Source organism: Palaemon carinicauda, chromosome 6 (genome assembly GCF_036898095.1).
Source record: "Palaemon carinicauda isolate YSFRI2023 chromosome 6, ASM3689809v2, whole genome shotgun sequence".
Classification (NCBI taxonomy): domain Eukaryota; kingdom Metazoa; phylum Arthropoda; class Malacostraca; order Decapoda; family Palaemonidae; genus Palaemon; species Palaemon carinicauda.
Genome location: NC_090730.1, coordinates 15,718,798 through 15,823,797, shown reverse-complemented (window position 1 = coordinate 15,823,797; position 105,000 = coordinate 15,718,798). Strand labels below are relative to the sequence as shown.

The following is a 105,000-nucleotide window of genomic DNA, read 5'->3' as shown; positions in this document are numbered from 1 at the left end:
CTAAAAGTTTTAGTTTTAGTATTTCATATATACAGAAGTCTACTAAAACTTCCAGCAATGATTTCAAAAAAAAAACTTTCGAGTATCTTAATTACATATACATTTCATGCCGAAAATTGAGATAATTTTGTCACTTGGTGAATTAATTTTGAGTCCAGACATATTTCTTTGATACTATAAAAAAAAAGTTAAATTTTCTGCTGTACATCTCTTCTTGACTGACAGTTATTTTTCGTCATACCTTAATTTTTATCAAAGATATCTATATTTTGAGTAAATATTTATAGATACCGAGGTTTTATATTTCCTCTTCGTAAACATTTCAGTTATTCTGACATCTACTTCGTTTATATGTCATTTAAAAATAAGATAAAAGAAAGGGTTTTGACGAGGCATGTTAGGGAACCCTTTCTTACGAACAATCCGTTTATTCTGATGCCTTAAATACATAGGCCTATATGTGTCATTTATAGAAAAATAAGTTTTGACGGAACATTGACAGAGGCTATTTCTAGTGACCTCTTTTTTATTATTACAAATTCAATTCGTCCATGTCTTGTTTCGACTCCTTTGATTTTATTGTGAGATATTTTCTCAATCCAAGTTGACAGGAGGATCTTGTAAACGTTTCAAGACCTTACACTCAGAACTTACGTAGGATGTAAGATGTATGGTTTTAAAGATATTGTACATTTTTAAATCATTACCCCTTATAAAATCTAATGCAACCTTCATACACACACACACACACACACACACACACACACACACACACACACACACACACACACACACACATAAAAGTGAGGACAGAAGAGGGTGTTTGTGTTATATTTGCTAGGTTAAGTTTCATTGGTGCTATACTATAATATGTGAATTATTTACTTTTAAAACCCTTAAGAGAAGAATCTTTAAAATAAACCTTAATAGGAACAATAATAGTATTAGTAATATATATATATATATATATATATATATATATATATATATATATATATATATATATATATATATATATATATATATATCTAATGCTATTATTGTTCCTATCATAGTTTATTTTAAAGATTCTTCTCTTAAGGGTTTTAAAAGTAAATAATTCACATATTATAATACAGCACCAATGAAACTTAACCTAGCAAATATAACACAAACACCCTCTTCTGTCCTCACTTTTATGTTTGATTTCCTCCATTTAATTTCATTTCAGTTAAGATCAGGTCTCAATAAATTCATGAGATATATTTTCTAATTCACCATAGTGTTCACAAATGACACTACAAGATCTGAAACCCGTTCATCAAGGTTCCATATTTTGTAAACAGTCACTTCTTATTAGTGTAAGCTTGTCAGTCCAAATGTAGGATGGAAATAACATTCTTCAATTCACTTTGACGTTTGTTTTTAAAGAAATGACAACATGAGGAGAGAGAGAGAGAGAGAGAGAGAGAGAGAGAGAGAGAGAGAGAGAGAGAGAGAGAGAGAGAGAGAGAGAGAGAGAGAGAGAGAGTCACTTCATTCATTCAATATCCCACTATACTTGGGAACGGCAGCACGTTAGACAGCATTACATAATTATACATTCTTACCGAAATCGGCCTCAGTCTTACTTGTTTTGACATCTATTTTCTTTATTCTTTCCATCTTGAACTCAAAAGAGGGAGAGATAGTGTTCAAAAGACATTATATATTGTGAGTCGTAGATACCGAGCGGCAGTAATCATCATCATCATCATCTTCTTCTTTTTCTTCCTCTGCTTCTATTTTCAGTGGAGATCTGGTCAATGCACTCCCCTTTAATTACGACACAAAATTAAACATATCTACTCAATGAAGTTGACAAAATTGAAATGACAGTCTATTAGTAAATGCTAAATCCTTCACCGAATGGAATGAATGATATTTACAATCCACCATACTAGGATCAATACATTTAATAAAAAAAATATCCATGCTCCCCCTTCAATTGATATTGTTTATATAGGGCAAATATGTAAGCCGTGTGTACAGAGGATACTAAGCATGATAAAGAAGATAGTACTTTTGTACACATTTCCGCTAGCTCGTGATTACTCGAGCTCTGTTCGTTTTCTTTCTTCCAAACCCAAAAATTTCCGTTTTCTGTAAATCCATACTTTAAAACTACAAAATGCGCCAAATTACTGGTATAGAGAAATTTTAAGGTGTTATGGCTTAATGATGTTAAGAATAAATGATATTAAGATTCTGAATGAATCTATGACCTAAATATTATTGAAAAAAGATACAAAATATCTGCTATGGTTATGTTTTGAAGTTAGTTAGCGAGACAGACGATCATGGCGCTGTTATCAGTTGTGTCTGGTTGATTATTATTTTGGTTTCGAGTGAGGTGATATGTTGTTGATGTCTCTGAGATGATGAAATAACATTTCGAGGTGGAATTGATTAGAAAATACTATCCACTGGTTATCAGACGAGGATAATGTCCTTCTCGACTCGGTTCTAGCCTTTTTAGGATTAAGGCTCCTCAGAATAGTCTCAAGAAGTGGGAGTGAGGAGGAGGAGGACCCTATTAGAGTAAGTATTTGATTAGGATAAGGTTGTTTATTACCTGTCTTTTGATAAACATCGTGGTATTTTGGGTTGCTGGGGTTTGCAGTTAATTGGAGGTGAAGTGGGATGTTCCCTTTGATGTGGGAGGCTTATCCTGTCACATGCTCGTTAGCCTAGACTTCGTCCCTTTGACCTGACCTTTCTGTAATTGGAGGGAACCACCCATTTCTAACCCTTGGTTACATGATGTATTATTCAAATGTCTTTAGATTTGAAATTGATTATTTTTGTTATCTGATTAAGTACCTCTGTTCTCCAGCCTGAAAAATAATCATTCGATAGGACAGTCTATCCTGTAAGTGTAGCCTACTGTAGGTTACTGCAGGGTATCCTGCTATAAGGGTTAGAGTGTAGGGTTAGGCATTACTGTACTGTATAGCCTACCGTAGGCTACTGCAGGGTAGCCTGAAGTACTGTACTTTACTGTAACTACTCTAGGATACAATGTCCTACATGGTCTATCCACCCTTGTCTTATCAGTAGCCTATAATGACATTTAGCCTGGCTCTGGAGCCTATGTAAATGAAAGTTACGTACCTTTTTAGGTTACTTCACCTTAATATTATAACAGTACTTTAATTTCTTACCATGTACATGAACCATATAAATATCCAACGGGTTATTTGTGTTTTATGTATTTTTGACTATTATTCTTGGTACAAATCACTCATTTTGGTTTTTTTAAGCCCCATGTACATAATAATCATTGGTATCTTAGCAAGAAACTATTTAATCAGTTAGAAGTAGCAGATATGCATAAATCATACCATAACCAGTTGGATAAATGGGCGACGTCATGTGTTTAAAATGTTATTTGCGCGATGTCATTCATATTAATTGGTTACTGTATATACACTAATCATTCATAATAGAATTTTATTTTATTGTTTATTCGTGTTTTCAATTTTACATGCACGACCAGATAACATTTTTTTTATTTATCTAAATGGTGCATTTTTTAATAGATTTTGGATTCTACTTTAATGGTTTAAAGTATTTTGTGCAATTCATCCTCAATATCATTTAAGGGATATAAAATATGAATTAAAAGTGAATTTTCCTTGTTTTCAGTTTAGGTTTATTCAATTCTGGGTAAGTTTGTAGAATGGCGGACACACCCGCAAACTAGTCCTAGTAGAGGTGACTGGTGGTAACGTCATGTAGAAAGGGCATATCTGAACAGACTTGCGTCTGTCAATCTTCAAACACCTCAAATTTTTACCATAGTAACTTGACCCAATAGTTCAATGAAATTGAAATACTGGCAGTGTATTTTTTAGGATTTTGAATTACCTGTTTTCTTCACATTAGAATTTTTCATTGTTCCGTCACTCTATGCAAACCCTCGCTATTTATAGGGATATTACTTTTGGCGTAGCTGGAAGATGAGCCATAAGACTTTTAGTGAGGGATAACCATCCCATTTGCTAGTTAGCTGGAGTGGGGGTTAACTGGCTACCCCACTCAGTCACACACCTGGGCTGAGCACCCACTTTGCTTTTAGCTTGGGTAGAGAACAGAAATTTCCACGCTCTACCTCCATTGTTTTTTGACTTGCCATTTGTGTTTGCAATAATTTTTTTTTTTTTTTTTCAGATTTTTTGTGTTCTTCCATATCCGCCTCATGCACACTTGTCCTGGACCTGATGGCCGCTCTTGCGGTACCTTTATGTCCTCCCTGGAAACATACCCGCACCACCTGTGTCCATCCTGTAGAAGTCGGCGGTGTGATCGTGACAACACTTTTTGTGAGTGCCGGGAGTGGTCTGCCTCTCAGTGGGAGAGGTTTGGGCGTTGGCTCAAAAAGAAGTATAGGAGAGATTCATTGCCTTTAAGGTCTTCCTCAATTCGAAGCAGTCTTGTACTTCTTTTACCCCCCGATCTCTTCCCGAAGCTCCTGCTTGATCAGAAGAGTTCTGTCCCTCCCCTCCGGAGCGCCTTCTTTTTAGTTTTTTGTTTCAGGTATGGCTATCGCTGGGCTTGGCTAGTGCCCCATTGAGGAAGGTGTTGCTTGAGCTCCTCCAACTAGTTGCCGAAAGGAAGCAAACTCCTGGTTCCTCGGAGGTGGATCCTATGCAGATGAGTGCAGTCCTTGACAACTCTGAAGTTGCTGCTGCTCTGTCTGCTTTGCTGTTGACGCCGAAGACAGCGCTAAACCCCCCCCCCCTGCTGAGCCGACTCCTCCGTTGGGTGGAGCAAAGTCCGAGGTGAGTCTCTCCTTCGGGCGGTCACCTCTCATTCGCGAGACAGAACCCCCATGGAGACTCTGTTCCCGAGAAATTCAAGAGACCCACGTTTATCGACCCTAACTGTTAGACCAGGTTCCCTCTCCGGAGGAACCGCTCGGACGTTCCCTCTGGGGTTCGTCAGGTTTCTCAGTTCATCACTACTTGCCACCCTGGATGTTCTTCCCTCCCTTGCAGTAAGATGTTTTTTTTTATCCTGTCAAGGACTGTTGTGCTGAGCCTTCAGATTCTCGTCAGCGGTTCGTCACCCGCCAGCTGCTCATCACTCACCGGCTCCTCATCACTTGTCTTCGGACACCGTCACCTCGTGACCATCGCCTGGCTGTTCGTGATCATCATTTGTCGCTGCGTGACCTTCACCCCTCACGAGACAACCAACGTCAGTCTCGCCTGGCTGTTCGTGATCATCACTTGTCGCTGCGTGACCTTCACCCCTCACGAGACAACCAATGTCAGTCTTGCTACCATCAGACGCATTGGCGCCAGTCAGACCAGCGAGTGCCTCCCAGAGCTTGCAGATTGCCATCTCCTCGGCATTCGTCAGCTAGGTGTTCCCCAACTCGCCGCTTGTCAGCACCTCGTTGTTCATCCTCGCTTCGATCACCTAGACTGATTGCTTCACCTGGGCACTAGCAGGTACGCAAGTGCCTATCGCCAAGGGGAGGGGAGTACAAGACTCTCCCTCCTGGCCTGTCCCAGACCAACTCGCCCCGCAGTGACGATTCCCGTCGCGATGTACATTGTTATTCTCCACTCCCCCAAGAAGAGTCCACATCATCCAGGTACATTAGCCCGGTGCCAATACCAAAGGAACCCCTGCAGGGCGAACGACTGATTCCATTCCCCCTCAAGAGGGAATCCTCAAAGGCCCAACAGCCTGCCACTTGGAGGGATCAACAAAGGCCCCAGTGGTCAGACTGGTGCGAGACTTACCAGGTAGGAGAGTTAACTCTTCCTTTCAGGTGCTTGGACCTAATGCCGCCAGCCTTTCAAAGGATTTTTCTGGCCAGCACGTTAAGTGGGAAGGATCCCACCTGGTTAAGACAGTGTGACTAGCTGTGACGGGTTCTCCTCTGCACACAGTTGATGGCCAGCACTCCCAGGATCCCCCTGGAAACAGCAAACCTCCCCGGGTCCTTTACCCTGTCTGACCCCAGGCACAGGTCTGAAGGGTCCGTGTTATCCAGACCCTCTTTGCAGGATATTCCTGTCTCCCCCCTTAAGAGGAATGGGGGAGATGAGAACCCAGCTAGGAAAAAGAAGAGGATAAGGCTGCTCCCCCTTCGGAGGATAGAGAGGTCTCTCTGACGGACTCCTTCTGCCTCACTCCTATAGAGGTGGTCCCTCCACCTAAGACCATTCAATCAGATGTTATTCCTCCTTCCAAAGAGGACAGACGTCCCCTCAGGGAAGTCAGCCTCTATGCCATCTCTTCTGGAGGAATGCCTCCCCTGTTGTAAGAAGCCGAAGGATTCGAAAACAATCCCGAAGTCCTTGGCAAGAGCTTCTGCACCTCAGCAAGAGAGGTCAAGAGGAGCTTCTCCTTCCAGGATGTCAGCAAGAGACGCCTCTCCGACAGCCTATCCCGACAATTTCGACACACCCCGGGCTCCTATGGGTGAGAGCTCGGAGGTGGAAGACAATTTCGACCTTGAGGGCGACTACCTATCTAGAACCGCTAGCCCAAAATTGACGGAAGCAGGTCTTGGTCTGCATGAGAGCCATCACCGTCTTGTCAGATCCATTGACAGCCCCTCAAGATGGCAAAGACACGGTCCTGGACCATGTTTAAGGCACTCAGAGACCCCAAGGGCCTGTGCAGCTTTGCCTTGGTCTAAGGGGTTGAAGAGTGTCCGGAAGAAGGCAGTCTCCCAGGTTACCGGCTCCTCTAGCTCACTCTGAGTACGCTCCTCCTTGAAACTCCTCTTGCCGCCTTTTGTGCAGTAGAGGAGTTATTACGAGGTTATCAACAAGTCTATTCTATCCCTGCCTCTAGACCACTCCGTAGAGGCATTAACCAGAGGAGTCGCCTTCGAGAGACTGTCTGGGCTCTCCGTCTCCTCGGCTTCTGAGATCATTAACCAAGAGAAGGTCGCGAAGTATGCCATGCAGGCTACTTCGTGGTTGGGGGTCTGTGGGCCACCTGATCAGGACTGAGGACTGGTCACAGGGGTTCACAAGGAGGTCGATGAAGCCCTTTCTATTGTACGGCACCAGGACAATTGAGTTCCTCTCCCACCAGGTGGTTAACCTGTGGACGAACATCATCGTCAAGCGTTTGGAATCTAGAACAGAAAAGTTCCATCGGAAGGTCCCACTAACCGAGGTGTCTAGGCTTAGAAACTCCACTTTTGAGGGAAGTTTACTGTTTGAGCTGGAAGATGTCGAGCGGGTGGCGGAGAGATGGAGGAAGTGTAACCAATACTCCCTCCTCTATAGGGCCCTTATATCAAGGCCCTACTAAATCTACAAACCACTACACCACCACAGGAGAAGCAGCCTCCATAAAAACCGCTGACAAGTTTACGAACATGATGACTCCCCGCTTGGCTGAGAGGTGAGGAGTCATTGGATACTGTCAATCCTTCAGCTCCTGATTTATGCCCTGCTCCGGAAGTGGCAAAAGACCCAGGCTCTGAGTGAAGATTTTTTAAGGTTCTGACTCTTATCAGGCAGATCAGTGGTCTGGAAGAGCCAACCAGAGCTCCGATTAAGGTAAGGTAAACTTCAGTTGATAGGTTTTTCGGGGCTTTGCAAGTCTCAAGACGTGCTTTAGAACTTCCCTAGTCAGAACTGGCTGGGGAAACTGTAGACAACATAGATGCCCAAGCTCTTCTCCTTCATTAAGACAGGCTTCTCGACTTTTGCCAAGATCTGGGGATCATGGTAAATATCTAGAAATCCTCCCTACATCCAACTCAAAACCTGGTATACTTAGGGATGAACATCAATGCAAATCAAGGGTAAGTCTTCCCATAATTACCAAGAGTGGTGAGAATGAAAAGAGCAGCAAGCCCTCTTCTAAAGTAAAGACAAACTGCCAGCACATCTTTAGCAGAAGTTGCTAGGACACCTTGCCTCCTTAGAGGCCTTGGTACCCAACAGTTGTCTCCGTACTCGAACTCTCCAGTGTCAGCTGAAGACCTTCTGATGTGTGTCAGCACAAAATACTCTGGACCTCCTGGTCCTGATAGTGTCATAGCAGAAGAGATACCTGGAGTGGTGGGTATCATATACCAACCTACTAAGGGGAGTAGACCTCTCTCCTCCCTTGGAATTGAGGCTTGTTACAGAAGGATCAAAAGAAGGGTATGGGGCTCATCTGTTGCAGCACACGACCTTCAGACTGGTCCAAGGCCGAGCAACACTGCCACATAAACCTTCTAGAGATAAGAGCAGCCTTCCTAGCTCTCAAGTATTTCAAGCAGCTGCTTTCAGGACACTCCGTGATGCTGATAAGCAACAACACCACAGTAGTGGCTTAAATAAATATACAAAGAGGTACTTTCTCACAGCCCCTTTACCATTTGACTGTGGAAATAATCAGATGGACGGAAGGCAACTCGGTAGCCCTCTCAGCCCACTTCATTCGGGGCAAAAGAAACATCTTGGCTGACGAACTGAGCGGGAGGCCTTAAATAGTTGGGTCCGGGTGGTCTTTGAATCGTCAGATAGCCAACAAAGTCTTGACTGTGGGGTTTGCCAACAATGGACATATTCGTGACGTCCCTCAACCGGAAACTTCCAGTGAACTGCTCTCCAGTACCAGATCCCCAGGCATTCTGTCAAGGCGCCTTTCAACACTCTTGAGACAATCTGGACGTCTATGCATTTCCTCCCCTCTTCCTAGTAAGGAGGCTTATGAACCAGGTAAGGGCATCGCAAGATCTATCGATGACCCTAATTGCTCTGATGTGGCAACATGCAGAATGATTTCTGGACCTTCTACATCTGCTCACACTGAGAGAGCTCTCTTCACTTCCCGATCTACTCAGACAACCATACGTGAAGATGTTCCATAGAGCAGTAACTTTGTTACGGCTTCACGTTTGGAAGCTATCCAGCAACTCCTTACGGTGTGAGGTTTTTTGCAACCAGTTGCGAGAAGGATGGCAAGATACTTACGAGAGTCGTGGGTGTCATGGAAGGGGTAATTCTCCTCAGTTTCACTATCCCAGTGATAGCGGATTTTTTGTTTTACCTTTGGAAGGAAAAATTGCTCAGTGTTGTCGATAAAAGGTTATCGCTCAGCTTTAAGCCCTGTCTTTAGACTGAACGGAGGTAACGTTTCCTCCTCAATGGAGTTGTCTCTCCTCATATGAAGTTTCGAGCTCACATGCCCAAAGTCAGAAGTCAGACTGTCCCCATGGGATGTAGAACGTGTACTGCTATCCCTGAAAGGAGTACCTTACAAACCTCTTAGTCGTTTCTCAGATCGTGACCTGACTCTAAAGACGGTTTTTCTGTTAGCCTCGAACTCTGCTAAAAGCGTCAGCAAGCTACACGTTCTGTCCTATGATGTCAACCATTCAAGGAGGTAGGGGCAAGTGACACTCAACTTTGTCCCGGAGTTTATTGCTAAAACTCAAAATCCGGCTGTAGCGGATTTTGGCCCATCCGGACTGAAAGCCTCCGTACTGTTACATGTAACCCAGCTCAACTGTTACTATGCCCTGTTAGGGCGCTGAGGAAATACCTGAAATGGAATGTCCGAACTCGTCCACAGGTCAATAGACTATTCATAAGTACTGGCAGGCTTTAGGAGAATTGCAAAGAACTCAACCTCTACCTGCACCAAGAAAGTGGTCGAACGAGCCCCTCGATTGGACTCAACCCCTCTTTACCGTAGGCCGAGAGCTCATGACGTCAGCGTTTTTAGTGCATCCCTGGCATTCAAAAAGAACTTTAATGTGACAGGTATTACAAGCGAGTGTGTGTGAACGTCAAACAACATTCACCGCCCACTAACTGCAAGATGTAACCCACAGTATCCTTGACATATTCTCCATGTGTCCTGTGGTGGCTGTACAAAACGTGATTAGTAACACCTCAGCTCCCTTGTAGGACAAATAGCAGTCGATTGAGGGCAGGTGTTACTTGGCTGCAAGTCTAGTATGAATGTGCGGATGACTAGCCTTTTCGTCTTTCGTTCTCCTCTCTCTTGGGGCTCGATCATCCAAGGAGCTCTGGAAGCTGACCTCCTCTGACTGCAGATAGTTATCATTGTCCCTTATGTAACCTGATATATGTATTTATATTTGTTATGTCCCCGATCCTGCAGCGAGGTAGGAATCGGGTAACGCCCAGGTAAGAAAGAAACCTAGCTCCAGGGTAGATCTCACCTGGCTGAGTCACAGTGCTTAGTTCTCACACTTTCGCACAATTTCTTAGGCCGTTATCTCTCTTTAAGAGTTAGGGAGGTGATAGGTTACGCTTTTTCACAGCTAACGCACCCCAAGTCAGTGACCATCCAGTTGGTCTTGTACTCCCACCCACCTAAACATGATTCTCCATAGTAAAGAGCTGAAATTTTTGTATTTGGTGCTGGAACAAATGACAGATTCGGAAGTAATTTGTATTTTTCCTAACTATACAAATCTGAAGCTCTTTATACATATTGACCTGCCATCACTTACCCCAAGTGGCTTGTGTTGGCTACTGCATGTGTGAGTGGGGTGGTTAGTCCTTATTCCCCGCTAACTAGCGGAGGGTAGTTACACCTCGCTAAAAGTTTTACGGCTTGTTTCAGCTGTCGCCGATATATACTGTATCTTAATAGTATAGAGCTTCAGGTTTGTATGGTTAGGAAAAATACAAGTTATTTCCAAAATTGTAATTTTTCAGTATCATTCAATAACATTGTGTAAAAGGCACCCAGACCACAGCATGTAATCATTCATTAGTGTTTGTCTCAGTTTATTAATATCATGGTTATAGAACATTGCTAAAAAGAAATTAACAACAGTATTTTCTTCCCTTTTTTTATTTTCAGAAAATATTGAAGTGGGGTTCATTCATACTGAGCTGTCTCTTGCACCTCTCAAATTCCTCAGGATCAGGAATGTTTTGTATTGGTGCTTCTGAACAGGAGTTACTGGCTGTGAAAATGAATGATCCTTCAAGGTTACGTCTTTGGTGAAATCGGTAACAGCATCCGAAAGCTCTTGGTACCCTACACATGATGGCAGCAAGAGAGGAATTAAATGTAATGTATCAAATCACCTTAGTTAAGCTTGAATATTTAGCTAATTTGTTGATTTCTAGACATTGTAGATGAGCTTTTGTGATTATTGCTGCTTTTCATCCTTATATATGTCCAGTTATTGCTAGCTTTTGAGTGATTTTTGCCTCCAGAGGAGATTGTAATTTTGTGAAACCGTGTTGTGTATGTGTTCAGCGCTTGTCGTAGAAGTTGCAGTTCTGTATAGATTTTTTTTATAGCTTATGAACAATGAAATTTACTTAACTAGTTTATCTGTAAAAGTGTACTCTACTGCAGTACAATAATTTATTATTATGGATGTTATCAGATGTACAAACCTGTTAGTTTACTTATATTGTGTATGCTAGCTTAGACATACAGTAGTTCATTCAAGGAAGCAAAAGTTTTGTTGTGGCGCAAATGTAGATCTTCGTCCTTTACATAGGATAGGATATAAGTGAAGTTGGGGAACATGGTAATTAAACTTTTATAACAAGATGTAAACAGGTGGCTGGTAGTTACTGGCCAGGAGCAGGGAAGGCCCCCCCCCCCCCACCCCCCTGTGTTTACTCGCTGAGCACTCACTTGGAAGTCGGCCATTAGTGAGAACAGTTGTTCTTCCACTGGCTGAAGTTTCATTGCTTTTATTTACTCTACTTTCTTTCTAGCATTTTTATGATGGTTTCCTTGTCAACAGTTAAGCAAACGTGACTTTAAAAGTTTCTTCTTTAACTTTTGGGATTAACTCTGAACACAACACTCTCCTAGGAATGCATAAGGGATGATACTAATACGGTCTTCAGTTCCAGGAGACATTAAATTCTGTAGCGCACTCTTTAGTTAGCGCATCTTCTGCTTACACACATCCTTGCCTTCCCATTAGGGAGATCTCTCCTACCCAAGTGTACTCACCCTTGGAGGCACATTCTGTTAGAGAAAAAAGATCTTTCAAATGAGCACTCACATCAAGACATGCTTTGGTTTACAATAACCCTTCAGCGTGTATCTTCCACCATGGCAAAGTCTTCAGAAGAGGAAACTTCACTGGCATGCAAACTGCAACGTCCACCTCGTGTACATCTACCTTACTATCAGGATGGATTGCGAGATTTGGTATTCCTGAGCATATTACTTCAAGTCGTAGGAGGGAGTACGCCAGTACAGTAGATACTCAGCTAGAGAACAAACTTCTCTAAAGAGCTGTCTTTACAGGACAGGCTTTCCACTTTGTTCCCCTCCTTCAGATAGCATGTGTGCACACTGGAAATATTTCAGAATATGGAGGAAGAACAGAGATCGTTCTCCACAAGATTTTATGGAACAAGCAAACCAATCAAGAGGGAAACGTATCTAGAGCACGTGTAGCTACCAGGTGTCACGCAAATCGAGGACACAGTAGTTTGAAATTCTTCCTAGAGTAATTGTGCTAGCCCTTCAGAAGTGCTAGCTTCCACTTTGTAGCTCAAGGCTAGCACTGGAACAAGGGAAGTCTTTTACATAGATGGATCTACAAAGTATCGTCTGAGTATGGTACTGGGACTGGAGAGGACATCAAGATCTCACAGACCTTTTTAAGATGCCGATGATTCACTCCCACCTTCGATAGGTAAGGAGTCTCTTAAGGCAATAAACTCTTCAACATTGGACCCGGGCTCTGCCACAAGAGAGGCAAAAGACTGTATCGGATTCAGCTTTTCTGAAACTCTTGGCCATTATCAGGCAGGTTAACGGCTTAGGGGAGCCAACAAAAGTGCCAAATAAAAGTTTGAAGATGGCAGTCAAAAAGCTCTTTGAGATTCCTTAAGGAGCTAAAACAGCTTTGGGACTTCCCTGGTCAAGCCTGGCTAGGGAAGCAAAAGACTGTGCAGATCTGCAAGTCTTCGACAAAAGGAACTTGCTTTGTGCGAGCCACTCAACTTTTACTTTAGAGAGGACTCTGGTCCTTCCCCTCTGCCAGTATATGCAGTTGTATTGACCTCAACACCTTGAAGTGTATTATATAGACTTCGGATACAAATGACCATATTCTTGGCCTTAGAGTTGGTAAATGTGGAGGCTACGGCTATGGTTAGCCTCCAAGCAACATCATAGTTGGGGCACAGGTTATGGACGGTGACTTTCTTCGCTTCTTGTTAGGTTTGTATAGTTAGGAAAAGTACAAAATACTTTTTAAAAATTGTGGTTTGTATTACATAATTAAACTATCACAGAGGCATCAATAACAGTTTATGTTATTCTGCCAAGTAACCCTAAATAGTAAGTAGAAGTAGGATTGTGCCTTTCATCAGTTTGCTTTCGACCCCTCAGGGTCTTGAATGCATAGCTGAGATGACTGTTATTTGGAGGATTAATAAGTGATGAATGTACTGCAGTTTTTAAAATGGAGGTGACTACTCATCCTTTTTATTTGCTTGACATTTTTCTATAGTTCTTATTCTAGTACAGACTCCTAGAGGCTCGGATACCCTATTTGAAAGATTCTGTTCCAGGTTTGTAGTCATGAAGATTGAAAATGATTGGTTACTGACTTACCATGTCCTAAAATGAGTGAGATTGGAAATAAATGATCACTGACTTGACCATGCCCAAAATAAGACCAGGTCAGGTATTAAATAATCGTGGTATAATATGGACAAGGATTTATCTTATGGGGATGTGATTTTGAAATTGTCTTTATGTTGACCTTATGTGATGTTGAAATATGTTATTGTTTTATTCTAAGGTCCTTAACAAGGTACGAGAACAATAAGAGATAGTCTTTCAACATTCTAATTTGTTTATTTCTCCTGGAGGGAGAGGCAGGTAACTACTGTACAGTATATTTTTTTGTGCTTTATTACTACTAAATTTTCTCATCTGACTGTAACATATTCTCTGTTGAGAATAATGTTTGTTCATATGCATTACAAACCTTTTGCCCTTTAGAATAAAGATATGTCTTTAGCGGCGTTGGAACTGTCACTGAATCTTAACAAGGTAGTTGGTTACCAACAGGTGGTGCAAGAGGGCCCACCCACCCGCCTGTCACAAAATAGCCACTTTGGTCTACCCATCAGAAGGGTGATGTTGAGGTAGAGGTGGAAAAGGATGCTGTGCTTAAGTATTCTTCTTCACCACCCGTTATCCCTCAAGGGCTCTGGTTTTTCGAGGGAGACTGGCTTGGGTTTTGAGGAAAGTCTGAGCCTTCTTCAAATCTCATCAATGATCACCACCAGCTTCTTTGTCCATGCTCAGTCCAGGAAGGGTGTTAGGAGGAAGAAGAAGGAGGGGGGGAGTGATTCAGAGGTATGTCCCCTGATGACAGTAGGGGGGATACCTTATCTAGTACTGTATTTTATTTCCCTCTTCCATCCAAATCCATCTCATACCTTCCTTCCAGGTTCCATTTCTATACATTCAACAGAGGTAGGACGATTGTGGAATTTTTGTATTTGAAGTCTTTTACAATCTTCCCCAGTCCTCTTCTGTTAGCTCTAACAAGTTGTTGTTGGGACGGAGCACGAGTCCAAATTCCTCCCGGCTGAACGGGTACTTGTCTGGCTGCGTTCAGGTGGAACTTTTGCTTCATACTTGGCCTCCAAAGATTAAGAATGCATGCTTTTGGTGACACAAGTTACTTTTATTGCATATTGGCTTTAGGTAATTCTGGAAGCATCTAATTCATTCCTAAGGTGTTTACACAATTATCCACCTGAGTGTTTATTGTTAGGCCGCTTGTAGTAATGTCTTCAGTGTCTTTCCAGGATGAGATCGAGACTACTTCACCTCTGATTACGAGAGTGATCTTATCTGTGAGTAAAGGACTAATAATATACCTGGAAATGCTGTTTGAATGGAAATTTTCTTTATACAGTACAGTATTCATACTAGGAAACTTGGAGAGGTAGTGCATCTGTTCCTGATCAGTACGAACTTCTGAACCTCTCATGTTAACAAAGAAGAACTGTCAGCAAGGGGACAAGAATGAGTTTGCTCTCCCTTCTTCCTCCCATACCAATTCCTACTTTCCTCTCCTATTCTCTTCTTCAGATACTTCTTTGAAGGAAGGAGCATCATTAATAGTCAAGTTGGAGGCCTCTCGGAAAAAAATCCTTGGGAATTCTAGCTAACACACTTCTCCTTTGGGAAGTTTGGACAGATCTCACCCAAGGGCCATTCCTAATTATTTTGTCAGGTGGATCCTGGTATGACAGTTTTTCCTTGGATTGGATGCAGGTAAATGGTCTCGGATGTGACTCAACGCTGATTATATAAGCCAGGCAAAGTTGAAGTGTTTCACACACCTTCCTTATTCCTGCTGTGAATAGAAGGAGCATCCTTGTCCTCCATCCATAGGGAGTAATGTATCTTAGCAGCAAGCCGATTCCTTGAGTCTGTCAGTTGGAGTGAGACCCTAGTGTGAAAGCTACCACTATGACAGTGGTTGAAGTGAGTGGTCCCACATGCACCTATTACCAGAACAGCCTAAGACTGCAGTTTAGAGGCCCTACATACACCAATCAACAGCCCAGCCCATGATGCAGGTGAGCGGTTTTATATGCACCATCACCAGCACCCTGGGAGCCACCCTATGACCATTTCCTCAGGACTATTTTACATCTGACATCCTAGACTACCAGTAGCAGGGAATTGTCCTTCCAGGGATCGAGTATATTCACTCTTTAGGGGGAGTGGAATGTGTTCGTTCACCATCCTGGTTCCTTCCGTGGGACACTGCTATGTCCACCAAGTCTATTGGTGGGCCATTCTGCTAGTTCTCAGGCAAGTCCTGAGATAGAACGTTGAAGGGAACGTATCTTTCCAGGCAGAGCACTTTTCAGCAGATCACAGACAATATAGATCATATCCCTTTGTGTCAGTCGACACAAAGTTGCCTAGTATTATATCAGGTCACTGCAGTGCTACTTGAGGATGTGTGAGTGTTGTAACCTTCTCATTAGCCCCAGCAGAAACAAGAAGAAAGTACCCAGATACTGTTCTTTCTGACTTCTTGAGGCAAATGCGACTTTCATTAATGTATACCTCTGCTGTCTCAAGTAAGAACTCTCAAACATAGCCCGGTCAGTTGTCATCTGGTTTACCTGTCAGCGTATTTGGAGCTGAAGATGAGTCCCTTTGCTTTACGGATATTGCCCACAGACCCTTGGACCCTTTTCCTTGAGTCTTGAAGGGGCTACTCAGTAGTTGTGTAGCAATCCCTGTTCCCTCATGGGACTTAGAATACATCCCGTCTAGGGTAATGCATTCAACGTAAGTTTCAGGGAGAGGTAGAATGACTATCTTCTATCTTTTTTCTTTTGTTTTGGTGTCAAGGGGATTAAGCAGCCATAATTGTTACTCTGTGATCACATGCCTGATGTGGTGAGTTATACAAGAAGCTAACTCCTCCATTCTCCTGGGAATGGGGAGGAAATGTTGGTGTTTCACCAAGCATTTCTCTTAATGTACTCGAACTGACACTGCCAACACCATCTCCCTGTTAGGGAGAGAGATACCTGTACAGTATTATAATACTAACTTCCTCCCACCAATCAGTGAGTCTCCCCATTTTAAATATTATATGTTTGTATGTGAGCAGCAACAAATAAATCATTTTCAGAATAATTTGTATTTTTGCTAGCTATAGAAACCTGAGTCCTGTATGTTAAATTTCCCACCTCAACCACCCCTCTCAGTCCTAGGCCTAAGGGCAAAAGTGGGTATTCTGTGATGGGTGGTTGGTCGGTGCTTCCCATCTTGTGCCTCCTATTGTTAACCAACTACCTTGTTAATGATTCAATGGCTGTTCTAGCGCCACTGAAGGCCTGAACTTATTTTAAGGGATTCAGGTTTGTATAAGCTAGGAAAAGTCCAAATTACATTTATAATTTGTTATATTTTGCAGGTATCACTTTTGTATTTAAGCTTGACTTTTCTTTCTTAAAAGTGATTATTTCTGAGGTTAATTCTTTATGAAGATTTTATTCCAGCTTGTTTGACTAAAAATGAAAATAGACAAAAACCATAAGACAAATGGGAATGAAAGGGTCTAAACAAATAAACTATATGGTAGCTATAGAAGAGGAATAGCATTAATTGTGGAACATTACATGATAATTACTTTTTTATCATAAAACTGAAAGACGCTACGACTGACTGGATTAATTCGCATATCCATGGGACTGTTACTGTTTGGAAAATTAGTCTGCTTAGCCATTTGCTATTGAATACCAGCAGTTTGAATATGATATTATCCATAAGATTCAGCTTCCATTGCCCACTTTACAATTTGAGTATGATATTATCCATAAAATTCCCCTTCCATTCCCCACTTTGCAATTTGAGTATGATATTATCCATAAGATTCAGCTTCCATTGCCCACTTTGCAATTTAAATATGGTATTATCCATAAGATTCAGCTTCCATTGCCCACTTTATAGGTTCATTTCAACTTAATTGAACTTACCTGATGGCATTGAAAATGCAATCAATTATGTGATTTTATCCTCTGACCTATTCTAAAGCACATGGTCAGTGGACCCTTCCACCAAACAGAGATACCCCCTGTACTGTACTGTACATTCCAGACAATGAAATGAATGTTGGAACAGTCTGTGTCTAGGCTTTCTTGCATCATAGAACAACAAGCTAATGACTGTCTGTGTAGATCTTTCTCACCTGTATCTGTTTTATGAATATTTTTATCCTTAAATCTACCATTTACTGTTTATCAGTATTGTTGGTAGATAAACATAAGTCAGAATACAGTACAGTGCATAGATTATATCCTCTTCTTTATACCCTAGAGAATTAACTGCTGATGATTTTCATATTTGCGTGCATACTACTGTGCCTATACTCTTTCTGTATGTATTTTATTCTATTACCGAAGGATAGAATGCATACAAATAAATGAATGCACCAATAGTGCAGACACATTGTGTTTGCCCTTGCAACCAAGAATTAACTAAGTATCTGTGTATATTTTAGCTTGAAAGCTAAAAGCATTCACTAGGAATTATATATCAGAAAGAGTATTTGTTACCAATAAAATTTTCCTCAAGTAGAGACTTGACATTTCTAAAGTAATGGTTTAAACTTTCTTTGAAAACAAAGTTTTTTTATCCTAATACAAAGATATTACTTATTATTATATGAAATGGGCTTTGTTTCCCAAGAGAAAAGCAGTAACACAAGAGTTAGAAGAGGAGGAATAGTTGTGTGTACTGCTTACTGCTAGCAAAGCATTCTAGCTTATTTATTTTGAAAATGGATCTTTATATGGTTTGGTTAATCTATTAAATTATTTTATTGAATAATACCTTGGTTTAATTCCACGAAATTAGTTTAAAAGCTGTAGATTCTTGCTCATATTTGAGGTCAATTGGAAATTTTACCAATATACTTATGGTGAGGGCCAAATTCTGTTATTTTGTTTGAAAGGCTAATTTTTTTATATATGTGCACTCTGATTGATATCCATTGTAAATAAGCTGATGTAGGTGGTGATAATGGTTTTATTTTATAAAAGAAAATTAATGGTTTAGGTCTGTTAATATAATTTGTGTGAATTTTTTAGAGTGAATGGGAATATCAACAAAGAAAAGATAAAAAGAGGCAGTATATATAAATTAAAAAGTAATGTCTTACCACTATTTAATGAGCAGAACAGTGTTGATATACCTTTAGGTACTCCATGCTTGTAATTAACAGAATACTGTAGTGTTGCATTTTTGTAATGGGGTAAAATATAGTCTCTCGACCAACAGCAGTAAAAATGGGAAGCATAATTGCTGTCAATCATTGGTGATTATTAACCCTTTATAACTTGACTGTAGCTTATCTCCCAAAAGATCTATAATAGTAAAACAAACAACGATAAAAAACACCGGAAAAAGGAAAAATTGGTGCTGGCTGAATAGAAGCACTTTTATCCTCTGATAGACAAGTAAAGGTACTTGAAGTAATGTTCCTTTTGTAAACACTATCCATTGGTGTGTATAACCATGTCAATAATCAAGGTGATCATTTACTGAGGTAATTTGATGTTTCAATAAGATCTTTACTGCATGAGTGAAATATGCTGGAGGGATGTGAATGAAGTAAATTAAGTGTAACTGGGCAGTCCATGAGATTAGGTATTCAGAAAAGTGAGAGAGTGCTGTGAACAGTGTGGCTGGCATATGAAAAAGTATCCAAGTAGCTATTGGCAAATCGTGAGTCAGTTGGGGAATATGTAGGTTTTCAGATTAATTACTGTTGATCAGGAAGAAGACAGTATTGGATCAGAAATTTAGTTGACTAAAACTGTGATGATTGTAAGTAATTATTCCTTGGAATTACACCCAATACTCAATTCTTTCACAATCATTTGTAGTAACATCATGGGTAAAGCATTCCTTTAAGATTAATTTAATTCAAGATGTTTTAGCTTGACTTACTTGAAGTTTTTATCTGACAATTTTATAGTATTACCCAACCATATGTTGGTAATTGCTTCCAAGATATCTGACATAAGTCGAATTATGACGTAGGTAGGATTTTTCGCATTATAAAGTGACTCGTGTTCCCTATGCTCATACTGAACAGAGAAAAGTCCTTATAAACTCTATTATTTAAAAACTAGATGAATTAATAAGCTTCTATGTTAAGTACAGTACATTACTTAATTGTCGTTGTATGACATAGAAACCGACGCAAAGTCGAGTAAGACGACATAACAGATTTTCTTTGTTGTTTGACAAAAATATGTGAAACGTCTGAGAAATATCTTGAGTACAAATTTGTCATGTAATGGTTGAAAAATAATTCAAGACTTTTTTTTTTTCACTTTACAATCTTGTTAAGTTATTTTCAAATGTACAGAACAATTAACAGATGAGGCAGACTAGAATGGTATTTTGGATCTGAGAGGTAGAAATCAATTCGCTTTGTTTATAAAAAGTTTCACTTTTTAACTGATCAAATAGGATTTATATGAAAATAATATGACCACATGAAATGAGTATGACAGTCATATACCTACAGTTTTTTATGTAAAAAGTTCATTGTCTGCTTTCTCAAATCATTGTACAGTAAATGAAAACAACTAATTGTTCTTTAATCATAGGAATTGTTAATGGGTCTTTACATACATATACCAAGGCACTTCCCCCAATTTTGGGGGGTAGCCGACATTAAACAAATGAAACAAAAAAGGGGACGTCTCCCCTCTACGTTCCTCCCAGCTTGACAAGGGACTCAACTGAGTTCGGCTGGTACTGCTAGGGCGGCACAGCCCACCCTCCCACATTACCCACCACAGATGAAGCTTCATAATGCTGAATCCCCTACTGCTGCTACCTCCGTGGTCATCCAAGGCACCAGAGGAAGCAGCAGGGCCTACCGGAAGTGTGTCACAATCGCTCGCCATTCATTCCTATTTCTAGCACGCTCTCTTGCCTCTCTCACATCTATCCTCCTATCACCCAGAGCTTCCTTTACTCCATCCATCCACCCAAACCTTGGCCTTCCTCTTGTACTTCTCCCATCAATTCTTGCATTCATCACCTTCTTTAGCAGACATCCATTTTCCATTCTCTCAACATGGCCAAACCACCTCAACACATTCATATCCACTCTAGCTGCTAACTCATTTCTTACACCCGTTCTCACACTCACCACTTCGATCCTAACCCTATCTACTCGAGATACATCAGCCATACTCCTTAGACACTTCATCTCAGTCACATTCAATTTCTGTCTCTCCGTCACTTTCATTCCACACAACTCAGATCCACATATCACAGTTGGTACAATCACTTTCTCATACAGAACTCTCTTTACATTCATGCCTAACCCTCTATTTTTTACCACTCCTTTAACTGCCCCCAACACTTTGCATCCTTCATTCACTCTCTGACGTACATCTTCTTCCACTCCACCGTTTGCTGCAACAACAGACCCCAAGTACTTAAACTAATCCACCTCCTCAAGTAACTCTACATTCAACAAGACATTCAACCTTGCACCACCTTCCCTTTTCGTACATCTCATAACCTTACTCTTACCCACATCAACTCTCAACTTCCTTCTCTCACACACCCTTCCAAATTCTGTTTCTAATCGGCCAAGCTTCTCTTCCACGTCTGCAACCAGTACAGTATCATTCGCAATCAACAACTGATTTACCTCCCATTCATGGTCATTCTCGTCTACCAGTTTCAATCCTCGTCTAAGCACTCGAGCATTCACCTCTCTCACCACTCCATCAACATACAAGTTAAACAACCACGGTGACATCACACATCCCTGTCTCAGTCCCACTCTCACCAAAAACCAATCACTCACTTCATTTCTTTAATCACAGGAATTGTTAATTTTTCAATATTAAACTTACCCGATAATCATGTAGCTGTCAACTCCGTTGCCCGACAGAATTCTATGGAGGGATACGCCAGCTATCACAATACTAGAAGGGGGTGTACTTACCAGCGCCACCTGTGGCCAGGTACTCAATCATTTGTTGTTGACACCTCCTCAATTATTCCTCTGTCGTGCTTCCGGCTAGACGTTCTGGGATACGCTTATGGTCTTCGAGTTTATTCACGGATATTTGGTGAAGTATTCTCTCAGATTAACGGCTGTCGCTTTACTGGAATCCTTCTTATATTAGCTAGATAGCTTTTATATAATACTGATATAACGGTTAACGAATTTTGCTTGTTTTTGGATCACCCTTTGGCTAACTCTTTGAAACAAGATGTCTGACGTTTCGCAAGCCCCCTCCCATAGACGATGTAGGTCTTGCAATAGGCGTATTCCGAAGGCCTCGGTAGATCCTCACACCGCTTGTTCTGACTGTAGGGACAGGCCCTGTCTATTAGAAAATCGATGTGAGGAATGCGCCGGACTTTCGGAATTGGAATTTGTCCGTCTTTTAAAATATTCATCTAAGTTAGAGAGAGGTAGAGTTAGGAGAAGTTCTTCTCACTCTTCTATGTTTTCCTCACCTCATGATCCCCTACCTTTTCCTACCCCTGTAGTGGCTACCCCCGAACCTACTGTGTGCCCTCCGCCTGATATGTCAGTTGTTTTGCGTGCTATTCAGGCTTTAGGCGATAAAGTAGAATCAGTGGTTAGTGACCATAAGTCTCTGATGGCCGAAGTTAAAGAACTGAAGGTCAAGAGTGCAGTGGGTGGTATTAGTGCCAGTGCTGTGACGAGTGCTAGTGTCGGTGCAGTGCCAAGTGCTAGTGGTGCCAGTGTGGTGCGTGAGGTTTTTTCTGTGCGAGCCAGTCGTCCTCCCAGTCCGGGACCTCTTGCAAGCTCCCATGCCCAGGGGAGAAGCAATGTCGAAGGGCTTAAGGGTTCGACAGGCCTTGTTAGGCGCACAGAACTATCCTCGGTGGTTGCGGGCGTGTCTTCCTTAGACCGTCACTCCCACCTGCAGACGATTGAGCCCGTCTTATTCTCGTCCGCTGATCAACTAGCAGGGAAGAAACGTTGGTCTCAGGTCTCGAGACCGCTTAAACGTAGAGTCCAGTCCGCGAGTGCTCAGCCAGGTTGCAGTCATTGGCTCAGCTCTGACTCGCCTCAGTCATCTGTCGACTGTACTCCGCCCAAGAGGAGTAAGGTTCTGCCAAAACAGAGCCCGACTGTGACTTTACCTCAGTCTGTTATCGTTTCTGCCGATCCCAAGTGGACCCTGCTTCAGTCCATGCAAGCTCAGCTTTCGGACTTGATGCGTGAGTGTCGGGCTGAGAGTGTTGCACCTCCTCCTCCGCCTACACTCCCTCCGCCTGTTCTCGCTCCGCCTGTGCTCGCCCCGCCTGCACTTGCTCCGCCTGGTCGCAGCACCATCTGCCAGGCGTACGATGTTGAGCCACTTTCGGAGTTCGCTGTTCCCAGTGGTGTTCAGCCTCAGCCTTCTTTAAGGCAACCCTTGCTTTGGGATCAGGAGAGTTATTCCACTCTTCCTCCGCCTCCCCTTGCTGCTCCACCAGTGGTGCAACTCTCGGTTGGGGTACAACAACCTCTCCCCTCCGTGAGTCTGTCTGCTCAGCCATCGCTGCAGCGAGCTCAACCCTCCTCAAGGCAAGCTCCTCTACACCCTGGACTTGCGCCTCAGGAGCCTCAGCTTGCGAGAACTTTACCTTGTTCTGCGCAGCCTCAACCTCATCATGCTCCGCTCATCTCACAGGAACAGGAACGGACTACTCCGCCTCCGTCCTCCGCTCAGCTTGTGCAATCCTTGGGTTCAACCTCTCTTGCTAGGAGTCAACCTCCTTCACCCATGCGCCTGCCTTCTGCTTCGTCTGTTGTTCAGCCTTTGCAGTCTGAGCCTCAGGTTTTCCCTCAACAGTTACTGGAAGAGGAAACCACTGTTATTGTTCCTACCCGTTCTGACTCTGCGGTTCAGCATTCTGGTCCGATCGCTTCGCTACCCTCTGCTGATGAGGTGTCGGATGATGAGGAGGCACACCTTGATCCCTCATCAGACGTGGACGAATCTAAGCTTTCTCCACTGTCGATTGATTTTCGTAAGGTCTTGGCTCTACTCAGGGAGATTTACCCAGACCACTTCGTCTCTGCTATTCCCCGCTCTCCACCATCTGAGTTTTCGCTGGGCGTACAACAAGCTAAGTCCAACTATACTAAGCTTGTCCTAGCTAGATCCTCCAAGAGGGCTTTAAGGATCTTAGGGGAGTGGCTGCAGTCTAAACAACACCTTGGCAAGACTTCCTTCATGTTCCCTCCAACGAAGCTCGCTTCGAAAGGTTGCGTTTGGTATGCCACAGGGGAAGCACCAGGCTTAGGAGTACCTGCCTCTGCCCAGGCTGACTTCTCAAGTCTGGTGGACTCGCCTCGGAGAACTGCTATGAGACGCTCGAAGGTTTGTTGGACCTTCTCAGACCTGGATCATTTACTGAAAGGGTTGTTCAGAGCATTTGAAATGTTCAACTTTCTCGACTGGTGCCTGGGGGCCCTCAGCAAGAAAACCTCTCCTGCGGACAAAGATTCTGCCATGCTAATAATGTCCTGCATGGATAAGGCCATCAGAGATGGATCGGGTGAGCTAGCGTCGTTATTTGTATCAGGGGTGTTGAAGAAAAGGGAACAACTGTGTACCTTCCTTTCCGCCAGCATTACACCTTGCCAACGGTCACAACTCCTTTTTGCTCCTCTCTCAAAGTTCCTCTTTCCCGAGGAGCTAGTTAAGGACTTGTCTGCTGCCCTGATACAAAAGGACACGCACGATCTTGTAGCCTCATCGGCTCGTAAGTCTAAGGTTGCCACCTCAGTCCCCAAGACTTATCGCTCCCCAGTGGCTGATACCCCGGCTACGAGGTTCATACCGCCCTTTCGTGGTAGAGCCCCCAGCCGAGGAAGCTCCCGCCCAGACTCTCACAGGAGCAAGTCTAGGAAAGGATCCAGGACATCTAAGGGAAAGAACTGACTCTCAGTTTCTCCAGACAACAGTAGGAGCCAGACTCAAGATCTTCTGGCGAGCCTGGGAGAAGAGAGGTGCAGACGCACAGTCTGTCAGTTGGCTGAGGTACGGTTACAGGATTCCATTCTGCCTCAAACCACCTCTGACCACATCGCCCATCAACCTCTCTCCCAACTACAAAGAAGAGGACAAGAGGCTAGCATTGCAACAGGAGGTGTCGCTACTTGTGCAGAAGAAGGCAGTGGTTATAGTCCGGGACCATCAATCCCCGGGCTTCTACAACCGTCTCTTTCTTGTGGCCAAGAAGACAGGAGGTTGGAGACCGGTGCTGGACGTCAGCTCTCTCAACGAGTATGTCACCAAGCAGACGTTCACGATGGAGACGACCAAGTCGGTCTTAGCAGCGGTCAGACAGGAGGACTGGATGGTCTCGTTGGACTTGAAAGATGCATACTTTCACGTTCCCATTCATCCAGACTCCCAACCTTTCCTGAGATTCGTTTTCGGAAAGGTTGTCTATCAGTTCCAAGCCCTGTGTTTTGGCCTAAGCACAGCTCCTATGGTCTTTACTCATCTGATGAGGAATGTAGCGAAATTCCTACACTTATCGAACATCAGAGCCTCCCTCTACCTAGACGACTGGCTGTTGAGAGCCTCCACGAGTCGTCGTTGTCTGGAGAACCTCAATTGGACTTTAGACTTAATCAGAGACCTAGGTCTATTAGTCAATATAGAGAAATCTCAACTCATTCCCTCCCAATCCATTGTGTACCTGGGAATGGAGATTCAGAGTCAGGATTTTCGGGCTTTTCCATCGGCCCCCAGGATAAACCAAGCCCTAGAGTGCATCATGAGCATGCTGAAGAGGAGCAATTGCTCAGTGAGACAGTGGATGAGTCTCACAGGGACCCTCTCATCACTGGCCCTGTTTGTCGAGCTAGGAAGACTCCACCTCCGCCCTCTTCAATTCCATCTTGCTGCTCATTGGGACAAGGGGTCGACTCTAGAAGCAGTCTCTATCCCTATCAACCAAGAGATGAAGACCACTCTCCTGTGGTGGAAGCACAATCTCCTTCTCAAGGAGGGTCTATCATTGGCCATCCAGACCCCCAATCTTCATCTCTTCTCAGATGCATCGGACTCGGGCTGGGGTGCGACCTTGGACGGACGGGAATGCTCAGGAGTATGGAACAAGGAACAAGGATTACTCCACATCAACTGCAAGGAACTGTTAGCAGTTCATTTAGCCCTGTTGAACTTCAAGTCCCTCCTGCTAGGCAAAGTGGTGGAGGTGAATTCAGACAACACCACAGCCTTGGCTTACATCTCCAAGCAAGGAGGGACCCATTCGAGGAGCCTTTACGAGATCGCAAGGGACCTCCTCATTTGGTCAAGAGGTCTAAACCTCACTCTGGTCACGAGGTTCATCCAGGGCGATATGAATGTTTCAGCGGATCGCCTCAGCAGAAGGAATCAGGTCATTCCCACGGAATGGACCCTCCACAAGAGTGTGTGCAACAGACTTTGGACCTTGTGGGGTCAACCTACCATAGATCTGTTTGCCACCTCCATAACCAAGAGACTTCCGCTTTATTGTTCCCCTGTTCCAGACCCTGCAGCGGTTCATGTGGATGCTTTTCTTCTGAACTGGTCCCATCTCGACCTGTACGCATTCCCTCCGTTCAAGATAATAAACAAAGTTCTGCAGAAATTCGTCTCGCACGAAGGGACACGGCTGACGCTGGTTGCTCCCCTTTGGCCTGCAAGAGAATGGTACACAGAGGTACTGCAATGGCTAGTCGACTTCCCCAGGACTCTACCTCTAAGAGTGGACCTTCTACGTCAACCACACGTAGACAGGTTGCACCCAAACCTCCACGCTCTTCGGCTGACTGCCTTCAGACTGTCGAAAGATTCGCTAGAGCTAGAGGCTTTTCGAAGGAGGCAGCCAGTGCGATTGCCAGAGCTAGAAGAGTTTCCACTCGTAGAGTCTATCAGTCTAAATGGGAGGTCTTCCGAAGCTGGTGTAGAGCCAATTCAATATCCTCTACCAATACCTCTGTGATCCAAATAGCTGACTTCCTTCTACATCTTAGGAATGAGAGATCCCTTTCTACACCTACGATTAAAGGATATAGGAGCATGTTGGCCTCAGTTCTCCGTCACAGAGGTTTGGACCTGTCTTCCAACAAGGACCTTCAAGACATTCTCAAGTCTTTTGAGACGTCTAAAGAACGTCGTCTTTCCACTCCAGGCTGGAATCTAGACGTAGTCTTAAGGTTCCTTATGACATCTAGGTTCGAACCTCTCCAGTCAGCTTCCTTCAAGGATCTTACCCTCAAGACTGCTTTTCTCGTTTGCCTTGCAACAGCTAAGAGAGTCAGTGAGGTTCATGCCTTCAGCAAGAACATTGGTTTTACAACCGAATCTGCAACATGTTCTTTTCAGCTTGGATTCCTAGCAAAGAACGAACTTCCTTCACGTCCTTGGCCTAGATCGTTCGAAATACCTAGCCTCTCCAACATGGTAGGTAACGAACTAGAGAGAGTTCTTTGCCCTGTCAGAGCTCTCAAATATTATCTGAAGAGGTCTAAACCTATTCGAGGACAGTCAGAAGCTTTATGGTGTGCCATCAAGAAACCCTCGAGACCCATGTCCAAGAATGGGCTTTCGTACTATATAAGGCTTCTGATCAGAGAAGCACATTCTCACCTAAAGGAGGAAGACCTTGCATTGCTGAAGGTAAGGACCCACGAAGTAAGAGCTGTAGCTACTTCGTTGGCCTTTAATAAAAACCGTTCTCTGCAGAGCATAATGGATGCAACCTATTGGAGGAGCAAGTCAGTGTTTGCATCATTTTATCTGAAAGATGTCCAGTCTCTTTACGAGAACTGCTACACCCTGGGACCATTCGTAGCAGCGAGTGCAGTAGTAGGTGAGGGCTCAGCCACTACATTCCCTTAATCCCATAACCTTTTTTAACCTTTCTCTTGAATACTTTTATTGTTGTTTTTTATGGTTGTTACGGTAGGCTAAGAAGCCTTCCGCATCCTTGGATTTGGCGGGTGGTCTATTCATTCTTGAGAAGCGCCTGGGTTAAAGGTTTGGTAGAGGTCCTTTAGTAGGGGTTGCAACCCCGTGTACTTTGGCACCTTTGGGTTGATTCAGCCTCCAAGAGGAACGCTGCGCTCAGTAAGGAAGACGAACTTTAAATAAAGAGGCAGAGTAACGGTTCTATTCGACTTCCTTACCAGGTACTTATTATTTCATTGTTATTTGAGATAACTGTTATATGAAATATGGGATACTTAGCTATCCTTTAATCTTGTACACTGGTTTTCACCCACCTCCCTGGGTGTGAATCAGCTACATGATTATCGGGTAAGTTTAATATTGAAAAATGTTATTTTTATTAATAAAATAAATTTTTGAATATACTTACCCGATAATCATGATTTAATCGACCCTCCCTTTCCTCCCCAGAGAGAACCAGTGGACCGAGGAATAATTGAGGAGGTGTCAACAACAAATGATTGAGTACCTGGCCACAGGTGGCGCTGGTAAGTACACCCCCTTCTAGTATTGTGATAGCTGGCGTATCCCTCCATAGAATTCTGTCGGGCAACGGAGTTGACAGCTACATGATTATCGGGTAAGTATATTCAAAAATTTATTTTATTAATAAAAATAACATATCTATGGATTACTTTGATTTTTTCCCTGGAATACCAGTATATAAATATACAATTCTGGATTTAGAAGATCACATATTAACAAAAGATATATATGTTACCTTGATGCTAATAATTTAAGAATGGCTATCTAGGCTTTTATTGTATCGTATTGGATAAAGTTGTCATTTGTGAAAGCATCTTTGTGTTGTGGCTGTATATTTCATTACAGTGGAACTGTTTTCTAATGATTTCACCACTAGAAAATGTGTGATGTACATTTGTGTTATATTGGGATTTTTATTTTATATATCTTTTTTATGCCTTTCACTGTACATTTTATGAATAAGTATTTGAGTGTCATTAGATTGTATTACAGGGTGAACTAACATGTCTCACTAACATGACTTAGTCTGTTTTTTTTTTTCCATTTACATTACAATTGTTTTATGAGACTTTGTTCCATTGTACAATTGTTGAATTTGTAAATAACTTTTTTTGTTATATTAATTGTTAGCATAATGGATAATAATATATTCTCTTCCCAACCCATTTCCTAGTAACTGTAATTATTGCTAGCATGTACTGGAGTGAATTTGGATGGGTTATGCAGTTGTAACTATTTGTTCTTTGTTTTGTCCTACAGATTATGTTATGGTATAGACATCTGAAACAAGTAATCTTCAGTACTGGACTTGATTAAGAGCTTGAGACAAAGGATTCCTTATTTTAGATTTTGCAGTGCTTTTAGTATTATGGAGGTACCTATACCTTTTGTAGGCCCTATTTGGTTGTGAACCAATAAGTGGGCAGAATTTTGTTCATTCCATATGCTAATCGGATACATTATTTTAAAGAAAGGTACCACCTAGTAATTGCTCCCTGTCTGATTAGAGCTTTTATCTTTTATGCTTTGCACTGTAGTGCAGCGAGAGCATTTAATAACTGTTCTTATCCACGCAAGATGTACATACTTAATTATCGTAATGCCATAGCAACTAGTCACATGGTTTTATGTGATAAGATATTTGAGGTGAAATGGCATTGGCCATAAAAAACTTTTATTAAAGTCAGTCTAAGATGAAGTGATAAATCATATAAGCATCTACTTTGGGTAAAGAAAGCAATCATGCAGTCGTCAGCAGATATTATGTATGTGTATGTGGCCCGTCAGGCCTGTAAACCGACAGGAAGCGATTATCCTGCCCTAGAAGTAAATGATGTAGTTCATGTGACATCTGAGTTTATACATCGACAAAATGTAAATGTCGAAAACCCAGATGGCTGGATATATGGAGCCAATCTACGCACCGGGCAAGAAGGATACTTTCGAGGTACCGTTCTCCAGTTGTGTTGCTAATAGACAAATTTGTGTAGAGTGTAGTTTGCATTTGGAATAGAGAAGTGATGCTTCTGGAAGGGGGCAAAAGCAACTGTACAATATTGTAATATGTTGTACAAGTTTCTGTAACATATTTTAAGCCAAGGTGTCCTGTTTGCAGCACTGTAAAACCTAATGTTAACACTGCACCGCTTTCTAATCTCTAACTTAACATCTTTTCAGTGATGCTTTGTAATATTTAGTTGCTGTTAGTCTCTGTACCATTTGCTGTTAGTTGTTGATTCGTATAAACAGCATAATGTGTAGTTGCTTATATTGTTGCTTTTTGCTTATTTGTATGCATAATTAGGTTGACCTAATTTTAGCTTTGGGATTCAGGTGATTTTCTTCAGTGGTGATATGCATTCTGATTGCATACTAAAATCATTAAACTAAATAAATTGCCCATTAATATTTTGAATAAGAAACACTTAACATTTTTAATAGAACAGCTGGGAGGCTAATTCTATTTCAAACTAATCATTGTTATTTATTATGCACTATTAATCTAAATTTACTAGTGAGTAATATTGTTTTGATTCAGAATGACAGTGTAAATTTGTGTAAGGATTGGCAAATTGCAATTTTTAATATTTCTTCTTTTTTCACCATTTATTGCTAGGAAAGACAGTTTATTACTACGTTATTTAGTCTTTTATGTAATCTATATTAAAAAAAATCTACTGTAGTTGATCCTAACCTTTTTAAGAATATTCATAAGTTTTATGTTGCACATGGAGAATTTCTCTAATTTAGTCAAAGTAGAAATGCACAATCCTGTTCTTTTTTTATCATCTATCCCTATTGACCATCTGTCAGGTGAGGAATCAATGATTTTTCTGTGTTATTTTACTAAATAATGTTCTCCGCAATGGCTGGAGATATTTTTTTTCCAGGTGTTGGGTTTGGTTGTTTGTTTGTTTTTGGTTTCTGATGGAGTTTGGAAGGTCTGTTCGAAAAGATGCTTTGGGAGAAGTTTTAAGATATTGAAAGTGATTTTATACTGAGTTTGTTTGATTTTGTTTTGGGTTTCAGCTTTGAATAAATTGACAAAAGCACACTTTCATTATGTGCTTTGGAATTCAGTCTTTGAATATTGAATTAAGGAGATTTGATGATTTTTTTTTTTTTATCATGTGGTTTTGGATATCATTTTGATAATGTTTTGTGATTAGTTTCTGCCTATCAGTTGTTTTTGGTATTTGATCATATTAAATTATTGAGAATTATGCCTGAGGTCTGTTTTTTTAATGTAACTGTTGCAGAGGGATAGTACATGAGCGTACTGTATTTTGTGGTGAGCTTAATGTAAGGGTGATATAGTTGGTGGTTTCACAGTTTTAAGTTTGCCTTTTTTATATCAGCCATTGGTTTTGTTCCTTAAATTGCATAAGGGACTGAACAAATTGTCTAATGATAGATTAAACCCATCTTTATTTTTCAGGATATTGCTTAGTACTAAATGGAACCACTCATGCTAGAACAATGTCACAACGAAGACGCCTCTATTCTCGAGACATGAGCATATCATCAATAGGTGGAGGAGACTCTCAAGTAAGTGCAGCACTGTGTCGATAATCAATGTTTGAATTTTTTTCAAATGGTAGTAAAACTTTATTGTCTCAGTGCATAAAGACACCCAAGACCTATTGTGTCTATATGACAAACAAATCCCATATTTAGGATACTGGTTGCCTTAGTATTGAATGGTTGTGTTGGGATAGGCTGGGTGCCCACTTACAAAGGATAGATCTAAGGCTTGTCCTGGATGTGAGATCATTATCAAGTAATAGATATTCTGGAAATTTATTCCCTGCTTTTAATTGCTTACTGAGCAGTGGCAGAAGGGCTGGATGAACAAGTCACCATCTAGAATTTTATTTTTTATAATAGATTTATACCTTGAATTTATACAGTAAATTTGCTGACCTGGAGACTAGTATTCATGAATATTATTGAAATAGTTCTTTTTATCTCCTAAAGAACACTATATTGAGGCAGCGACTTGGTACTGAAGTGATCAGTGACCGAGTAATGATATCTACAATTATATACACTATCATCATCTCTCCTATGCCTATTGACGCAACGGGCCTCATTTAGATTTTGCCAGTCATTTCTATCGAGCTTTTAAATCAATACTTCAATTGTCCTCTCCTACTTCACGCTTCATAATCCTCAACCATGCAGGTCTGGGTCTTCTAACCCTTCTAGTGCCTTGTGGAGCCCAGTTGAAAGTTTAGGGAACTAATCTCTCTTGGGGAGTGCTAAGAGCATGACCAAACCATCTGCATCTGCCCCTCAACATGATCTCACTCACATATGGCACTCAAGTAATCTTTCTTATAGTTTCATTTCTAATCCTGTCCTGCTATTTAACTCCCAATATTCTTCTGAGGGCTTTGTTCTCAAATCTACAAAATCTGTTGGATATTGTTTCATTGCCATAACACGACTCATGTCCATACTTTAACACTATGCACAACCATTTTTAGTGTCTGGGAAACTGGTCTCTTGCCAGCCGAGGATCAACAGAGTGCTTTCTCTAGCCTTGAAATTAAGAGCCTCTCAAAAAGAATAGTTACAGAAAGCTGGTGAGCTGTATTTTTTATTCATATCAAGTGGTCAATAATTTACTTTAATTTTACTTTACTCCGACATGCTGTACTCTTTATTATTGTTATAAACTTGCCGTGACTACATGTAGTGTGGAAGGTTCTGTTTCCAAAATAACTGTTTAACCCTCTACCTGGTCTCAAGTTCAGGTCAGACATGCATAATGTATTTGACTGCATTACTTCACATGATGTGAATGTAAGAGCTTTTTTTCAATATTAAACTTAGCCGGTGATTATATAAGCTGCAGCTCTGCTGCTCGACAGAAAACTCTACGTTCAAAATCCGCTATGCAGGTAGGGGGTGTACATCAACAGCGCCATCTGTCGGGCAGGTACTCAGTACTCAATGTAAACACAGAACTCAATTTTCTCTCTGTCGTGCTACCGGCAAGACCTACTAAATTCGCTGTTGCTAACTGGATTGGTTTTCACATCTTTTTGGTGAAGTACACATTTCTAGTTTTGAGCTTTCGCTTTGCAGGCTTTATCTTCAATACATCCTTGCATTCTTTTGTTGATATCGGATTATTTGTTGATGACTTTGGATAGTTTTTGAATTCCCCTTTGACTAATTCAAAATGGCTGACCCTTCTCAAGTCCCTAAATTCAGGAAGTGTAATGCTAGGGACTGTTCAAGGCGTCTTCCGAAGGCCTCTATCGATCCTCACACCGTTTGTTCCAATTGTCGGGATAAAACCTGCCAATTGGAAGATCGATGTGAGGAATGCGTTGGGCTTTCGGAATTCGATTTTATCGAATTCCTTAAATATACACGTAGGCTAGAGAGAGATAGAGTCAGGAGAAGTTCGTCTCGCTCCGTTGAATTTTCCTCTCCTCATGCCCCACAACCTATTCCTTCCCCTGTAGTGGTTGCTCCTGATCCCCCTTCTAGCACTCAAGAACCTTCGATGGCAGATATGATGCGTGCCATCCAAGCTCTGGGTGAGAGAGTCGAGTCCTTGGCTAGTGACCGCAACCAGCTCATGGCAGACGTCAAGGAGCTGAAGTGTAAGAGTGCAGTGGGTAGTGATAAAGTGAGTGATAGTGTTGTGGATAGTGTTGCGCTTGAGGGTTCGTCTGTTCGTGCCTGTCGTCCTCCCAGTCCGGGACCTCTTGCAAGCTCCCAAGCCCAGGGGAGAAGCAATGTCATACGACCAAAGGGTTCGAGAGGCTTTAATCAGCGAACAGACGTTCCCTCCGTGGTTTCGGGCGTATCTACCCAAGATCGCCCCACCCACACAAAGACGAGAGAGCCCATTTATTCCTCGTCTGCGGAAGAGGTTTCTCGTAAGAAACCATGGACCAAGGTCTCGCGGCCTCTTAAGCGCAAGTCAGTCCCTTCCGCGCAAGTCCAACGGCCCAGTTGTAGCCACTGGGTCAGTTCGGACTCGCTGCAGTCTTCCGACGACTGCTCACCTCCTAAGAGAGGCAAAGCGGTACCGCATCAGGCAGTCACACCGTCTGTTGCCGCACCTGCTCCTGTAGACCCTAAGTGGTCTTTGCTGCAGACCATGCAGTCTCAGTTAACGTCATTGATGCAGGACTTTCGTGCGGAGAAGGTTGACGCTGCACCAACCTCTAGCCTACAACCACCCACGGTTGTGCGTCCTGTGGACGCTGAGGCGACCTTCGGCCGCACTCCAGCTGAGAGAGTCCCGCCACCCATGCGCTGCCAGCCGCATGTTGACGTTCAGCGACGCACGGAACCTTCCGTTGACGTTCGCGAGGTACAACAACAGTCTAAGTTGTTTTGTTTTGACGCGGTGCGTCAACCTCCGCAACCCATTGTGGTTACCTCTGCTCGCCCACATCAGACTAAACAGTCTGGAGTGGACGCTATGCGTCCCCGCGCTGCTATGGTTGTTGCCAGTTCACAGACTGGGCAACAGTTCCATGACGTTGCGTCCGGTTCAGTCACGCGTGCACCCGTGCTGCCGGACTCAGCTGACCAGCTGATTCCTACTCCTTTGCCGCTGCCTCCTCAATTCTCAGATGATGGACTCTCTGATGATGACGACGCGGCACACATTGATGACCCACATACGGACCTTGACGAACCCAAGACCACGCAACCCTCTTTGGACTTTAGAAAAGTTCTTGCTCTGTTCAAAGAGATGTATCCGGACCAGTTTGTGTCTGCGGCCCCACGCTCCCCTCCATCAGAGTTTGCTTCAGGTACGCAGTCATCCTCGCCTGCCTTTACGAAACTCGTCCTCGCCCGCTCGTCCAAGAGAGCTTTACGAGTTTTAGGAGACTGGATGCAGTCCAAAAAGGACCTAGGGAAGACAGCGTTTTCTTTTCCCCCTGCGAGACTCTCTTCCAGATCGAGCGTCTGGTATGCCACGGGAGAAGTTCTCGGCTTGGGAGTTCCTGCCTCTGCCCAGGGCGACTTCTCAAGCCTGGTAGACTCTCCCCGCAGGCTAGCCATGAGACGCTCCAAGATATGCTGGTCTCCTACGGACTTAGACCATCTATTGAAAGGAGTGTTTAGAGCCTTCGAGGTCTTTAATTTTTTGGACTGGTGTCTGGGAGCTTTGAGCAGGAAGATCTCCCCGTCTGACAAGGAATCTTCCTTGCTCATAATGTCCTGCATGGACAAGGCCATACGAGACGGATCTAGTGAACTTGCGGCTTCGTTCGTATCCGGGGTCCTCAAGAAACGGGAGAACCTTTGCTCTTTCCTGTCAGCTGGAGTAACACCATGTCAGAGATCTGAACTCCTTTTTGCTCCCCTCTCAAAGTGCCTTTTTCCAGAGGACTTGATTAAGGAGATTGCTGCCTCTTTGATTCAGAAGGACACCCATGACCTGGTTGCGTCCTCTGCCCGCAAAGCCACCCCTTTGCCTTCCGTGTCAAGACCCAGGATGGACACTCCAGCGTCCAGATTCATTCCGCCCTTTCGTGTCAGAGCCTCCAGCAGAGGAGGTGCTCGTGCCGAAGGGAGACGTGGGAAGAAGAAAGGTACCAAGTCCTTTAAAGGCAGAGTCTGACTGCCTCCTTCTTCAGACAGCAGTGGGAGCCAGACTCAAGAACTTCTGGCAGACCTGGGAGGCAAGAGGCGCAGATGCACAATCTGTGAAGCTGCTCAGAGAAGGGTACAAGATCCCGTTTGTTCGCAAACCCCCTCTAGCAACGTGTCCCATCGATCTCTCTCCCAGGTACAGAGAGGAAGACAAGAGACGAGCTTTGAAGCAGGAGGTGTCTCTCTTACTAGAAAAGGGAGCGGTAGTCCGGGACCATCAATCCCCGGGCTTCTACAACCGTCTCTTCTTAGTGGTAAAGAAGACAGGAGGGTGGAGGCCGGTGCTAGACGTCAGTGCGCTGAATGTCTTTGTCACAAAGCAGACGTTCGCCATGGAGACCACAAAGTCTGTTCTAGCAGCGGTCAGAAAGGAAGACTGGATGATCTCTTTAGACCTAAGGGACGCATACTTTCACGTCCCCATCCACCCAGACTCCCAACCTTTTCTGAGATTTGTTTACGAAAAGGTTGTCTACCAATTTCAAGCCCTGTGCTTTGGCCTAAGCACAGCTCCTTTTGTGTTTACGAGGCTGATGAGGAATATAGCCAAATTCCTTCATTTAGCGGACATCAGAGCCTCCCTCTATTTGGACGACTGACTTCTAAGAGCCTCTTCCAGTCGTCGCTGTCTGGAGAATCTAAAGTGGACTCTAGATCTGATCAAGGAATTGGGTCTCCTGGTCAATATAGAAAAGTCTCAACTGGTCCCATCCCAAACTATTGTGTATTTAGGGATGGAGATTCACAGTCAAGCTTTTCGGGCTTTTCCGTCGGCCCCCAGAACAAGTCAAGCCCAGGTACGCATCCAGAACATGCTGAAGAAGGAACGATGTTCAGTCAGACAGTGGATGAGTCTGATAGGGACGCTATCATCCCTGGAACAGTTCGTTTCGTTAGGGAGACTACACCTCCGTCCCCTTCAATTTCACCTAGCTGTTTACTGGAAAAAGGACAAGATGCTAGAAGCGGTCTCGATCCCCATTTCCGAGAAGATGAAGTCGTCCCTGACTTGGTGGAAGGACAGTATCAGCCTCAGAGAGGGTCTGCCCCTGGCTGTTCAGACCCCCAACCACGTTCTCTTCTCGGACGCATCGGACACGGGCTGGGGTGCGACATTAGACGGTCGGGAATGCTCGGGAACTTGGAACTCGCATCAAAGAACGTTACATATCAACTGCAAGGAGCTACTGGCAGTTCATCTGGCCTTGAAAAGCTTCAAGTCCCTCCTTCAAGGCAAAGTGGTGGAGGTGAACTCGGACAACACCACGGCTTTGGCGTTGTACGAGATCGCAAGGGACCTCCTCACCTGGTCAAAAGATCTAAACCTTTCTCTAGTAACGAGGTTCATCCAAGGCAACTTGAATGTCATGGCAGATTGCCTCAGTCGGAAGGGACAAATCATTCCAACAGAATGGACCCTACACAAGGATGTGTGCAAGAGACTGTGGGCTACATGGGGCCAGCCTACCATAGATCTCTTCGCAACCTCGATGACCAAGAGGCTCCCAATATATTGCTCACCAATCCCGGACCCAGCAGCAGTTCATATAGATGCCTTTCTACTGGATTGGTCACATCTAGACCTTTATGCATTCCCCCCGTTCAAGATTGTCAACAAGGTACTGCAGAAGTTCGCCTCTCACGAAGGGACAAGGTTGACGTTAGTTGCTCCCCTCTGGCCCGCGAGAGAATGGTTCACCGAGGTACTTCAATGGCTAGTGGACGTTCCCAGAACTCTTCCTCTAAGGGTGGACCTTCTACGTCAGCCACACGTAAAGAAGGTACACCAAGGCCTCCACGCTCTTCGTCTGACTGCCTTCAGACTATCGAAAGACTCTCTAGAGCTAGAGGCTTTTCGAAGGAGGCAGCCAGGGCGATTGCTAGAGCAAGGAGGACATCCACTCTTAGAGTCTACCAGTCGAAGTGGGAAGTCTTCCGAAACTGGTGCAAGTCAGTATCAGTATCCTCGACCAGTACCTCTGTAACCCAAATAGCTGACTTCCTATTATACCTGAGGAAAGAAAGATCTCTTTCAGCTCCCACTATCAAAGGTTACAGAAGCATGTTGGCATCAGTCTTCCGTCACAGAGGCTTAGATCTTTCCAACAACAAAGATCTACAGGACCTCCTTAAGTCTTTTGAGACCACGAAGGAGCGTCGTTTGGCTACACCTGGTTGGAATTTAGACGTGGTACTAAGATTCCTTATGTCAGAAAGGTTCGAGCCACTACAATCAGCCTCCTTTAAAGATCTCACTTTAAAGACACTTTTCTTGGTTTGCTTGGCCACAGCTAAAAGAGTCAGTGAGATTCACGCCTTCAGCAGGAACATCGGATTTTCATCTGAAACGGCTACATGTTCTTTACAGCTTGGTTTTCTAGCCAAAAACGAGCTACCTTCTCGTCCTTGGCCGAAATCGTTCGATATTCCAAGCCTTTCAAATATGGTTGGAAATGAACTAGAAAGAGTCTTATGCCCTGTTAGAGCTCTTAAGTTCTATTTAAGACGAACTAAACCTTTACGAGGACAGTCAGAAGCTTTATGGTGTTCTATTAAGAAACCTTCTTTGCCTATGTCAAAGAATGCCTTATCTTATTATATCAGACTGTTGATACGAGAAGCTCATTCCCATCTGAGTGAGGAAGACCAAGCTTTGCTGAAGGTAAGGACACATGAAGTCAGAGCTGTCGCAACTTCAGTGGCCTTTAAACAAAATAGATCTCTGCAGAGTATAATGGACGCAACCTATTGGAGAAGCAAGTCAGTGTTCGCGTCTTTTTATCTTAAAGATGTCCAGTCTCTTTACGAGAACTGCTACACCCTGGGACCATTCGTAGCAGCGAGTGCAGTAGTGGGTGAGGGCTCAACCACTACATTCCCCTAATTCCATAACCTTTTTAATCTTTCTCTTGAAATGTTTTTTATTGTTGTTTTTGGGTTGTCCGGAAGGCTAAGAAGCCTTTCGCATCCTGGTTGATTTGGCGGGTGGTCAAATTCTTTCTTGAGAAGCGCCTAGATTAGAGGTTTTGATGAGGTCCTGTAGTATGGGTTGCAACCCTTGATACTTCAGCCCCTAGGGGTCGCTCAGCATCCTAAGAGGATCGCGAGGCTCCGTAAGGAAGACGTACTTAAAAAGGCAGAGTAATTGTTCAAGTCGACTTCCTTACCAGGTACTTATTTATTTTATGTTTGTTATTTTGAATAACTGCTAAAATGAAATAAAAAATCCTTAGCTCATAATAATGTAAACAATTATTGCTGGTCTCTACCCACCCCCCTGGGTGTGAATCAGCTTATATAATCACCGGCTAAGTTTAATATTGAAAAATGTTATTTTTATAATAAAATAAATTTTTGAATATACTTACCCGGTGATTATATATTAAAGGACCCTCCCTTCCTCCCCAATAGAGACCCAGTGGACCGAGGAGAAAATTGAGTTCTGTGTTTACATTGAGTACTGAGTACCTGCCCGACAGATGGCGCTGTTGATGTACACCCCCTACCTGCATAGCGATCGCTGGCGGATTTTGAACGTAGAGTTTTCTGTCGAGCAGCAGAGCTGCAGCTTATATAATCACCGGGTAAGTATATTCAAAAATTTATTTTATTATAAAAATAACATATTTTTATTCATTTCCTGTTTTCCACTGTAGCTTAATTTACAGTACAGTAGATTCTCTTCAATTTGATGTGGTTAATACACCTTCGTACCTAGTCTGGACTGGTTGTACTGTATTCTGTGCTCTGTTTTTTTTAAACATTGCACTCCCGTTGTATAATAGATTGTACCAATGGTTCTTTGCAGTACTGTATCCTTTTATACCCAGCTGGTTTGCTCTTAGTCTTTTACTTTTCTTCTGTTCCTTTTTTCTCTCAACCAAGCTGTTCAACTATTTAACCCTCATACCCCAAATGGCAATGTTCATGGCTTCAGATTCAAACTGTGAGCTTAATTGAGAACTTCTACTACACCGTCTGGGAAAGTTAGTTTAGCAGGATGGAGAATAATGATTGGCTGGCCATTTTCTATGCACTGATATTTCACGTATGACGGTGGTAATGATTGAGTGTCATCATTCCTTTATTTACCACGGAACAGTCCTTTTTTATCTTTCTTTTTTACCTTTTTTTTATCTACCCATCTATGGTGCATCTAGTTGCAAGGTGAAATTGGTAACTATTTTATCTATACAAATATTCCGTATTAAAAGTGAAATATCTTGCGAAACACTTCTTTACATTCCCTAGGGTAAATCTATATTCAAATGGATTTTTGACAACCAATTAATCTTTGAACTGCCACTGTCATGACCTTATATACCTTGCAACCGTATTCTGTGTATTATACATACATACATATACCAAGGCACTTCCCCCAATTTTGGGGGGTAGCCGACATCAACAAATGAAACAAAACAAAAAAGGGGATCTCTACTCTTTACGTTCCTCCAGCCCAACAAGGGACTCAACCGAGTTCAGCTGGTACTGCTAGGGTGCCACAGCCCACCCTCCCACATTATCCACCACAGATGAAGCTTCATAATGCTGAATCCCCTACTGCTGCTACCTCCGCGGTCATCTAAGGCATCGGAGGCAGCAGCAGGGCCTACCGGAACTGCGTTACAATCGCTCGCCATTCATTCCTATTTCTAGCACGCTCTCTTGCCTCTCTCACATCTATCCTCCTATCACCCAGAGCTTTCTTCACTCCATCCATCCACCCAAACCTTGGCCTTCCTCTTGTACTTCTCCCATCAACTCTTGCATTCATCACCTTCTTTAGCAGACAGCCATTTTCCATTCTCTCAACATGGCCAAACCACCTCAACACATTCATATCCACTCTAGCTGCTAACTCATTTCTTACACCCGTTCTTATTCTCACCACTTCGTTCCTAACCCTATCTACTCGAGATACACCAGCCATACTCCTTAGACACTTCTTCTCAAACACATTCAATTTCTGTCTCTCCGTCACTTTCATTCCCCACAACTCAGATCCATACATCACAGTTGGTACAATCACTTTCTCTATAGAACTCTTTTTACATTCATGCCCAACCCTCTATTTTTTACTATTCCCTTAACTGCCCCCAACACTTTGCAACCTTCATTCACTCTCTGACGTTTATCTGCTTCCACTCCACCATTTGCTGCAACAACAGACCCCAAGTACTTAAACTAATCCACTTCCTCAAGTAACTCTCCATTCAACATGACATTCAACCTTGCACCACCTTCCCTTCTCGTACATCTCATAACCTTACTCTTACCCACATTAACTCTCAACTTCCTTCTCTCACACACCCTTCCAAATTCTGTCACTAATCGGCCAAGCTTCTCTTCTGTGTCTGCAACCAGTACAGTATCATCCGCAATCAACAACTGATTTACCTCCCATTCATGGTCATTCTCGTCTACCAGTTTCAATCCTCGTCTAAGCACTCGAGCATTCACCTCTCTCACCACTCCATCGTCATACAAATTAAACAACCACGGTGACATCACACATCCCTGTCTCAGCCCCACTCTCACCGGAAACCAATCACTCACTTCATTTCCTATCCTAACACATGCTTTACTGCCTTTGTAGAAACTTTTCACTGCTTGCAACAACTTTCCACCAACTCCATATAACCTCATCACATTCCACATTGCTTCCCTATCAACTCTATCATACGCTTTCTCCAGATCCATAAACGCAACATACACCTCCCTACCTTTTGCTAAATATTTCTCGCATATCTGCCTTACTGTAAAAATCTGATTCATACAACCCCTACCTCTTCTAATACCACCCTGTACAGGTATTTCTAAGATTGCATTCTCTGTTTTATCCTTGATCCTATTAATCATTACTCTTCCATACACTTTTCCAACTACGCTTAACAAACTAATACCTCTTGAATTACAACACTCATGCACATCTCCCTTACCCTTATATAGTGGTACAATACATGCACAAACCCAATCTACTGGTACCATTGACAACACAATGTGTATTATGTTAATTAAATTTACTTTCATTGAAACAAAAAAACAATCTCTCTCTCTCTCTCTCTCTCTCTGTGTGTGTGTGCAATCATATCTTCTGCTGTTGTAAACACCACCAGGGTAATTATGGTATATTCTTACTCAGATGACTTTTAGTTTAGTTACTACCTAGAAAAAATTTCCATCTAGGTTCCTCTGGTGAGACCTTGCTCGAATGCAAACAATCTTAGTGAAGCACTAAATTTATTTGTTCCTATAAACGTCGACCTGTTTATTAATGTCTCCCCAGGCCTTCCGTATCATAACCTGTCAATGGCTATCATAATTTCCCCTATGAAATTATATTTATAGGTCTTAAAATTTGCTGTTTTCAATCTCGTTACTTTATGAATTGATGGATTGTGTAAGTCAAAAACATATTTCTATTCAAATATGTCATATTTTCTGTTGTAAGGCTGCCTTTTAATACCTTATGCAGCATCAAAAGTTGACAAATTAGAGGGTAAGTGTTTTGGGTTATAGTGCTTTTATATTGTTTTTAGGAAATTGTAAGCTTCTTAAAATGACATGTACTAAGAGAAAATCAGGAGCTAATTCTTAGATACACTTCATTCCTTCGTTCGGTAACATCACTCCACTTTATGTGAGACACAGGCTCTTGTGTTGGCAGCCCATCAGAGTTGTACTTTCTACAAACAATATCAGGCGTGAAAATCTAAACGAGGGGTGATGAAAAATAATGCTTGGTCAGCATGGCAACGGCTCTTGTAGCCCACAAGAGAGGTAACTCTAGTAAGTGGTAAAACAATATGATGATGAGATGAGTGCATGCCATCTCCATTGAGAAATGACTGTAACAGAGGGAGTCCAGAGTTCAAAGTCTTCGGGTGCTGGCAGCCGCAGTTCACTGCACCTTTACCTATTCCTCTTCGTTCTTCGAGAAGTTGTTTTCTATCTTTTACCAGAGCACCAGAGAGGGAATAACCTTGTACCTATGGTGATTGGATACACTTATCATTCATAATATTTAAGTTAGGTTTATTGTCCTGTAAGTACTGTATATACAAAATGTATGATTTTTGTATATTAGATTAGTCTGCTACTTTTGTTTCAATTTTTTTATCTATTTTTTTTTGTCATAAATGGTAAGGATTTTAATACTATTTTGTCAAACAATGTGACTGCCTTGTATGACTTTCATATTGATTGCCTTTTTCTTACCAGTATTTGATAAAGATTGTTTATATGTATGAACTCATGCATATAAGATACAGGCAAATTTCATGAAACCTTAGGATTTTGAGTAATGCAAAGTTCAATACAGTATAAGGTAAAAACATCTTTAATAACTATAGCAGTTTACTTTTCTGCATTGCAACAATATAGAAAAGTTCTGGATGTTTTAAGTTAACATTGCTCATTACCAGTAATTATTTTTGGGGGGTATTTTATTAAATGACTTTTGCTTTTCTGAAATTTTTGCTTCAAATTATAAAGGAATGATTCTGACATAATTTTTTTGTACCTTCTCTTAAAGGCTTCTTCTCTTCCGACACAGATTCATATTAGCGGTGGCCGTAATGTCATGTCGGTAAACTATGGAGAGTCTGACTATGTACAAGCTATGCCACCAGGTAAGTGTGATTAGGAACTTCGTTTTGAGTTACTTTCTACATATAATTTAGTATACTATAATTTTTTTTTTTGCTTTTTTTCATAAGATGGTCTGTATTTATTATTCTTATAAGCTTGAAGTAGATTTATATATTTTTATATATACAGTATAAGGATTGATTAAATATAAAGTTCCAGAAAAGCATATAAGCAATGATCTTTGGCAATAAAGCTGAAAGTAGTTTATATTTACACCTTTGTGTTAGTAGGATATCTCGAGAATTAGGAAATAGGGTTTGATGATATTTGGCCAATTTATTTCTTAACCCTTTGTAGGTAGTAGGTTGGCCAGGGCACCAGCCACCCGTTGAGATACTACCGCTAGAGAGTTATGGGGTCTTTTGACTGGCCAGACAGTACTACATTGGATCCTCCTCTCTGGTTACGGTTCATTTTCCCTTTGCCTACATACACACTGAATAGTCTGGCATATTCTTTACATATTCTCCTCTATCCTCATACACCTGACAACACAGATTACCAAACAATTCTTCATCACCCAGGGGGTTACTGCACTGTAATTGTTCAGTGCCACTTTCCTCTTGGTAAGGGTAGAAGAGACTCTTTAGCTATGGTAAGCAGCTCTTCTAGGAGAAGGACACTCCAAAATCAAACCACTGTTCTCTAGTCTTGGGTAGTGCCATAGCCTCTGTACCATGGCCTTTCACTGTCTTGGGTTAGAGTTCTCTTGCTTGAGGGTACACTTGAGCACACTCTCCTATCTTATTTCTCTTCCTCTTGTTTTGTTAAAGTTTTTACAGTTTATATAGGAGATATTTATTGTTGTTACTCTTCTTAGAATATTTTATTTTCCTTTTTTCCTTTCCGCACTGAGCTATTTTCCCTGTTGGAGCCCCTGGGCTTATAGCATACTGCTTTTCCAACTAGAGTTGTAGCTTAGTAAGTAATAATAATAATAATACCCCCAAGGTAAGGTTAAATTTCGAGCACATTTTACTACATATTTTTTTTAAATTGCTCTAACAGCCTTAATTTTTGTCATAGAGAGGTCAGGTTGGTCTCATTCTTTTGAAAAATGCCTGAAGTTTCTCATAAAGTTATCAAAAATATGCAAAAACATGTAAATAACAGTGTTTTGCAAGAACGGACCGGTACGTCCTTTTGGGGCGAAAGGGATAAGATATTTATAACTTTTGAAGAGAAACAGATTTAAAAGTGTTCAACTTTGCTGCTGTTGAAATAATCTACTCTCAGAAATTCTTTCAAAAGATCACTTAACGGATATTTGTCAACGTTCATCAAAGTCTACCCTCCAGTTTTGGAGATGTCCTGCTAACACAGATTAGCACATGACAAAGATTTTTGGCTTTTATACGTACTTTATAATTGGCTAGATATTTCATTGGTTATAGCTACCCACATAATCTGAATCGCCTTAGCAGAGATCCAGTGATTACTGTTGATTTCTAAAGAGGTTGATATTGTGTAAATTAATTTTATATCCATAATGAGAAGGGCTGTATATAATATATATTTTTATTTATTTTTTTACCAGCCTCTTGTTGATAAAGGTGAAATGATTATGCTACAAGAAATACAATACAATACAAAAGTCTATTTCAAAACAGTTTCTTAATACTTTTTTGACACTTAACCCCATGAAGAGATACCCTGGAGTAAACATGTTTGATGAGAATGAACTTAGCTGCTTTTTGGACGCAAGTCATATCAGCTTGATAGTTTATGTCTGGATGAAGAGGTAAGATAAGTCAAAATGAGTGAGAAAAATGATAATGTTAGATAAGTATTGGTATGTGAAAATGAATGCTAGAAATCTTTGTGTCAACCATATAGGAGTCTGATGTTGTGACTGTTGCCTGCTTAGTTTACCTAATACAATATAGTATTAGTAATGATAATGTTAAAAGGAAAGTCATTGATGCATAGGATAGGTAAAGTGAGGAATGTAATATGTAGAAATTTTGTGGTTGTGGAGAAAAGTTCCAAGGGAAGTAGAAATTTGGGTGTATGTTGTTTGTTAGATTTAAGTACTGTATATTTCTTAATTGCAAAAGGAAAAGGGTGGATTACGTAGTTGTAAATTATATGTACAAAATATGAAATTTAAAAAAGTTAGAAATGTGCACAGTTATGGAAAGAAGTCATTGAAAAGGTATCATATGCAAAGAAACAGGAATACTGTGTTTTTATGAGATTTAGATTTGAGAGAATGGAATAGAAGATAGGTTGATAAAAAGGTAATAATTCATAGATCTTGTGAGGAAGAAGTTGCAGAGATACTGTAATGTGATGGTTGTAATATGTAGGATTAAAAGTGTGCATAATTTAAACAGTCAAGCAGTGCAATTTAGTTTATTTTTTACCATGTTGATGAATCGTCTGGTCTGAGATTATGAATTGCCTGATGCTGTGAAAAATAATTTCTGAGGGAATCTGCGAGAGTAAATATATAATTGTACCGTAACTGAAATACAAACCACGCTATTTACATAGGGTAATTACTTCGGCATTGCTGAATGACGAGCCATTAGAATTTTAACGAGGGTTTACTACCCTACCGCTAGTTAGCGGGGGGTAGGGAGAGGTAGCTTGCTTACCCCCCCCCCCCCCCCTCACACCCACTAGTGAATGCTTCACTTTGCTTTTGGCTCGGGTGGCGATCAGACCTGTCTGCGCTCACCCTCTCTTGACTGCCATTAATCTGTTTTGCTTTATCTTTTCCTACAGTGTGTGTTTGATGTTGGCCTCTATTATTGAATATGCGTACGTGTCCTGGATTACCTGGACGCCCTTGTGGGACTTTTATGTCGGTGGTCGACACTGATCCCCACACCTTGTGTCCTCATTGTAGGGGCCAACGGTGTGATAGCGGTAATGTATGTATTGAATGTAGGGAGTGGTCTACCTCCCAGTGGGAGAGGTTTGCCCGGCGTTGGAAGAAAAAGTCTAAAAGGGATATTTCTCCTTCAGAGCTTTCTTTGAAGAGAGAAAATTCCAAGACTTCTTCTTCCGTAGCCCTTTCCCCCTCCGAAGCTCCCACTCAATCGGTCTTTTCCGAGAGGCCGGCAAGTGGTAGCGTAGACCGTATTGCTGTTGACCGATCCCGGGGTGCGGGAGTGGTAGTTGCCTCCCATAGCGAGGCAACTGCCCCTCCTCCCCCGGAGGAGGATATAAATATTGATTGGTCTGTTAATAACAATGTTTTCAATATTAATCTTACCCGATAATCATGTAGCTGTCAACTCTGTTGCCGACAGAAATCTACGGTCGGGATACGCCAGCGATCGCTATACAGGTGGGGGTGAACACCACAGCGCCATCTGTGGTCAGGTACTCCAGTACTTCTTGTCAACACCACCTCAATTTTTCCTCTGTCGTGCCTCCGGCTAGACCTACATGGATACGCTGTTGATTCTGGAGTTATTGCTCACGATTTGGTGATGTATTTGCTCTAGAGTTTAGCCTTCGCTATTCAGGAAGCTTTATCATTAGCTTAGCAAGTTTTTGGAATTAATTTGATTTAATTTTTTATTTAATTTTGGTGACGAAGAGAGTATGAACTCTCTTTCACTTTTAATGGCCGACCCTTCCCTTAGACGGAAGTGTTGGTGTCGAAGAGAGTATAGACTCTCTTTCTTAAATAGGCCTCTTCGATTAACTTCCTTTTATTATAAACTTATTAAAATTAATTTTTATATTTGTTTATATTCGACCTTTCCTAATAGTAGGCGGTCTTTTCTTGGAACCGAAGTTAATTAACATTGAGCCCGTCATTTCGTTTTTACCTGTTAACATATTATGCTATTTTAATGTTTTTGAAAGAATTTCTTTGATAGTCTCGTACTGTTTTCAAAGTTGAACTAACGTTTTGTTTTGTCTCTGCAGTTGTTGACGTTCAGAACGTTCAACTTGCGCTCTATCGTTACGATAGAGAGAGAGTATTCACGGTGTCACGTTGCAGTAAGAGTAGAACGATTCTATCGTTTTGTTCATTCTTTCTTAGCTTAAATGGTTTTAATTCTAATAAAGGAACTTTTTATTTGGGAAATCTTTCAGTTTTTTTTTTTTTTCCCTTTAACAATAATATGTTTTAACGATATATATAATTGGGCTCATCTCTCAGGTTCTAAGTCAAGAGAGAGAGAGAGAGAGAGAGAGAGAGACGGAGGGAGAGAGAGGAGGATAAACGTTTCGTTCAAGCGGGTAACGTTGTTATCGTTTTTGCTCTTCTCCCTAGTCTCTTTAGGGGAAGAAGGTAAACGTTTCTAGAGTTTTATTCTTGTTCTCAGGCTTTATGCGGTGAGAGATTTTAAACGTAGTTTATTTGATCTAGTGTTTAGTCTCTTTTCCAGCCACTGAATTATTTATCTTTCATTATGTTTTTCTGTTACATTGTAATACTGTTTTCGCAATTACTAACTTTTAATGAAGGATAGAATTGCGTGTTTCAGGTACAAACCACTTAAAGTTTCGAGTTCAGTGAAATAAGTGCAAACAGAAAATCAAAAGTGATAAAGTGATAAGCGCAAAGTGTTACAGTGTTGCGTTCGAGGGTTCGTCTGTTCGTGCCAGTTGTTCGCCTAGTCTGGGACCTCTTACAAGCTCCCAAGCAGGGGAGAAGTAACGTCGAAGGGCTTATGGGTTTATCAGGCCTTGATCGACGAACAGACGTTTCCCTCCGTGGTTTCGGGTGTAACCAACTCACGTAGCCGACGTGATCACCCCACCCACACAAAGACGAGAGAGCCCTTTTATTCCTCGTCTGCGGAAGAGGTTTCTCGCAGAAACCATGGACCAAATCTTGCAGCTTTTAAGTGCAAGTCGGTCCCTTCCGCGCAAGTCCAACTCCTAGGTGGTGCCATTAGCACTGGGTCAGTTCGGACTTGCTGCAGTACGACAACTGCACACCTCCCAGAGAGGCAAGGTGGTATCGCAACAGGCAGTAACTCCGTCTGTTGCCGCACCAGCTGTTTTAGACCCTCAGTCTCAACGGACAGTAGCTCCGTTTGTTGTTGTCTTTCTTAAACTCTAGTGGTCTATGCTGCAGACAATGCAGTCTCAGCTTGCGGTGTTGATGCAGGAGTTTCAGGCAGAGAAGGTTAGCACACCTCCTCCTGCGAGCGCTCCTCCACCTCTGCGCAGTCCACCCTGCCAGACGTATGATGTTGAGGCTCCTCCTGCCTCCATGCGTGAGCTGCCGCATTGGGAGTTGCCAGGTACCAGCGCTATGCAGCAACCTCCACTTTCCTTGAGGCAGGAGCCTCATGCTATGCGGCAACCGCCTCAACTCTTGAGGCAAGAGCCTCAACTCTTGAGGCAAGAACCTCAACTCTTGAGGCAAGAGCCTCAACTCTTGAGGCAAGAACCTCAACTCTTGAGGCAAGAGCCTCAACTCTTGAGGCAAGAACCTCAACTCTTGAGGCAAGAGCCTCAACTCTTGAGGCAAGAACCTCAACTCTTGAGGCAAGAACCTCAACTCTTGAGGCAAGAACCTCAACTCTTGAGGCAAGAACCTCAACTCTTGAGGCAAGAACCTCAACTCTTGAGGCAAGAGCCTCAACTCTTGAGGCAAGAACCTCAACTCTTGAGGCAAGAACCTCAACTCTTGAGGCAAGAGCCTCAACTCTTGAGGCAAGAGCCTCTCTCTGCGCAGCCACCTCCTCAACCCTTGAGGCAGACGCAACTCTTGAGGCAGGAACCTCATGCTATGAGGCAGCCGCCTCAACGCATGCAGCAACCGCATTCTTCACAGCATGAGCCTCTCTCTGCGCAGCTACCTCCTCAACCCTTGAGGCAGACGCAACTCTTGAGGCAGGAACCTCACAGGAGCCTCATGCTATGCGGCATCCTCCTCAAACCATGAGGCAGGAGCCTCATGCTATGCGGCATCCTCCTCAACCCATGAGGCAGGAGCCTCATGCTATGCGGCAACCTCCTCTACCCATGAGGCAGCCTCATGCTATGCGGCATCCTCCTCAACCCATGAGGCAGGAGCCTCATGCTATGCGGCATCCTCCTCAACCCATGAGGCAGGAGTCTCATGCTATGAGGAGCCTCATGCTATGCGGCATCCTCCTCAAACCATGAGGCAGGAGCCTCATGCTATGCAGCAACCGCCTCAACCCATGAGGCAGGAGCCTCATACTATGCGGCATCCTCCTCAACGCATGCGGCATGAGCCTCATCCCTTGCAGCATGAGCCTCATCCCATGCAGCATGAGCCTCATACCATGCAGCATGAGCCTCATCCCATGCAGCATGAGCCTCATCCCATGCAGCATAAGCCGCACGCCATGCAACATGCTCTGCTTACCTTACAGCATGCTCTACATACAGCATGCTCTGCATACAGCATGCTCTGCATACCTTACCGCATGCTCCTCAGTCACACATCTTTGGTTGTTGCCAACTCACTAGACTGTCAAGCAGTTTCATAACGTTGCCTTCTAGTCTGCTGCTTTTGCACCAGTGAAACCCTCACTGAGAGAACTTAGCTTTTCTCGGATATGGTTCCTGTAGATGAGAAAGTGCTATTCTCCCTCCTTCTGATATTCCCTTGAGGACTCTGTCATTTGGAGAGGAGCCTTTAGCTGCTTAGCCTCCTATGGACTTTTATTTAAGCATAACATGCTTCCAGGGAGGGTAATGGTTCCACTTCAGTCGCTAACCCCGTCTGTTACCACACCTGCTCCCATAGACCTTGAGCTTTGTTGCAAGACATGCAGTCCAAGCTTAGTCCTTGTTAGAGGATTTTTTGTTTACGGAGTCAGTGTGTCACTGGGAAGACGTTCAACAACCAGCAGAAGTGACTTGTTGTGACGCAGTGCGGCAACCTCAGCAACCCGATAAGGAGTTGTCTGTACGACCCAGACAGTCTAGACAGCTTCGGGTTGTCGCTGTACTTCCTCGCTTCCCCATGGTTGACAGTTCACAGACTGTGCAGCAGTACCATGATCTTGTGTCCGGCTCCGTCAGACGACTAGCTTTTAAGAGCTCCCACAAGTCGTCGCTGTCTGGAGATTCTCAGATGGACTATGGATCTGACCAAGGAACTGGGCCTCCTGGTCAATTTTGAGGAGTCCCAGCTCGTCCCATCCCAGACCATTGTCTACCTGGGTATGGATCTTCAGAGTCGAGCTTTTCGGGCTTTTCCGTCGGCCCCAAGGATCTACTAAGCCCTAGATTGCATCCAGAGCATGCTGAGAAGGAACCGATGCTCAGTCAGGTAGTGGATGAGTCTAACAGGGAGACTTTCATCGCTGGCCCTGTTCATCGAGTTAGGGAGACGCCACCTCCGCCCCCTTCAGTATCATCTAGCGGCTCACTGGATAAAGGACATGACGCTAGAGACGATCTCAGTTCCTGTTTCCGAAGAGAGGAGGTCTACTCTCACATGGTGAAAGAACAGCTTTCTTCTCAAGGAAGTCTACCTTTGGCTGTTCAGAAACCCGACCGCCGTCTCTTCTCTGACGCATCAGACACGGGCTGGGGTGCGACTTTGGACGGACAGGAATGCTCGGGAACATGGAATCAGGAGCTAAGGACACTTCACATCTATTGCAAGGAGCTGTTGGCGGTTCATCTGGCCTTGATAAACTTCAAGTCCCTCCAGCTTAACAAGGTGGTGGAGGTGGACTCTGACAACACCACAGCCTTGGCTTACATCTCCAAGCAGGGAGGGACTCATTCGTGGAAGTTGTTCTAGATCGCAAGGGACCTCCTCATCTGGTTAAAAGATCGAAAGCTCACGCTGGTAACGAGGTTCATTCAGGGCGATATGAATGTCATGGCAGATCGCCTTAGCCGGAAGGGTCAGGTCATCCCCACAGAGTGGACCCTTCACAAGAATGTTTGCAGCAGACTTTGGGCCCTGTGGGGTCAGCCAACCATAGATCTGTTCGCTACCTCGATAACCTAGAGGCTCCCGTTGTATTGTTCTCCGATTCCAGACCCAGCAGCAGTTCACGTGGATGCTTTTCTGCTGGATTGGTCCCATCTCGACCTGTATGCATTCCCGCCGTTCAAGATTGTCAACAGGGTACTTCAGAAGTTCGCCTCTCGCAAAGGGACACGGTTGACGTTGGTTGGCTCCGCTCTGGCCCGCGAGAGAATGGTTCATAGAGGTACTGCAATGGCTGGTCGACATTCCCAGGACTCTTCCTCTAGGAGTGGACCTTCTACGTCTACCTCACGTAAAGAAGGTACATCTAAACCTCCACGCTCTTCGTCTGACTGCCTTCAGACTTTCGAAAGACTCTCAAGAGCTAGGGGCTTTTCGAAGGAGGCAGCCAGAGCGATTGCCAGAGCAAGGAGGACATCCACTCTCAGAGTCTATCAGTCTAAAGGGGAAGTCTTCCGAAGCTGGTACAAGGCCAATGCAGTTTCCTCATCCAGTACCACTGTAACCCAGATTGCTGACTTCCTGTTACATCTAAGGAACGTAAGATCCCTTTCAGCTCCTACGATTAAGGGTTACAGAAGTATGTTGGCAGCGGTTTTCCGCCACAGAGGCTTGGATCTTTCCACCAACAAAGATCTACAGGACCTCCTTAGGTCTTTTGAGACCTCAAAGGAACGTCGGTTGTCCACTCCAGGCTGGAATCTAGACGTGGTCCTAAGGTTCCTTATGTCATCAAGATTTGAACCTCTCCAATCAGCCTCTTTTAAGGACCTCACATTAAAAACTCTTTTCCTCGTGTGCTTGACAACAGCTAAAAGAGTAAGTGAGATCCACGCCTTCAGCAGGAACATAGTTTTCACATCTGAAACGGCTACATGTTCCTTGCAGCTCGGTTTTTTGCTAAAACGAGCTTCCTTCACGTCCTTGGCCTAAGTCGTTCGAGATCCCAAGCCTATCCAACTTGGTGGGGGACGAACTGGAGAGAGTACTTTGCCCAGTTAGAGCTCTTAGGTACTATCTAAAAAGGTCATAACCTTTACGAGGACAATCAGAAGCCTTATGGTGTGCTATCAAGAAGCCTTCTCTTCCAAGGTCTAAGAACTCAGTTTCTTACCTATTCAGGCTCCTGATTAGGGAAGCACATTCTCATCTGAAGGAAGAAGACCTTGCTTTGCTGAAGGTAAGGACACATGAAGTGAGAGCTGTGGCTACTTCAGTGGCCCTCAAACAGAACCGTTCTCTGCAGAGTGTTATGGATGCAACCTATTGGAGAAGCAAGTCAGTGTTCGCATCATTCTATCTCAAAGATGTCCAGTCTCTTTACGAGAACTGCTACACCCTGGGACCATTCGTAGCAACGAATGCAGTAGTAGGCGGGGGCTCAGCCACTACATTCCCATAATCCCATAACCTTTTTAACCTTTCTCTTGAATACTTTTTATGGGTTGTACGGTCGGCTAAGAAGCCTTCCACATCCTTGTTGATTTGGCGGGTGGTCAATTCTTTCTTGAGAAGCGCCGAGGTTAAAGGTTGTGATGAGGTCCTTTAGTATGGGTTGCAGCCCTTTATACTTCAGCACCTAAGAGTCGTTCAGCATCCTAAGAGGACCGCTACGCTCAGTAAGGAAGACGTACTTAATAAAGGCAGAGTAATGGTTCAAGTCGTCTTCCTTACCAGGTACTTATTTATTTTATGTTATTTTTGAATAACTAATAAAATAAAATACGGGATACTTAGCTTCTTTGTTAACATGTATGCTGGTCTCCACCCACCACCCTGGGTGTGAATCAGCTACATGATTATCGGGTAAGATTAATATTGAAAAATGTTATTTTCATTAGTAAAATAAATTTTTGAATATACTTACCCGATAATCATGATTTAATTGACCCACCCTTCCTCCCCATAGAGAACCAGTGGACCGAGGAAAAAATTGAGGTGGTGTTGACAAGAAGTACTGGAGTACCTGACCACAGATGGCGCTGTGGTGTTCACCCCCACCTGTATAGCGATCGCTGGCGTGTCCCGACCGTAGATTTCTGTCGGCAACAGAGTTGACAGCTACATGATTATCGGGTAAGTATATTCAAAAATTTATTTTACTAATGAAAATAACATATTTTTTAAATATTTAACTTAGCCGGTGAATATATAATAGCTGAGCCTCCGGCGGCTCGACAGAAAAACACAAAAACTCGCGAGCGATCGCTATGAAGGTTGCGGGTGTGCCCACTAGCGCCAACTATCGGCCAGATACCACATATACATGTAAACAGACTCAATTCTTCTCTGTCGGTCTGAACGGCAAGACGTACCATTACTCGCTGTTAACCTGGAGTTTTTCAACAGTCTTGGTGAAGTACTTCCTTTTGGTTTGAGCTTTCGCAGTGCAGGTGTTTTATCTTCAACTTGAATCTTGAACTCTTTTTTGGATAGATTTAATTGTTGATGACTTTGGATTGTTTTTTGGACTTTCTTTGACTTTTAAAAATGGCCGACCCTTCCCTTAGTACGGAAGTGTGTTTTAGGCTTTTAGCAATTATCTTATCACGTTATAAATTGTTGTTGTTAATTATAGATTTTCCTCTATATATTTTATATCTCAACCGCCTTTATTAGGCCTCTTCGATTAGCTTTCCATTTATAATAAACATCAAGATAAATTTTAATGATTTGTTTATATGCGACCTTACCTATTCCTCCCCTAATCCGAGAGTAGGCGGTCCTAACTTGGAAACCGAAGTTAAACAACGTTGAGCCCTTTCAATCGTAAATAACTTTTACAGAGCAAATGATTTAAAACTTATTAAATGAATATTTTTGTTGTAGATATTTCATGAAAGATTTTCTTTGAATAGTCTTCGTACTGTTTCAAAGATGAACTAACGTTTGGTTTATTTATGCTACGCAGTTTGCGCTCTATCGTTACGATAGAGAGAGAGAGAATCACGGTTTCACTTTGCAGAAAGAGTAAATCGATTCTGACGTTTTGTTCATTCTTCTTTCAAACGTAAATGTTTTAAATACTAATTTAAAGGAACTTGTTAATTTTCAATTTCTTAGTCCTTTCAGTTTTTTCCTTTGGTCAAATAACCTGTTTATTGACGAAAGGTGAGTGGGCTTTTCTCTTCGGTGTGAAATCAAGAGAAAGAGAGAGAGAGAGAGAGAGAGAGAGGAAGAGAGAACGTTCCGATCTTTATTCTCATCCCAAGCGAGTAACGTTGTTCTCGAGTCAGTTTTTTACTCTCGTCCCAAGTCTCTGTACGGGGAGAAAGGATAAAACGTTTTTAGTTTTTATTCTCGTCCCAAGGCATTGTACGGTGAGAGATTGAAAACGTAGTTTTGAATGAACTAGTGTTTAGTCTCCTTCCCAGTCACTGATCTTTTTATCTTAATACAGTATATGTTTACTGTTTTTTGCTTGTATTAATGTGCTTACATTATACGACTTATTTCGCAATTATAACCTTTTGATGTAGGGTAGAATTGCATGCTTTAGGTAGAAATCAGTTTTATTCATGCCTAATGTGAATTGTTGAAAAATTCGATTTCAGTGAAGTAAGTGCAAAACAGAAAATCGTAGTGATAAAGTGATAATTGCGCAAAGTGTTATCAGTGTTGCGACCGAGGGTTCGTCTGTTCGTGCCTGTCGTTTGCCTAGTCCGGGACCTCTTGCAAGCTCCCAAGCCCAGGGGAGAAGTAATGTCGTACGACTTATGGGTTCGAGAGGCCTTAATCAGCGAACAGACGTTCCCTCTATGGTTTCAGGCGTGTCTCATCAAGACCGCCCCTACCATAAGACGAGCGAGACGATTTTCTCCTCGTCATCCGAAGGCTTTTCGCGTAAGAAACCGTGGAGCAAGGTTTCGAGGCCCTTTAAGCGAAAGTCAGTCCCTTTAGGACAGGTCCAGCGTCCTGGTTATAGCCATTAGGACAGCTCTGACCCTATGCAGTCATCGGAAGACTGCTCGCCTCCTAAAGAAAAGCGTAACACAGGCTCCGAGAGTCTTTTTGTAGGCAAGGTTTTGCAGTCACAGACGTTACCCTAGTCTCTTACCGCACCCATTCCCGTTGATCCTAAATGGGTTGTACTGCAAGACATGCAGAATAAGCTTGCCTCTCTTATGGAGGACTATTCTGCTGAGCAGGTTCACGATGATCCTCGCCGCTTAGCTGATCGAGATCCTGGCCATCAGCCGCCCAAACGAGCCTTTGCTCGTCCTGTTGACATTGACGTTACAAAGTCACGTCAATCATGTTTTGTAGAGCCTCACTCGATGCAGTCCCGTGTTGACTCTCAGCCGCTTGCGGACGTTCAGCCGCTGCCGCTTGCTCTTGTTGACGTTCAGGACGTTCGCCAACCAGCATAGTTGACTTGTTTTGACGTTGAGCGTCAAGCACCGCAGTCAAGAGTTGTTTTGACTGCTCAGTCTAGGCAGTCAAGGCAGTCTCGAGTTGACGTCGAGCGTCCTCCCGCACCTGTTGTTGTTGCTGGTCAGTCCTTTAAGCAGTTACATGACATAGCGTCCTTGACTGCTACTGTTGCTCCTTTGCGTGTGGACTCTGCTTGTCAAGCATTGCCACCACGGCAGGTCTCTCCCTTGCTTGAGACTCGGCAATTGTCGGACAAGGTTCCTTCAGATGAGGAAGTTGCTGATCCCCCTCCTACTGATATTCCCTTGAGGACTCTGTCAGACGGAGAGGAGCCTAAAGCTGCTCAGCCCTCTATGGACTTTAAATAAATCATGCTGATTTTTAAGGATCTTTGTCCGGATCTTTTTGTAACTGCTGCTCCTCGTTCGCCTAAACGTCAGAGTTTACACTAGGCCTAGCTACTTCGAAGCCGTTGTTTTCTAAGCTAGTGCTCTCTCGCTCTTCTAAGAGAGCTTTACGTTTGCTAGGCGATTGGTTAATCACCAGGAGGAGTTTGGGGGAGACAGCCTTTGCTTTCCCTACTTTTAAGCTGGCTTATAGAGCGAGTCTGGTATGACACGGGAGAAGTTCTCGGCTTGGGTGTTCCTGCCTCTGCCCAGATAGACTTCTCAAACCTCATAGACTCTCCCTGGCGCCTGGCCATGAGACGCTCCAAGATTTTATGGTCGGCTTCAGAGCTAGACCATCTCCTGTTAGGAGTTTTTTCGAGCGTTTGAAGTTTTGCTGTACAATTATGTCATGCATAAACAAGGCTATCAGGGATGGCTCCAATATTCTGACAGCCACGTTCTCTGCAGGAACAAGTCTATCAGGGATGGCTCCAATGATCTAGCAGCCACGTTCACTGCAGGAGTACGCAAGAGGCAAGTGCGCTCAAGGTGTTCATTGTCAAGACAAACTTCATGATGAAGTCTACCAGGCTGTCTTGACAGCATTAATGGAAGGCGACTGGATGGTCTCTCTCGACCTTCAGGATGCATACTTCCACATTCCTATACACCCGGATTCCCAACTGTTTCTGAGGTTTGTTTACAGGAATGTGGGGTTCCAGTTTCGAGCCCTGTGCTTTGGCCTCAGTCCTGTTCCTCTCGTGTTTACGAGGCTCATGAGGAATGTGGCAAAATTCCTCCATCTATCGGGAATCCGAGCCTCCCTGTACTTGGACGACTGGCTTCTCAGAGCATCGTCCAGTCTTCGCTGTCTGCAGGATCTACATTGGACGTTGAGTCTGGCCAGGGAGTTGGGACTTTTGGTCAACCTAGAAAAGTCCCAACTGATCCCATCCCAGATTATTCTATATTTTGGGATGGAGATTCGCAGTCCAGTTTTTTCGGGCTTTTCCGTCTGCCACCCGAATAGAACAAGCCCTGCTCAAAGTCCAACTAATGCTGAAAAGAGAACGTTTGTTCAGTCAGGAGTTGGAACAGTCTCGTAGGGACTCTCTCATCCCCGGAGCAGTTTGTCTCGCTAGGGAAACTACACCTTCGGCCTCTCCAGTTCCATCTAGCCTCTCACTGGAACAAGGACAAGACGTTAGAGACGGTATCATTCCCAGTCTCCGAACCAGTAAAGGCATGCCTGAAATGGTGGGACAGCAATATCAGTCTGAGAGAGGGACTATCCCTAGCAGTCAAGAACCCAAACCATGTGTTGTTCTCAGACGCGTCGGATTTGGGTTGGGGTGCGACCCTGGACGGTCGGGAATGCTCGGATCTGTGGACCTCAAGTCAGAAGAGCATGCACATCAACGGCAAGGAGCTATTAGCAGTCCACTTGGCCTTGATGAAATTCGAAAGCTTTCTTCGAAACTAAGTGGTAGAGGTCAACTCAGACAACACCACAGCTTTGGCGTACATCTCCAAGCAAGGAGGCACACACTCCCTCACGCTGTACGAGATCGCAAGGGACCTTCTCATATGGTCAAGAAATCGAGGCATCTCCCTGTTGACGAGATTCATCCAGGGGGACTTGAACGTCTTGGCAGACTGTCTCAGTCGGAGGGGTCAGGTGATACCCACGGAATGGACCCTCCACAAGGACGTGGGCAAGAGTCTTTGGGCTACTTGGGGTCAACCCACCATAGACCTCTTTGCCACCTCGTTGACCAAAAGGTTACCAATCTATTGCTCACCAGTCCTAGATACAGAAGCAATCCACATAGACGCGTTTCTACTGGATTGGTCTCATCTGGACTTATATGCATTCCCACCATTCAAGATAGTCAACAAGGTACTGCAGAAGTTCGCCTCTCACGAAGGGACAAGGTTGACGTTGGTTGCTACCCTCTGGCCCGCGAGAGAGTGGTTCACCGAGGTACTTCAATGGCTGGTAGACATTCCAAGAAGTCTTCCTCTAAGGGTAGATCTCTTACGTCAGCCCCACGTAAAGATTGTTCATCAAAGCCTCCCCGCGCTTCGTCTGACTGCCTTCAGACTATCGAGAGACTCTCAAGAGCTCGAGGCTTTTCGAAGGAGGCACCCAGTGCGATTGCGAGAGCTAGGAGAGCTTCTACCATTAGAGTATACCAGTCGAAGTGGGAAGTCTTTCGAGACTGGTACAAGCCAGCATCTGTGTCCTCTTTCAGTACCTCTGTAGCCCAAATCGGAGATTTTCTTTTACATCTGAGAAATGTTCGCTCCCTCTCAGCTCCCACGATTAAGGGCTACAGGAGCATGTTGGCTTCGGTCTTTCGTCATAGAGGCTTAGATCTTTCCAACAATAAAGATCTCCAAGATCTCCTTAAGTCTTTCGAGACCTCTAAGGAACGTCGTTTGGCAACTCCTGGATGGAACTTAGACGTGGTCCTAAGGTTCCTCATGTCAGACAGGTTTGAGCCATTACATTCAGCCTCCCTGAAGGATCTCACCCTCAAGACGCTTTTCCTAGTGTGCTTGGCTTCGGCTAAAAGGGTCAGTGAAATTCATGCCTTCAGTAAGAACATCGGCTTTTCTACAGAAAAAGCCACATGTTCACTTCAACTTGGTTTCCTGGCCAAAAATGAACTGCCTTCTCGTCCTTGGCCTAAGTCTTTTGATATACCTTGCCTGTCAGAGATCGTAGGCAACGAACTTGAAAGAGTGCTGTGTCCAGTTAGAGCTCTTAAGTTCTACTTAGCTCGTACTAAGTCCTTACGAGGTGGATCTGAGGCATTATGGTGCTCAGTTAAGAAACCATCATTGCCTATGTCAAAGAATGCTTTGTCATATTTTATCAGATTTTTAATACGAGAGGCTCATTCTCACTTGAATGAAAAAGACCGATGCTTGCTTAAGGTTAAGACGCACGAAGTAAGAGCTATAGCAAATTCCGTGGCCTTTAAGCAAAATAAATCTCTGCAAAGTATTATGGACGCGACCGTTTGGAGAAGCAAGTCGGTATTCGCGTCATTTTACTTAAAAGATGTCCAGACTCTTTACGAGGACTGCTAAACACTGGGTCCATTCGTTACAGCGAATGCAGTAGTGGGTAAGGGTTCTACCACTACATTCCCTTAATTCCAATATCCTTTTAATCTGCTCTTGAAATGTTTTTTAATTGGGTTGTACGGAAGGCTAAGAAGCCTTTCGCATCCTTTTTTGAGTTGGCGGCTGGTCAAATGTCATTTCTTGAGAGCGCCCAGATTAGGGGTTTGATGAGGTCCTGTTGTATGGGTTGCAGCCCTTGATACTTCAGCTCCTGGGAGTCTTTCAGCATCCTAAGAGGATCGCTGGGCTTCGTGAGGAAGACAGACTAATATGGCAGAGTAATCGTCTAAGTCAACTTCCTTACCAGGTACCTATATATATTTGGGTTTTGTTATGATATAACTGTCTAAAACTCTAAGCATATACGCTGTAAACTTAATTAACTCTGGTCTCTACCCACCACCATGGGTGTGAATCAGCTATTATATATTCACCGGCTAAGTTAAATATTTAAAAATGATATTTTAATTATAAAATAAATTTTTGAATATACTTACCTGGTGAATATATAAATTAAAGGCCCCCCCTTCTTCCCCGATAGAGACCCAGCGGGATGAGAAGAATTGGGTCTGTTTACATGTATATGCGGTATCTGGCCGATAGTTGGCGCTAGTGGGCACACCCGCAACCTTCATAGCGATCGCTCGCGAGTTTTTGTGTTTTTCTGTCGAGCCGCCGGAGGCTCAGCTATTATATATTCACTGGGTAAGTATATTCAAAAATTAATTTATAATTAAAATATCATTATTACAGCTTTGGGCTTCCTTGGGGCTTCAGGGTTCGCCCTCCAGGGAAGCCCTGTTTGATATGATCAACTAGGTGCAGCTGTTAAACAATCGCCGACTACAGCAGGGATAGATCCTCTGTCTGTCGTTGGCGTCGTTGTAACGGAGGCATCGGGTGTGTCTAGTCAAACTCCTGTGCCTGTTGTTGCTGAGGTAGCTGAAGGCTTAAGTTCCCCCTAGGAACATCCTTCGAAGGAGGAACTAAGTCCTACGGTCTCTGCTGCCGGTGATTCTCCCCCTCGGGGGAGTTCACTTACAGAGACTCCTCTGCGGAGGCCTTACGATGGTCAGCTTGCTGATCCCATGGCCCCTCATGGGCGTATAAGGCGAAAGGCTCGTCCTCCCCTTCGCTGTAGAGGTCTTCCTTCTCCTCACAAGGGAGTTAGGAGGTGCCTCTTCGGCTCGTCATCCCCGCAGTCCTCTGTGGAGGAGATGACTCGCCGTTCGCCGTTCCTGCCAGCTACCACCTTAGAACTCTCCGGAGATCGTTCACGATCCCCTTCGGAGGAAGGTCGTCCTACGGGACCCTGTGACCAGTCTCCCTCCAGACCTGCTGACCTGCCGTCACCCTTTAAAGATCCTGATTTCGCAGTACGCGCCGTCTAAACCTGTCATTGCTCAGGCACCGGTCCCTTCGGGGCATAAGGGACTTGAGCACAAAACTGAGCCACAGACCATTAAGCGCTGCCGTTCCAGACTTAGCGGTACAGCGCTCACCTGCGCGCGTGCGCACCTGTTCCTGTTACGCGGCAGGGTTCCCCTGCGCGCCCACAACCTACTGCGCGCCAGCGCCCACCAGCCGTTCCTGATCTAGCGCCCCAGCGCTTACCTGCACACACGCGCTCATCTGCGCCCCAGCGCCCACCGGTTCCTGTCACATCGCCCGCAGTCCAAGAGGCACCTAGGTTAGCGCACAGGCGCTCACAGGTGCCTCTAGACTCTCAGCGCACTTCTGGAGTTAGGCGCGAAGCACGCCCATCGCGTGCAGTTCCTGATACAGCGCACACGCGCTCACCAGCGCGCTTCTACAATTCAGCGCGCAGTCCAGGAGGTGCCTAAGTTAGCGCACAGGCGCTCACAGCTACCCCTAGACTCTCCATCCAGACTGCGCAATCCTGTACGCGCACCTCCAGTTGCGCGCGATGTTCCAGTTGCACGCCATGTTCCAGTTGCGCTCGAGGCGCCCCCAACTCAACAGCGCACACCTGTGCACCCTAATCCGATTGCGCGCCCATCGCAGCAGCGCGTCAATATCCTGATGCGCGCCCATGATCCCCTGCGCGCCCACGGTCGCCTCTGGTTAACATACCTGCACAGACTGCGCAGCGCTCATCTGCGCGCCAACGCGCAGACCCATCCTCGCGCTATGACGAGGCTGCGCAATCGCGCCCTCGCCCAGTATTCCCAGGTACGCGTCCACGCGCTACTGCGCACTCGCCCCCGACAGTACCGCATCAGGTTACTGCGCGCCCTTGCATCCAGCCTTCAACCCCACCTCATGATCTAGCTCCTGCGCTCCACACTCCCTTGCCATGTCCTACGCGTGCCCGCGCCCACGCCATCTCCTGCGCGCCCCCGCACCCCCGCACCCGCGCCTACGCGCCACCAACCTCGCACGCCCGCGCCCATGCGCGCGAGCGCGCGAGCGCGAAATTCCTACTGCGCACGATCCTTTCGCGCGCGACCCAGAACAGGGCTCTTCTTCACCTTCACACACAGCTTATGTAGGCCGCAGCAGTTTCACAGCATGGTAGCGAGGCGCAGGGACTCCTTATTTCCTGAGTACTTACACACTTGAATATGGAGTACCCGGGCAAAGCCAAAGCCAGTATGGCAGGGACTTACCGCCCTTCCTAAGGGTTGAGTCACCCTATGTAAATAGCGTGGTTTGTATTTCAGTTACGGAAAAAATTACATTCGTTGAGTATTTGTATTTTTCCTAACTACTGTATACAAACCTTACCTATTTACACATATTTGCCTGCCAGCCCTGTCCCCCGGGATAAGTCCTACCTCTAAGCAAAGTGAAGCATTCACTAGTGGGTGTGAGAGGGGGGGGGGGGGTTAGCAAACTACCCCTCCCTACCCCCCGCTAACTAGCGGTGGGGTAGTAAACCCTCGTTAAAATTCTAATGGCTCGTCATTCAGCTACGCCGAAGTAATTACCCTATGTAAATAGCTAAGGTTTGTATAGTTAGGAAAAATACAAATTATCTACGAATTTGTCATATTGTATGAAGCCATTATGAATACTACATTTAAATATGCTGTATCTCCTGAGCATGGAAGCGTTACAGGCAAAATAGGCAAACATAAAATAACTGTCTGAATCATAATATACATACACCTGTTAGAAATTTGTTGCCATGTCTAAAACCCATCATCTTAGGTAAATGCTAGACATTGTAGAATATAGTACAGTACACAACTGTAATGAATTTGACCATAGAAAAATTAAAAGAAGTGAAATGAGATGTTGTATTATGTTCTTTGGAAAAATAAAAAGCTGTTTGTTCCAACACAGATACAAACCCTCCGCTATTTATAGGGTATTACTTTTGTTAATGCTGTAAATTAGCCAAGACAGTTTTAGTGAGGGATAACTACCCCCATCCACTAGTTAGCGGAAGAGGGTTGGGGTAGACTGGCTACCCCGCTCACTCACACCTGTCTGTTGAGTAACCACTCTTACTTTTGGCTCTCTCTCCCATTAAACCAAAACTGCCTTGACTTTATTTACTTTTCTTTTTTCTTTAGTGTATCAGTGTGTGTTTGTTATTGTCCCGCTATGTAGACGTGTCCAGGTTATGAGGGCCGCCGCTGCGGTAGCTTCATGTCATCCATAAAGACGGAGCCCCACCCTTTGTGCCCGGCTTGCCGGGGACATCAGTGCTCGTGGGACAACACCTTTTCCGAATGTCGGGAGTGGTCTGCCTCCCAGTGGGAGAAGTTTGCACGTAAGAAGAAGTCTAAGCGCGAATCTTCGCTTTCGGGGTCTTCCTCAAAATCGAAGAAATCGCGGGCTTGTGCTTCCTCTACGCCCAAAACTCTGCCCGTAGCTAATTGTCAACCAGGCCCTTCTGGGGCACGTCCGAGCAGTAGTTCAGGGCTTGTGATTCCAGGTCAACCCTGTGGGATAGGCGAAGGTGTCGGCTCCCCTAGTGAGTCGGCTCCTTCCCTTCCCCCAAGGAGCACCTATTCGTTTCCAGACCTTGTATCTTTATGGCCATCGGTGCGCGTCGATGGCCCCCCTTTGAAGGAAGCTCTCCTCGAACTCCTCCGAAGGGGAGCAGAGGGAAGTCGGTCATCTCCTTCCTTTGCGGATGTTGATCCTCCTCTTGTGGGCGCAGACGCTGTTGCCCGTCGGTCAGACCGAGAGTCTGGTTCCGATGCCGAAGAGTTAGCTAACCCATCAGGGGCGATGGCTGGGCTCTCTCCAAGGCAAGCTTCCCCTTCGTGGGAACATATCTCTCGTTCGCGAGAGAAGATTGCCTCTGTACATTGGCAATCTCCTTACGCCTATAGTTCTCCTCCAGGGGCAGAACGAGAACCTTATTATAAGCGACTTTCTCCTTCGACGGAACTCTCCTCCCCTGCGGAGGATTTGTCTGTAGACCTTGACCAGTCTCCCCCTCGGGCGGAGTCTGCTGAACGTTCCTCTCCGGAGGTTCATAGAGTGGAGGCTTTCATAATTCCTCTCCACCACGGATGCTCTCCTCCCCGTGCTGTGAGGAGACGTCTTTTTGAACCTGCTGGTTCTCACGTTGACCCTTCGGGGTCTCGTGACGATCACCCTTTGGGCTGGCGTGATCGTGAGCCTTCGGGCTCTCTTCATGCTGATCCTGCAGGTTCTCATGACAGCAGGAGTCCTTCGAGACTCTGTCGCGCTGATCCTTTGGGCTCATGCGGCTTGAAACCTTTCGGTTTCAGTTACGCTGAACCCTCGGGCTCTCGTAACGATGGTAACGTTGAGTCTTTGGTCTCTCGTTCCATCAGTCACACTGACCCTTCGGGGTCTCGTGACAAGGAACTTCGGTTCCTCGTTATGTTGACACTTCGGGGTCTCGTAACCTGAGTTACGCTGAACCCTTGGGCTCTCATAGCTCTAGTCACACTAACACCTCAATGTTTCGTGACCAGGAAACTTCGGTTTCTCGTTGCGCTGTTCCTTCGGGGTCTCACAACACAGGCTACGTTAGGCCTTTGGTCTCTCCTGCCCTTAGTCACGCTGACCTTTTGGGGTCTTGTGACTGAGAAACCTCAGTTTTTCGTTGCGCTAACCCTTTGGGGTCTTGCAACACAATTCATGCTGAATCTTCAGATTCTCATGATTGCAGTTATTTCTTATATGACAGAGAGTTTGCAGACTCTCGTTTTGTTGATCGTTCGCGCTCACACAACACAGGCTATCGTGAACCTTTGGGTGAACGTAGCAGTGAGTACTCTCATTACACTGAGAGCTCCCGCGCGCACGACCAAATTAGCGGGCACGACCGGACTAGCGCGCACGACCGGACTAGCGCGCACGACCGGACTAGCGCGCACGACCGGACTAGCGCACACGGCTGGACTGGCGCACACGGCCAATTTGGCGCGCACGAACAACCTGGCACGCAGATACAGCCATATGTGTGCCATGCACGCGAACAAGGTGCGCGCAATCAGCGCCATGCTGAAGGGTGCGCACGCAAACAAGGTGCGCACAATCAGCGCCATGTTCAGGGGCGCGCACGAGAACAATCTAGCATGCGCAGACAGCCTAGCGCGCGACCATCTTGGCACGCACAATCAATATTGTGTGGAGTCCTCAGGCAGTGAGGGGGATCCTAGCCGCACGAACTATAACAGGGCGTGCGATTGTGATTCACGATCCTCTGTTGCTCCCTTCCCGGGAGCATCCCAACCAGGAGTAGGTTCTCGCGAATCAACAACCTCGCGAAACCAAACCCGCTGCGATTCGACATCCCCGGACGAGATACCGTCTCCTTTTTTGGTGGCAGGGGTTAACCTCCCTGCAAAGAGAGAGTCCCATCAGTCTCTCAAGTCTCAGGCTTTCACAGAGACAACAGTCGCCCACGAGACTACGCCCAGATCCTATCCCTAAGGGTAGGCCTGTGCCAATCCTGCCTGCCAGGAAGCCTCCCTCAGGCAAAAGGTTTGAGAAGGCTCCTAAACCCAGGGATCCGTGTCTTCCCAAGCCCATGACCCCATGGCTTCGCACCTTATTCGATGTAATACGCCAAGCCATTACAGGAGTCATTCCCCGCTCCCAGTCCTTAGGTGACACGCCTAGGATCCCTTTGTCGCCTCCTCACGTCTCGGGTCTCTCCTCCCTCCTATCCTAGGAGGAGTTCGGAGGATTCCGTGCATGCGGGACCATCTGGCAAGGGGAAATGGTCATCCCCTCGCAAAAGACCTTGGGAGGAGAATAGGCAAGAACCTCAGGGGAGCCCCTGCAGTTCAAGACGCCACAGGCCAGATCCAAGGGGAAAAGGAAAAGGATTCGTCCTTCGCCCCCTAATAAGGATAGGGTGACTTGCTACAGGGACTCCTTCCGTCCCTTACCAGTCGAGATAGTGTCTAAGGAGGCACGACCTGCGACTGGGTGGGATGCACTCCCTATGGCAGCGGACGTACATCCCACCCGTAAACCAATGGAGACCTCTAGTCCCTTATGGACAGAGGACCACCTGCCTCGTAATAGGGAACCGAAGGATTTATTCACCATCCCTAAATCCTCGGCCAGGCTTCCTTCGGCACTGCCTCCTAGGCTCCCGGAAGCGAACACCTCCTCGGCAGTCTCCTCTCGGCAGTCTCCCTATCCCCGGTCTATCCCGTTGACGACCATGACCCACTCCGGGCTCCTTTGGATGAGAGTTCGGAAGTGGAAGGGCAGAGCGATCTCGAGGACGACGCTCTCCCAGCAGCCTCTAGCCCTAAGCTCACGGAGGATGAGAGGAAAGATTTGGAACATGCCTTCTGGAAGGTCCTAACCTGCATCCGTTTCATCAATGAACTGCCAGATTCATCGGCAGCCCCTATAAATGGAAAGGAGACGGTCCTTGACCAGTTCTACGGCACTCAGAAACTTCATAGGACCAGTGCAGCTTTGCCCTGGTCAAAGGGGTTGAAGAGTGCCAGACAGAAAGCAGTGTGCCAGGTGACTGGGTCCACCACCTCTCTCCGCTCCAACTCATCCTCCAAGCTCCTACCTCCTCATCCTCCAAGCTCCTACCTCCTCCGTATGTGTTTCAGAGGAGGTACTACGAGGGTCTGTCTCGGGAGTCCTCCAGGAAGTCTTTGGAGACCTTCCTATTGTCTGGCACTTGGGCCATCGAGTTCCTCTCCCACCAGGTAGTGAACCTTTGGGCCAACACTATCCTGAAGAGGAGGGTCGCCGTCATAGGAAAGTTCCATAGACATCTCCCTCAAGCCAAAGTAGCGAGACTGAGAAATACTCCTTTCGAGGGCAATACCTTGTTCCACCCCGAGGATGTCGAACGGGTGGCAGAAAGGTGGAGGAAGTCCAGCCAGGACTGCCTCATCCAAAAGACCTTAACAGCCAGACCTTATCCCTCTCAGCCACAGCGGAAATTACAGCCAAAACCGCAACCGAAAAGGGCTAGAGACCCAAAACAACTGGGTCAAAAGGGTGCAAAGCAGGCCTTTCGCAACAAGAAGTCCTTTCGTGGAGAAAAGGGAAAGAGGGAATACGGCCGAGGCCGATCCCAATTGGCCAGGCAATCCTCCCATTTGCCCCACCTGTGGGGGGATGCCCACAAAGCCGCTGGCAGAGGTTGCTTCACCACCGAAGGGATCCGCACCGGAGTTTGGCCTCTGTGCTGAAGTCCAGACCATGTTGGAGAAGGGCGTTCTCCAGGAGGTCCTCGATGGGTCCCCAGGCTTTTACAATCGACTCTTTCTTGTGAAAAAGGCGTCTAGCAGCTGGAGACCAGTCGTCGACCTCTCAGCCCTGAACAGGTGTGTCGAACAGACACCGTTCAGGATGGAGACGGCCGACACTGTCAGACAAGTGATAAGACCACAGGACTTCATGTGCACTCTAGATCCAAAGGACACATACTTCTAGATCCCAATTCATCTGTCTTCCAGGAAGTATCTAAGATTCATGTTCAATCGGAATCATTGCCAGTTCAGGGTACTGTGTTTTGGTCTTTCCACAGCACCCCAGTTCGTCACGAGGGTATTTGCCCCAGTGTCATCTTGGGCCCACAGAGTCGGCATCCGTCTCCTAAGATACTTGGACGACTGGCTGATTCTGGCAGACTCGGAAGCGGCCCTTCTCCGCCACCGAGACGAGCTTTTTAGGTTTTGTCAGGATCTTTGGATCGTGGTAAACCTCGAGAAGTCTCATCTGCTTCCCTCTCAAGAACTGGTATACCTAGGCATGCGATTAGACACCATAAGGCACAAAGCGTTCCCATCAGACGAAAGGATTCAGAGACTGAGGGAGATAGCACAGGTCTTCCTCAGTCAGGAAGAGCTCCCGGCGCAGTGTTGGCTTCGCTTTCTTGGCCACCTCTCTTCCCTGATCCGACTGGTCCCAAACAGTCTCCTCAGGATGAGATCCCTCCAGTAGTGACTCAAATCCCAGTGGAACCAGCACACCGATTCCCGGGATCACCTAGTCTGCATAGGACTAGACTCACTAGAGCAGGGGTCGGGTAACTTTTTTGGGTGTTACCCCAATAGAATTTGTAGTAAAATGAATTTACCCCCACACTTGGAAGTACTCTGGTGGACAAACTGATTTACTTATAGAATTCATGGATAATAAATAAATAAAAAATATTTATTTGAGAAATATGTAATTGTTAATTTCATGTATCATAGGAAATAAAAGGCTGTCTTTTTCGCATGGAAATAGCACACAAGAAAAAAAAAGTTGGAATCACATTTATAAATAGAAATAAAACACTCTTTTTAGCATTACATGGCACAGAAGCAAAACTACTGACCATCATGTATTTCAAATTCAAATTGAAATTTTATTGAATCCTCTATTATGGGGAAAAAAGTTTATCCTTTCTGGCATAAGAATGGCACACAAAGAAAAATAATGTTATTCTTTCTGGCATAAGAATGGCACACACAGAAAAATAATGTCATTCTTTCTGGCATAAGAATGGCACACAACGAAAAATAATTAAGAAAATATTGAAAACTTTAATATTTTAACTACAGATTGAAATCTTTAATATTTTAACGACAGATTGAAATCTTTAATATTTTCATATCAACTACCCAAGGCTTTGGAAAAATGATACAGTTTCATCTTGGATACAACAAACTCGAAATCAGGGATTTTTGAAGTTACTACTACTAGGATGCTGTCTTCAGGATTCAACCAGTTTTGGTATTTTGTTTTTAGATTTACAAGGGTAGAAAAACCTTGTTCGCAAAGGTAGGTTGTTGCGAGATGTAGTAGCATTTTAGTTGCTTCCATATGTGCAGTTTTATAAGCCTTTGCAGTTTTTGACATCTAAAAACTTGAGAGATCATCCTTGCTCTTAAATTCCATTTTTGTTTCATTGCTGGAACGAAATTCAATAAGCTCTTCTGCCAATCCTTCAGGCTGTTCAGGCAAATTATCCAGCTCACTTTTGAAGGGATTTACAACCCAGCTGACAGTATGTGAATCAAGTTCTGGAAAATAGTCACAGAACCTATTTCTAAGTCTGGTCAGGTGCCTTGTGACTGACTCCTTTATGTCCCTAAGACTGCAGTCTTGACAGTCTTCCAAAAACTCTCCCAGTTTTGGAAAGGCAGCAGTCTTATTGGCATTTTTTATCTGGTTCCAATACTGAAGCTTTGATACAAATGCTGAAATTTTTCCCCTTGCTAACAGGAGATTGACTTTCTTTCCTTGCAATTCCTTGTTCAGTTTGTTTACATGTCCAAAATTGTCAGTTAAGTATGCAAGAAGAGCTAGCTAGGTAGTTTTTCTGAACTTTTCTGCAAGTGTGTGTTTTTTATCAGTCAGAAATATTTCGAGTTCTGTTTTAAGAGCCCACACTCTATTCAGGGCATTTCCACGTGAAAGCCACCTCACTTCGGTATGGAAATAAAGGGTTGAATATTCAGCCTCTCCATCCTCACATAAATCACGAAACATCCTCGTGTTTAGTGCATGCCCTTTTACAACATTGACAATCTTAACCACATCATTTAACACAGCTTCCACTTCTGGTTCCAAATTCTTCACAACTAATGCCTGGCAATGTATCATACAATGGATGGCTAGAATATCTGGATTCTGTCTTTTGGCCAAAGCCACAAAACCACTGATGTGACCAAGCATGGCAGGAGCTCCATCAACTGATACTGCAATACAATCTTCCCACTTCAGATCAACACTTTGTTTTTTGAAGCATGCATCAACCTTATTGAACACATCAATACCTCATGTTCTCAAGTCAAGAGGAGAACACAACAACATTTCTTCTTCGATTTCATCAGAGCCCCCATATCAAATTTATACCATCAATTGTGAATTGATACTTTCATCTGTAGTCTCATCAAGTTGAATGGCAAACTCTTTACTTTTTTTACTGAAGAAATCACTTGTTCCCTCACATTTTCTGCTAAGATGGAAATTCTTTCTTTAATAACTCTAGCAGACAAAGGTACTGTATTCAGTTGTTTAGCTACTTTATGCCCACACATTATTTCTGCCATTTTTACAGCCGCAGGCTTGATTAAGTCTTCACCAATAGTATGTGGTTTCTTGTTTCAAGCAACCAACCATGCCACTTCAAAACTAGCTATTGCAGCTGAACGTTGATCAAACATTGCACTCTTGTTACTTTCCAGTCTCTGTCTTTTGACTGTTTTTTCCAGATTCTCAAAGTATTCCCGTGGTTTGGAAGACAGATGTGAATGAACCTTGTTTAAGTGTTTCTTCAGTTGATTCTTTTATAAAGACTCGGCAGTCAGTACTTTCATACAAACTACACAGTGAGGCTTCATTTGTCCTTTAGCCTCTATTTCTGTGAAGCCATAATTAAGGAACTCTGCCTGATATGTCCTTTTCCTTGCTGATGCCATCTGAAAATGAAAACAAATCAGCAATTACACATACGATGCAACATTAACTTATTCACCACACTAAACGTTAACTATAATCACTGTCAGTCAACAGACTTCCTCCACCAATGTGAACTGCTAGTTAAAATCAAGCATAATCATCCAGCCAGCCACTCCATGACGTCACTCCAACACAATCTAAGCTGCCACCCCCACAACCACCACCTTTCACTCCTTTTCTTCTTCCCTTTATCCAGGCCTCCCTTATCTATGATCGTGGTTGTTCCTCCCGTAACACCCCTGGTCAAAAAACCACCAGGTAGATGACGAGGGGCTAAATAAAGACTGATAAGTCAAGGAGCAAATGCCACCACCAAGACAACAACGCAAAAGCGATCTCACTGAGAGTTAAAAACAGTTTCAATACTGATGAAGCAGTTTTAATACATATATTTCTGTTTCCATAGTTTTAAAGATCGTGGGATCCTTGATGCATTCTTTTCTCCAACTTTCATATCAGTTTCCCTCACTTAGCACATCCACATTCGTAGCACGTTCATTACCCCCCAAAATTTCTAATTTTACCCCATTTGGGGTAATTTACCCCTGTTCCCCGACCACTGCACTAGAGGAACAGTCGGACCTCAGGTGGTGGTTGGCGAAGTCAAACCTCTGCAAAGGGGTCAATCTTCTTGTCTCTCCCCCTGAATTGATGCTCTTTTTGGATGCATCAAAAGAAGGGTGGGGGGCTCACGTGCTGTACCATTACATCTCAGGCCAGTGGTCCGAATCAGAAAGGCACCAGCACATAAATCTCTTAGAGATGAGAGCAGCCTTTCTGGCCCTCAAAGAGTTCCACCAGGTCCTGGCGTGGCACCTCATGGTGTTGATGAACGACAACACCACGGTAGTAGCTTATCTGAGGAAACAGGGCAGTACCTTTTCGCAGCAGCTGTGCCATCTGGCAGTAGAGATACTCAGATGGGCAGAAGATAACTCGGTGACTCTATCAGCTCGCTTCATTCTGGGCAAGCAGAATGTGCTAGCGGACAAGCTGAGCAGAGCAACTCAGATAGTTGGCACCAAGTGGTCTTTGAATCCTCTGATAGCCAACAAAGTCCTGACTTTGTGGGGTTCCCCGACTGTGGGTATGTTCGCAATGGCCCTGAATTTCAGGCTCCCGTTGAACTGCTCCCCAGTCCCGGACCCCGAAGCTCTTTGGCAAGATGCTTTCCAACAGTGGTGGATAAACCTGGACGCTTACGCGTTTCTTCCGTTCTGTTTGATGAGAAATGTCCTTAACCAGGAACGAGCAAGCAACAACTTGCAAATGACCTTCATAGCTCTGCTATGGCATCACTCACAATGGTTCCCAGACCTTCTGCATCTCCTCACAGAGATCCCGAGGGAGCTCCCCCCTCAACATGACCTCCTCAAACAACCACATGCCAACATGTTCCACAAAGCTGTAGCTTCGCTTCAACTTCACGCCTGGAGACTATCCAGCACCTCCTCACACAGAGAGGCTTTTCGCAAACGGTTGCGTAAAGAATCGCCAGACACCTCAGGAGATCCACAGAGGCAGTCTACCAGGTGAAGTGGCAGTTTTCTGTGGTTGGTGTTGTGGAAGGGGTATCTCTCCCCTTGATGCCTCTGTTCCAACTATAGCAGAGTTTCTTGTATACCTTCGGGAAGAAATGCTTCTCTCGGTCTCGGCAGTCAAAGGCTACCGCTCAGCCTTGAGTCTCGCCTTTAGACTGAAAGCAGTCGACATTTCCTCCTCGTTGGAACTTTCTTTGCTCATACGTAGTCACGAGCTTACTTGTCCCCAGGCAGAGCTAAGACCTCCCCCTTGGAATGTGGTTTGGGTCCTCAAGTCCTACAAGGGCTTCCCCTATGAACCATTACGCCAGGCCTCCGATCGCCACCTCACATGGAAGACGGTGTTCCTGCTCGCTCTGGCTTCTGCCAAGAGAGTCAGCGAAATTCATGGTCTATCTGCTGATGTCTCCCACTCTAGGAGATGGGGGGAAGCAATCCTCAACTACGTCCCTGAGTTTGTAGTTAAGACTCAAAATCCAGGTGTGCCGGACTCCAAGTTTGGCCCATTTCGGATAGAGAGTCTTCGTTCCATAACCGAAGATCCAGACCAACTGTTACTTTGTCCAGTAAGGAGTCTGAGGTGTTACTTAAAAAGAACAACAAAAGCTCGCCCCCGTGTACAGGCACTTTTTGTTAGCACGGGGAAGGTCAAGAGGAGGGTCACGAGAAATACTATTTCCTCTTGGATAAGGAAAGTAATTGAATACGCTCACAATCAAGACCATCCTCTGTCCAACCGACCTGTCATTGCAACGTCTTTGGCGTTCAAGAAAAATTTTTCTGTGGCACAGGTAATGCAAGTGGGCTTGTGGAAGCACCAAACGACCTTCACAGCCCACTACCTGAAAGACGTAACCCACAGGAGCATGAAAACCTTTCCCATTGGGCCTGTGGTGGCTGCACAACAAGTGATCTAATGCCTCAAGCTCCTTGATGGACAAGTAGCAGAGGGTTGAGGGCTGAGGTTACCCAGGTTAGTCTGGGGTGAATGAAAAGAATGTCTGGCTCCCTTCCTTCTTTCACCTTCTCCCCCCCTGGTGAAACAGCTCCGTAAGACCGCAGCATAGCTGACCTCACCCCTCTGCAGGTAAGATTCATTTCCCTTGTGCATCCTAAGTATTAACACATACTGTACTTTGTTACATCACTAATACCTCTTGAGGGAGGGTATTGGATATGTCTTAGAACTCGTACTTATCTTGAAGTTCCTACGTAAAGACAAGCCACTAGTCTCTCTCACACAAGCTTCGACAGGCCGCTATCATTGTGTTACCTTGTAACTACTTTGATTTTAGTGAGGTTAGGGTTCCTACTAATTAGATTAAAATCAATTAGAGAGAACCCCGGGTCATAATCAAGGCCAGTTGGCGGGGCTTCCTCCCTCCTAAGAGTAAGTCACCCTATAAATAGCGGAGGGTTTGTATCTGTGTTGGAACAAATAACAAATTTGGAAACAATTGGTAATTTTCCTAACATACAAACCTGGAGCTATTTATACAAATTGGCCCACCACCCGGTCCCATAGAAGTCCTGCCAGAAAGCAAAAGTGGTTACTCAACCGACAAGTGTGAGTGAGCGGGGTAGCTAGTCTACCCCAACCCCCTTCTGCTAAATAGCGGATGGGGATAGTTATCCCTCACTAAAATTGTCTTGGCTAGTTTTCAGCATTGCCGTAAGTAATACCCTATAAATAGCTCCAGGTTTGTATGTCAGAAAAAATACAAATTGTTTCCAAATTTGTTATATTGATAAAGTAATGTTATCCTGCTTTTGAATTGTTCATGGTCTTTTTACCAATGGGTATTTTATGAATAACCCACATAGCCCCTTCCCTGAATGCAGGGCCTACAGAATAATGCATATCAAGTATAGGAAATAAGTCCTTGCAGAAATTTTTTTAGAAAGTTTAATGTTTTTAATTCACCCAATCCTTAAGTCTTTAAAGTGTTAAATCAGTGATCTAGTTAGACTATTTGTTGGCAAAAAAAGTAAGAACAAAATTAATTCTTGTAAGATAGTCTGGATCTTTGCTGGAGATTGCTGATTGATTTTGGTGACTTGAAAGTATTATTTGGAAGAAGATAATTGTCAAGGCCTCACAGAAAGAACATTGTTATCTCTTTACAGTAGTATATTCCCTAATTCCATTTAGCTGCATAACATCCACACTTATACTAAGACCAATAATGCTAAGGAAGATCTTTTAAGTCTTGAAGAAAAAGGGAAAACAATTATTGCACTGGTAACTAGGGGTTCAATCCCTCATTTGATATTTAGTGAACTGTCAACTTGATAATTAATTTTCTACAAAATGGCATACACTATAAGCACTTGGGCTTATAGCATCCTGCTTTTCCAACTAGGGTTGTAGCTTAGCAAGTAAATATAATAATAATAATAATAATAATATTTTACTTATAGTAAAGCCCTTTACATCCCACAGCATTGGAGGCAACAGTTAGTGAAAAGAGATCGATAGTCAAGAGAGTAGCTAAAAAAATTTTCCTATTACTGGGAATCATAAGATTATGGCACCTCAGTTGAATACTTTATGGATGATGATGTTCTTTAAAGCATATACAGTACAGTACTTCCTTAACACCGCTCAGTTATGTGATAAATACCCAGGAGTTTCAGGTCCACAAAAATGTGCTTCCTCCTTAATAACACAATTAGACCATTTCTGTATACATACAGAAATGGTCTAATTGACACAAAAGCTGTACTAAAAGGTTAAAATTAAGACAATACTAACTGTGCAATAATACACATTTTCTAGATGCCCTGGATGGTGTTTAGGCTAGATTTCATCATAGCACTGTTTATGAGGGTGGAAACATCTTTAATAAAATTATGTTTACTAGCCTCCTGCCTAGTACAGTGGTAACGTAATCGCCTAGCATTTGCATGGCAGCAGATTCCAAGCTTGGAACTGTGAGTTTAAGCTATTTACTGGAGAGGCTACTGCTGTGGCTGAGTACCACATTGGGGTTTTGGGCTTGCCCAGCTGGCGTTCTAGTGAGCATCTGATGAAACTGAAACTTGACACTTTTAAAATGTCGATTGATTACCACCATATGAAAGAGGAGATAGAAATGATGTGCATGCTTAGAGTAGTGTGTTAATTGAAATATATGTCTAACATTTTCTCATATAAATAAGTGAGATAATACATACATGGCACATTGTTCAAATAAGTTAATTATTGAATTACCATAAAAAATGTTTTAACGTCAGGTTTTCCTTCCATAGGCTAAGAAGTGAAATAAGTTTTCTCCACTCATGTGCCTTATGCTGTTTTTTATTTTTATTATTTAACTATGCCTGGTATCTTTTGAGTCAATCATTCAGTTTTGTCTGAATTTCCATCAGGTTCAGGTCTTCATGTAATCCATGATTTTCTGACCCTTAATTGTGGAATAAATTCATTTGAAGCAATATAAAAATGAGGAAATGGGATCAATGAACAAATTATGTGTAAAAGAATAAAATGTAACAAGTTAACATATGCTATATTTTTTTGGAATGTACAAGTAAAAGTTATATCTCGCCAGAGCATTTAGTTCTATTCATGGTTAGAAGAGAGTAATTCATTATTTTCTAGTTATTTTTATGAAACTTCCCAATTTTCATATTGCTTCTACTGGAAGCTGTGTAGATGTATACCCCACAATGAGAAAAAAAAGTAGTTCTCTTTTAAAATGCCTCCCCCTCTGGAAACCACATCATCTGGCAGTTGATGGCAAGTAATTAATCAGTGATAGACATTACCTCCTCCTTTTCAGTTTATCATTTAGCAGTTTCTAAATAAGAATTCTCTCCGATTTGAATCAATTTTCTGTAGTTCACTGGAACTAATAAATCACAATGCGATTAAAAATTTTCCCGGCTTTGTGTAACGTAAAAATATTCGGCCAGCAGCACATTATTCTGTTTGTGTGTGATCATGTCCAACCTTTTTAACTTTGACTATAGCGTGAATATTTACTAAAAGTTATTTTTTATATAAACTCTAAGAAGCTAAAGGTTCATGTTTTGATTGGCAGTGAGCCTGTTTCAATTTAGAATTTTAACATATTTTTATCAGCTGCTAGATGCGTTAACGTAAGGATAGTACTGTCCTCCTAGTCAAAGGCTTATGGCAGGAGAAGGAAAAAGTCTAAATGTGACTCCTCACCTTTTTCGTCTTTCTTGAAGTCTATGAAGTCGGTTGACCTCTTCCTTTCCAGATGTTGACCCTGGTGACGACACCCAGAGGAAATTATGGCCATGATACTCTTACAGCTAACGTAAAGGTGTGGCTGCTCTAGTTGTACCTGCAGTCGCTGCCTTTGTGTGTTAGGATCTTGATGTCCTGATACAACCCTTCTCTGGACCTGTCAGTCCTTCTGGATGTAGGATGTAAGAAGGTTGTCCTTCCCTTTGCCCAAAGTTCCAAGGAAGTTACGGAAGAACCTTGTTCTCCGCTAGATAATTCATCACATGAATGGAAGAGATGTAAATTGACATCGTCTGATAATGGAAGAGATGTAAATTGACGTCATCTGATAATGGAAGAGATGTAAATTGACATCTTCTGATAATGGAAGAGATGTAAATTGACTTTGTCTGATAATGGAAGAGATACAGTATAAATTGACTTTGTCTGATAATATAAGAGATGTAAATTGATGTCGTCTGATAATGGAAGAGATTAAAATTAAGGTCATCTGATGACGAATTTAATTGTCATCCTGTTGAGTACCTCACTGTGTGTGCTCACGCTTCTGGGGTTTTCTCGCCACCTCAATTGTTGGTATATATCAGAAATGCAAACAGCATCCTGCATAATAGCCACAAAGGCACAGCTCGTCATGGTAAGGGCATCAACATTTACAAATGACGCATTATCCAAAGATACCCAGGAAATAAACTGCAACTCACACATATCCTCTCCTCTGCGTGCCAACCAGTACCCAAGAGAACTTGCTTTTAGAGAACATCCACAAGACTTGAGTCTTTCTCCTATTCCTGCGTGCATCAGCGCGAACAGGATTACAAACTTCTGTGTTTCGCCGATGCTCCTTGAACGCTAGATCCGATGAATGGGATCTTATATATGGTTGCTCACATGCGTGCCAGAGTTTGAACACCCACCTATTCATAAACTCCCATGTGACCTTGGTGTTAGTTGATAAGCGCAAGACTTTGGTTTTTCTCCTGGTGTCACACAAGACTTTGGTCTTTCTCCTGGTGCATCAGAGCCCATAAAACTTATTGCATGCATTGGCTTGCCAGCCCATGCCATTACCTACTGCTGCTAAGCACGCAACTAGTATGGTATCGGCAGATGACAAAAGAGCGCTAGGGCATGCACTCTGCCATTATGGAACAATTGCTACGGCTAGCACGCGATATTACGACCAGTCTCACTATATTGTTTTTAGATTTGTTAAGGGCAACAGAAATATTGGACATTATTCCAGTAAGGTCATGCGCCACTGGGGAAGTGCACGCATATATAGATTCTAAAGCCCACCTCCCACAACAGACAGTTTTATGAAGAGTTTCTCCCTGGAACCATCACCAGTTTTAAGACCTGTGCTCTACTAATAAGCAAACCTATCCCCCATAAGCTCCCCTAACTAGCCTATTTTCTATTGTAAGTAAAATAAAAGTGTGTATTCCATCTGACAAGGGGAAGAATGGGTAGTAATGTAAACCCAACAACTTATTATTCCCATTCATTACAGATACAGTAGGATACAAGTTATTCTATGAAAGGCTGTCTTTAGACAACACTTAGCCTATAGCCTAAAAATAGGAGCATGGAGTTATCTCTCTGCTCCAAGTGGTCTGAGAGCTTAGCTTCGGGATTTTAGCCAGCCACTTTGGTGGTAGGGACTTTCTCCCACTTAAGGATAAGTCTCCTATTGAATGGACTGAGGTTTGTATTTGTGTAGGAACAAATCACAAATCTTATCAGTATTTTGTGTTTTTCCTAGCTATATAATCTTGAGTCCTTTAAGACTTTTCAGTTATTATTCCTTCCTCATCCACCCCACAAGCCTTAGGTGAAGCTCAAAGTGGCTACTAGATCAGCCGATGACTCGTAGGGCTTCCCCCTCTGCCTTCCGGTAACTACTGATTCCTTGTTATTGTAACAGCCGAGAATCCAGCTTCGCTGCAATCATACTACTACTACTACTACTACTACTACTAGCAGCTAATTTACAATTCTAGTATGAAAAGCAGGATGCTGTGAGCCCAAGGGCTCCAACAGGGTAAAATAACTCAGTGAGGAAAGGAAATAATGAAATAAACTACATAAGAAAATTGATTGTCATATATAAACTATGAAAAGAGATTCATGTCAGCTTGTTCATAAAAAAAAAAAAAATGACTACAAGATCGAACTTCTGAATTTCCATCAATTAAACTGCCTGATTAGGAAGATCATTCCACAATCTGGGCACAGCTGGAATAAAACTTTTAGACTACTGTCTAATATTGAGCCTTGTAATGGAGAAGACATGACTTTCATGATTAACTTCATACACAACAGTACAGTCTGGATGATCCGAATGCAAATGATGGTCAGAATTATGAAAAATCTTATGCAACATGCATATAAAGAACTAATTGAACGATGGTGCCAGAGATTACTATCTTGATCAGAAATAAGAAATTTGATAAAACTCAGGTTTTTTTCAACAAATTAAGATGAGATTCAGCAGTTAGAACAATACTCTAGTTTCTACAGTTCCATTATCAGGCTGTATGTCGCAAATCTCATATCACTTACAAGGTATTAGTCATGATTGCTTATTTACATAATAGGCTATTTGTTGAAATTTTGGTTTCTGTTAGAAGTAATTGCCCATGGCTATAGATGCTTAGACTGTACATGAGATGTTAGTCTTATCAAGTACTGTACCTTGGTCATCATCATCATTGTCTCCTCCTACGCCTATTGACTCAAATTGCCTTGGTTAGATTTCGCCAGTCGTCTCGATCTTGAGCTTTTAATTCAATATTTCTACATTCATCATCTCTTACTTCGCACTTCATAGTCCTCAGCAATGTAGGCTCTGGTCTTCCAACTCTTTTAGTGCCTTGTGGAGCCCAGCTGAACATTTGGTGAACTAATCTCTCTGGGGGAGTGCGAAGAGCATGCCCAAACTGCACCTTGGTATTTCATATATTTTTCTTGGGTGAGATTGTATTTTGTCATTTAATTTTTAAAACCCTTACAGTTGTCAGAATGGATTAAGAAAAAATTTTTTTTTTTAAGATCTTTCAGACATAACCATTTTATTTTTATCATTAACAAATTGGCTGATAACCTTAGAATCATATAGACTAGTTTGTTTTCCATAATGAGATTTTGAGGTGCAAGTTGATGTTATCTCCGTATCTTATTTCAGAACCAGTAATTTTAACACCATATGTTAAACTCTATGTGCAACAATCTCTTTTTGGAAGGAAAGAGAGCTTTTCAAGTTGTACAAGTAATAGTTCTTGATTAGTTTGTGAATTTAAACTTGCCGAAGTCATCTTTCCTAAAATGGCAATTTGTTTCTAATTAAGAGTTCAGTGACGAGGTCACATTCTCGGTTAGATTCAATTCAGAGGAAGGACTTGAAGGTTTAGTTTTCAATATCAAACTTACCCGATGATCATATAGCTGCATCCCTGCTGCCCGACAGAAAAAACCTACGGGAGGAATACGCCAGCGATCGCTATACAGGTGGGGGTGTACATCAACAGCGCCATCTGTCAAGTAGGTACTCAAGTACTCGATGTCAACAACGAACCAATTTTCCCTCTGTCGTGCCACAGGCAAGACCTACTAAATACGCTGTTACTAACTGGATTTGTTTTCACAACTATTTGGTGAAGTACACTATTCCAGTTTTGAGCTTTCGCTATGCAGGGGTTTTATCTTCATTTCAAAACTTGAACTCATTTTGGATAGATTTAATTATGGTGACGAAGAGAGTATGAACTCTCTTTCACTTTTAAATGGCCGACCCTTCCCTTAGACGGAAGTGTGTTTAGGTTTTTGGTAATTTTGCTTAACAAGTTATAGATCTATTTATTTTATAACTCTCCGCCTTTATAGGCCTCTTCGATTAACTTTCCATTTATTATAAACTTATAAAATTAATTTTTATGTTTGTTTATATGCGACCTTTCCTAATAGTAGGCGGTCCTTACTTGGAACCGAAGTTAATTAACTTTGAGCCCGTCATATCGTATTTACCTTTTAAGAATTTATACCTTTTTTAATGTTTTTGAAAGAATTTCTTTGATAGTCTCGTACTGTTTTCAAAGATGAACTAACGTTTAGTTTTGTCTCCGCAGTTGTTGACGTTCAGAACGTTCAACATGCGCTCTATCGTTACGATAGAGAGAGAGTATTTCACGGTTTCACGTTGCAGTAAGAGTTAACCAATTCTAGCGTTTCGTTCATTCTTTCTTAGCTTAAATGGTTTAAATTCTAAATAAAGGAACTTTTTATTTGGGAAACCTTTCAGTTTTTTCCTTTAGCAAATAATATGTTTTAACGATATATAATTGGGCTCTTCTCTCAGGTTCTAAGTCAAGAGAGAAGAGAGAGAGAGATAGAGACGGAGGGAGAGAGAGGAGGATAAACGTTTCGTTCAAGCGGGTAACGTTGTTCTCGTTTTTTACTCTTCTCCCTAGTCGCTGTAGGGGAAGAAGGTAAAACGTTTCTAGAGTTTTATTCTTATTCCCAGGCTTTATGCGGTGAGAGATTTTAAACGTAGTTTATTTGATCTAGTGTTTAGTCTCTTTTCCAGCCACTGAATTCTTTATCTTTAATTATGTTTTTCTGTTGCATTGTAAACTGTTTTCGCAATTACTACCTTTTAATGAAGGATAGGATTGCGTGTTTCAGATAGAAATCAGTTAAAGTTTCGATTTCAGTGAAATAAGTGCTAACAGAAAATCAAAAGTGATAAAGTGATATGCGCAAAGTGTTACAGTGTTGCGTTCGAGGGTTCGTCTGTTCGTGCCAGTGGTTCACCTAGTCCGATACCTCTTACAAGCTCCCAAGCCCAGGGGAGAAGTAATGTCGAAGGACTTATGGGTTCCACAGGCCTTGATCGACGAACAGACGTTTCCCTCCGTGGTTTCGGGTGTATCTACACACGTTGCCGACGTGATCACCCCACCCACACAAAGACGAGAGAGCCCATTTATTCCTCGTCTGCGGAAGAGGTTTCTCGCAGAAACCATGGACCAAATCTTGCAGCTTTTTTAAGTGCAAGTCGGTCCCTTCCGCGCAAGTCCAACGGCCTAGGTGTAGCCACTGGGTCTGTTCGGACTCCCTGCAGTCATCCGACGACTGCACACCTTCCGAGAGAGGCAAGGTGGTACCGCAACAGGCAGTAACTCCGTCTGTTGCCGCACCAGCTGTTTTAGACCCTCAGTCACAACGGACAGTAGCTCCGTTTGTTGCCGTCTTTTATAGACCCTAGTGGTCCATGCTGCAGATATGCAGTCTCAGCTTGCTTCCTTCATGCAGGAGTATCGTGCTGAGAAGGTTGACACTGCACCTGTTAACCTACAACCTGCCACGGTTGTGCGCTCAGCAGATACTGCGGCTGCCTGCTCCCACACTCCACCTGTGAGAGCTCCACCACCGATGCGCAGTCGATCCTGCCAGACGCATGTTCATGCTGCACCCTCCGTTGACATGCGTGAGCTACCGCATCAGCAGTGGGAAGGTGCTGTCAAGCTGCCGTGTTTTGCCGCAATGCGGCATGCTCCGCAACCCACGGTAGTCCCTCCCACGCACCAGCACTCCGCTTTTGTTGTTGCCAGCTCCCACACTCCGACTGCGGAGAAGGTTGACGATGCACCCGTTGGCCTACAGCCTGCCACGGTTGTGCGCCCGGCATGGCTGCCTGCTCCCACACTCTTGTTGTGAGAGCTCCTCCACCCATGCGCAGTCGACCCTGCCAGACGCATGCTGACTCCCACAGACACACGGAGCACTCCGTTGCCGTGCGTGAGCTACCACAAGCTGCCGTGTTTTGACACGGTGTGTCAGCCTCCGCAACACACTGTGGTTACCGCCACTCGCCCGCAGCAAACTAGTCAGTCAGGAGTTGAGGCTTCCCCACACAGCTTTGGTTGTTGCCAACTCACAGACTGTCAAACAGTTACATGACGTTGCCTTCTGGTGTGCTACTAATACACCAGTGCTGTATGTCCTCACGCACCTGTTGGGGTTGACAGTTCAGTTTTTGACAGTTCACAGACTGTCAAGCAGTTTCATAACGTTGCCTTCTGGTCTGCTGCTTATGCACCAGTGTAACCCTCACTGAGATAACCTAGCTTTTCTCGGACATGGTTCCTGTAGATGAGAAAGTGCTGTTCTCCCTCCTTCTGATATTCCCTTGAGGACTCTGTCATTTGGAGAGGAGCCTTAAGCTGCTTAGCCTCCTATGGACTTTAATTAAAGCATAACATGCTTCCAGGGAGGGTAAAGGGTTCCGCTTCAGTCGCTAACCCCGTCTGTTGCCACACCTGCTCCCATTGACCTTGGGCTTTGTTGCAAGACATGCAGTCCAAGCTTAGTCCTTGATAGAGGATTTTTTACGGAGAAGAACCTTCTTGCCAACAACCTTCCTACCGGTTGGTTGTACGCCCTGTTGACGCTGAGGTATCCTACTCACGTCCGCCAGTTGAGATGGTTCCTCCACCGGTGCGACCCAGTGTGGGTTGCCAGTCGCACGTTGACGTTAAGCGACTCTCGGAGGTGGTTGTGGACGTTCAGTGTGTCACTGGGAAGACGTTCAACAACCAGCAGAGGTGACTTGTTGTGACGCAGTGCAGCAACCTCAGCAACCCGATAAGGGGTTGTCTGCACAACCCAGACAGTCTAGACAGTTTCGGGTTGTCGCTGTACTTCCTCGCTTCCCCATGGTTGACAGTTCACAGACTGTGCAGCAGTACCATGATCTTGTGTCCGGCTCCGTCACGCATCCACCAGTGCGACCGGATTCAGCGAGTCAGACGTTGCCCACTCCGTTGCCGTTTCCTCATCAGTTTCGGATGAGGAACCCTCTGATGAGGACATGGCTGAACAAGACGATCAACCCCCAGCCCTGCTATCCATCCAGAAGATGCTGAAGAAGGAACACGGCCCTGTCAGGCTGTGGATGAGTCTGGTTAGGACACTGTCATCCGTGGTTCAATTGGTGTCACTTGGAAGACTACACCTCCGTCCTCTTCGGTTTCATCTAGCTCTTCACTGGAAAAGGACAAGACGCTAGAAGCGGTCTCGATCCCGGTTTCCGGAAGATAAGTCTGGTCTGACTTGATGAAAGGACTTTATCAACCTTTGATAGGGTCTTCCCCTGACTGTTCAGACTCCCAACCACGTTCTCTTCTCAGACGCATCGGACGTAGGCTGGGGTGCGACCTTAGGCGGTAGGGAATGCTCGGGATTATGGAACTCGAGTCAAAGGACAATGCATTTCAACTGCAAGAAGCTTCTGGCAGTACGTCTGACCTGGAAAGCTTCAGGTCTCTCCTTCAAGGCAAAGTAGTGGAGGTGAACACGGACAACTCCCTGCTTTGATGTACATCTCCTAGCAAGGAGGGACCTACTCTCTGACATGGTACGAGTTCGCAAGTGACCTCCTCTCCTGTTCAACAGGTCTAGACTTTTCACTAGTAACAAGTTTCTTCCAAGGCAACTTGAATGTCTTAGCAGATTGTCTCAGTAGGAAGGGACAATAATTCCAACATATTGGACCCTCCACAAGGATGTATGCAAGAGACTTTGGGTCACCTGGGGCCAGCCAACCATAGATCTCTTCGCAACCTCGATGTCCAAGAGGCTCTCAATACTTTGCTCACCTATCCCGGAACCAGCAGTAGTTCTTTTAGATGCCTTTCTACTAAATTGGTCTCATCTAGATCTATATGCATTCCCTCCGTTCTAGATTGTCAACAAGGTACTGCAGAAGTTCGCCTCTCACGAAGGGACAAAGTTGACACTAGTTGCTTCCCTCTGGCCCGCGAGAGAATAACTTACCGAGGTACTTCGATGGCTAGTAGACGTTCCCAGAACTCTTCCCCTAAGGGTGGACCTGCTACGTCTGCCACGCGTAAAGAAGGTACTCCAAGGCCTCCACGCTCTTCGTCTCACTGCCTTCAGAGTATCGAAAGACTCTCGAGAACTAGAGGTTTTTCGAAGGAGGCAACCAGAGCGATTGCTAGAGCAAGGAGAACATCCACCCTTAGAGTCTACCAATCGAAGTGGGAAATCTTCCGAAACTGGTGCAAGTCAGTATCCGTATCCTCGACCAGTACCTCTGTAACTCAAATAGCTGACTTCCTCTTATATCTGAGGAAAGAGCGATCTCTTTCAGCTCCCACTATCAAGGGTTACAGAAGCATGTTGGCATCAGTCTTCCGTCACAGAGGCTTAGATCTTTCCAACAATAAAGATCTACAGGACCTCCTTAAGTCTTTTGAGACCACGAAGGAGCGTCGTTTGGTTACACCTGGTTGGAATTTAGACGTGGTTCTAAGATTCCTTATGTTAGACAGGTTCGAACCACTTCAATCAGCCTCCCTGAAAGATCTCACCTTCAAGACTCTTTTCCTGATATGCTTAACCACAGCTAAAAGAGTCAGTGGGATTCATGCCTTCAGCAAGAACATCGGATTCTCATCCGAAACGGCTACATGTTCTACATCTTGGTTTTCTAGCCAAACACGAGCTGCCTTCTCGGCCTTGACCAATATCGTTCGATATTCCAAACTTATCGTATGGTTGGAAATGAACTAGAAAGAGTATTATGTCCTGTAAGAGCTCTTAAGTTCTATTTTAAAACCTTTACGAGGCCCGTCTGAAGCTTTATGGTGTTCAGTTAAGAATTCATCTTTGCCTATGTCAGAGAATTCTTTATCCTATTTTTATCAGACTGTTAATACGAGAAGCTCATTCAGAAGGGGCCCTTCTGAATGAGGAAGACCAAGCTTGGCTGAAGGTAAGGACACACGAAGTTAGAGCTGTCACAACTTCCGTGACCTTTAAACAAAATAGATCTCTGCAAAATATATTCGACGCAACCTATTGGAAAAGCAAATCAGTGTTCGCGTCTTTTATCTTGAGAATGTCCAGTCTCTTTACGAGAACTGCTACACTCTGGGACCATTCGTAGCAACGAGTGCAGTAGTGGTGGGGGCTCCACCACTACAATTCCCTAATTCCAGAACCTTTTTAATCTTTCTCTTGAAATATTTTTGGGTTGTCCGGAAGGCTAAGAAGCCTTTCGCATCCTACTTGATTTGGCGGGTGGTCAAAATCATTTCTTGAGAAGCGCCTAGATTAGAGGTTTTGATGAGGACCTTTAGTATGGGTTGCAACCCTTCATACTTCAGCTCCTAGGAGTCGCTCAGCATCCTATGAGGATCGCGAGGCTCAGTAAGGAAGACGTACTTAAAAAGGCAGAGTAATTGTTCAAGTCGTCTTCCTTACCAGGTACTTATTTATTTTATGCTTGTTATTTTGAATAACTGCTAAAATGAAATACGGAATACTTAGCTCATAATGTCAACTTGTTATGCTGGTCTCTACCCACCCCCCTGGGTGTGAATCAGCTATATGATCATCGGGTAAGTTTGATATTGAAAAATGTTATTTTCCTTAGTAAAATAAATTTTTGAATATACTTACCCGATGATCATAAATTAAAGGACCCACCCTTCCTCCCCAATAGAGAACCAGTGGGACAGAGGAGAAAATTGGTTCGTTGTTGACATCGAGTACTTGAGTACCTACTTGACAGATGGCGCTGTTGATGTACACCCCCACCTGTATAGCGATCGCTGGCGTATTCCTCCCGTAGGTTTTTTCTGTCGGGCAGCAGGGATGCAGCTATATGATCATCGGGTAAGTATATTCAAAAATTTATTTTACTAAGGAAAATAACATATTTACAAAGAGGTAGTTCAGCTACTTTTGTTCATGAGGAATATATTTGGAAAGGGGTATTGACAGTGACTCAGTAGTTTATACAGTCAGTTTTTCCAAGGCTTTATCTAAAAGAAACCTGGTTTCATTATAAATTTTTAGGGCATAAAGTGCTGTTGGTAATTGAGTAATATGTTGTAAACAACTATATTATATTAATTTATTTGCTTAAACTTACTATGCATATCAGACCCTATGACATACTGTTTTTCGCAAATATCTTTGAAACGAAAACTCGGATCAGCATGGTGCTTTGGCAAAGATTGTTTCACACACTCCGCTAATTTTTGACATTACTGTGCATTGTCAAATGCTGCTAATTATGGCGTTTACTCTTGACTGTGAAGTCAAAAACCTGCGTGAGCCGTTTACACATTCGAACAGGTGAGGCGTGACGTATTTGTGACGTCCATTCATCCACTAACTCCGCCCCTGCCTTCCCCTACTACCACCATCCCTCCCTTTCCCTCCCTCCTACCCTACTCCTACTCCCTATTCCCGCCCTCTTTCACCTCCATACCTCCCTTTCATCTCCCTCAATCCCCCTTCTCTCTCTCTCTCTCTCTCTCTCTCTCTCTCTCTCTCTCTCTCTCTCTCTCTCTCTCTCTCTCTCTCTCTCTCTCTCTGCACACGAAGAAATGAAGCTATGCTCACATATGACTTATTTATAATGGCGGATAACTCGAATGTATATATGTTAAGTATGGTAGGGTGTTTTATGTATGACCCTGATTCCTGTTCCAGCGCAACTTGTTGTTGCTTAATTATTGTATGAGGTTTGTTTGACAATTATACAAACATTGAAAGTTATACGAGTATGCGACCCTAATACCCATAGGTTATGTTGAACGTATGATGGGATGAAGTATGTAGCGGACGCTTGGTCATTTATAGGAAATCGTGTAAGAGATGGAAAGGAAAAGGGTGGAACTGAAGTGGGAATCCAATGCAGAGTAAAAACTTAGAATGAAATTGAAGTGATAAATATATGAATAATTTATTCTAATGTTAGTAAAAGGCTGCCATATGTTAAAAAGTCATTGCAGACATAAATAGACAGCGAGTATATGATGGCTGGATTAATACTATAAATAACTGACCACATATTTTACTTTTAATATTCATCACTCTCGACAAACAGGTCATCTTCCTCATCACTGTTACCTTCTGCACTTACCAAATACGGTATAACCGTCAAAGAAGCAAAAACATCGATTACGATTGTTTGCATAAACGATCAAACTTTACTCGGCATATAATTTTTATTAATCTGTCATTAATTCGTCATACTTGTGTCTGGCTTCATAAACCGTGTAGCCTCAAGAGAGAGAGAGAGAGAGGTAACAGCCATTCCCTTATGAGAGAGGTAACAGCCATTCCCTTATGAGAGAGAGAGAGAGAGAGAGGGGGGGGGATGAGGAAGGGGTAAGGGAGGTATGGAGGAGAAAGAGGTAGGGGGATAAGGACAATTACAGTAAGAGGGGAGGAAAGGGAGTAGGGGAAGCCAGGAGTGGAGGTAGTGGGTGGATAGACGTCACAAATACGTCACGCCTCACCTGTTCGAATGTGTAGTAGCTCACGCAGGTTTTTGACTTCACAGTCAGGAGTAAACGCCATAATTAGCCGCATTTGACAGTGTACAATAGTGTTAAAAATTAGCGGAGTGTGTGAAACACTCTGTGCCAAAGCACCATGCTGATCCGAGTTTTCGTTTCAAAGATATTTGCGAAAAACAGTATGTCATAAGGTCTGATATGCATAGTAGTTTAAGCTATATCTGTGTTTTTTCCAATGAAGATGTTCAAGGTTTTTTTTATAATGCTGCATAAGACTTTAGTTTTAAAAGGTAGATAGTGGTTATAGGTCTGGAATTCAACCAGTAAACTTAACTGATTACAAACTTTACTTGGTGTTAGGATTGGTTACCTTTCAAACTAGCCTTTAGTCATTGATAAATTTATTAAAGTAGGTTTGTACTATCCCATCTCTTTCCTTCATTACCCCACTTCCATCAGTGCGTGAATCAGTACAGTAATATGATCATTAGGGGATTCTCATGAACATAAACAATTTTAACCCTTTTACCCCCAGGCTCTTTGGAAATGTCCAACCCTTAACCCCCAAGGGGTTATTTTTTTCCCAGCACATTTTGCAGTATATTTTTTTTAAATTGCTCTAACAGCCTTAATTTTTGTCATAGAGAGGTCAGGTTGGTCTCATTCTCTTGGAAAATGCCTGAGTTTTTTAAAAGAATTATCAAAAATATGAAAAAAAATTTTTTATAGCATTTTTTTGCAAGGACGTACCGGTACGTCCATGGGGGTAAAGGGATGGGTTTTGTGAAACGCACCAGTACGTCCTTTGGGGGTAAAAGGGTTAATGATATTTAAATCTTTTATACTCTCCTGATGTTCATATGCATGGCCCCTCCCTCAGTGATCAGTGATGTCAAGAGACTATTGATCTGGTTTTCAACTTTGTGAACTAAAAATTAGGAGGTATTATGTTGTATCATTGACTAGTTGGTTGCCATCAACCGCCAGAGGGCGTGATAGTTTCCAGAGCAGGAGGCATTTTGTAAGAATAGAGAATAGAATATTTTTATTTTGCAGTAGACATTGACAAGCTTTCAGTTGAAGCAATATGACATCAGGTGAGTATAAAGATGATGAATTTTGTCATTAAAATTCTGGTTTTTAAAAGGTTTAGTGTTATGCATGTTACATTTTAGTTTTATTACACTGTTATATCCAGTTCTGTATTTCGTTTTATTGTTCTCTTACATTTCTTTTCAATTTAAAGATTAGGAGATTAGGGGCAAGTTATTTGACAAGTTTGGCTGAGGTACCAGCTACTGTATATGGTAGGTTTATTTCAATAGAAAAATTTGCCCGTTTTCAGGAATTACATGCCAAGTCTGATATATTTTGATAATATATTAATAACACATCATGACAGTTGCACTTTTTTTTTCCAGTTTCTAATCGACGTGGATCTGGTCACACTTCCCCTTCTGGTCAACATAATCTAGCCCAATACTACTTCCTTACACCGGTCCTCTGCTCTCACTGTAAGTGCAGTATTATATTTTACTATTGTTAATGGTAACCATGGCATGATAAATCCTTGGTTTTGTGTCCTTCAGTGATGTCTGTACGATGATCATTTTGATTAGATGAGGCTTGTGAAACTTAGTGTATAAATCTGAGTCCAAGAATGAGAGCAAGAACAGTTAGGTGTAGGAAACAATGTACGTAGGCCCGTCTTTATTCATTGCCGGGTACCTTTATTCAGCTCTATTACTGCTAGGTACAGTACATTTTTACAGTTGAGGAATCACCAAAACAGTTTTGTAGCTTCTACTAATTAGGAAACTGTTTAATTTTATCAAGTACAATTTTCAACATTAAGAATTTATTTTACAATGCAAACCTTTTTTGCCGAAATAGCTTATTTGTGTGTTGCTTACAAATTTCAGGCGCATCCGTTCATTTGTAAAAGAAAAAGAACATTAGTTATATCCGATAGATTAGTGCATGCTTTTGTGGTTCTTTATATCTCTGGTAGTTAAATTGTTGAATTTTTCATATTGTTGGACCAATATGGAGTAGAGCAAAGGTATTGGTAGGGGCCCAATTTAGTTAAATTAGTTGTTTTTGATAAAATATAAGGTAAGAATTTTTTTTAGAATTATATTTGCGCAATTACAAATCTAATATTTTAACTAGATTAAATATCAAGATCATAGGGAGGTAAAATTGAGCTACATATGATCTGGAATTGAAGAGGACCTAAAGGGACAATGGATCTCTTGGATTAAGAGCATAAATACAAGGGTCTTTAAGGAACTGTGATCGAGGATTGAACTGGAATCATGTTTAAAATTGGATGGGACATAAGAATGGGTTTTAAAGCATGTGTAACATTCACATACCACTTGAAAAAGAGCCAAGATGGATGGCTGAGGGAATGAACAAGATGAATCTTGGAAGCAGTAACTACACCTGCTACTGTCCACATACTGCTGTTACTCTTACTGTAGATAAAAAATTTAAGCTGATGGTTGGTGATTGTCCCTGACAATACATTGACATGACATTGCCAGTGAAGTAGTGGAAAAAAAAAAAGACAAGAACTGATGGTGCTTCTATTTCTGTAGCTTGCTGAAAATTGTGCTGGTTAGTGCGGCTAGTGCTGATACTTGCTTGCACTAGTGCTGATAGTTGCTTACTTTTGTTGATGCTGGTGCTGTTCTTGTACCTTAAAGGCATAGATGTATGCTAACTCATTGTTGTCTCGGGAACTTTGAATAATAGCTGCTGAGGACTGGCAAGAATGTTAAGCTAGTCAGAAGGTAGCAGGTGGGGCTGACATGAGTATGCTAGCTGATGTTGGAGATTTTAAGGTAACAGAAAGGTTTTGATGCAAGTTTAATATGTCATTGATGTTGGCTTGTGCTGTCTTAAGCTTAAGGTAAGACTCAGTACCAGTAGAATTGAGATAGCACATACTAAGAAGATGAAGTATGTTCATTAGGAGAAAGGCAAGGATCTGGTTGCAAAACCTGTTTGTCTGAGAACTGGTTGCACAATGACTTGGAAGTGGAACCAAGAAGAATGAACAAATTTTCTTGGACAAACTAATGGCTTGGTGAAGGACTAGAAGATGAATTTGAGAAAATTAATATCAGACTAGGGTTTGGATATACAGTGAAACTTATTTCCAGCTTGAGCACATGTACTATACTTCACAAAAGTAATATTAATATGTGGTGCAAAAAAATGGCTTTTTTAAATATTTAACTTAGCCGGTGAATATATAATAGCTGCAACTCTGTTGCTCGACAGACATACATAAAAAAACTCGCGAGCGATCGCTATGCAGGTTGCGGGTGTGCCCACCAGCGCCAACTGTCGGCCAGATACCACTCTCGGATGTAAACAAAACCTTCAATTTCTTCTCTGTCGACGTGTCGACAAGACGTACTTTTACTCGTTGTTGAACCTGGAGTTTTTCCCATCATATTTGGTGAAGTACTTTAATTTGGTTTGAGCTTTCGCAGTACAGGTGTTTTTCTTCAAATAAATCCTTGAACTCTTTTTTGGATAGATTTAATTTTTGATGACAAAGAGAGTATGGACTTTCTTTGACTTTTAAATGGCCGACCCTTCCCTTAGACGGAAGTGTGTTTAGGCTTTTAGCAATTATCTTATCACGTTATAAATTAATTATAGATTTTCCTCTATATATTTTATATCTCACCGCCTTTATTAGGCCTCTTCGATTAACTTTCCATTTATAATAAACATAAAAATAAATTTTAATGATTTGTTTATATGCAACCTTTCCTGAGAGTAGGCGGTCCTAACTTGGAAACCGAAGTTAAACAACGTTGAGCCCTTTCAATCGTAAATAGCTTTTAAAGAGCTAATGATTTAAAACTTTTTAAATGAATATTTTTTAATAGATATTTTATGAAAGATTTTCTTTGAATAGTCTTCGTACTGTTTCAAAGATGAACTAACGTTTAGTTTATTTATGCTACGCAGTTTGCGCTCTATCGTTACGATAGAGAGAGAGAGTATCACGGTTTCACTTTGCAGAAAGAGTAAATCGATTCTGACGTTTTGTTCATTCTTCTTTCAAAGCTTAAATGTTTTAAATTCTATTTTAAAGGAACTTTTTAATTGAAAAACCTTTCAGTTTTTTCCTTTGGTCAAATAACATGTTTTTTTTGACGAAAGGTAAGTGGGCTCTTCTCTTAGGTGCGAAATCAAGAGAGAGAGAGAGAGAAAGATAGAGACGGAGGGAGAGAGAGGAGAGAAAACGTTCCGTTCAAGCGGGTAACGTTGTTCTCGAGTTACTCTCGTCCCTAGTCTCTGTACGGGGAGAAAGGATAAAACGTTTTTAGTTTTTTATTCTCGTCCCCAGGCAATGTACGGTGAGAGATTGAAAACGTAGTTTTGAATGAACTAGTGTTTAGTCTCTTCCCCAGCCACTGAATTTTTTATCTTAAAATATGTTTACTGTTTTTTGCTGGTATTAATGTGCTTGCATTATACGACTGATTTCGCAATTACTACCTTTTGATGAGGGTAGAATTGCGTGCTTCAGGTAGAAATCAGTAAAAGTTTCGATTTCAGTGAAATAAGTGCAAAACAGAAAATCGTAGTGATAAAGTGATATTGCGCAAAGTGTTATCAGTGTTGCGACCGAGGGTTCGTCTGTTCGTGCCTGTCGGTCGCCTAGTCCGGGACCTCTTGCAAGCTCCCAAGCCCAGGGGAGAAGTAATGTCGTACGACTTATGGGTTCGAGAGGCCTTGATCAGCGAACAGACGTTCCCTCTATGGTATCGGGTGTATCTTACCAAGATCACCCCTACCATAAGACGAGAGAGACGATTTTCTCCTCGTCATCCGAAGGCTTTTCGCATAAGAAACCTGAAACAAGGTTTCGAGGCCCTTAAGCGAAAGTCAGTCCTTTCAGGACAGGTCCAGCGTCCTGGTTGTAGCCATTAGGACAGCTCTGACCCTATGCAGTCATCGGAAGACTGCTCGCCGCCTAACAAAAGCGTAACACAGACTCCGAGAGTCTTTTTGTTGGCAAGGTTTTGCGGTCACAGACGTTACCCTCGTCTCTTACCGCAACCATTTCCGTTGATCCTAATTGGGTTGTACGGCAAGACATGCAGAATAAGCTTGCCTCTCTTATGGAAGACTATTCTGCCGATAAGTCCGTTGAGCCTAGCCGTTTATCTCATCGAGATCCTGGCTTTCAGCCACCCTAACGTTCCTTTGTGCGTCCTGTTGACGTTGGCGTAGCTAAGTCACGTCAGTCAGGTTGTTTAGAACCACACTCGATGCGGTCTCGTGTGGATTTTCAGCCACATTTGGACGTTAGGCCACTTGCTGATGCTCCTGTTGACGTTCAGGACGTTCGCTAACAATCGGAGTTGACTTGTTTTGACGCTGAGCGTCAACCTCCGCATTCTAGAGTTGTTTTGACTGCTCAGTCTAGGCGGTCAAAGCAGTCTCGAGTGGACGCTGTGCGTCCTCACGCACCTGTTGTTGTTGACAGTTCACAGACTGTCAAGCAGTTACATGACGTTGCGTCCTGGTCTCTCGCACCTGTTGTTGTTGACAGTTCACAGACTGTCAAGCAGTTACATGACGTTGTGTCCTGGTCCGCTACTAATGCACCAGTGCGTGTGGACTCTGCTTGTAAAGCATTGCCACCACGGTAGGTCTCTCCATTGCTTGAGACTCAGCTATTATCGGACAAGGTTCCTTCAGATGAGGAAGTTGCTGTTCCCCCTCCTACTGATATTCCCTTGAGGACTCTGTCAGACGGAGAGGAGCCTAAAGCTGCTTAGCCCTCTATGGACTTTAAATAAATCATGCTGATTTTTAAGGATCTTTGTCCGGATCTTTTTGTAACTGCTGCTCCTCGTTCGCCTAAACGTCAGAGCTTACACTAGGCCTAGCTACTTCGAAGCCGTTGTTTTATAAGCTAGTGCTCTCTCGCTCTCCTAGAGAGCTTTAGGTTTGCTAGGCGACTGGTTTATCACCAGGAGGAGTTTGGGGGATACAGCCTTTGCTTTCCCTTCTTTTAAACTGGCTTATAGAGCGAGAGTCTGATATGACACGAGAGAAGTTCTCGGCTTGGGAGTTCCTGCCTCTGCCCAGATAGACTTCTCAAACCTGGCCATGAGACGCTCCAAGATTTTACAGGTCAACTTCACAGCTGTTTTCGAGCCTTTGAAGTTTTGCTGTACAATTATGTCATGCACAAACAAGGCTTTCAGGGATGGCTCCAATGATCTGACAGCCACGTTCTCTGCAGGAACAAGTCCCTCAGGGATGGCTCCATGATTTGGCAGCCATGTTCACTGCAGGAGTACGTAAGAGGCAAGTGCGCTCAATGTGTTCATTGTCAAGACAAACTTCACGATGAAGTCTTCCAGGCTGTCTTGACAGCATTTATGGAAGGCGACTGGATGGTCTCTCTCGACCTTCAGGAGGCATACTTCCACATTCCTATACACCCGGATTCCCAACCGTTTCTGAGGTTTGTTTACAGGAATGTGGGGTACTAGTTTCGAGCTATCGGGGATCCGAGCCTCCCTGTACTTGGACGACTGGCTTCTCAGAGCATCGTCCAGCCTTCTCTGTCTGCAGGATCTACATTGGACGTTGAGTCTGGCCAGGGAGTTGGGACTTGTGGTCAACCTAAAAGTCCCAACTGATCCCATCCCAGATTATTCTATTTTTGGGGATGGAGATTCGCAGTCAAGCCCTGCTCGAAGTCCAACTAATGCTGAAAAGAAAACGTTTATTCAGTCAGGAGTTGGAACAGTCTCGTAGGGACTCTCTCATCCCTGGAGCAGTTTGTCTCACTAGGGAGACTACCCCTTCTGCCTCTCCGGTTCCATCTAGCCTCTCACTGGAACTAGGACAAGACATTAGAGACGGTATCATTCCTAGTCTCCGAACCAATAAAGGCATGCCTGAAATGGTGGGACAGCAATATCAGTCTGAGAGAGGGACTATCCCTAGCAGTCAAGAACCCAAACCACGTGTTGTCCTCAGACGCGTCGGGTTTGGGTTGGGTGCGACCCTGGACGGTCGGGAATGCGCTGGTCTGTGGACCTCAAGTCAGAAGAGCATGCACATCAACGGCAAGGAGCTATTAGCAGTCCACTTGGCCTTGATGATATTAGGCAGCGTCTTCGAAACTAAGTGGTAGAGGTCAACTCAGACAACACCACAACTTTGGAGTACATCTCCAAGCAAGGAGGCACACACTCCTTCACGCTGCTCGAGATCGCAAGGGACCTTCTCTTATGGTCTAGAATTCGAGGCATCTCCCTGTTGACGAGATTCATCCAGGGGGACTTGAACGTCTTGGCAGACTGTCTCAGTCGGAGGGGTCAGGTGATACCCACGGAATGGACCCTCCACAAGGACGTGGGTAAGAGTCTTTGGGCTTCTTGGGGTCAACCAACCATAGACCTCTTTGCCTCCTCGTTGACCAAAAGGTTACCAATCTTTTGCTCTCCAGTCCTAGATACAGAAGCAATCTACATAGACGCGTTTTCTACTGGATTGGTCTTTTATGGACTTATATGCATTCCCACCATTCAAGATAGTCAACAAGGTACTGCAGAAGTTCGCCTCTCACGGAGGGACAAGGTTGACGTTAGTTGCTACCCTCTGGCCCGCGAGAGAGTGGTTCACTGAGGTACTTCAATGGCTGGTAGACTTTCCAAGAAGTCTTCCTCTAAGGGTAGATCTGTTACGTCAGCCCCACGTAAAGAATGTCTATCAAAGCCTCCCCGCTCTTCGTCTGACTTCCTTCACACTATCGAAAGACTCTCAAGAGCTAGAGGTTTTTCGAAGGAGGCAGTCAGTGCGATTGCAAGAGCTAGGAGAGCTTCTACCATTAGAGTATACCAGTCGAAGTGGGAAGTCTTTCGAGACTGGTGCAAGTCAGCATCTGTGTCCTCGTCCAGTACCTCTGTAGCCCAAATCGCAGATTTTCTTTTACATCTGAGAAAGGTTCGCTCCCTTTCAGCTCCCACGATTAAGGGCTACAGGAGCATGTTGGCTTCGGTCTTTCGACATAGAGGCTTAGATCTTTCCAACAATAAAGATCTCCAAGATCTCCTTAAGTCTTTCGAGACCTCTAAGGAACGTCGTTTAGCAACTCCTGGATGGAACTTAGACGTGGTCCTAAGGTTCCTCATGTCAGACAGGTTTGAGCCATTACATTCAGCCTCCCTGAAGGATCTCACCCTCAAGACACTTTTCCTAGTGTGCTTGGCTTCGGCTAAAAGGGTCAGTGAACTTCATGCCTTCAGTAAGAACATCGGCTTTTCTACAGAAAAAAGCCACTTGTTCACTTCAACTTGGTTTCCTGGCCAAAAATGAACTGCCTTCTCGTCCTTGGCCTAAATCTTTTGATATTCCTTGCTTATCAGAGATCGTAGGCAACGAACTGGAAAGAGTATTATGTCCTGTTAGAGCTCTTAAGTTCGATTTAGCTCGTACTAAGTCATTACGAGGGAAATCTGAGGCATTATGGTGCTCAGTTAAGAAACCTTCATTGCCTATGTCAAAGAATTCTTTGTCATATTTTATCAGATTTTCTTAATACAAGAAGCTCATTCTCACTTGAATGAGAAAGACCGATCTTTGCTTAAGGTTAAGACGCACGAAGTTAGAGATATAGCAACCTCCGTGGCCTTCAAGCAAAATAAATCTCTGCAAAGTATTATGGACGCGACTTCTTGGAGAAACAAGTCAGTGTTCGCGTCATTTTACTTAAAAGATGTCCAGACTCTTTACGAGGACTGCTACACACTGGGTCCATTCGTTGCAGCGAGTGCAGTAGTGGGTGAGGGTTCTACCACTACACTTCCCTAATTCCAATATCCTTTTAATCTGTCTCTTGAAATGTTTTTAATATTGTTTTATGGGTTGTTCAGAAGGCTAAGAAGCCTCTCGCATCCTGATTGATTTGGCGGGTGGTCAAAGTCATTTCTTGAGAGTGCCCAGATTAGGGGTTTGATGAGGTCCTGTTGTATGGGTTGCAGCCCTTGATACTTCAGCTCCTGGGAGTCTGTCAGCATCCTAAGAGGATCGCTGGGCTCCGTGAGGAAGACAGACTTACAAGGCAGAGTAATCGTCTAAGTCAACTTCCTCACCAGGTACCTATTTATTTTGGTTTTGTTATATTGATAACTGCCAAAATGAAAAAACACTTAGCTTATACGCTGTAAACATAATTAACTCTGGTCTCTACCCACCTCCTTGGGTGTGAATCAGCTATTATATATTCACCGGTTAAGTTAAATATTTAAAAATGATATTTTAATTATAAAATAAATTTTTGAATATACTTACCCGGTGAATATATAAATTAAATGACCCTCCCTTCCTCCCCAATAGAGACGCAGTGGGATGAGAAGAAATTGAAGGTTTTGTTTACATCCGAGAGTGGTATCTGGCCGACAGTTGGCGCTGGTGGGCACACCCGCAACCTGCATAGCGATCGCTCGCGAGTTTTTTTATGTATGTGTCTGTCGAGCAACAGAGTTGCAGCTATTATATATTTACTGGGTAAGTATATTCAAAATTTTATTTTATAATTAAAATATCATAATGAACAGAATTTTGCATGCTGTCTGATCACTTATCGTATCGGTGGAATTGATATGCATTCATAGGCGCTAGTTATTTACTGTTTGTTAGAACTCGTCTTACTGTGTTATCACAACCTCTTACAGAAATATTTACAGAATATGAAAAAGTAGTTATTATTGCATTAGAAAATAGAGTATATTATTATCCAAGGTCAATCAGGCCTACCCCTTTTTTCTCACTTCATGCAACACGTCAGAAAACATCATCTGGTGTGTCAGATTATACAGCAAATTTTACTAACATTACTTCTGGGAGCTATAGTACATCAGCAGGCAAAAGTCAGGCTTCTCCTAGCTAGGAAAACCATGAAGGATTTCGACAGGAAAGATAAAAAGATAGTATCACAGCAACCATAACTGGTAAGTTGATAAGAAAAGGAAAAATCTGATTTTTAAAACCCAAAGAAGGAAAAATTTGATTTTTAAAACCTAAAGGAAAAAACTAATTTTTAAAACCTATAGATGCTTTAGGACCCCAAGAATGGGCAAGACAACAACCAAATCTCTTTTGTAGTGTGAAGAATAAAGTGATTAATGAAGACATTAACTGCTTCTAGAGAGGAAGCAACTAATTATATAAAGTTGTTCATAAAGACCACTACTATAACTGACAAATAAATGCATAAACTAAACAAAATAAATTAGGGAGGGAATACTAGATTTTTAAACTGATGTCACATATAATTACCAAGGAAAACAAGTAAAGACAAGCAGTTATCATTGAACTCATCACAAGAAATTTATATATGAAAATACTTGAAATGATCAATTAATAGCCTTCACCCCAAATGACAAACAGATCTCGCTAATTTACTCAACTCATCAACAGTTAGGAAGTAGAATTAATAAAAAAAGGTGTAATAAAGATTATGAAGATAAAATTAGAAATAACAGAGTAACCCTTATTATTTTCAAGAGTTTGGGAATCTCTGATGGTTACTAACCGGTGGACAATGATAAAGAATGAATCAGTTATCTGCCATAGACCTAAGTGATTGTAGGTGGACGTCCCCCTGATGGTCTTGTAGGAAAACAGCTTAGTGCAGAAAAGAAACGGAGAGGTAAAAAATAAACCTTAAATAAAAAAAAAGAAAATAATGTGAGTAACAACAATGAATAGATATCATACAGTATACATAGAAGATTAATCATGTCGAATTGCTTAACTTGAAAGTATTTTAGCAAGGTTGAACTATAATGCTTTTAGTTGGTTAGGAAGATCATTTCACAGTTTGGTCAAAGCGGGAATAAAATTTCTAGAATACTGTTAGAATAAACTGCACCTAGTAGCCTACTACATGGTCTTATGTATAGTATGGGAAAATCTAAATGCAAAGCATGGTTAGAATTGGGAAAAAATTTTATGCAACATGCCCAATAAATCAATTGAAATATAGTGCCAGAGGCTAATATCTAATTTAGGGATAAAGGATATAACTCTGTGATTGCTATTGGACATAATCTTTTTTGGATATTTCTACTCCAATGCCATTGAATGCTCAATTATTACAAATTTTTCTCTTTTTTTTTATTAATTACATTGATTAACATTGTACAAAATATGCAAGATTATACATCAGTGGAATGTAAATTTATCCAGCCATATGATGAAAAAAGTTGTAAAGCTCTATCATTAATATAATAGTTTCTGTGTTAAGATGTGTTAAGGAGATGTCCTGAAAAAATGGGCCTTTTTCTCAAGTGCCAAATTATTTGGCGATGGATTGGAACTCAAAGGGTTAATAGATCTAAGTGTTTATCAGTGAAAGTTAACTGCTAAAGACCAGATAGGAGAATAGTATTAAAAACATGAATGAATAAAAGAATTAAAGTTTTATAAAGATAGATATTTCTCAGTAAGTTATGAATGACTTCCTCAGTACAGGTACTAATACAGTATACCAAATTTTTTTGTGCGGTTGGAGAAGAGGAAGACGGTATTTTTATTATCAAATAATAATAATAATAATAATAATATTAGTAATCCATGGTTTATATGTTACTTCTCAAATTCAAATCTGCACTGTGCTGCTTTCCTTATTGGAGGTTTTGGAATTTTAGTATTTTCTTTTTCTATTTAGGGTTGTAGCTTGGATAGTAATAACGATACATCCCAACCTCGGTTATCAGTGACACTCCAGGTTTTCCAGATCTTCTACACTCACCCATTGAAATAATGACAATGAAAATGATTGAAATAATAAAAATAATGGAAGTAATGAGAATATTAGAAATAATTACTTACTTCTCTCCTTGCTTCAATTCACCTCTAATATGAATTACCTCTTCTCTCATCTTATCATCACCTGTTATATTTAAAAAATATACCTATGGTAATCACTAGCTCGTTTATCATCCATATTAATATTTATCACGTTATATTCCTGGTTTCCAATTACCCGTATAACCTTAATTCTCAACGTATTTTTGTGTTTACTTTCGAAATTATTGTAGATTGAAGGGAATATTGGTCATGAAATCACCTTAAAAACACAAGTATTGCATCTTTACGTCCTTGGACATTATTATTATTATTATTATTATTATTATTATTATTATTATTATTATTATTATTATTCTGTAACCATTTTTAAGTCTTACTCAAGATTGTTTTCATAGAAGTAATAAATTTTATTAAAGCTGGGAGTTTAGTGTTTAAATTATGTAGTACCGTAGAAATGTTTGCAAATGAAAAGCTTAGGAATGAAAACTCATCCGTTAAATTTGAAACTATATAACTAGGTTGATAATAAAGGAATTATAAAACAAGACGGGTTTGACAACGCTTGATCTGACCGGTTAATACTGGATCTAAGGTCTTGCATAAATGGTAATGATGATTATAGGATAAATTGTAGATTTCAAATTCAATTTGTTAATTGATAATATTTCCTTTACTCACTGGGCTAATTTGCCTGTTGGAGCCCTTGGGCTTATAGCATCCTGCTTTTCCAACTAGGGTTGTAGCTTAACAAGTAGTAATAATAATAATAATAATGATAATAATAATAATAACTTTAAAGTATGAATAGCTTGGAATTAACGTAGGTATGCCAGTTTTCTGTGTACATGTAACAGTGGCATTGATATTAATCGTAATAGTGTTAGATATCAACATGTTGAAATTATTATTGTCTCATATTTTCTATTTGAGATGCTATTTTATGTGATGCAATTTTCTTTATTGGGTATTATATATTATCTATATTAAAGCTTAGACTTCTATAATTCGGATTTATAAAAAGATATGAGGGAACGGAGTTCAAGTTTGAAGAACAGGACTATTAATAGGGGTGGGGGTGATTGATTAGAGCCGGGGGAGGGTAGGGGGCCTACTTGCAACAGCTGTAAAAGCCACGGTATAAACTGGGCCCTTAGTGATAGCGGAACACGCAAAATAAGTCTTTAAAATAGAACGTCAAACGGACTAATATCCTTTATTTCGCCATGAGGAGGGCGTGATAGTGGCGCCAGGCAGTCTAGCAAGTCAACTCTTGCCACCAATTGTTGACCTTAATTGAGTTAATTTCAGGGTTTCGGGTTAAATTGTGGCCCGGGACGAGACAGATTATGATGGTGTATTCGCTGGCCCCCTTTTCAGATGAAGTCTTAAAATCGTTGGGTTGTATTGCACGTCAATATGAAGGGTTGAAATGCGTTGATGACTGGAATTATCTTTCATGTGGCAGCCTCGGCAAGCCGGTGGAGTCACCTTCACGGTGATTCATGTTCCTGCAACGCACTCGCGAACGCACTAACGTGTACCAGGTACATAGCAACAAGGGAACGCGCACCGACACTACAGGCGTATCATTTAACTCTCTCTCTCTCTCTCTCTCTCTCTCTCTCTCTCTCTCTCTCTCTCTCTCTCTCTCTCATTTACGGTACTTCTTTGAGAGGCGACCGTAAAACGAGAGATTACGGTCAAAATCACGCAGGACGTTCCCCTTTTGTTTTTGCTAGACCCAAAGGTTGTAACGAAGAGCATCTAACACTAGAGAAATTTAAACAAAAAGTAAAAAAAAAAAAAAACTTGGCCGGTGACATCATTGGTGTGTCGCAATGGTTGTCTTAATGTATGTCATGTCTTTAGTTCATGGCCCAGAGTACACTTATTTTTTTTTCTTTTAGCTTTACTGTCGTTGGGCAACAGTTGATATTTTATAGATGCAGTTGTGTACTTGTAGACTGTTTAAATTAACAGTACAAGAGGGTCTTAATTGGTAGTATATTTTTTTTCAGGGCTCGAATTTTATATCGTGAATTTTATAACTTGGGAGGAATTCGTGTTTATCCTCGAAGGATTCAATTTAACCCTAGACCGAGGTGCCTTCATTTTGCCCACGTTTACAGTAAAGAAGTAAGCCTAGACATATTACTCATTCAAACTTAGTTTTGAATGGCCTCCCTGGGCCAGCGGTAGGAAATTACCTGAATTCTGTACATCCAATTCACACTCACACACACACACACACACACACACATATATATATATATATATATATATATATATATATATATATATATATATATATATATATATATATATACATATATATATTAATTACAAGACAAGTCTATAGATACAGGTGAATAAGTTTTCGGTTTTAAGAACGACATCAGGACGCATGTAGATAAGAACATTATAGCTATCCATCCGTATGCGCTCCCCCACGATGTATGTAATGCTAGTTATGAATCCATTAAATCTGTTGTGTCATTTTCGTCAGGTTGATTTAAAGGGCGGATTTGAGGGTGCGAGGGTTGAGCACGGCCGTGCACCGGAAACGGATGGGCCTAAGTTTAGGCTCAGAAGAAAAGTATCTGGTATCAGACCACGTGTAACTACGTCTAAATCCTGAAATGGAAATATTTTTTAGTGTTTGTTATCTCAGTCGAGTATAGTTTTTTTTTTTTTTTTTTATCGGAGCAATATCTGTGTGCATTTACCGTCCCTATATAATATGATTTACATACAGCGTAAGATATACTGAGTTATTTCCTCCGGCTGTGAGCTACAGGTTTATTTTCGTTAAAAACAGGGTTTAAACTTTGTGGCTGTCTCCAAGTGAGCCACAACGCTATTCTATCAAGTTTTCGGGATATTATATTTCCACCGACCATTTACCTAAGTGTGGTTCACAGAGCAGAACAAGAATTTCTGGAATACAGTTTATATTCAAATTTCATATTAATGATTATTGCGGTGAGAGAGAGAGAGAGAGAGAGAGAGAGAGAGAGAGAGAGAGAGAGAGAGAGAGAGAGAGAGAGAGAGACATTGTGCTGAGAATTGTCTAGAAAACACAGGAAGAGAGAGAGTGTGAACTCATTGAGCTTAGAAATGTCTAGAAAACCATGAGAGAGAGAGAGAGAGAGAGAGAGAGAGAGAGAGAGAGAGAGAGAGAGAGAGAGAGAGACCTTTGTTCTGCAGTGGACTAGCATTGGCTGATATATATATATATATATATATATATATATATATATATATATATATATATATATATATATATATATATATATATATATATATATATATATATATGAGAGAGAGAGAGAGAGAGAGCGAGAGAGAGAGAGAGAGAGAGAGAGAGAGAGAGAGAGAGAGAGAGAGAGAGAGAGAGAGAGAGAGCCCTCATTACGGGAAACTAGATTGTGTTTTTTGTTAGTTCTGATTTTTTTTTTTTATTGTTCCTGTTGATTTTTTCTTTCCTGTTTCCCCTGAGGCTTGTGGATGGTAGAGGTAAAGGAAGTTTTTAATTAGATTAGTCCGTATGTCTTGTGTTTTTGCATCCTGTTGGGAGGGAGGATTTTTCCCTTTTTTCTTTTTATACTTTTTTATTTTACTAATTTTCCCATATTTTCTCTTTCCTCTTTTTCCCCTCTCTCCTTTTTTCCTTTATACCTGTTTTCCTTTTTTTTCATTTTTCCCCTTTCCATTTTTCTCTTTGATTTTTCTTTTTTCCTTTGCCTTTATATACTTTTTCCCCTTTCTCTTTTTTCTTTTTCCCTGTTATCCCTTTGAATTTTCCGTTTCCCCTTTTTTCATTTTAATTTTTCCCTGTTTTCCCTTTTTTACTTTTATTTTTCCCTGCTTTCCCTTTTTTATTTTAATTTTTCCCTGTTTTCCCTTTTTTCATTTCCCGTTTTCCCTGTTTTCCTTCCATTTTTCCTTTTTCCCGTTCTTCCTTTTTCCAGTTTTTCCGTTTTCCCGTTTTTCCTTTTTTATCAAGAAGTGACAATTATCTTTATGAGCATTTTGGTTATTTCATATTGATATAAACATCTCTACGCAAAAACCTTGGAAATAGTAACTGGGAATCAGGATTGACAGAGAGAGAGAGAGAGAGAGAGAGAGAGAGAGAGAGAGAGAGAGAGAGAGAGAGAGAGAGCGAGAGCGTAGTATAGGTTACAAGAATTGAGGTTATTAATTTAATCTGGGAAATGGGTTGTTAATAAATTCCTGGTATGGTCACAAAGATAGGGTATTGTAGATTAAGGGGGGGGGCGGGGGGGGGGGGGTGTTTAGAGAGTGTGTAGAGACTGTAGACGAACTGAAATAAACAGTCAGTTAAATATTCGTCATTTAAATATTCAAAAGTTGAGAGAAATATTTGTGGTGACGATGTATGGCGCCGAGAAGGTATGCTATTTAATTTATGTAAAATACGGCTTACTTATATGTAGAGTAGGAATGTGTCCTTTAGAATGGCCTCCCATGCCCCGACGCCGGACCATATTGCCCAAATCCTGAATTTAATCCTTAGGGGGGAGGATATAATTTATTGATTATCAGTTATCTGGCATCCTGACATCTAAATTTTCATAATAGCAGATTAAGGATTTTTTTGTTGAAGTAAAAATCTTTGAATCCGATTAATGTTATATTTTTATTACATTTATTGTTTTTTGTTGTAAAATAAGTAGCTTATGAATGAATGAAAAGTAATTAGCGAAAGTGAGAATTATGTGACTTAAATCAGATTGAAATACACAGAACGACGATCTTAACATTTATGAGATTTTAAGTAAATATGACATTTAAAGTTTAAATATAGGAAAATAAATCATGTTTGGTTGTTGAGAGACTGGAAAAGGAGAGCTATAGATAATAAACATAGACGTGAATATTTAAATGATAAGAAGATACAAAGAATTTAGATAATGATAAGTCAATATATGAATGATTTAAGTAATTATAAACGAATATAAGAAGGATATTAGCAATAATAAACAGGGACGTGATAATAGTAAACAGAGACCGGAATGGCTAAGGTAATAGAGATAAGAGAGATTTAGATATGAATAAACAGGTATGAAGGATTTAGCATATGCTAAGAAATATGAAATATTTAAATTAGTAATAAACAAATGAATTGTTTAGATTTTAAGAAACTTATCTGAAAGATTGAGATGATAGTAAACAGATATATATATATATATATATATATATATATATATATATATATATATATATATATATATATATATATATATATATATATAAGAATTAGACAATAAACAGATGCGTAATGAACAGTGAAATGAAGAATATATTTTAAGAAGCATATTTGTAAACTTGAATAGTAAACATATAAAGGAATCGAATGATGAAAAGGTATAATTGAACACATTTGTCGAAAGTATTCGCAAAGATGAAAAAGAGCTCTTAGTGTCTCAGGTGTTCTGAGAATCAAGAAGGATGGTGAGCCAACACACAAACCTAAGAAAATGCTGGCGCAGATATTCGGAGAATTGAGTCATAATGGCGGAGTTTTTACAGAGGCATTGAGGTAGTCTTGTGCTTGTGGTCGGAACATAAAATATTAGGTGGTCTTGTATTTGAGGTCAGGTTATATTAGGTCTTGTACACGAGGCCAGGTTATATTAGGTCTTGTACTTGAGGCCAGGTTATATAAGGTCTTGTACTTGAGGCCAGGTTATATTAGGCCTTGTACTTGAGGCCAGGTTATATAAGGTCTTGTACTTGAGGCCAGGTTATATTAGGTCTTGTACTTATAGCTAGATCATAAAATGTTGTGTGGTCTTGTACTTGTGGCCAGGTTATATTAGATCTTGTACTTGTGGCCAGAACATAAAATATTAGGTTTTGTACTTGTGGCCAGATTATATTTGGTCTTGTACAGATTACAAAATATTAGGTGGTCTTGTACTTGTGGCCAGGTTATATTATGTCTTGTACTTGTGGCCAGGTTATATTATGTCTTGTACTTGTGGCCAGATTATAAAATATTAGGTGTTGTACTTTTGGCCAGCAAATAAGTTATGAGTGTTGTACTTTTAGCCAAAATATAGAATATTAGGTGGTCCTGTATTCCAGACCAGAATATAAATATTATCAGTCAGTCTTGTATTCTTAGCCAGAATATGAAATATTAGGTGGTCTTGTATTCCAGACCAGAATATAAAATATTAGTGGTCTTTTGATCGATGCCAAAATATAAAATACGCATGAAATTTTATTTTATGTCCAAATAAGTTTCCTTTGATCAAAGGTTGACAAAATTTTGTTTCTATTAGCTTTTTTTTATTTATTTTTATATTTTAATTATTCTTTATCAGCATGTATTAAGGCATCGGTTTAAATATTTTTAAACCGGTTTTTTTTCGGTTATTGGCGTGTTATTTTTTTAAACCAGCTTTTCGATTAATGAATTCTTTTTAAAACTACGTGTTTTTCAAATTGTTAAAATTAGGTGTTTGCATAGATACTGGATGTAAAGAATATTCATCATTTATTATATT

At 42.7% G+C, this 105,000-nt stretch overlaps 1 protein-coding gene across 1 annotated transcript; it reads left to right on the top strand.

Moving 5' to 3' along the window:
• The first annotated feature begins 2,295 nt into the window (after positions 1-2,295).
• On the top strand, positions 2,296-88,605 carry LOC137642877 (uncharacterized). Its single transcript, XM_068375745.1, has 7 exons — positions 2,296-2,559; positions 10,834-11,046; positions 28,773-29,460; positions 30,952-31,061; positions 42,703-42,778; positions 88,012-88,104; positions 88,484-88,605. Exons 3-7 carry the CDS (start codon positions 29,256-29,258, stop codon positions 88,603-88,605), a joined length of 606 nt encoding a protein of 201 aa, XP_068231846.1. The 5' UTR covers positions 2,296-2,559; positions 10,834-11,046; positions 28,773-29,255.
• The last annotated feature ends 16,395 nt before the right edge of the window (positions 88,606-105,000 follow it).

Bases quoted from the DNA above. Each gene is read 5' to 3' on its own strand.
- LOC137642877 (XM_068375745.1), top strand. From the start codon at position 29,256: ATGCAGTCGTCAGCAGATATTATGTATGTGTATGTGGCCCGTCAGGCC. The intron at 29,461-30,951 runs GTACCGTTCTCC...TTTATTTTTCAG, and splicing joins GCAAGAAGGATACTTTCGAG to GATATTGCTTAGTACTAAAT. The intron at 31,062-42,702 runs GTAAGTGCAGCA...CTTCCGACACAG, and splicing joins TAGGTGGAGGAGACTCTCAA to ATTCATATTAGCGGTGGCCG.